Below are 144,179 nucleotides of genomic sequence, written 5' to 3'. Positions count from 1 at the left end.
GATCATTTTTAAGTCTCTTAACGATCTCAGCTAGAATTAAAGAATTGACTGGCTATATCAACATACTGTAGACTCTAGTATCAGATATAATTTCAAGCATTATGGATACCGACATCGATCTTCTGCTTCTATCTATCTCTCAGCTCCAGCTTTGTCTCACTTTCTTTCCATTTTCTTTTCTTAATTTTTTTTCTAGGGAACACTCCTAAAGATATGTTTAAAAACTAGAAACTAAACAAGAGTGCAAGGACCTCCAAGCCCCTTGTGAAGCAATCTCCATTCATTTGTGAATGACCCTTTATTCACTTCAACTAGAAATTGAAAGAGAATGAATGCCACAAAATCATTATAAAAAGAAGAATCATATTTTCTTCAGCAATATAATTCTCAAAACTAATTACTGGCCTGCCGCTCAATGACTTAAAAAAATACATGCATGCACTTTTCTAGACCAATTTCTGATTATTATCCATTTTATTTGTAGCTTCGCCCATCTTCTTGCATAATGAAATGAGAAGAGCCCCAGGCATTTCTTCAGCCAGTCATCTTTTAGCATCATGATTAATCTACGTTTCGCCTTGTCTTCTGATTGCGGGTTGCGACCTAGTCTTTCATAACATGGACGCAAATCTTGATCAGAGAGGAAAGAGGTCTCTAGGGCCTTAGGGATACATATATATAATCTCATCACACAAACATGGATTATGTCAAGAGAAGTATATTTGTCTGCAGCTATGTACATGTATATATTTTACATGTATAGCAGCTGTAGCCACACAGATGTTGCTACCATGCAGTGCAAGTTCTATTTTGGAGGGGGGTTCACCAATAAAAACTCTAGTTCCCATCAACAAACACAAGACAAAAACAGGGGATATAAACATAAAACTGTGAACATATTGCTATTTTTGTATATTGTTGAAAGGGTGTTTGCATGAACATTGGAAATTCCTTGTCTGTACAACCATGGTCACAATTAGAATTCATGAATAAAATAATACTTTGCAGTTTGAAATGTATAATATAATCACACAACTATATAAACACTTCTCAGCTTAACTAATTGTATCAAAATAAATCTTTTCATATGCATTATCCAACCTCCTGCACCCCCCCAAAAAAAAAAATCAATATGCTAATGCATGACACAATCTGCTAGTTCAATACTATACACTGTATGTCTGTATGATGAGTTTATGCATGTAGATCATTGAACTTATCTATGAACTCTCAGAGGCCTTCTACACAATGCACAATTAATTGACCAATCTTTCTCCATTGAAATAATGATTGCAACACTATGCCACTTTAATGATTGATGGATAACCCAATTATTACCAAGTGAATATCATATAAAATGAAAAACGAATATAATATACATGCCTACCATGTACATGGACATGTATCACAAAGGCTATGTGCAGCCCCCCCCCCCCCCCCCCCCAGCTCTCACCCTCTCTCTCTAGATCTGAGTTTCCCCATATTAATTTTGTATCAAATGTTACCTTGAAAGTAACTAAATGCAAAACTTGCACATAACATTACCGTAAAATGTACATATTCAAAGGTAAGGAAATCTTAATCCCCCCCAAAAAAAAAACCATACACACACAACAGAAGCCAATACCAGTATCATAACATGTTAATCAACCAGATAGTAAATAATTTGCTCATGAATTTTCATTTTCACTGAGGCATAAATGACAAATCTATGAATTTTATCATGTGCTTTCTAATGAAGATAGCAACATACTGCACATAAATCACAGATGTATATCCTGGCATATTGTATTTCTCATTAAAATCATGTTATGATTAATATGAATGCATGAATGCATAAACAAATTCTCAACACTCCTGCATACTATCAAGTGGTATGATGATTGTGATACATTATTTCTTGTCAGCCTATCATGCATGATACAGAACTAATACATGTACAGAATTATGCTAGCATGGGAATTACAGTATACAGGATTTAAAAGAATGTGTTACAGTAGGTACTTGATTTGACTGATAATCACAAACCTATTTTTATTTTCATTTTTTCAATATAAGTTTTCTAAAGAAGATTGTAATTGCTGCTGCATGCAATTAATGCTTGAATGCATAATTTACCGGTTAAAATAAATATGTGAAATTTCAGCGAACATCTAAGTTGTAACCCTGGTAACACCCTGATATGGTTATGCTGTGTGTCAAGTATTGTGAATTACAAAATAATGAAATTTAGAAACTGCATGTTGTATTCAAAGTAAACATTAGATCTATGGTACATTGTAAATGCAACAGGTGGACATTTGCACAAGTGACATATGGGAAGATGTAGGCCTACATACTGTTCTAGGTATGCCAGTCTATTTTTAGCACACTCATGTTTGCACTGCCACTAACACGGTCATAATACTATTTCCTTCTGTTTCAACCACTACCACAAAATAAACAGATTAATATAAAGTTATCACCCCCTCTCTCTCTCTCTTTTCTCATCTTTTTACCCTTCACATAATCTTGCATGCCCCATCCTGATTCATCATCTCATTTTTTCTCTTTTACAGACCTCATACATGTATCTTGTTTTTTAAATAAATGTTACAAGGCTTAGATTAATTGTAAGCAGGTCACATAGATTTATAGATGCAATTATTTGCACATTTTCCAAGAATAACGTCTTTTAGGTCTATGGTATTCTCAATGAGAATTACACCATTTAGAACTCCACTAATTAGCAAAAAAATATGTAAACACTTCTAATTGCGGGACACCGCCAATCTCCTTCCCCATCAATGCGAGGATGACTTGCTGCCTGTCTAAAACCATAACCCATTCATTCACTAATCCCATCCCAATTGCCCATCACTTAGCAACAGCATGAACACACTATAACAGAGGATTACTTGCATAAATGCATAATGAACATGTTCAATGTTCCATCTTGATCTAGATGTAAATTATATAATTGAACAGTTTGAATAGTATAAAAAGAGATAAAATTTGATTTACTGCATACCTGCAAAAATGGCAAAAATAAATTCCCACTGAAATGTTCATAGGTCAATGTCCTTTGTTTGCACATACATGTACATGTATGGTATGCCCCTTATTCCATGATCACTAGTAAGTTTTAAGTCCATTGCACCATATTCAAAACTCTCCAAAATATAACAGGGTTAGGGAGTAGGGACCACGCTGCATGCATTTGTACAAGACATTTGCATTCAGAATTGATATGCTGTTTTTTTTTTGTAAACAATTTTCTTTGCAGGTATATTACATGTACATTTTAACGTGTAGTATTATGCATATGCAACTCAACAATGACTTCATTTCAATATCAACAAGAAAAAGAAATGCATGAAAGAGCACCAATAATAAAGAGAAAGTATTACATATTCCCAATTTGACTAAATAGCAAGTGACAATGGATAATACCCCAAAGAGAGCAGATCACATAGCAATAATGACATCAATACATGGTAATAATGGGGCTAAGCTGCTGCAAACATTCAAGGTTATAATAGAGCTTTTATCTACCTATCTTCATGAATGTGAATAATGGGTATTCAGTCATAGCTTCAAAGTCAATTACCCATGGGATTTAATCCAATCAAGTGAATTCAAGCTTTATGAGACACTATTAAACCCTATTATACAAATTAATGTGTCTACATCATCATTAGATAGCACATTACTGATCATTCTTCGATGCAGTATTTATTGGTTACAATGGCGAAAGCCTTCCTTTATATTGTAAATTTCATGAAAAACTTTTTTCAATTTATTTTCATCTTTCTCTCTATCTCCCTCTCTCTCTCTCTCTCTCTTTTTTTTTGGGGGGGGGGTATTAATTATCAAATTACTGTATACACATTGTTAATTTTGCATTATGACTTATTTTTTTAATGACTGGAGTCCTGACATTTCAGCGATTTGTTGATATCACTATTGCAAGGGCATACAATGTTTTCCACAGCACAACCACGTGTACACTCTTTTTACTAAATGCTCATCTGCGAAGCTGGTAGACAACTTGTATAATAAACAATTATTTCCACGTAAAAACTTGGGAATTAGAAAAAGGCTTTTGTTTATGTTGTTTTTATGCAGTTTTATTGAAGTAAAGTTGGAATGTTATTTACGAGCTCCTTTTTAAAAAGTTGGTTTCAGTGTCAAAATGTGTAATTTAGGAACATATCTTTCATGTTAAAAACCCCTGGTCATGTGATCATTTCATAATACAGGTGTATACATTTTTAATACCTTTACAGACCCCCCCCCCCACACACACACACAATAAAAATAGCAAAGCAAAGGAATAATTAGGGGGGTAAAATAGAATTTAAAAAAATGAAACAAAAAATAATTGAAAAATTATTCAAAAAATCTTCATGTCCATTATAACCAATTTTATTTGGTGCCATGGTTAATTGTTTACACCTCATATCAAACACATAAAGGTAAGTTAACTTGTCCCTTTAGATCTCCACAGCCATTCATTGAACAGCAGATGGAATTTGATTTCTGGTAGTAGGAGCATGCACTTCTCACTCTGGAATCAATACTTCCCACTTACAGGCTCCTCATTTATTGATTTCCATTGCTTTGTGGTCAAGATGTAATGATCACACCCATATAATACTGACAATTATAGGGAATTAGTGATAGTACTATCACCATGGACGATCTTTAACCTGTCGCCTACTTGAGCTGGGATAGTCCCTGTACAAAGAAATGACAGAATTTCTGAAGTCAACAGGTTAACCCAACACATGTTGGAACTGGATAGTCCCTGTACAAAGCCTATAGGAATGACAGAATTCAGTATTCAACATGTTTGTGTAACCATTCTCATTTGACTATTGAAGTCTCTATCAGAGGTCATTAAGAAAATAGTGAGCAAGTTTCAATACATCTGAAAAATTCATGAATGATGATAAGAAATTTTCTAAGAATCAATTGGTCCATAGAAAAACTAAGAAACTCACTGAATGACTCAGTTCAGGTCAGCAAATCAGTGTACAGTGTCCATACCAATTGACAATATAAATCTATATTTTTCAACTAATAGAAGTCAACAAGTTCAGGAGTCCCTTGGTTTATGAGGCAAGGGACCAGTTTTAAAATTTAGGAATGTATCCTCTCACAGCAAATAAAGCTCTTAATGGGTAACATGGTATTGGACACAACATGTTTGCAAAGACATATAAAACCAGGTGATTATTGAAGGAGTTTGTCATGAAGGGGGATACTAATGAGCTATCAACATCATAGACACTTGTCAAATGTAAATTGAACAGACCTCTAATTAGACACATGCATCACAAGGAGGGTACTAATCAATTCCCCGTCCCTGGGCTTACACTCAATAAATAGTTACTAAGTTACTGTATTATTGGGCTGTTTGCCCTCAAGAGATGAAGAAATTCTAAACTGGTTATCAATGCCAATTAAAAAGCATGCAATGAATACATGTGAATGTTTTTTCTATAAAAATAATTTATAATAGGCCTACATAATCAGGCAAATAGCTACATGAAGCCAAAGGGTGATTTGTTCCCAAAATGTTGATAATAACCCTCATTTAGTTGCAAAGATTCACTGGTTCATAAAATATTGTCAATTACAGTTAAAATGTAAGTGAAGTTCACATTCTTAAATTATCATTATGATGCTCTCTGTCCATTCAAAATTATTGATCATTCCTGCAGCATGGTTTAACTTTACTACTCTGGACACAAGCACATGAGTTTAATACAGACAACAATATTGGTTGATGGTGATTTTTTTTTTACTTGAAATAAACAGAGAGAATAAATTATACAAAGAAGAACAACAAAATACATCCTCAGATTGCACCTTGGCTGAAGTATTTTTTTATTCTTGAAATTAAATCTGTCCTTTTTTCAATGTCCAGGAAGAAGACACTCATTCTCACCTACATCTAGGAAAGCTACAAAAACACTTGAGCTGTCAACCAGGTAAAGCTCATCACACACCTGGTTCATTGCCCTCATCATAGATTATTTACCACCAGCTTAAAGGAAAAAAAGAAAACTAACAGTGAACAGTTATCTTCTTTTGTCATAAATATTACCCCCATTAACAGTGGGATGAAGGTGCAGGACAACACCTTTAAGCCCAGACCGAACTTGTTTGTGCAAGTCCCCTTCTCGAGCTTTATAATGAAAGAGCCCTCAAAGAACCTGTAATCACACTAATGTCCAAAGGGAGGGGACATTTTTTATACTAATCTTTTTTTTTTTTGGGGGGGGGTGGGGGTGACTGTTCACACCTGTCTCTCTGGCCCAGACAGACTCTGATACATGCTTTTTGCACTGCATTTCCTTAAGCCCATACTATCATTTTTGTTTGTTTCACCCTGAAAATCGAAGTGGTCTAAGCTTCATTTCTGTAGTGTGAAAAGCATGAAAGAATATGGAAAGAATGTGCATGGGGTCTCGTGATACTGTAGATCCATGTGAGCAGCTGATACCATTTTCAAAACCACATTTTGGGCATGCACATATTCAATGAAAATAGCTGAGCCCCATCAATAGTAGTCAAAGTTGCTCTATCATCCAAAGTTCATCTCAAAACCCTTTAATGATGGAAAGGGGGGGGGGATCGAAGGAGAATTCTCTGATGAAGGAGTTTCTCCTTTCCTCAGATAATGGTGCGAACATGTATTGGAAAAATGAAGTCTGGTACAAGTGAAGCCCCCCAAATGAGAAAAGCTTTCAGGGTTGGCACCAATCACAATACAGTAATTCCACAAAGTTGAATAGATGGTTTCCTGTAGCAATCAGCTGACATTGACAGCTTCTCAGTAGATCATTTTACTTTCTCTTAATACCTCTTCTATTTTATCTTGCAAGCAAAACTTGTGCTAGATGTATTTCACACTACACCGGGAAATGATATATTCAATATCATGAAAACAAAAGATTCATGATTTCAGGGGAACCTTATAATTGCTCTCATACAAAAAAGCTGTTTCACTTGTTGTTTACTGAAAGTGTTGTCAGTACATAAATGAATGATTATGGAACATCCTTGAGCACATACTATCCAGCATTCATTCTACTATATGTTTCACCATTTACCGTTTCCTAATGACCTAAATCACCTATCCATGCACAGAACGGGTCCTAGAAATACAATCATTAATGTCTTTCCACTGAATCCAAGATCCATGATACCCAAGAACCGATGATTTTCCAGAATTTTTTTCTTTGCTCTCCTCTTGACCACACATTCACCTCTTACACAAACGGTCAGCTGAGTGTGTTCCTATTGGAATGGTCAATTGTTGTCTTCTCTTGTTTTGACCAAGGAGTTGTTCTTGTTTTGAATGAGAAGTAGAGTGTAAACAACCCTTGAGGAATTCCTCACATGATTAAGCATGGGATCTTCCACCATCACACCTGAGGAAAGAGAACTGGGTTCTCATAATAAAAGGTGTGCGAAATGACCAAGGGTTGACCATAGATGATGAATGGCTATTTAAACTCCTCGACCATTAAGAAGACAAACTCTAAGAAAGTGCTCTCCCTGGCCAACTGTGGTAGATGCCCCTCCCCCCATCCGATCTGTCCGGCCCAATTCCTAATAATTTTCGAGAAATTATTATTTCAAGTTTGGAAACCCATTTTTATCACTAAGTTGCTAGAAGAATATTCATTAATGGAGAATCTGAACACAATGTTAAATGGGTTATCAGAAAACATCATAATAAAGACCACTGGTCTAATGTAAAGTTATTTATTTACTCTGATCAGTGATCTCTGTCAATATCATACTGGTTAAGTTCTACCTGGTGAATGCTTATTATAGCTACTTTGACAATGCTTGGGAGTCTCATTTTTACAGACTCTTATTTCAAATTAACAAGAAAAAGAAAGTGAGATGGAGAGAGAGAGATAGAGAGATAGAGGATGTGGGGATACATTAGAAACCATGGTGCCAACTAAGAGAAACACAAAATTTAAAAACTGCAGGTAATACCTGTTTTTTCTCAAAGCTATTAAACGCAACTCACATTAGGTCCGGTCCGACAAGGCCCAAAGCATAGCATTTTTTTCCACCAGTTATTTCTTGTATTGACACAGAATTTGTAGGCACACATCCTCCACTCTGTGTCAATAACATGTAAGCTAATCTCCCGCAAAAGAGTTTACTCCGCAAACTTTCCCACCTTGTTTTTGATGTCCAGAGGACGGAAAAAATGTTACACTCTGCACATGTACAGTCGCAAACAATACAAGAAAGGAATTCACGGGCAAACAAAACCCTCAAGAAAAGTTTTTGAGGTCTGAACTTTAAATGACACTGTCAAGGCATTCTTTGCATGTTAATAATACCCTTCAAAATAGGAGAGAAGTGAAAGAAACAAGCCACACTTTGAGAGAGTTTCACTGGTAAATACTTTCATTATAAAAGGCGCAGCACCATTGAAATTCTTGTCACCAGTGATGTTGGCAAATTGAGAACAGAGCATATTATTTTTGACACGTAAAATGTTATTATGCAGCACTCAATTTTATCAAAAAAATAGAAATAATGAAAGCTTTAGGACTTTCTGTTTTCTGATGAAAATTCTACAGGAATAATGCATTCCTGACATCATGTTGATTGGTACTAGCTAACAATGGTTGAAAGAATTTCATTTGCAATTAAACCACAAAAATGGTATACTCAAACCACAAATGTGGTATGTTATTCAATATCATGTCTATATTCTTGCCTTTTTTTATTATCCCTCCATGGCAGTTCTATGGAATGAAACATTATCTGGCATCAATCGAAACATTAAAACTGTAATCAATCAGCATACCATTCATGACACCACACAGAGCAAGATATAAAACATCCATTAAAAGCAAGATGCTTGAGTCAAAAGTTCAGATCTGGCATGCTTCATCTGAAAATAAAAACCCTTGATATTCGCCTATAAAGACTCCACACTCCCAGGGGCTTGCTCTAAATTTACACTTGCTTTAACACCCCGGATTCCAGCCGGGCAATTAAGGGCAGGGGATGAAATCTGCGGAACAATCTCTGCTGGGCGGCCAAGGTTTCTGCAGACGAATTCCAGGTTGTATTGAAGCCGACAGGCAGCAAGGTTCATCACTCTGCTTGCATTATTCTTAAGCAGCTTTACATCTACTGTAGATAGCAGAGATGTGGAGTAGAGATTGTTGGGCTTTAAAAAGATTGAATGATAAAGAGTGGCCAGAATAGGGGGAGTAGCAACACAACATGATCAATTAGCAGAAGTATGATTTGGTGTAACAGGTATCAATTTATCACTTGTATTCATGAACTACATGTATTTTTTTTCATAAATAGGGCTTATGTCTATCTGGTTAAGATTGCAATTTTTAATTAGTCAGATCATAATAGAAACTAAGTAAGATAAGACTGAACAGCAAAGGAAGAATTAAATAATAGTTTTACAATGCATACTGTATTCTGCATCTTATGGATTTGTCTATTATTGTTTTTATCCTATATCTTCTAGAATATGTCTCATGAAGATAGCATGATATACCACTCAATGTAGAAACACTACATGTATTACTTCAAATGGAAAGGAAAGAAAGGAGGATAGACTCTTCATTCTTCTTTGTAATTGTTCAATGATCAATATACTGCATCTTTTAAATTATTCATAATTTATATGCATTTTTAGATCTACTAAATATAGCAAAACCCTGATGAAAATTCAACCCAATAGAGCAATATTCTGGAAATCAACTGCACATCAATTGGTAAGCAGTTTAATGAAGTCAATTTGCTGACGTTGCTTTGAGTTAAGCTTTATATTCACTGTGGTACAGAAAATAATGCAATGCATGTCTAAATTGTAAAAATAACATTTATGGTGAATCAATAGTGTACATACATGTATATAGTAATGGCTGCACTGGTTTCAAATTCCAGGTATCACGCAGAAACAACTCCGAGTCCTACTGAAAACACCTTGATTCCATAAAAGGGAATGGGAAACTATAGTAGCATGAATGATGTGTTACCATGGTGATAGAAAATGCATTGATGCAGGTAGACGCAAACTTGGTTACGACCAGTTTGCATGACATACAACAACACATCCCCATCTAATGACTACATCAATGACTGTGAATAAAAGCCAGGACATCAAACATAGAGGATGGGCCAAATACATCTTAAAAAGGAAATTTAACATGTGCTGTATGCGGGTGGATTGGCTTGCATTAATATTCGGGGAGTGAAATTCACTCTGCGAACTGAAAAAGAGTGAGTTTTTAATTGACTTGGAGTGATAATGTGAAGAAGAAAACAAAATCTTTAGAGTGACCTATTTAGAATGAGAATGTGTTGCAAACACAACACACATTTTTTTTATCTATGATATTTCATCATAATATGAATACTTTTCAAACTTCCTCCTTAGTTCATGTTTATTTATTTTCTACAAGGTATAATTTTATGTACCTCCATTTTTTTCTGAAATGTTTAATACAATGGCATCTGTTTTCATTTGAATGTTTATTAATACCCCTGGGGCCTGTTGCAGAAAGAGTTGCAATCAATCGCAACTCTAAATATCTGCGCAACTTGATTTTCAACCAATCAACAGCACACATTTGGGACTTGCGATTGATTTTCGGCTTGCGTTTAAACGCAACTCTTTCTGCAACGGACCCCTAGTGGTGCAGAACACATGGATCCTAATAGGATCCATGATAATTAACACTCAGGATGTATCTGCATGGATGAACTGAATTAGAATTTATGAAACGGAAGTTGCCCCAGCCCAGACCTTGGTTTAAAAGAAATTGTACACAATCACCATCATATGTCTTCATTTACACAAACACAGGAGGAATGAGGTGTTACAAGAAATGAATTTTGAGAAAAGAGATATGATTACATCCAATGAAGGCCACAAGCTTTCATGTAAAGAGGTAGAATATGTCCAAGGATTTGAGAGCGAGGGGAAATGGAGACTCCAAAAAAAATATAGATGAGAAGAGATAATGAGATGGGAACGAAAGAGAGAAAAGAGATGGGGGGCTGACGAAGGAATAAAAAGAAACCATGGAGGCAGAAAGAGATGAAGAACAGGGTGTGGTGCATGATAGAGACTGAGAGACAGATACTGCAAAAAGGCAGAATGAAATAGAGATCAGAGATAGACAGAATGAGAGATACAGATACAAATAAAGAGATAACAAGGGAAAGAAGGGGGAAAGAGAGGGGAGAAAGAGAATGGGAAAGAGAGACATTATACAGAGAGAAATTTGAATGATCATTATCAGATTACTAGTATTCATACAATGTACGAAACCCCAGGTCCTTGACCGTAACCCTGATCAATCCATTTCAGGAAGCTGCCGGCCATCTCAATAAATTGATTATGAAATGACAAGTGAAGAGCTTTATATTGATCCCCAATCCACACTGTCCATCATGATGAGGCCATGTTCACATTTAAGCTTCATCACACGATTATGCTGATTAACGCGGTCAAATTCAAATTTCAGTAGAAAAAATAATAATAAGCTACATGTACAAACTCTTTCCCCTGCTAGTGCACATCTATTATCTTTTAATGCCTGCCTTTTGAAATCAAATTTAAATTTTCATCAAAACAACATTTTAAATGTGAAACATGGAAAATATAGCAGAATTCCCTTTTGCTAGAGTATGAGAGATTGAAACTCAAAACAGTCAATCTAGTTGAGTGTTATGAACTACTTGCAATCTCCAGATGTACGTACATGTACATGTAGGCCTACATTCAATATCCATGTACTCATTTCTAACACAATTTTGTATACAGAGTGTGAACAAGACCAATATTGACAGTTTTCTCGTGCTGAGATACATGCAAGACGAAGACAGAAAACAGCCAATCTGGTGTGGTGTTACCACGCACAGCTCGAAATGGAAGTCATTTTCTTTTCCTCATCTACTGGAGTGAAAATGATCACATTCCAGGGACAGAGGAAAGACTGAACACTGTTCACTTTCAAATGAAATATACAGTTCGTTTCTATAATTCTGCAGATAATTCCAGTTCAAATTTTGTAGGGCCTATAGTGTGATTCTTGAAATAAATACATCAAGCTAATGGCACTTGTCAATGTTAATAGAATCATATCATCTGCATAAACCATAATCAAAGTACTGTACTTAGCATTAAAAGTAAATGGCTCCACTTTTTCAATTTTTGATTCTGCACCTTGAATGGCTCCAAACGAATATATGGTACAATTTCCGTTCAGATTAATCATCTTTGTCATCATCATCATCATCATGCTCCACCTGAAACTCATGTACACATGCAGGTTTGTGTCTTTCAAAGAAAGCCTCGACAATATCATTAATTTTCATACAATATTACAAGCTCTGATTTCAACTGTCTGAGAAATATATATAATTCATTGGAATTTTGGCTTTAAAAATTGTTTTGTTTTGTGTTTAATAATGGTAAATTAATTGATACATGTACCTTTCGTAATTAAGGCCTACATGTAATTATGTTAACAAACTCTTAATCTGCAAGTATGAATTCCATAGAATATGATTTTTAATACAAAACAATGCCTCTGAATTGAGAGTATGTCAGTTGCATCAGGTTTTGTTCTCATGCCTACACCATCCACCATTTTTAAATGTCCCCTCGCCTTCAACCCTTTGAAGCAATAATACCTGTCTGTACAGCGCTAGAGATTAAATGGGCCATGATATTTGTCATTCAATTCTTGCGAAATTCAGCAGCTTCATTCGTAACAAAGGATTCTACTATTATTATAATCAGCTGTCTCCATTTCAAAACCTTGAGTACAACAGCCTATCAAACAAAAATCAACTGAGAATGATATGTGATCAATTCCCATCAAATGCATCCAGGGCATCAATAATGGGAGGGGGGGTGCTCAGAATACTGTAGATCCTGATGTTCATAATTCATCAATAAAAACATATTCAGATCGACATGCAAATCATAAAATCATTTTATTTTCCTTCATGTATGTACACATTTGTATCCTTTTATTATTAATTTCTTTAAAGACAAATCATTTTTCCAGTTCAAAACATTTCATTTGTAGACATATTCAAGAAATAGTAAAACGTTATGTTCATTTTTTTTCTTCTGTAGGATGGGATTTAATTAAATCCCTAATGGTTGGGTAGATAAAATTATCTGTAGTGACTGGTGTACAGGTAGCGTGTCAAACACTAGAATAGCATATTTCTTTCATCTCTCTCTCTCTTTCTCTAGAGCTATTCCTTTCTTTTCCAGTTAAATTTATTAAGAAGAGAATGTGTTTTTTGTAATACTGGTCACATGTTTTAATATGATGAAGGAAGAAGAGAAACCTGTCAAAATGTTGACATTTATTGTGTATGAGTGAATATATACACTTGACTGATTTAAAAGTGATTTTCTTTTGATTTATGCCAAGGAAAATACAAATTAAATTTCCCCTACCCCCCCCCCCACTCATACACACACACACACAATTTAAGTCTTCATCAAACTTCCTTCACATACATCAATCATCATTCAATGGATTTAGTATCAATTTCATTTTCAGTTAACTCCTAGAACACCATCAAAGCAATTTCTTTCTTCTGTTCTTTAATTTTTTTTGGGGGGGGTGTAGTCTACAAAGTGCTGTGCATGCAATCCAGTGAACACATACACATCTCTTCATTCTCTCTCTTATTCAGTCTACATTGATCTTTCTGTCGTCGTCTCCAATTATTATTCAACTTTAATATTCAACTCAGTTCACTTCTCAAATAGCAACAAAAGAATATTTTCATTCATTCAAAACTCTGTTGGGTATGAAGTATCATATTTGGCTGATACTTTTGATGTAGAATATAATTTTTGGCCTGACTATTTTCGGTGTAGGATTACAAATCCTCTTTCCATCAATGAGAAAAATCTGGCAGCTGGAAGTCCAATCAACAACTCTCTGAACCCTGTCATTATTCACCACTGCTTTAGGATAATCTCAACTTTTGTTACAGGAATTACATGGGGTCATGCGGCTGACTGTGCCAGGAGAGTGACCCACCGCTGTGAGTGGCAACAAAAGCTATAGGAAAAACCCTGCTCCAAAAGAAATCATCAATTCTAAAAGAAAAAAATGGAAATCAAGATTCCTACACATGTATGTAGGCCTACAAACAGTATATGTTTCTCAGCTTTCTGTTCAAGCTAATTGTTTCTGGGATGGTATTCTGCATGTTCAAAGTATGTTGCCCCTGGTTGATTTTCATAAATTTACAACATTAAAATAAAATCTTTGATCTTTATTATCAATGTATAGAACATTATACACATGATTTAATGTGGAAGCTTTAATAGTTTTGCAGCCAGAATGAACTTTGACTTTTTTATGGTTGCTATATTTTTTGTCTTGCAATTGACACATAGCTGGCATAAAATTTGGACAACATTTTACATCCACTACGGTAGGTATTCACTGATTAATTATGCATGAAGGTATACATCATCCGATCCCAAGGGGGACCAAAGGGGTCCAAATAAATCAACATTAAACCCCCTCATTAATAGCAAGACCCCATACTGTGATAACTAACATGAATACTTTCTTTTGTTCATCTCCCTTTAGTATAGGTTTGCCTCCAATGTATAGGACATGAAAGCCTATATCCAGAGACTGACTATGCTCACTCAATTATCTGCATTCATTCCTTCATTCCATTATTCGCTCATTCAATTGTGCACATATCCATTCATTAATTCATTCATTTGGACTCAATAAATTTTCAGTCATTTTATGGCTCAATACAGTTAAGTGAAATCCTCTTAGTGATTGTAAAGTCCATGCAATGGCCAATAAACTAAATGTAGGTATAACAAATTAGAATAAAATCTATTCAACTCAAACACAGTGCAAAATCAATGTTCTGATGAAAATGTTAACAATATATAAATAATTAATAAATAAAACCCAATGAAAATAGTTTTACAAGAAGGTTAGAAAAGGAATCCATGATTTTAAATGAAAAAATGGCCAGCTCATGAAAATATCTGACAAAGTATTTAACAGTACAAGGAAATATGTGAAAATGAAAACAAAAATAAAATGCTACGGTACAACACAATTTTTCTATAAATGATTCTGGACTAAGTTAAGACTTGTTGATATTCAAATGTAACTATTTTTAAATGTCATCCTTTTATCATAGAGACCAGTTTTTTTCCATCTTTCTGTTAAAAGTTGCCAACATGCCATAGTTAGAATACATTTTTTTAGGGACCTGGTATGCTTACATACCCAAAACCCCCCAAAAAATCAATTGATTTGGTCATATCAGAATATTGCTGCAGGTCATTTATTGGTGTTCATATCTAGGCGTGGTTTGTTTTTAAGGCTACACATTTATCATATCACAAGATTTGGTTTCATTTCTGTCACATCCCCTATCATTTTAAGATCCTATTAAAATAACTTGCTCCATTCAAGCAACTTCACTCATTTATGGGAATGCTCTTAAACCCTCTAAACATGGAACTTCAAACAAATCCAGATTGTTTTAAATTTGAATCCGATTGAGATTGAAAAAAGAAATCTTAAGGATTCAATATTGAGATCAGGTGGTTTTCTCCATACCCTGGAAATCCATTTGTACCACAAATTTAGAATTACAACCACCAATTTGTGATACAATCAATGTACAATGTAATCCACACAAAATTCCCACTGACTGAGAATCTAGCAAAAGAGTAGCAGGAGTATTGTACCATTGATTATTGATGAATATATTACATTCTAAGCAGCTGCAAGATTATCTTAAGTCTATTGTGTCTTAAGATGTAATTCCTAAACAGGAGTCATCTTAAACTTCTTAAACTCTAGATGACTGTACAGTGACCTAGGGAGTTGAAGATTTAAGGTGAGTCACCAAGGCAGACCAATGAAAGAACATCTATAAAGGTAAATTATGATAGATCTATGCAACTCTTTGTGCACAAGAAATGCAATGGTAGACATGAACATTAAATACAAAAATTCAAAGGGCCCCCATCGTACACCATTCATCTCCAAACAAACAAAAATTTTCCCAGTTCCCTATTTAAAAAAAATAAGAATGACAAGGTCCAATATTCATAACAATAAAAAAGAACCAATCATGAAATTCAAATTACATGTATATTGACATGTATATTGTTTTTTATTTTAGCCAGAATAAACAAGAGGTTAAATGCAATCATAAAAATTAATAGTTTGATTTTCTTTCTGTCTTTCTCTCTTTCACAATAATTCTGAAGTTTATTCTGGTTTATAGCATGTTTTGTTACCAAATGATGGGTAAATTTATCCTGGGGTAAAATCAAAATAAAAGCTAAGTATCAGTCAATGACAGAACAAAATCATTAGATGCTTGCTTTAAAAAAATTGCACATCCTTGTAAATAAAATATGTGATTCATCACTGAGCCATGAGTGTCTGTGCAAACATAAACAAACCTTTTGCTTCCTGACAAATTCAACATGACAAAGAATAATGAAAATGAAAGGAATGTTTTACAGGTACCTATTTCAGGCTACTACTTGACTTTAAACACGCAATGCAAACACAAAGTTGAAGATTCCAGGGGAGACGTGACATGTACATGCATGATGATGTATGGATGAATATCCATACAATTGTCTGTTTCACAATGAAACACAAATGGGATGTTGTCAACACAATTCTTTGCCTGAATAAGATGAGTTAAACTTCCCAATTTTTCTTTGTCATGTATATAAGTCTATATGCTTAATTGCTTATTAATAGTGGAAAACAAATGAGTTTTCATATGGTCTACAAAATCGAATGTACAATCAATGAATCAGAATGTTCTCCACACAACATTTCATGAAACAGAATATAAATGGACTCTAAAAAAGCTCAGTTTGTCCTTATTTCCCCATGGCCATAGAACTAGATTTCCTTAAATTGCACCGGCCATCCTAACCCTATAAATTTATACTCCTAAACCTTAATACTAAGTTATTTTTTCACTTTGGATGGCTGTTGCAAAAGGAACTCTTTCCCAAATGGAAAACACATAAGTATCAAATGTTACTATTAACTTACTTAAGTTAGCAAAAACTGGATTAAAAATAAATAAATTTGCAAATTGAAGAGATGCAGTCACAACTCAGTTCAAAATAAAACTAAGTCTGCAATTCAAAAAGACAATAATAATATAAATTATCATCTTTCTTTCTCTCTTCTTATCTAAAAGAATCAATAACTTACCTCAAATATTCCTGAAGACAAGTATCACAATAATGATGTCCACAACTGGTAATCTGCACTGGATCCCGCATGGGATAACGACAAATAGGGCAAACGAATTGCCTTAAAACTTTATCACGGAACTTGCACTTGAAACCAGGCATGATGACCGCCGAGTCGTCTGCTACGCTTCGCTTCCGTAGGGATTGCACGCAGTCTCTCTCTAGCTCTCCGAAAGCAGAAAAACGGCCAAGCAAGATGCAAACTCAAATAAACCGAAATAAATATTGAAGTTTGTGTGCTGATGTTGATTGCAGTTATCTACAGCATTAATCAAGTAGATGAGACCTGCATTGACGAATAAAGAAATGATGCGATATATTGAGAAACACGAAAATAATTTTTAGAAAATTGAAGACCGGAGATATGTAAACACAGGTGCACGTGCGTGCGAGCTTGAAGCGGTCGATCCGAGTGGTCATTGTTTTTACATGCCATGCGCCATCCGCGCCGCGCTTCAGCTCAGCCAGACGATTGATATCAGATACGTTACGCGATCGGATCAGTGGGCTCGACGAAACCAAATTTCAAGAGGGGTGTCATTTATAATCAAATTATGTGAAACAAGGTGAAAGTAACTGCCCAGTAGTAAATCTGAGAGAAAGGAAGCGATTTGTATAATAAGATGGTCGAACAAATTTATAGTGTTAAATATACAAGCTCTGTTTCAATCCATATAAATATAAATTATATATATAATATTTGTCATACATGAAGTCGCGGCACCTCACTTGACTTAAAAGCCTTATCCTCCGATAAGAAGTCGTTAATAATGGCATCATAATGGTATCAATTTTTATTCTTTTTTTTCTTACAATCCCTCTTTATCTTGAATTCATTGACCATTAAAGGCGAAGTTAATCATCGAGATATGCCAGTCAACTATTATGTAAAGGTTTATTTGGGTAGACTATGCAAACACAGTTTACCTCGAGATGGCAGCAAATACGACTTTTGACAAACTGCCATTGACCAATCATTACAACCGATCGCATTTCATTTTCATTTCGTTTATTTCCATTTCCAACGTTTACAATTGGTTTCGTATAGGGCTTGATATACAGATGATTATAAACAACAAAAAAAACTTATCATAGCAGATTTCTAAGTTCTAATTATAGTCAAGATTATTATACAAACAGGTTGGAAATTGAGGAGGCTGCTTAGCTTTGGCTGCTTTGTAGTGTGCAGCAATCCAGTCGTATTTAATTATGGAAAAAAAAAAAAGGGGGAGATAGAAGATGGAAGAAAAAATATATAAAGATACATCTACAATTGAGACATACATGCCCCTACAATTCAATTGGGAAAAATATGACGTTACATTTTAATCTTGCCCACCTCTACCATGTCTGCCAGCATGACCAGGTTGGCGCCAATATATAGTCTAGACTGATTCTATGAACACTAAAGGAACATTTTGCTTAGGTTCATGTCAAGGGAACAAGTTGACAGCTGGCACCCGTCTGTATGGAGGAGTTTTCAAACATTTTTTAACACCTTTTTTCCCACCTTCTTCTTCTTCCTCTTCTTTTTCTTTTTCTTCTTCTTCTTCTTCTATAAATAAAATCTACCACAAGATGGCAGCAGACCTACAAAGTGAACTTGAAGGTGTCACGCGCGTAAAACATTCCCCATAGACGTGTGTGTTAAAATGGCACTTTTGAAAAATTCATAAAAAATGATTGTGAAATTAGAGGGTGGAATGTTTACTACCATTGGATAGAATATATATCTGGCATTCCATATCTGAACAGGAAAGGGTAGCGTAGCCAGCTCATTTTAAAAATAAATTGCCATTTATGAAGATAACTATGATGAATGGAGCAAATTCATCGACTCAAACAGTAAAATAGCCCTAATTAGTCCGCCAGTCAAAAAAATAGTTCCAAGTCACTTTTTTATCTTCCCAATTTGGGCGAAGGAAGTTCAGTAGTTACCATTTCTAGAATCAGTGTTAGATTTTGAATCATATTCATACAGTTTTGTCAAAAAATCGAATGGGTTGGGTCGAACGAATATCTTGAGCCCTCCTGGTGTAATTAGGCTCATGGCACCTATATTATATGACCTATGAATTTAATTTTTTTTTAATAGCTACTTTGCTATTCTTTCATATCTGTACACTCACACACTCACACTAGCACAAAGAAATGCATTGAAAATGTCTATTTTTTATGCAATGACCCATTTTAATGTATTACTCATACATGTTATATTCACTATATGGATGCATACATATCCTACCTGCATACAGCCCAGCAGTGAATGTAATGACAATATATAGGTCCCTATTAATTGTAATATAAAGGTGTATGTAAATTTTGTGTAGATATCAGGATACCAGAACTGCCTCAAATAAAATTACCAGATATACATGAGATTGAATGAGGAAACAATAAAAGTATAAGAACATACTACTTCAGTACATTTGCATTTGACCTATTATATCAAAATCTTCCTAGGGCTATATTGCCTCTCAGATGTAAGAAGGAAGAGATACATAAAAATAGATAGAAGAGAGAGAAAAAAAAAGAGAGATAGAAAGATAGAGAGAAAGAATAATAATTTCATAGATGGCATGGCTTATAAAGAGGGGGGGGGGGAGACTAAGATTGGAGCACACAGCCACCCCCCCCCCCCTTCCCTCCTTAGTTGAGCACTATTAGTCCTTAGATACCTTACCTTACTCTGTGCCTTTTTCTAAATACCTTCTTGAAGGTACCACTCTAGTCCTCTTCATTAAAGTTCTCAAGGCTCCTCTCTACCCCCTTCCTTTTACATGAGCAATTTGTAAAGGTCTTTCTAATATTAATTAAGTATGTGATGTACACTAACACAAACCAATGATGAATCAGAACAAAAAGAGGCATAGACGCTCATTACATTGACCAGTCTACATACAGGCTTACATATACACAGACCTACCAACTTTAGCTGATATGGCCTTGCTAGCCATTAAATCAATTCTTTGCACCTCTTGATGACTAAACATATTGATATCAGTGTGAAATTGTTTGCTACTGAAGAGTTTGGCCAGGAATTCCATCCACTACTAGGGATTTCCCATATTGTCACGCGCGTAAAACATTCCCCATAGACTTGTGTGTTAAAATGGCACTTTTGAAAAATTCATAAAAAATGAATGTGAAATTAGAGGGTGGAATGTTTACTACCATTGGATAGGATATATATCTGGCATTCCATATCTGACCAGGAAAGGGTAGCGTAGCCAGCTCATTTTAAAAATAAATTGCCATTTATGAAGATAACTATGAATGGAGCAAATTCATCGACTCAAACAGTAAAATAGCCCTAATTAGTCCGCCAGTCAAAAAAATAGTTCCAAGTCACTTTTTTATCTTCCCAATTTGGGCGAAGGAAGTTCAGTAGTTACCATTTCTAGAATCAGTGTTAGATTTTGAATCATATTCATACAGTTTTGTCAATCAGCAACATCAAATTGAAAAAAAAATCGAATGGGTTGGGTCGAACGAATATCTTGAGCCCTCCTGATGTAATTAGGCTCATGGCACCTGAAACCCCAGGTATAACAATAACAAGAAAGCATATACTTATATTTCCATTAAGGGGCACCTACTTTTATTTATAATTTTGTGTGTGTGTGTCTGTGTATAACTTATATGACAAATGTTAATTTCATGATTATTATTTTTCGGGTGAAATAAATTATTTTGAAAATTCCCTAAGATCAATCTGTGAATTTAAAAAAAATCAAAGGGTTGGGGACATTGGCGGCGGAAGCCAAAAAATTTAGGGGGGGGGGGTGGTTCACCCGAAATTTTGGGATGGACACAGGTACAAAATTTGACAAGCGAAATAAAGAAAGGTTATCAACCTAGATTTTAGGAGGGGATCACAAAATTTTTGGACAAGCAAAAAAAAAAGGGTCATCAACCTAATTTTTTTGGGGGGTCCACGTGAATTCAGGAGGGCAAGCAGGAAACAAAATTGACGAGCAAAAAAAAAGGATTATCTACTAACAATTTAGGGGGACCGTCCCCCCCCCCTCCCCCCGCTTCCGCCGCCTATGATTGGGGATGCTTATAACCTCTTATTTTCAGTGACCATTTGCAAAAATGTGAAAAATAAACATTATTAAACATTATTCATGTTCAGACTCCCCCCCCAAAAAAAAAAAAAAGATTGAAAAAATCCTTGCGAAATTCCGCTCTTTCCGCTGAGAGCACATCAGTTTCTAACACCGACATGAGGTTCTTTCATTTAAATGCTTTCTAGCAGAAAACAGTCACACAAATAATATTGTAAAATATGGCATAAAATTGCCACTCCAGATAAATGTGCATATTTTGTCCAACATGCATCATACAATAGGCGGTATTCTGATAGCCATGGTTTTGTCAAACCTTGGTTAACTTAGACCATACTTTAATGTATTGCCAGCTGTCAACTCATTCACCATTATTAACAATAATTTTCATCTGCTACAAAATGTTGTCAAAAATTAATTGAGTCCTGACATGGAAAATATAAAAAATATATGAATTTCATGGAATGAATTGATACATTATATTGCCACGAATATGGAAGAAATATTATGAATCCCAGCATTCCATAGAAGTGTAGTTTAAAATTCTAGTCTAGACTCGGTATAAATCATCAGAATACCACCCAATATTTGAAAATGGCAATATCTTACATTACAATATCCTTTTTTCGGTTAATGGATCGTCCTGTCGGCAGCGCTGGGGTACAATTTTCTTGTAAATTAAGATTATGTTGTATGTACTTATACAATGTTCTTTTTTATTGAAGTGCAACGATATGTTTTGTATATTTTGATTATTTTTTATGACGAATAAAAACTGCAAAGATAAAAAAAAAAAAATATCTGACATTGAGGTGCCAAATCATGGTGTTCAGTAGTTCGCAACCAACACACGGCTCGAGAGAAGATTTCAGCTGCACTCGATAGGCCTATTACCCCTAATCAAACTTCCGGGTATAGTTTGGAGATGGTCGGAGATACGCCCATCATTAACCTCAATAATGAAAGGGCAGGGATGGTACCACGAAAATAAGGGCCGTCCATGATAGGGGACTCAAATTATTAAAAAAAACATCAAATCAACAAACAAAAACAACACAAACCAAGACTAAACTAAACATGCAAGGAGCAACTGAATGGTAACAGGAGAAAGTAGATATGAAATTAGTGTACTTGTAGAACTATGACCCTTTTTTCTACTCACCTTCAGGCCAACTACCCCTCATCAAAACTTCTTGTTGCTCCCTATCGAATGAGATGCTGTATATTCTCCTGAGATTCGTAAGATCCCAACCTTATTTGCATTGATTTAATCTTAAGGAAATACTAACGACTTTAAGCGATGACGCTGAGTTACGGTTAGGCCTGTTACAACCGATAATGTCGCAACAACGCATAATGTCGCAGATTGCGACATTATGCCAAGAGCGTCCTGTTACGACCGATAATGTCACCCTAACGCATAATGTCGCAGCAACGCAGAATGTGGCAGATCGCGACATTATGCCAAGAGCGTCCGACGCATAATGTCGCACTCAACGCATAATGTCGTAGTTTTGTCGGTGAGTAGCCTTTAAAAGCCTACACGTTATTTGGAAAATCCATACAAACTGTATTATTTTGCATTATTACTTGTTATTTTTTCTTAAATTATTAAAAAGTGAGAGCATAGAAATAGTCTCGGATGATTTAAAACATGATATCTCCCCTAAATCTTTGTCATATACAGAAAAGTGGACCAATTTCTTCAGATATTTCTGATAAACTATTTTTGTAGTATAAAAAATTCTATGTATAGGGTCTTTTCCACCTTCTAAATAAAAACGTCTTGCCGACACCCATCAATGTAAGAATACTTGCACCTCTGCCAGCCACGGACACGCAGGAATGTGCACCACGTAACTTTGCTATTTTGATATTTACTGCTGATTGAATTTATTAACAACAACATGTTAATTAATGAATCAAAGAGTATGACAAATAGTACAACCAGGAACCACAATAGCTTATGCCAGCAGTGGCGTACCGTGGGTCACGGTATTGGGGGGCACCAGCAAAAATTTCGAGTCAGTTAAGGAGCGCGCAAAGCGCACTCAGTTGCCAGATATACTGACCTAATAGAGACATTTTAAAGACATGCAGTTCCATTAAACGGATATGTATCTCACTGATTAAATAATGCGGGCGCGAAGCGCGAGCTGAAATTTTTGATATTCAGACCTAAAACGGGACATTATAAGCACATTTTTGTAATCATGATACGTACCTGGTTCGCTAAAAAAAAATGCGAGCGCGAAGAGCGAGCAGAAATTTTTGTATATATTGACCCCAAACAGGGAATATATCTTAGGAATCCATTAAGAGTATACATATCTCAGCATAGTCATCTTACGATAGTACCATCCTTTGCTGAGTTTGTTAGAATTACATCTAAACACATTTAGCACTCTTTGTAGACATGGTAATCATGATTATCATACACATCTCACTAATCAAATACTGCAAGCGCGAAGCGCGAGCTGAAAATTTTGGAAATTCGTACCTGAAGAGGGGCATTCTAAGGCTTGTTTGCAGGAATTTGCCAAGACAGTACGTATTTCACTAACAAAATTATGCGAGCGCGAAGCGCGAGCTGAAATTTTTTTATATTGAGATCAGAAAAATTGACATTTTAAGGACTGATTTTAGGAATTCATGAAGAGCATACATTTCACCAAATCAACTAATGCGAACGTTAGCAAGGACAGGAAGTGTTTTATATTAAGACCTTGAAATAGGGCAATCACTTTAAGTAGTCGTGAAAAAGAAGCAAATGTCACTACATGAAATAATAACTCGAATTGCGAGGAAATATATTTGGTGTACAGTATATTGATTTGAAAACGGGAGGTTTTAGTACAACAGGATTATATATCTCGTTAAACAGTCTATGCGAGCACCAGGAGCAATGAAGACTTAGGCCCTGAGCAAAATAATGTTTCATAAAGTTATGAAAAATGTTTCTTATGTAATATAACATCATTATAATATAACATAACATCTATAATGAACATAATTTCTTCTTTCCCCACTATGTTTCTTTTCCTTTCTCCCTCTTTTTCTCCTTTTCCCCGTTTTTTTTTGGCCAGCAGAAGGGGGGGGGCACGTGCCCCCTCATGCCCCCTGTAGTTACGCCACTGGCTTAATCAAATAGTTTAAAATGTATTCAAAATTACCTTTGCTGAATATGTGTCCGACCATTATAATGATAACAACAGATCAAAGGTAGTTGTTAATATCAAATTATTGATTAAAAGTACCAGAACTGTGGTTCATTTCGATCATTTTCTTGGTCTAAAACAAGTTTTTTTTTGGTTATTTTGACCAACATTATTGTTCTGATCTACTACATTTCACTTAAAGCGTTTGGCTGTTTTATGCAGAAGTTTTGTATTTTGTTATTTTTAGTGTTTTTTTACAGATGTAAAATAAACGAACGAAGACTTGATTTGTGACAAAAGGGTGAAGCAGTAATTTGCATAAACGTTTTGGGAGAAGTACCGTTGTGTTTCTATTTTCAAGCCACAGCTCCCTAAATAAGTTTGTAATAATTTTGTCACTATGCCACTGATTTCATGAGCCGTATTTTATAGTTGACAAAATATGAGCGGAAAGAAACTGGTGGTCTAACGTAACTTCCTTTTGACAGTTGCCATAGCAACGAACCGGAAACGAAGATGCAATAATGAGTGATTATAACAGGAATTTGAAAATGAAGTGCCATCATTTTAAAGGAGAGTTACAATTACCTGAGAAATTTTCATTAAACTTTCATCAAATAATATATCTCAATTAATTTTAAAATCGTTAATACAGTGTAATCAATTTATTTGTATTACATGTCAAATATTTTTTTTTATTTAATTATTATTTGAGAATGCTACTGACACGGTATCCTGTGGTAGGTGCCTAGGCCTACACACTGTGATCTCTATAACCACATTTTGATGAAACACAGCCTAAGTTCGATTCATGAAAAAATCATCTTTATTCAATTTTGTCTTGGATTGATCATCATTCTACTTTTTATTTTTCTCTTTTCTATAGGCGTATACTATCACGACTAGTACTTCACGACTCCTTTTAAATAGATACAAAGATATAGAAATAGATTTTATTGAAAACAACATGTCTAGCAGTACAAACTGAAATGAACATGAATTACAAATCAAAAGATTACAAGACATTAAACAATAAAGAGTACAACATGTTGGGCATTAAGGGGTCATGCCGCAGCGCACTTGAGAAAGAACTTGAAAAAGGAGAGGGGAAGAAAAAATAGAGTATCAAGGCACCCCATAAGGGGTACCTTGGGAAATTGGTTATAAAAAATTAATTGACAATTATTAATTGAAATTGTGGTAATTTTCATCTTTCTCTACCTCTCTCTCTCTCCTTATCATTTTCTGTCTTCAATCCTTATTTCTATCCATTCCATTTTTCATCTCCAACCTCTCCTCCAAATTTCCTTCATTTTCCCATACCATTCCCATCGTGGTCGACTGATCGTCGTTAGCAGGGGAGACGTACACGGTCAGGAGGTTGATCCTATTGGTCATCAAAGGTCAGAATAAGGTACAATCAAGAGCACTTTGTATATATGCATTCAGCTAACCTGAAATATATGCAGACTTCCCTTAAAAAACAAACCTTCCCATCCAAACAAAAATATAACCATGATGATTTTACTCCAGCTTGGTCACGTCATGTTTTTATTCATGCCGAATCCCATCTTAATATTGCCTCATGTACTCAATATCACAATTACAGGCCTTGCAAACCTTTTAATTCGCCTTGAAGTGAGAAACTTGTTATTTAGTAGAATATAATTTGCCAGTTTCTTGTTTGGCAATAATTAGTAAGCCCATCAAATGCTCCTTTCATTTGACATCTTAATCAAACAAACTGAAGGGAATGAAATTCGTCGAAGGAATGACGAGGAAATGAGGTGGATTATGAGAAGAAAAGAAGCAATTAAGGTTGGATTAACAATGGTAGAATTAACTTAAAAAAGGGATAGGTAAAGACCTCGAGAACAAAACAAATTATCTGAAAAGTTGGAGGGAGAGAGAGCGGGGGGGGGGGTTGAGGGGGAGGTAGAGAGAGAGGGGGGAGGGGAGTGAAATAAAGAGAGAAAGGGGTGAGAGGCGTGGAGGGGCTGCACTCTCCCTATTGCCCCCCCTCCCCCCAAAACTTGAATAAACACCTGCAGCTGTAACAAGAGAGTAAAAGTGATCACGTATTTTCTATCGTTATGAGCACGCACCTCTGACAAAATAAAGAAACCCAAAGGTGGATGGATAATTAAGGTTAAGAAAAACAATTAAAGAGGACGAGGGTCACACAAATTGGTGGAGGTCAGATGATGATAATTACTCTAAACTAAAATTGACAAGGTTGTTCCAATTATTTAGACATAACTATCAAATCTCTGAACACAGTTTGGAGGAAGCACGCAAATTTGACTCGACAAGCTCACTCAGTTGGTGCTTTCCGATGAGCCTGCATTTCAGTGGTGTCAAGTTATGACAGGGGAACCATAACGTTTTATCAGAGGGTCTACTGCTGTTATCCGATATGAGAGCCACTTGTTAAAGTTAGGGCTGTACATATGGATCGATTGAAAATCCGTTCGATGAAATAGCGGTGAAGGAGTTAGGAAAAAAATGTCTGATTTTGAAAGGGGTGATCCTTGGAAGGTTTTGCAGACATTCTGCATATTGTTTGTTTTATTATCACTTACATCACCGATATATTCAGCTAGCGTCCAGGTGCAGTCTAGCACCCATGTTGTGCATACCCATTCGACTCACGTCATTTCGGGAACGGGAACCACGGGGAATAATGAAGTCGGGAATACGGAACAAAATGGTCAGGATAGTAATGTTGTTTCGAGACAAACCCATGAAGTATCTATTTCGAGAACGTCGGTCGGGACAAGTGGAAACGTGGAGATACATACTTCGGGAACAAGCGGGAATACCGAGGATTCGGTTAGCACATTGTTTCGATATGAACTGATTGATTTAGCGGGAATAGTACGAGGCGTACACAATCCCGGTCGGAAGTTTCACAGAGCCGTCGGGAGGAAAATATCACACATGGTAAGAATTGCATCTCTTTCACTTACAAATTTATACAAGACCTTCCTACGGTGAGATACATGTATAGTCAATATAAAGAATTGCAAATCTCTGGCACTGAGTGTTTAAAAATTGTTATGTTAGATCTAGGCCTGGATATACCCAGGCGCGGATCCAGGGGGCGGTTGGGGGCACAGGGGGCACGCCCCCCCCCTCTTTGAGAAGCAAAATAAAACATTGTTATGTAAAAATGTCATTAAAACAGAGGTGAAGACTTTTTGGCTTGTCAAAATTTTCCTCCGAAATATTCCCCCCCCCCTAGAAAATCCTGGATCCGCCCCTGGATATACCTGATAACGACTCAAATTCAAGTACAGCTTGTGTAATGTTTCAAATTACAAGACAATATCGTTTAAGAGAATAATGACGATTTCATAACAAAGTTACAAAATCAAACTATTTACCACCCCAATAAAGAAATGAGAACAAGAAAGAACTTAAATAAAAACAAACTAGGAAATCATAATTATTATCAAAATAATGAATAATATAATTGTATTTTTTTTCCTGGTTCCGATATATCTATCTTTCTATCTATATGTCACTCAAGAAATCAGTCAATCTTTAAGTCTCTATCTCTCAATATCAACCTACGTATACCTACCCAACCCATATAACTATATGCTATTTTAGTTAATATTTGTTTTGTGCCACTATATATACTCCCACACTTCCTCTTGTTTCCATATCAGAAAAAAAAGAGAGAAAGGAAAAAAATCACTCTCTACGATATAGTTCACGAACCTCATTAAAGTATGTTTTAGGGTAATACAAGGGAGATCTGATGACGAATACTATTCAAGTCCAATGAAATCACGTTTATCAATAATCGTGGTAATGCTGTGAATTGATGGAATTTCAAATGTGGATTTACGTCAGTCATTTAAAGTTTCAAATTTCCAATCTTATTTCCACAGATTGATACGAAGTACAATTCCCCCAAATCTAACATAGGGGTGCGAAAAAAAAGAAGAATATATTTATACAGAAGGTAGGATTATGTTTCATGTTTGTAAAAAAAAAGGAAATAGTGTTCTTACACTATTTCATTTGTTTCTCATTTGCAGGCTTTTCTTGAAAAGTACGGATACCTTATACCAAGGGGTTTGGCACATACCTGGAGGGCTGAAAGGAATGCACTCACGTGAGTATTTATGGCTGTTATGAGATGGATGGCCTGTTAATGACGATGATGATGATAGTAGTAGTAGTAGTAGTAGTAGTAGTAGTAGTAGTAGTAGAGGTATAATAGCAGTATTAGAAATAGCAATATCAACAACAAGAATAACATCGAGAACAAGAACAACAACAAGAATACTACTACTACTACTACTACTACTACTACTACTACTACTACTATACTACTACTACTACTACTAGTAATGATAATGATAACGATAATGATGATGATAATAATAATAAAATAATAATAATAACAATAATAACAATAGTAATAATGATGATAATAATCATAACAACAACAATACGGTTGTATCAAACCAAACTGAAAATCTTAATTTGAATGTTTACAATCTAAGGTTAATGCACTATATTTGGTTCGCTATTATACACGGATTCCAGTCATGCCCATGGCATGCGACAATTAATATCTTAGAGGAAAGGAACCCTGTTATTATCTGTCACTATTCATAGGTCATTGCGATGTGAATCATAGTTGATCATGATCTGTTATTATCAGGCGGTTCCTGCATACATTCAACTCTTCAAGGGATACTCTAGGTTGAAAATAAAATGACTTGAACAGATAAAGAATTATAAGATTTAACAAAACACTGAAAATTTCATCAAAATCGGACATGGAACTACAAAGTTATGACATTTTGAAGATTTGCATTATTTCGATGAAACAGCTCTATGATTGTCTTTATGAATACCTAATGATAATTGATGCTGTGTCTCATCCCCCCTTTTTTTATATTTTATTACATGATATCCTGTTTATTCAAATTTTGTCCTCCAAGAATGAAAAAAAAAATAGATTGACAAATAATTTAATACATTAGATGTTGAATTCCGCAACTTATTTTATTATATGGTAGACATACATACAATCATGAAAATATTGAATTTATATGATTTCATATAATATGATCACAAATAGATAAATGGAGACATCCTATTCATGACGACGTGCAGAAAATAACAGCGTTCTCAAAATATTGCTAAACGTATTCAACCAATAAGATTTTGATGAAATTTTCAGCAGTTTGTTCAATTTACTCTTTTTATTTAGATATAATTATTTTCAGCCCAGACTACCCATTTAAACTGGTCATTTGCATGGAGCGCGGGGTTGCGGGGGGGGGGGGCAGGGACAACATCTTCAATGATTTCTCAAGTAGAAAAATAAAAGGGGACATAAAGGGGAGGGGAAAGCGGGGGAGGAGAATAGAGAAAAGCATAAAAAATCTGAGTCGTGAAAATCTGCATTAATATTATTAAAATAGAGAATAATATTTGTCACGTTTATTATCACAATGCTCTGGCACTGCCATGCACTATCAACGTGCATGCACACTGAATTAAAGGTGAACCAATTCCAAAAGGCTCAATTGTAGACCATTTTGGGACAATCTCTAAAGAGCACTTTGATCACATAGAAATATGGATAGCCTCATGATCATGATGATTGGTTCAGTATGAAAGAAACTATTATATTTTCAATGAAACTATACAAATCAAAAGTAACAACATAAATTGTTTGATTAGTAAAAGATAATGATGTAAAGACTGCGGTCCATCTTTGAATGATTTATAGGAATAAAAGACAATAATGAAAAAGTGATATTAATGAGGATGAATAATGAGGTTATATCATGATGATAAGGACGATAATGATAATTACAATTGAAAATGGATGTTCCAAATATCTATAATCATAATTTCGATTTGCATTTCAATTTGAATTCCAATGATTATTAACCATCATTTTAGCAGCAATGAGCCCTGAAATCTTTGACGAATCCACACAGCCCTACCCCGGCCAACAACCTTCCTTTACAAACCGAATGTCGTCACGTACTCCCATGCACTTTGTATGATACTGCTCTTAAAATCAACAAATCATGAATACTCTGGTCATAAACTGTTTGACCTGATGTCGCATTTAGTTGTGAATAATGCTAAGGTCACAAATACCTTTACGAACACCGTACGAACGATATCGTACCAATGCATTGCCTGCTTCATTTCACCCACATCTATGTACCAGTTTGGTCATACTCTGATATTATGGATATAAATCGTTAGTACGGCGATCGTAGAGGTGTTTGTGACCAACTGTGACGTACAGATCTTCAAATCTATCCAATCATGAAACATTTCAGTTCAGCGAATTTCTTGTGCATGCTTTAGAAAGCACCAATGACCTACTTTTGACTGAAATGATGATTTTTAATTTCCCCAGTTATCATGGTTAGTGTGATTACATACCGGTTATTAGATCTAATATCAACTTCATCTAATCTATAGTAGGTCCATGATCTGATTCAAGTTTTGCTCTTTGTATTTTTATAAATCATTGACAAGTTTCCAATTTGGCAACACCTTTCGTCCTTCCTCTTTGCAAATATATTAAGGAATCCGGGTCATGATAAATGATTTTATTTAGGATTCCTTTCGAATTGATTTGATAGCATAGTCCTATGCTGCAGGAGGGGTGGGGGTACTCCCTAAAAATCTTGAAAAGCTACTCTTTTTATTAAAAATTTCAGCAGAATTTGCACCATTCCCCCTTTTTTCGTTAAAATAATATTTCTTTTTTTGATAGCCTTTCATAAGCGAGAGAACGATGTACCGAATGCAACTTAGAATTACCATTTTCTTGATTTCTTTGCAAAGGTAAACAATGATAATTCAAGGGAAACAATAATATAAAGAGTTGGAATGATATTGCCAGTGTAGCTTTAGAAATGACAGATCTGTGTATCTTTATGCGTGTACTTCTTTTTAAAATAATCAATATCTTTTTTTATTCCATTTTGTTTTCAGTACTTTTCAGAAATTTGTAGGAATAAATCAAACTGGTGAGATGGATGACACCACACAGATGATAATGGACTCCAGTAGATGCGGGGTCGAGGACATGCTGGGGTCATCGCGCATGGGCAGTATGAATAAACTTCAGACCAATACCACAAGCAAGTTTATCCACGTGCTCGAGAATGAAGCGGTTGACGATGTCGATCAGGGTATTACGTATCAACATGTGATTGTAAAGGGATGGCGTTCATTCAGACATCGATTTAGGAGATACAATATTCAAGGTATATATCAACATAAACTTGGTACTAGTATGTATAGGCCTACTGTATAGCCCTACCAGACGCCATGGCAACGTAAAATTATACCTCATCCGGATGTTTTCTAATGCAATGCAGTGACACACATCCCCTAACCCCCAACAGAAAAAGATACAATAAAAGAAAGACAATTAAAACGTACTAAACCAAAAGAGATAAATGAATGAATATTAGATTTTAATTGAAAATGAAATTGAAAATTAAAAATTCTAAGGCAAACTTTGAAATATGCCCTTTCTTAAATCGAATGTATCTGTAAGCACCCCTATCATCACCATTATGATCCCCACCACCACCACATAACACAACCACTAGGCCTACCATCGCTACCACCACAACCGCTACCACCACATTTGCAATCATCACTGCCTTCATTTCCTTATCAATACCATCCATCATCACTTCCATCGTCCTCGTCATCAGTTGCAACAGCAGCAGTACAGACCTATAACAAATCAACCTTTCTCCCACTATCAAGGTTCTGAATGGAAGAAGACCAACATCACATACCACTTCAAAAATTTCAGTCCCGATCTCACCGAGGCCCAGATCCGTGATGCCGTGGGACGAGCCTTCCAGATCTGGGCTGGTGTTACCCCACTGACCTTCAGTGAAACAATGGATCCCAGTGCCGCCGACATCATCATCAGGTTCGCAACGGGTGTCCATGGTGATGGCGCTCTTTCTGCTTTCGATGGGCCAGGTAAATTGGTTATTTTGAAGTAAAAGAAGCATCAATAATTATAGTGGTGGACGTAAATCAGCGTATGTCAAAAACTTATTTCAGTCACCATATTCTCCACTTTTCACACTAAAGTTCTAATAATATTTATTGAAACATTTTGAATTGATAATAAATAGTACGGCTGTCCATTAACTATCAAGACCAGTCAAATATAAAAGGCTTGGTCTATACTCCAATTCATACCTGTAGTAAATTTAGTTGTGACATGGTTCGAAATTTATTTCTTCTAAATATGAACAATTACCTCCATACCATTAACCCCATCAAAATTGGCAAAACTTTGTTCACTATAGCTCTCTTAGTCGACTTAGGTCTATCTGCGAATTCATCTAATCATTGTCATTATCGGATCTGTCGAAAGGGACAGTGGTCCATGGTCATCACTTCTTTTCTTCGGGGGGGGGGTCACTGCTATTTTAGTTGGATATCATGTTCGCTAACAAAATTGCATTTGTTTTTCACGGCCGGGCGGTGAATGCGCCTACAGTGAAGAAGAATATCACAATTACAAAATCAGTAAAATAGATATACTTTTAATATTTCAGACATGGTACCTGTGATCGAAGGATGATTACAATCTTCAGGTGAAAGGTCAAATTTGAAGGTCCAAGTACGAGTATGGTGTCCAACATGTATTCCTCTATTCAACTTCTCAAAACGTAGTTGGATCGGCTGTTTTTGCAACGCAACGAAGAACGAATTCAAGAACACATCAAATGTATTGAAAATGCCCTTTAAATGACAACGAACAGCTGGGAGGTCTTTGTCGAAATTGGTGAACCAGAAGATCAGTTTCGTTTTAAGTTTCGGAGCTGACAAAAAAATGCAAATATGTCGATTGTTTAGAGTCGAGTCCAGTTCATAACTGCTGCATTTATTGTACCAATTTTTGACAAAGAATTCCTGGTTGCTCATTGTCATGAAATGCATTTTACAATACTTTTTCTATGTTCTTGAAAGCGTTCTGCTTCGCGGTACAAGAACTCCTTAGTGTTGATCAGCGACCTCCTAAATCTTTATATCTTTTTCAAACCAAACAGGGGGTACCCTCGCTCACGCCTTCTTTCCCGAGAACGGCGACCTCCACTTCGACGACGACGAGACATTCAGCGTGGGCACCGAGCAGGATACAAACCTCTTTATTGTAGCGGCCCATGAGATCGGTCACAGTCTCGGATTGGAACATTCCAGTGACATGGGGGCATTGATGTACCCCTGGTATTTAGGATACCAATCTGATTATACCCTCTCTCAGGATGATATCGACGGTATTCAACAGATTTATGGTATGTATTAAAATGGTAAGGATATATATACCAGAGGGGTAATAGTAAGGGGGCATATCTTCACCCCTCGTAGCTGCATGGTCTACCAGTCTGATCATGCCATCACTCATGGTGATGAAGATGATATTCAACAAATTTGTGATAATGTATTACCATGATTACAGAATGGTATGGATGTGGTGGTGGTGTTGGTATCAAGAAGGGACGTTGATGTACCCCGATGTCTGGGCTACCCTTCCAATATTACCGCCAGTGATCTTAACAATATCGAACATGGATATATTGTCGGCACGCGGGATGGAATCGTTCCTCTTCTACATTTTGCGTTGGTACCTTCTTTGGTAACTTTCCCTTAACATTATTTGAATTTCGAAGGGAATTTTTATTTTCTTTTTTTTCTCTTTTTCTTATAACTTTGCCCTTTTTGTGCCAACTGAAAATGACGTGGGGCAAATTATATCAAAGAACATACTAATATTTTTGATAAATTCATTTATTTGTTTCTTTACCTTTCATAATGTTTATAGGTCTGACTAACTTTCAATGAACCGATCTTACAATCCCTCCATATCGTAATGAACTATTTAAACTTAGAAACCGCTTGGTAACAATCTGTCACAAACCGGTAAACAACAGATTTGTATCGCTCCAAATTATTTCCTACTGTTCCATATGGATGATAACGGGATTAACTTCTATCATTGTCCAACATAGCTAATTGCAAAACAATTACATCGAACTAACACACAAGCAATCCGAATATGATAGTACAATCAATCTAATTATAGGACTTGCATCTTCTCGGTGCCACTGTGCATTCAGGGAGTCATTTTGGTGTAATATATTTAGCTGACATTGTCTCGAATAGATTTGTTTAATAAAGTTTTTCCTATCACCTTTGCCATTATGTCTTCTCATTTAATATCAAAGGTTTTTTTTATTACCAGAATTTTAATTTCATTTTTTTTTCATTAGATTCTTTATGAGGGTAACTTTTCTATCTTTTCATATTCTTCTTCATTTAAGGTAAGCCCTCTTTAAAGCGAGAGGAGATGGAATTGGATGCTGCCCCCACTAACCCGCCGAACCCCAATCTTCCCGATGCATGCAACTCCACGTGGGATGCTGCAACTTATTACCGTAAGTAAGCGAAAACTAACTCCCGCTTGCAATAACTTTAAATGGGGGAGGGGGGCGGTTTGTTGGTTTAGTTTGTTTTTTCACGATTTAAAAAATGTAAGCAAGTTGTACATCACGTGATCAAATAATTATATACAATAATTAAATTTCATAATTAATGTAGTACAAAAACAAACTTGATATCCTACAGTTTAATCTGTCATATCACCCAAACGAATTTTTCAGTATTTACAAAACGCACACTTGCTCAAATGTTTCCCGACGTAGTAACAGGTAATCGAACTGATTGTATGGCTCTTCCTCTTTGATACCGTAAATGATTATTTGGGCTAGTATTATTTTGTTTGATTCGTGCAATCATTGGTGTGATGATAACAATAGAGGGGTACAAAACGGCGCAATAAATTGTGTGGGGGAAATTTCTTAAAAGGAGCGAGAGATTGAAAAATGTTGATTATTTAAAATTAAAAGATTTAAGATTAAAATCTCATTTAAAAAAATAGATTTTTGCATAATGTTAAACAGATAAAATTTAACCCATTTTCTTTTTTTTTAATCTTTTCTCCCTTTCTTTGGCCTTGAAGGCGGAACTTTTATGTGGGCCAGCCCATCCCTCGCTCCCATCTATGCACTAGTGCGTGTAATGTTCTACTCCGAACAATCCAATATATATGCAAGCCATGTTTGGAAAGTAACAAAAAAAGATCATATTATCTTTCAGCTTCAGACGATGTCGTGTATGCTTTCAAGGGACGATATCTCTGGGCAATCGCTGACAACGGCATACTCCCTGGCTACCCAAAGAAAACCAATCTGGTATTTAAAGAAGCGCCATCTCTTGTTCATGCCGTGCTCTCTATTGGAAATCGATTGTACATGTTTAGAGGTAGGAAATTAAGAAAACATATTATGACCAGGATACTAGATCCATGAAACCTATGTCATTCCTGGCTTTTGGCAATTAAAGTGAAGAATGATTTAATGACCTATCAAGAAGATCATCCTGAAGATAGTTGAAACCCGGTAAACAAAATACGTCTCGCATGGGATGAATTTGAGGGAAAAGGGTATATATACCGTAATTATACATTATAATATTATGAGAAGGGATGCTAGAGAGAAAATGCTTAATAATATACATAGATATGATAAAATAGGTCTGATTTTTTCGATGCCTTAAATCATTTTTAAATTCAGTGATTTGAGCGAATATCATGCAAGATGTTCAAAAAGAGAAATAATTGTGATGTTAAAGAGACATCTTAATGGTTTAGAGAAAAGATATGGAAACTAATTATTGGGTGTCACTATCCCTGCAAATATACACCGATGGGATAAGTGGAAGGAATGAAACGATTTAAGGTTTTTGGATATTTTTAAAAATTGTGAAGTGACCTTGTAATTATTTATGTGTTCTTAATTCATAATAAATTTAAACAAATAAGTGATTAGCAAATAAAACTGGTGAAACACCTTCATCGAATCAAAACCCACTTTCATCTAAAATGTTTTGAAAGATTGTTCGGGCCTTCAGATCATGGTGGATGATCAGAATGAAAATATAAAAAAAAAACATTTCTTTTTGGCGTAAAACTATCGGGGTTAGATGTGAAATTCCTGTTTCATTAGCAGAACCAACGACATTTAAAACTGAAACTTGTATTTTTTTTCATTGAAATGAACAGGTCGCAAAATGTGGCGGTTCGTGGACAAGGAACTCGACGTGGGATTTCCGAAACGCACTCCCGCGGGACTACCATCGGGTCCCAATGCGGGATTCCGATGGGGCGGGAACGGGAAACTATACCTCTTCAAAGGGTATCGATTCTACGAGTTTGACGAGTCGACACTCACTGTGGGCCCTCCCCAAACTATCCGGCGACAGTGGCCCGATGTTCCCGTTAAAATAGACGCGGCATTTCAATGGAAGAACGGACGCACGTACTTTTTCAAGGGAGATGATTTTTGGCGGTACAATGATTCCAAGATGAAAGTATCGAACGGGTATCCGGCTTCCAAAGCAAAGTATTGGCTGGGATGTGAGAGCCAACCGATGTGAATGCATCCATTAATACCTTACTCAGACTCTTTACATTGATTCATACTCCCATTGATTTATTTTTTTAAATGTATGAATACGATTCGCCGCCTTTTGGATCTCACAACGGCTTACCCGATTACCAACTCAGTGTCAGTGATGCAGGATTCGGAGAAGAGACAGCCTGAGCGGGAACCACGCTAATTATGTTGCAGGCTTTCAAGAAAAGCCTGACTCAAAATCGAGCGATGGTATGGTATTGATAATAAAATAACAGTTTTGATCTGGAGTCGGTTTCGTTGTCGTGACAGCGGGTTTTGGCTTCCACGACACGACGGACTCAAGCACGTCCCCCATGACAAAGAGAAACCAAGAGGTCTCTGTCGACAATATTGGTGAAACAAAACAACAGTTTCAACCTAGACTTGACCTGGCATATTCGCAATTTTTCGTCAGCTCCGAAATTTAGGACGAAACTGGTTTTCCGTTTCACTAATTTTAGTCAAAGTCCTCCCTGCTGTCCTTTGTCATTTTGATTGGCGTTTTCAAAACATTTCCTGTGTTCTTGAATCCATCCCTGTTGCAGTCACGAAAACTCTCTATTGTAATGGGTGTCATCAGCTACAAAAATGCAATGATAGTTTTATAGAACGCATTATGATTGGTTTAAAAGAGTATTATAATTATAATCACCATTTTTGTTAATAAAATATTTATAAAGTTTCACTAATAAAGATATTACCGTTTGCTATTCATTATTCTTTTGTCTGTCCACAAATGCGTGTATGATAATGGAAATACTGATGACTCTTAGAAATAAAAAAAATCAAGTGTATAAAAGGGACCATCCCAACAATGAAATATTAAATTTTCGGATTTTAATATTTGATACTTTTTGTCTCGCCTGCATAGCAGAGCGAAACTATATTGGCGCTGCTTTTCCGACGGCGGCGGCGTCGTCAACATTGAAATCTTAATCAAGGTTAAGTTTTTGAAATGTCATCATGACTTAGAAAGTATATGGACCTAGCTCATGAAACTTAGACATAAGAGTAATCTATATTACTAAACATCCTGCCTGAGTTTACGGTCACATGACCAAGGTCAAAGGTCATTTAGGGTCAATGAACTTAGACCATGTTGGGGGAATAAATATCGAAATCTTAACCAAAGTTAAGCTTATGAAATGTCGTCATAACTTAGTATATAGACCTAGTTCGTGAAACTTAACATTATGATTATAGTGTATGACTTAAAGTCCTACCTGAGTTTCAGGTCACATGACAAGGTAAAAGGTCACGTAGGGTCAACGAACTTTGGCCATCAGGGGTATTTGTGGAGTTGCCATCATAACTTTGAAATTTTATGGATCTAGTTCATGAAACTTAGACATAAAGAGCAATTACGTATCCCTGAACATCCTGTGCGAGTTTCAGGTCACATGACCAATGCCAAATGTCATTTAGGGTCAACGAACTTTGATAGCGTTGAGATTTTGTGAAATTGTCATCATAACTTAGAAAGTCTATGGATCTACACATGTAGTTCATGAAATATCGACATAAGGGTAATCAAGTATGAATGATTGTTTTGCACACGTCTTAGGTCACATGATCATGGCCAGAAGTCATTTTGGGTCAATGGACATAGTATTTTATTATCATATAAGTGTTTTCTTTTGTGAATGATAGCTGTTTTCAAACTCAGCAATGCTGCTATATCAAATCGCGTAATGCAAGCGAGACTGCCAGAGGCGTTCCACTTGTTAATACGACTACATCCTTGATATTATTGCAAAAATAACTTAGTTCAATGAAGTTGAACTATTAGGTTCGTTATTTTTGTTTTGTTTAAATATATCATGATAATTGTTTGAACGTATTCAATGGTGCACTTATCGCAATTATTTTCGTTATAATAATGTGTTGATGTAAAGGAGCGCACACCCAATTTCACCTGCTAGACTGAACATCATAAGGCTTGAGTTTTTGTATTGTTTTGTAAAAAAAGGGGGGGGGGGGGTTGTCTCCTCATGGAGGTGCCGTACATGGTCGTGTGGTCGAAGGGGCTCTCCTTGACACATGGAAGCCAGTGTTTGATCCAAGACCACAGCCAATATAAGTCATTAGTGCTCTTATACATGATCCGTATATCATTATATTGAGTCTTCAAATAAATCAAAATACTATGGGTATTACTGGTATCAATGTGTGCACCTGCCTAAAAATAAATAAATAGAATAATAAATGAATGAATAAATCAATAAATGAATGCATAATTAGTCGAAATTTATTAGATTAATCTTAATTTGGGTATTTCATAAATTTCAAGCTTTTTTTTTCGCCGTAAAATTGGGCAGAAAAATACGTTTTCCCCGTAAAAATTACGCTATTATTTGTCTACAGTGTAATAGAGAACTTCGAACCTACAGACAAAACATTAAGAAAAGAAGAGAGAGGGAGAGAGAATGAGAGATAGAGAGGGAGAGAAAGAGGGGAGAAGAGAAAGAGAAACAGAAAGAGGGAGAGAGAGATGGGGAGGGGGAGTTCCAATTACCTCCGGGTACTTTCAATTACCTCCGCCCTATGCAGTCATACCAACGAAACCGACTCCAAAACGATCGACGGTGAGTATGATCGGTAGCTCCGATGTTATAGGCTTGCAGTCAAATTAACGATAGCGACTAAAGACCATGCTTAAGACCAATCAATGCCAAATCTGTGTCGATGTTATTAGTCAGTTTGGAGCCAGTCTCGTTGATGCCCCTTCCCCCGAAATTTGAATATCTCACATTTTTTTACTGTAAATTTTCATAAAATTCACCAAAAGTATGGACGATATCCTTCAATTTCACAAAATGCAAAAGATTCTTAATGACATGCTCGGTTGCTTCGCTCCCTCCGACTTTCAGGGGGGGGGGTGTCTAAAAAGTTTACGCGTCCTGCCCCCCAGCCAAAAAAAATCTGAGTACTGCCATATTGTGACTGCATAAGGCGGAAGTAATTGATAGTCACCGGAAGTCGATTTGAACTTTTAGATCCGTCTCATTCACTCTATATCCAACTATGATTATTTGCATGGTCTTATAAAACTTTCTTACCAACGGAGTGTAACAAACTAAAAGACAGTAAATATTACCATCTTGGAAATAAAACGAAAAAATGAGGAGAAGAAGGCCGAAAGTCACGGTCATGGTGATGTCATGTTTCTCATGTTTAGTTGAATGGGAAGCGTAAAAAAAAGGTTGGTTTAATAATTTCCGAGGTTACAGATAAACAGTGATCCTTCTGAGAAAACGAAGAACGATCCACCCAGCACTTTGAAAGTAATGAGAAGTTTTAAAAATGTTCTTATAAACATGATAAATGGCAGCGATTGATGAGTCGTACGCATAGGCGGCGGAAGCGGGGGGGGGGGCAGGTCCCCCCTAAAATTGAGGTGGGAGGGACGGTCCCCCTAATTTTTTTTATGATAACCCCCTTTTTTTTGCTTGTCAATTTTGTTTCGTACGTCCCCCCTAATAACTTTTTTTTTCTTTTTTACTTGTCAAATTTTTACCTGTGTCGATCACAAAATTTCAGATGGACCCCCCTAATTTTTTTGGCTTCCGCCGCCAGTGGTCGTATGTATCTAGAAAGTTTCAAATCTTCTTATAGACTAATCAAAATGTGAAACCGTATGATACGAAACAAATGTAACGTGATGCTTACTGAAATCTCTTCCTTTCTATTATGTTTGAAATACGAAAAAAATCCTACAAATCTATTTAACTTGAAATGATGAATGAAATGATGATGAATTACCATTTATCACTTTATTCAAGTCCACAAAAATACATCAAATGCATTTAACACAGACCTATACACGTATAATAAATCTACCTATAAGATAAAAAGGAGTAAGATTAAGGGGAATAAAAAGAGGACATGATTGACAAAGAGGTAATGTATTCACAGAGGCTACATTGTATATCCAGGATTTTCCGAAGGGGTGGGGCATTTTTGAAAAAAATGTTGACAAGCAAAAATCACTCCAGAATTAGGGTGATTTTTGTAAAGGGAAAAAATGACAAAGGCTTTATACATGGTTGGAAAGAGAATTCAAAACTTGTCAGTTTTTTATATTTGAAAGAATGAGTGGACGCTGTATTTTTTTTATAATCTTCATTATCATATTCAGATTTTTGGTACTATAATGCAGGTCTATTTGTGAATTGTATTCAATCGTAGAGACAACATTACATGAGGGTTTGCTTTGTTTATGTTTATAACCATGAATACAATCCATTGATATAGATAACGAGGAATAAGTCTTTTTTCAGAAGTGGTTTAGAGGGGGTGTCACCTCAACTTTATACATACATACGAGGAAACTGGTGTGATATGTGTTTTGTTGGCCTATAGTATCATAAACAAAACTAATCATTACATTGTGCAATAAAATTTTGCTTGGGAATTCCACATTTCCCTCGCACTTACAACGATTTTTCTTTTCTGGAAACTATTTGTTAAAATTGATTATTTAGAAAACTTTTTGCGAGTCATATTTTTTTTCAGTAGAAACGTCAATGCCATAGAACACGGATATATGGCATAGACTCTTTGCTAATGGCTAAAAAAATCTTTTTATTTCCTGTTTTTATGTTGAATATTGATTTGATAATAATAATGATAATATAGGTTATTGTATTGCGCACATATCCATCTTGTTAGGTGCTCAAGGCGTCTATATTAACCGGCTGAGCTAGGCGTTCATATAGCGCACACATCTTCTTAAGGAATTACTTCCTACCGGTACCCATTTACCACACCTGGGTTGAGTGCAGCACATTGTGGATCAGTTTCTTGCTGAAGGAAATTACGCCATGGCTGGGATTCGAACCCACGACCCTCTGTTTCAAAGTCTAATCCAATGGGCCGCAACGCTCCACAAAGATGAGTGATTATTCCTGTATATATGCATGTGTTTTGTTTGATTTGATCCATGAATGAAAGTCCATATAGGTGCCACTGCATGAGTTTGGTTTTTTTCCATACGTGTATGACTGAACAGGAACCTTTGAACTTCATAAGAAACTGAAAAAAAAACAGAAGAAACTAACAATAACAAGAAAATAGGGAATTAAGCTAACTAAAGGGGCGAAGGTATAGTGATATAGCACAATTTCAGTAAAATCGACATTAGAGAGAAATACACAGCAAAAACTGTGGTGTTAACCGGTGTACATAGAGGACCACACCAGTTATTTTACACCGGTGTTAAAGTGGTGGTGTTAGTTATACACCTATAGGTGTTATTACAACACCTTTGTTTGCTACATTTACACTCTTTGGTGTTATGTTCAATCTTTAGGGTGTCATTTTAACACCTCAGGGTGTGGTCCTCTATTAACACCAATTGGAGTGAGTTTTAACACCACAATTTTTACAGTGTACCAGTAGTTGCAGTAAACACTGATTTCATGAGAAAGTCTGTAAAACAAGGCTTAATTGTCAGTATATCATCGAGGATCTATAGATCTGGTACAGTTACATAAACTGAACTTTCTTAAATCTTGAAATCTACGCTGAAATAATTTCACACTGAAGATCACCAACACAGATAAGCGAACGTGGACCGTGTATTATTATTTCTCTGAATGTCGGCCCGACGCTTGACCCGAGTCCTTTGCCTATTTGTTAATTTCTCAGCAATTACACAATTTCTTCCAGAATCCTTTTTCATATATTTTTATTTATACAAACAGACACTTTGGTGGTCCTTTCATTGGATTCTGTACGAACTCGTTTTGATATGTTTACCACAACTGGAAATTACCTATAAAAATCATAAAATAGGTGATAAATCATGTCATTTTTAGATATTGTTCATCCATTGTGAAAGTAGAGTAGGCTTTCTCGCAAAATAAACCAAGAAATTGAGATGATAAGGGCCAGATATTGAAATAAAAGTAAAACAAATTACGTTGAAAAGTAAAATAAAACATTTTTTTATTAAAAAATTTCTGTATCTTAAGGGAATATACCCCATACCTCCATTAGAATATAATAATGTGAAATACGAAAGCGATTAAAAATTAATCATTAACGCTAAACATTAGTAAATGTTTACAAGATAAGAATGAAATCCGTGACAACTGAAAACAATCTAAAAATAGGCTTATAGCCCATTAATCATTTTTTCACTTCTGAAAGTTTCAATAACGTGTCGCAATACCATCTTGTATTTTCATATCTAGGATTTACTTTTCGTATCTCATACCAGCATGACCAGGGGATTTTCCATGATTCCATAGAAGGGGGGGGGTAATAAAAACAAGGGGGCATAAGAAAACAGAAAACATACTCTTGTGGGAAGGTAAACGCAACTTTCTAAAGAATCCACCAAACAATAAAACAAAAAAGAAAGCACAAAAGATGAGTGATTATAACTTCGAGAAGGAGGGAGGAGGGGGGGGGGGCAAATTGTTGAAGTTGGGAATATTTTATATATATATTTTATAAGGGCACGTGACGCATATGCTTCAGAGATCAATGCACGTAACTACTCGCCTCTTGACATTATGAAACAAATCTTACTTCCACTTTCCCCTTACATCTACATTTATAACATGACGTCAAGTTTTAACGTGAAAAGGAAACTCGGTCAAATTCATTTATCTGTTTTCGATAAGGAAGTTTCTTCAATATGTAAACCGTGCAGCAGTATATAAATCGCGTGTACTAGTATTTCACATGTCATTATACTAGTACTTGAAAACTTATGAGAGATAAATTACATCTCTAAAAATTCAATTTACAATGAATTTATAGCTGAAGCAAGAATGAAATGTCAACATAATGTTTGTATTGATCTTCTTATTTGAATATTGATTGATTTTAATACTCAAAAACCTTTAGTCTCCTAAGACTTTCCCGTTTCATTAAAAAAAAATAAATTCGGATTCGTTACATTGACTTTGGTATCAAACTTTAACGATTAAAAAATGCTAAAGCAAATTATTCTCAAGGTGATCGTAGTTTATTGCATTCCTGGTGTTTTCTCAGCCCCAACTCGGAGGAGGACGGCAGAGATTACTTCTGATCCAATTGTAAGTTTACCACACTTTTATTATACAAGATAGGTACTACTAATACTATACTACTACTACTACTACTACTACTACTACTACTACTACTACTACTATTACTACTACTACTACTACTACTACTACTTCTACTACTACTACTACTTCTACTACCACTACTTCTACTATTACTAGTACTAGTAGTCCGTCTACTACAACATCATAATTTCTGATATAACAAGCTAAAACAACTATCTACTGTATTTTCATTTGCTCACACTTTTATCAAATCGAGCGCGAAATTGAGACGACGTCTTGAAGATAACGCCCCTGCCATCAACCAACATAAACTCAGCTACCTTCAATCATGCATCCATCTCTTTCTGGTATAAATGCCCCCACCCTCTCCATTCCCTACTCTCTCTGGTCTCGTGCTCCCTCGCGTTTTTCATACCTTTTATTTACTAACAATTATATATTTACTGTTTTACTTTCTATTCAGAAATACCTTGAGACATATGGTAATCTCAAGACCAGTATTCAGCACTCGCCAACCTCAGTCGACGATCTTCCTGGGTGAGTATCCATTTCATTTACTTCTGAATGGTTATTCCTTGATTTTAACCCCTGGGTGTCCCACATACCACACTCCAGCCCCAGTCCTTATCCTACCTCTGATCCAAGTCTTGCATAAGCTACCGAGGTGCTGCTTCTACCCCAGCTGCCGCGTCAATCGCTACGCTAGTCACTTCATCAGCCTGAAACCTCTACGTCAATCGATGGCATTGCGTTGACATCTAGCTATGAATCAACTGAGGCAATCAATGGATCAGTAACTGACCTGCCCCATCATCTGGGTTAATTAGGCCTCGCTGCATAATTATGTGTGCTCCATGACAATGGCTTCGTCAACATCAGACAGAGATACACTAATGAGGGCGTGGGGGGCTCCCCCCCCAAAAAAAAAAAGAGAGAAAAATCATGACCAAGAAAAAAGGGAAAAGGAAAGAGAGAAGGGTGAAATATATTATTTTCTGAACATTATGCCAAAATCTAAATCACAAAATTGAATTTTTGTATTAAAAAGGTCGAAATTTTGCTCGCTGGATTCGCTCGCTAGCAACTTCTTTATAAATTTTACGCGATACGCCATATCTATAGCACCTTCAAAATGGTAGGTTCATTACGCCACTGACATCACTGTCAGAAGTTTTTTTGCGTCGCCCACAATGTCAACCTTGATAGTTTCGTCAACTGTTGCATAATCTGTGACTTTATTCAATAGTTCAAATACTGAATTATTTTTTTTCGACAAAAACTGATATATAGGCCTACAAAATGAAAAGAGCAATCTTACACAAAAAATGTTACTTTTGTTGGAAATGTGAAACAAATAAATTACTTGGAATGAATGTGAAGAAATTCAGCAATATGTGAATTTGTTTGTTTGAAATATAAAAAGTTTATTTTATCTATTTTAAGTGAAAGCTTACACTCTATTAAAATGCAAAAGAGATAAGCTGGCCCAATGCATCAGTCATTTTGGAGTGAGATTTCATCTATTGAGAGTGGATTATAGCTCCTGGAGTGAAAATGTCTCAAAATATGCACTGTTCAATCTAGAAGGAGCAATAATGCACTCTCAAAAGTTGTTAATCCTACAAATGCTTTTTAGTAGGCCCCTCCACTTTTTAGTTGTTAATCCTACAAATGCTTTTTAGTAGGCCCCTCCACTTTTTTCATTTCATTGCTACGTTTCAATCCTGCATATGTTATGCATTTTTTTTTTTTTTTTTTTTTTTGTTGTTAACTTTTTAGTTGTTAATCCTACAAATGCTTTTTAGTAGGCCCCTCCACTTTTTTCATTTCATTGCTACGTTTCAATCCTGCATATGTTATGCATTTTTTTTCATTGTAAATATGATTACGAAATGTACTTTGATGATTGTGGAATATGAATATATCAATAAATAAATAAATAAATAAAATGATTGGTCCCTTGTTTCACTCGGAGAGGAATGTGATCAAGGACCAGGGGAGCGTTTTATCAACATATTTGTCCGACATGTTGTCAGATCTGACAACTTTCCGTGATTTTGATTTGCTGATAAGCAATGTTACTACGGTAACTGTCGGATAAAATGGGACTTGTCGGATAAAACGTCTGACAAGTCCTTTTATTAAACGCTCCCCAGATTAGCTCTTTTGCGTTTAGAAAGTATTACGCTTAAAACCGCAAACATAGTTTGGGCAATTCATGATTAATTGCATCTACTAAAGTTTCTAAGCTATTGTGTGAACAGAAATGTTTGTGTCATCTGCAAATCATTAATGTATATAAAAAAAAACAAGGGGCACAAGATCGATCCTTAACTCCGCATCTTATTGATTGGAAGTTAGAAGAAATGTTATTGTAGATTGAATGAAATTGAATGAATATTGGCTCTATGATGACCGCCCGATATAATGTTTTGCCTTTAGTTTTTCTCTATGTTGTATGAAGAGAAGTTAATTTTAGTCATTGATCATAATTGACAATTTTGCTTGCATTTCAGACCGTTTCCGCAGTTTGCTGGCTTGCAGCAGACCGGGCTCCTCAATGAAGCGACACGGGACAAACGCCAAGCGAAGAGATGCGACGAAAGAGACATCATTGATAACGGCTATAACCAGCAGGGAGAGAGCAAGAACTGGGGAAGATTTACACCAAAAGGTAATGTATTCCGAGTTCTTTATTGATGAGATAATTAGGGCCTATACACTCCTGTCATGGTTACGATATACATTGTCGATAAAATAGAGACTGGAGACAAACAAATCGAAAGACGAAAGTGTCTGTATGTAGATTTTCAGATTTGACTAATGATTATATTAATTTATTAGAATAAAATTAAATACTTTCTCTGCTAATTCAGGGGGTAGATGGACAAAGAACGACTTGACGTATTACTTTAAGAAATACACTACTGATCTTACTCGACTTCAAACTAAGGATGCGATTAGAAGAGCTTTCCAAGTTTGGGCAGATGTTTCGCCGCTGACGTTCACAGAATCATCCGAATCTACAGCCGACATCATTATCGATTTCGTGTCGAGAGACGAGCATTCCGAAGAATACCCTTGCGAGCATAATAAGTTCGACGGGCCTGGTGAGTGGTGAGGAATGTGCTACGCGTGATTTGAGTTATAATGATGAGTATTGTCATTGTTAACATCATCGTCATCATTATCATCGTCATCATCATCATCATCATCATCATTATCATCATCATTGTCATTATCATCGTCATCATCATCATCATCATCGTCATCATCGTCATCATCATCATCCTTATCATCATCATCATCATCATCATCATCATATTCATCATTATCGTCATCATCATCATTATCATTATCATCGTCATCATCATCATCATCATCATCGTCATCATCGTTATCATCATAACCCCCCCCCCTCACCTTCATGGGTCATCATCAGCCATCTTCATCATCATTATTTTCATAATTGCTATCATTAAAAACAGTACCATCACAATCATTAATACCACCTCGACCACCATCATCATTTTTTTTACTTTGTAAATATGATGAGTCTTCGGAATTTTGTCATGTACCATTTTCACAATAATACCAGAATTGAGTTGAGTTGAATTGAATCATCATCATCATAATCATCACCATCAGCGTCTTCCTCCTCCTCTCCCCCTAAACTAAACATCATGGTTTTCGGTTATTATTATAAAAAAACATCATCTTGTCAACATCCTCATAAATTCCTGTGATTTTTTTTCATTATCCCTAACAAACCACTATATCATTTTTTCAATGTCATGTGATATGAAATGTCAGGAATTTCAGAAATTATTTCATGTTCTATTTCTACTTCTGAGCCCTATCTTACAAAGAATTATGATTAATCCAATCACCCTCAAATGCATGGAAATCCATCAATTATTGTTTGCTTCAAATGTACACAAGGTCTTCTGTAAACAAATGGAAGCACACTAAATTTTCAAGAAAACATTGAATGTATGAAAATACATCATATCTAGAACATATTTTGAACAGACTTGTATTTTAAATGTTGACGTTGCTGGCCGTCCATAGTTATGATTGATCGGACCAATCGCAACTCTTTTATTAGAAGGTATCCAGCTGTGTTTTTAAAGTGATTAATGCAGAGTTGAACAGTCTGAGGACTATGAATATGACATGTGTGGTAATCATCTTTTTATTTTGAGGTGCAGGTAATAAAAAATCACAAGAAATTATGATAATAGAAGTATAACAAATTCTTTTGATTTTTTTACCACTGTTTACCGAAGTCTTTTCTCTCCTTTAACCACGATAGGTGGCTTTATTGCGCATGCGTTCTACGACCCACCGCTCGGCATCGTCCACTTCGACGAAGACGAAACGTTCACGACTATGACAATGGGTCGTAAGGGTACCTTCGACCTCGCTTTCACTGCCGCTCACGAGATCGGCCACGTACTTGGATTGGGACATTCTAACAACTCCTGTGCAGTTATGGCCCCATTTTACAGAGGTATTGAAGGAGGTTTAAACCTACATCGAGATGATATAGACGGAATCCAGTATTTATATGGTAAGGCCTTCCTATCTCGACCATAATCCACAAAAGTTTATATCGAGGGTAAACCCAATACAATATCACATTTTACTAACTTTCCTGATTTGATTCGTTATTAACTAATTAATAATTTGATGAACGTGGACATGGGTGTCGATCACGGGGGGGGGGGGGGGATGGGGGATATATCCCCCCAATATTTCAAGTGGGGGATTGCCTGTATTATCATCCCCCAATAATTTAGGGTAGAAAAATTATAATAATGAGGATGATGAAAAATGAAAAGTTTGATCACGATTACTATAGTGATGATTTTAGTATGCCATCAATCAGTTTGTTTCCTTCGCAATTTGCGTAAATTTATATTAAATAAAAACATTATTTTCCAGGACTTTTAAACAGATGAGTGAAGGTTCAAAATGAAAAAGAATTAAATGTTGATGTATATGATATTTTGAACGAATGATATAAAAGGACCCCGACGAAAAACAACTTTTTGTTGATGGAGTGTTCCATCCCACCAGTGGTGAATAAGTTAATTTCAATAAATTAATTAATTCAAAATGGTGGAAAAATAAACGGGAGTAAAAGGGTGGCAAGATAAACGGGGAAAACCCCATGGACGTAAATCTCAGAGGGGGTAGATCTTGAAAAAGTAAAAATAACTTTTCTCAGATTTACCCCTCCCCACATCCAACTGCATGATGTTTGTCCCATTTAATCTACAACCCTTTTGAATATCATTTCATATTTGTTATGTAAAATAAGTAAATCGCCAGGCAACGCTGTCATAAAAAGTTATTGTAACCAAATTCCAATGCGCGAAATTAACAAGCTACCAAGAATTTATTTGCGCATATCTAACAAAACGCTCGTCATAAAACATGCATGTAAAAGCTCTTATTGAGCAAATTATCCTGATTATATCGCGGACATATCTGAGGCTAAAAATGGATGCAAAGCGCAAAAAGTATTCCAAAATAACAAACTTATTTCAAGCAACCCCAAGCAAGAAAGCATAGAAAGTAATCTGAAAGTCCGCCGCAAGAAAAAAAAAACAGCTAGTATAAGTAAATTAGAATCGGCATCAACTACTATACAGTGCGTATCAAAAAAAGTTTACACTTTGAAAAAGACCTGGGAATTAAAAAATGTACAACATGTGGGAAATTTTTTCACATATAATCTTGGGTTTGGGTCTCACCTATTCTATGAAAGTAAAAGTTTTGACAGAATGTTACACTTGAGTGAGTACTGTCCATTTTTGGAAAGCTCGCAGAAATGTTTGCTCAGAAATGCTCGTTTTCACGCTGTGTCAAGGGGAAAGGGCGAAATCAAACTTACCCCGCGAAACATTTCTCATACATTTCCCTGGTACTTTTAGTCAATTGAAATAAAACGGATACATTCAAGCATTTTGTAACAATTTTGCCAAACAAATCAAAATTGTAACACTAAGTAAGCACAATTTCTACCCTTTTTGTGCCAGCTGGATCTAAGGACATACCTGAATCTGAACAAAAGTTTATATCAGACATCTCCAGCACTTTTTAATTATTTTTTTTTCATTTAAAGTGGGTTCACATTTCATTTTTTATTTAATACTTGTTTCCCCACACTTTTCCTAAGCTTGACAATGATTAACAAAATGAAAATCAAGCCTAAACCATTTCATGTAATTCACAGCTCAGTGTAAAGCAAATAACGTATCGATGGCCTCGGTGTGTGGGATTGGACTGGGGCGCTATACACTCTTATTAGTGTTTTGGGCAAGGAAACAAGTTTTAAAATGTAAAAATATCTTTAAATCAATTTAACTCGCTAAATTCCACTTGTTATTCATGATTAAGGTCTACTTTTATTTGCTAAACTATTTCAAAGTTCTGCGCAAATCACTTTTCACTAACTTTTCAAAAGTAAGTGGTGCTCACTCAAGCGGAAATATTTTTCGACAGTTATATCGTCATTTGCTTAAATGGATCTGTACCAATGTTAAAATGTGGAAAAATCTTCAGGATATTACAAAAGGGTAATTTTACGGGAGTTTTTCAAAGTGTAAACTTTTATAGCATCACAGTGGAAAGGAAAGGTGAAGAAATCTTCCATGATGATGAACCTAATCACCCTCAAGATTGTTCGATCATTCCCCCAATTGTGCTAGTCTTAATTTGTCCGAATCTGCATTTTATCATCATGCATTAAGAAGAAAAAATATTGCCAGTCGGGTTAGATTTAAAAGAGAAGTTGTATGCATCATGCTCAATAAACAGATCACTTTGTACATGGTCCAGACAATTTTTGTCATTTTTTTCTTTCGTATGAGTTTAGAATAGGCTTACTTGTAACGCAAATGAATTTTCAAAAAAAATAAATAAGTGCAGTACATGCACTGCAACAATGAAGGAATTTCCAAGAACACCATGCATCAACCACTCCCAAATATCCTAACTTGTGATTTTAGTGGGGGTTATGTTGAAAGTTCCCCATCCACAAGAACATTTGTGTCAATCGCCCCCCCCCCCCAACCAAGAATACCGATCGACACCCATGAACCTGAACCCAAAGTATTAAATTTACGATTAGACCCAAACTGACGTAAACTACATGTATGTATCGATCTAGACCTTGCGGAAATATATTGGATGCAGAGGTCAAACATGTCGAAAGTTCTTATGATTTTTAAAGTGTAAAAAAGGGAGGAAGTACAGAAAAGTAGAAAAGAAGGAGAGTTGTAAGAAGAGAGGTCTGGGCCATAGAATAGAAGATGCATTTTGTTTTCTTTTTGAGGAAACATGATATTTTTCGATCTTGTACTCTTTTAGATTGCCATGGCAGACCCCTTATTACCATGGTTACCCAGGGAAAGGGAATTAAGGGGAAATGATTTTTTAGCACCAATGGGAGAAGCATCTATTTTGAGGACTATTAGCCAAAGAATTATTCACGTTGTTGCAAATATTTAATTCAATTCAATTTCACTTTATCGTCCACAGTGTGGTAATTTGTTTTGTTTTACATCGACTTGACCTATGTATTTGGCACAATAACGAAGACGGCAAACAAAAAGAATTTATACAGGATAATGAGGAATTATGGAGACCAATAGATATTGAATAAATTGAAAGGTATGCATACTTAATGCTCTTCTATCCAAACAATCGCAATTTTCGCTGCTTCCTAATTAGGTACTCCTGATGTTGATGTAACGGTGGCTGATTATGGAAGGGATATCAGCGAAGTCGCCAAACTTCCGTCATGCGACACACCATGGGATGCCGTCACATACTACGGTAACATGATTTTTAGATTTAATGTGAACTCGTTTGAATCTGATCCCATGCAGATTTTCAATCAAAACATTTTTAGAAAATCGAAGAACATTTGTCAATAGAAGATGCAAAGTTGACGCAATTATAGTTATTAAAGTATTGATCTTACGAATAAAAACATAGGCCTATACAAAAGAATTGCCCCCAAAGAGTGCGATTTGACAGCAGGAATTGACGGTTTCATCAAGGAGCTCTTCAAACTCCTTGAGTTTTATTTACGGTTTGATGTCTAAACTCTAAAAAGGTTAAGTATAAAAGTTGAAAGGTCCAATGAGCTGAGGTTCATCAATGGCAAGTTGCGAGCTGCTGTGATACGCTACTGAAATGGTGCGATTTGACTGGCTGAGAGAACTATTGTCATTAATTTCTTGCATTTGTTAATAATAATAAATGTCATAAAGAAAGTGTTCTATTGACTATTCCTAGAATTATTTACGAAATTAATCACTTTTATGTTTCGGTAATCATGGTTAATGACTTAAGTTACTGATGAACGAGAACAATTTGGCTGAGATTGATAAGAAAAAATTATTTTTAAAGATCATTTTATCAAAACTTAATGATAACATGTAGTGCTCAGGGGACCATATCGTGAAAGTTGGCAACACAAAGCTATCCGGCAATCACCAATAGAATTGTCGTTATATCTTTCAGCCCCTGACGATGTCGTCTACGCATTCAAAGGCAAGTTCGTCTGGGCGATCGACGAGGAGGGGGCCTTAGAAGGCTACCCGAGGAAGATCAACAAGGTATTTCACGGGGCACCAAATAACGTCCACTCTGTCGTATCTGCCGGGAGCCGGACATACATGTTCAAAGGTAGGAGAGAAAAGAGCCAGTGCAGCCTCGCACGGTGGTGTGGTTTTATTACTCGACGTTGTTTTTATTTTTTTATATAAATTATTTGAACAGTTTATTTCCAAAAGGAGCTAAACTGCTATATTCACTTAAAAAAAAGTTACTCACTAGTATTGAGGTAACTCTAAAGAGCATTGCTTAGAATTCTGTATATATTTGGGAATAATTAAGGACAACGAATAAGACCATTTTTTATGTTGACTTATTGGTATCCAAAAACAAGTTGCGTAATAGCATGTTTTCTAAGAAGGTCAGTTGAATAGTGGTGGTCATAGATAAGAGTGTATCAGCCTTATGACTTACACTTAGTTTTGGTCTCTATATATACAGTGAAAAAATGTAGCACGTTGTTCAGCCCGTCATTTTAACAATTTTTTAAAGGTCTTTTGGACTTTTTAACAATTATTGTGTTTTTTTTAATTTGTAATTTAAGCCTTATTAAACAACTTGCTTAACCTTTAAACAACAGTTGTTAGAGTGACGGGCTTAAAATGTAATTAAAATCTTAAAAAGTGTTTTCACAGCATATGTACCATAATTATGACTGACATGGATACAAGAAACGACAACAGAGAATTACGATTGCCACTTGAACATTTTGGGAGAAAAGGCAGTGTTTGGTGGCATTAATTTAATCCTGCTGTTCATTGGCAGCAAGTGATATAATGTTGACAAGTGTACAATTGGTTAATTTGATTTTATTCTACTGGTTTGAATTGTGGGTCAACGTGCATGGTCAAGAACCAGGTTTCCTCGGTTAGTTTATAGGACTGTAAGATGCTGTTTTCAATTTGGCCATACAGGATCACCTCACTTGGCACTTGGAGCCCTATGCCCGAGATAACTCTTTGGGGTTAAGTTCATAATTGACCAGTTGACAATAACAGTGTATATACAGGCTCTCAAAAATAATTATGGTGCATTTCTGTGTCCAAACTGTATTTAGGTAGGAAAATCTGGCGATTCTTCGGGAAGCAGTTGGAACCCGGTTTCCCCCGTCTGAAACGAAACAGTTTCCCGTCCAAAACCGATGCTGCCCTGGTCCATGATGGTAGGATATACATCCTCAAGGGAACCCGGTACTACGAGTTCTTCGAGAATGATCTTAGCATCGGATGGTCCAAGGAGATTCTTCATCAATGGAGAGTATTGCCGACCCGCGTTGATTCTGCTTTCCAGTGGCGGAATGGCACCACCTTTTTCTTCAAGAATGATACTTATTGGAGGTTTGATGGTCAAAAATTAACGGGTGCGCATCCCGGCTCTGTCTCGAAGGATTGGTTAGGTTGCGGATTATCGTGAGAAATATCGTCTGACAAAAAAAAACCTTCTTCAAGAAAGGCAGTTATTGAGATTTCGGTGTGTTCGCGGAAGGGTGGATGTTCATCGAGAATTTGTTTCGAATGAGACGTATAGGCGGGCGTATAGGCTTCCAGACTAGACGGACTTCTTCAGAAAAGACAGACATCGGAAATCATATGGTCACAAAATGGCCGTTGCTCATCAGAATTCCGTCTTGAACCATTGGCTTGACTGCAGATCATCTTTGGCGATTACAGAATCAGTGTAATGTAGTTACACTATACATATCTTGTAGAACGTATCATCTATAGATCCTACATGGCGTGGAGTCATGATAATAAATGATATAAAATGAAACTTGTTTTAAACCAAATGTCGTCAACGAAACTGGACTCATTCACTGTATAAACAAGCCATGGTGTCGAGTTAACTGTCTGACAAGTTATCCGATATTTTCGTTGATTCTGATTGACTGGGCATGCATGAACTGCTGGGAAGCATGTCGTGACTGATCGATACATGGAATTGTCAGATAAGACAGACGCTTCTATGTCCCACATTCTGATAGCAGGTTTTAAGTTGTGGTTTAAGTATGGATAGCCAATTGTTACATAAATCACTAACAATAGAGATATCATATTTCAGCTCATTTGGCTCTTAAATCAATCATAATTGTCTAGGAAGTATCGATAGATGATTGTCTTCACCATCGATGAATCAGGAAAGAGCACAGTTAACATAAGAAACATACAACTTAATGAAACTTTTGACAATTTTGGCTCCCCATAATTATTCTAGCACAGAGTTTAACCATATGGTCTAAGACTCTAAGTTAAACCTGACTACAGAGTACGGGCCTATGGGTTTAAAGCCCTTTTAAAATTGAAAAGAACTAAAACCTGATAGTATGCCTTCTTCAAATAAAAAAAGAATTATCAAGTCAACAGCTAGTGTTTTCTTTAAAAAATATATAAACTACGTGTGCGTTTACACGCATACTAATTCTGGGAATCGCTATAGGGAAATCCGATTCCCAGGATATGAATCATGATATAAGAAGTGATGAAAGGAAGTATAAGTATTCAAGCAGTTTCCATCTTGAGGTTTGATATCAATTGAGAGATGGCGCTCACCGGCACCATGATGGTGTATGTATGGAGAGTCGTACTTACTAATTTTGAGAATTATTTATTTGTATATATCGTGTATAAACGTTTGTCAATCAAAATAGCTCTCCTTGAATAGGAAAGTGTGTTATTGCCTTTTGAATTATTTATTTATATTTTTATCGAATGTTTGCACGTCTTCGTTAACAACTTCAAGCAGCTGATATATTTATTACATTTATAATGCGTAAACTCTCTAAACTCACATTTTGCATGCGTATATTTGTAACTAAAAGGGAATGGTAGAAGTATAACAGCAGAAGCAGCAGCAGCTGCAGTAGTGGTGGTGGTGATGGTAGTCGTAGTAGTAGTAGTAGTAGTAGTACTACTACTACTACTACTAGTAGTAGTAGTAGTAGTAGTAGTAGTAGTAGTAGTAGTAGTAGAAATTGTAGTAAAAGTATATGTAGTAGTGATAGTAGAAGTACTATTTCTAATAGTAATAGTGGTAGTAATAGGAGTAGAAGTAGTAGTAGTAGTAGTAGTAGTAGTAGTAGTAGTTGTTGTAGTAGTAGTAGTAGGGGTAGTAGTAGGAGTAGTAGTAGTAGTAGTAGGCTAGTAGGCTAGTAGTAGTAGGAGTAGTAGTGAAAGTAGTGATGGCGGTGGTGGTGGTACATTAAAATTGTTATATGACATTCATGATTATAATAATCATACTTGCTTTTATAGCTCTTAACACTTAACTTTATCAGAAGTCTCCAAGCGCTCTACAGTAATGCAGCATAATAAGCCTGGCTTTAGTATAGAGCAGCCGTTACGCGCTTTGCGTTTCAAGGAATAAATTCCTACCAGGTACCCATTCACTTCACCTGGGTTGAGTGCAGCACAGTGCGGATAAATTTCTTGCTGAAGGAAAACACGTCATGGCTTGGAATCGAACCCATGCCCCACTAGACCACGACGCCTCCATGATGACTCATTCTTGTATACTTTTTTTTTTATTGCGGGGCGAATATTATTCGATTAAGATAAAATGGAGAAAGTAGAAATCAAAATAATTATGGGGATGATCAAATAAAAAGACAATGATTTAAGTCACATTTTCTCCTATTTTCTCCTATTTTCTCCATATCTCCTATTATTTGATGAATGTTATATTTTCTGTAGGCATCCCCTTTTTGTTTGCCGTATCTCTAAAGGTTTGTTTTTTGCTTATGTGGTTCTCTTTAAATAAATTTCATGATAAACCTGCATGTATCTAGAAAGGCGGGCGATACTTCAAGCTCTTTTCGATTTTTTTTTCACAAAACCCATTATCATTTGCAAGCTGTGTCCATCATATTGCTTTGAAATATAAATCTTGATTGTCATCAGGGGGGCGTTTCATCAATATTTTCGTCCTACAAGTTGTCAGATCTGACAACTTTCTTGGATTCTGATTGAGATTCTGAGATTCTGGTTGAGAAGCACTGTTACTATAGTAACTGTCGGATAAATCAGAACTTGTCGGATAAAACGTCTGACAAGTCCTTTCATGAAACGCTCCCCTGATCGCAGTTATCTGATGTTCACACCTTGTGTTATTAAAGGACAAATCCATCCCAACAAAAAGTTGATTTGAATAAAAAGGGAAAAATCCAACAAACATAACACTGAAAATTTCATCAAAATCGGATGCAAAGTAAGAAAGTTATGACATTTTAAAGTTTCGCTTAGTTTCACAAAACAGTTATATGCACATCCTGGCTGGTATGCGAATTAAGAGACTATGACGCCATCCACTCACTATTTGTTTTCATTTTATTGTATGAAATGTGACATATTACAATTTTATCCTCATTGTCAAGTGATTACACAATTAATTCCTCCCTGAACATATGTGGAATTAGCATTGTTTAATACCATATGGTTCAGTCACGTCGGTCCTTATTGTCAAATCTATAAAAAAATGAAATATTGTATAATTAAAAAAAAATCGTGAGTGATGGACATCATCGATTGACTCACCTATAGTTGTGCATGTTTTGTTAAAAATAAGCGATACTTTAAAACTGTCATAACTTTTTTATTTTACATCCGATTTTGATGAAATTTTCAGCACAATCATGCTAGTTTGATTTTCCTCTATTTATTTAAGTCAGCATTTTCCTGGGGTGGACTTGACCTTTAAACGGTTGAATCATAAATGATTGAAAGGAAAATAAATGAATGAAAAGAAAAAATATATAACAATGATTAAGGATATAGTGCCTAGTTTTGATGATTATGGTGATTGAATGCATTATATTGTTTTATATGTCAGTGTAATCGGATTTTTTTTCCATGATGATTTTGACTGTCAAATTCACCAGTAACGGCCTACCTGTTCTGGAGGCATTATATGTCCTACCCAGAGGCGTCGATCCTGGGGGGGCAGGGGGGCGATCGCCCCACCAATGAAAATATTGGGGGGCAAACATATCATTTTGCCCCCCCCCCCCATAATTCCGGATATGCATTAAAAAAAAACAAGATTGTAATATTCAGCAAGCGAGATGGAGATACACAACTCGTTCATTATTTAAAATCGTGCTCAAAATGTCCGCTTTTCAGATTGGAATATAACAATTTTCAGCTCGCGCTTCGCGCTCGCATCAGTTCTGTTCCAAAGACCCATACTTTTCATCATTAAATAGGTGAATGTAAATGTCCCGTTTTCAGTTCTAAGCCTCAAAAGAACTCCTACTTCGATTTGCAATCATCATTTCTTGGATATATATCTATCAAACTGTCATTTTTTCAGATCGAAATATCAAAATTTTCAGCTCGCGCTTCGCACTCTCATCTTTTCTTCTTTTAGATACAAATCTTAATCATTGGTACAAAAAATGCTTAGAATATCAAGTTTTCAGGTCAGAATAAAAAAAAAATCAGCTCACTCTCGGAACTCGTAATATCTGTGTAGTGAGATATGTATCCTCCTCATGAGTTACTACAAACAGTCTTAAACAGGCACGCTTTTCCTGTCAGTATACTAAAAAAAATTTAGCTCGCGCTTCGCGCTCGCATTAATTTGTTGGTGAGATACGTACCTGTGTCTCATGAGTCATATATATATATATATATATATATATATATGTATATATGTATATGTGTGTGTGTGGGGGGGGGGTGGATATGTGAGGGTGTGTGTGTGTTGTATGATCGAGCGCCTCTGGAACGTTAATGATTTTGCCCCCCCCATCTGAAAAATGGATCGACGCCCCTGGTCCTACCCGGCAACCTGTATAGGCTTATTAGTAGACTTGTTAAGAGGTTGAACGCTGCATTTTTTTAGTACAAATGTCCCACTTGGCACAAATGTTCCTTGAGTAAAAAGAAATAGATTCATCCAAAGAGACACGCTGTATCTATGCAAATAAGCATGTAATTTGCATAAATTTGCATATTATGTCAATATAGCGAAAACAAGTATTTAAGAATATATATTTAACCAGAACTTCCCTAAAATTGGAAATAAAGACTTAGGGTAAGAAAGGGAAGAAAATTATCATAAGATGATTGGGATATCCTTGTTTATTATTACCTAATTTACATAAATTATGCAAATCATAATTTAAAACAGAGTATTTTTCATGAATCCTAAACTGTTTTATGAATAACATCAATTAATACACAATGTCAACATTCTACATGAAATAGATTAAATTAGCGAAAACATCGATATGCTTCATGACAGTATTATTGTCTTAATTTGCTTAGAAAGAGGGCAAATATGTCAAAATGTAAGACGTAATATTGCGCTAAAACGAGACCAAAACAACCTCCATGTTACAGTCACACTCACGAATCGGGCAATAAAGCGATCAATGGTATGTCATTCGAGATAACACAATCCCAACACAATAGCTTCCATCGGCTTCTCGTATCGCTTTTGTTGGTGTGTCTGCACACCGTAATGTATGATATAATATGGGCAAAATGCATTTCGGTATCGGTAAAACACTATTTTGTTTTATTTGTTTCTAATTTGTTTCTCTTGGCAAATTTACCGGAGATATTGCTTTGCCGGTTACTGCTTTAATGAAGCTCTGGTACATGAATCATGACGGATGTACCCTACCTCAATCCATGTTTTAACTTTATTAAATCATATATCTTTTGGAGACCCCGAAGTGGCAAAACTGCATTTCCCCCGGCATTACCGCTACTTTACACAACCAGTTTGACTAGTATTATCGACTTGGAAAAGACAGATGTATGAGACATCAGTTAACATGATTCTCGAAGATTTTTTTTTTTTATTTAAGCCCACGGGAGCCCTCCGAATTTACCCCATCCCCTCTCCGTATTTTGACACTAAATAAAAAAATATCGTGTTTTAAAGCCACCAGCAAGGCAAATTGCGTTTTTTTTTGGTATAATAAAGCAACTTTTATATCTATATTTCATATTTATCAATATTAATATTATTATTGTTCTGCAATTTGTAATAATGCTTTGGCACAGTAAAGGCTATAACCCAACAGGAGCATGCCTAGGATACCCTTTCCCCTTTTGGTTTTATGTATTCAAAAATAGTTTATTGTCTTTAGAACTCTTAAAAGATTACTTTTGTTTGTATTGATATCTTGGAATAGATTGAGAAGAAAATACTCTATAATTGACATGCAAAGAGCTGTGGTACATTGAAGAACAGCCACACGTAAGCTCCAAAACCCCTTTATTGATTCCACTCTATGTTAAATTTAAATATTTTTAGTGCCCAATCGGAAGAAAGATGCATTGCTACTACACACAGTAAAGCCTCTTTAGGTTTTCCTCTTGAAAAAATAAACAAACATAGAAGGCATTGGTTTATATCGCATAAAATAAGTTCGTGTACATGACGGTGGCCTGTCGAAGTTGCCCAGCAACCCTTTATTTTGTTTTGACAATATGTACATGTATAAATGAAGCCCTCATCTGGAAAAGGGCACTTATTAAAGGTAGCATCTACATTATATAGAGGAGGCCCTGGCACTGGGAAGCGGGGGCTGAAGCACCCGCATGATTTTCCGGGAAGGGGGGGGGGGTGCTGCGTGTATTATTCTCCATAGACAGCACCCCCTGGAATGACAATTTTCTTCCCTTTCTTACCCTAAGTCTTTATTTCCAATTTTAGGACAGTTCTGGTTAAATATATATTCTTAAATACTTGTTTTCGCTGTATCGACCGGTCTGTCGGATCCCATTGGATTGTTGGATTTGACCTTGTAACAAAATGATATCAACTTTGAACAGGATGAGTCACTGTATCATAATGACTATACCATGGCCCATTGATATGATCAACATGCCTTCCTGAATAAAACAGAATATTGGATTGAGAAAAATGAAAGTGAATGAGAGAGGGTGAGAGGAATGGAGAGAAAAAAAAGATAACAAAGAAGAAGAAGAAGAAAAAGAAAAAGAAGAAGAAAAAGAAGAAGAGATAGATACTCGACATAGAGGGGGTCATTATATAGGCAACGAGATAATATTCAGCACAAATCCAATTAGTTACAAATATATTTAAACATAATTTATTAACCTCAGTACAGCTGTAGTGAATCCACCCTCATTTTCTTCAATTCTGGAGTCTCTAATAAGCCCCCCCCCCACAGTATTAGTGACTAATAAAATAATGTTTCTCCATCAAAAGTTATATTGTTCTTTATCCTTCCTCTCGACAGTTTCCCATTTTCAGTATCCTTCAAAATCGCTCAATTTCTTTCCATATAAGTCTATGTTTCTTGGTAATGATTCATATTGTCATCCTTCCATGCATGACTCAAATAATGTACCCCGGTGTAAACAAGATAAAAGTTCTTCTTTTTAATTTTTTCCCTTCTATTTGTGGTCAGAGGTTAACTGTAAAAATAATAAGAAGCAGAACTGCTTCATCGGTTCGACGAAAATTTGTCTGAACTCTGACCGGTGATGTCATTGTTGTCGCCCTGGGCACGTAATTAGAAAGTAAATGAGATTAAAAAAAAAAACCTCTCTGATTCTAGATACTTTTTGCATCAAGAGAAAAGATATAAATAACGAAATCTTGGCGGAATAAATCATTAAAAATGAGAGCCGCTACATACTTCTCGAGTCTCAAATATATTGTTCACCATTTCTGAATAGGGCCTAGTATACTATCTGCAGGCATCTGACTTTCAAAATACAGACAACCTTCCACAACGGATCGAGGAGGATCATCAAATTATTTTCATGGGTAGTTTATTCAACAACTACATAGATCGTTCTTAATCAATTTAAATTCGTTTTGGAATCATGAACCGTTTCATTGTGCTTTTCGTATTCGGATTCTGTTTTGGATCCCTAACTCGGGTACATTCGATTCCGACTGGGATAACCGGAAATAGATCCGGAGGAGGCTCGTCGTCAGTTTCGCACCGTCATTTCTCTCCAATCGTAAGTTTATGACCATTCTTTCATATGATTTTACATGTAAAAATGTAAGTATTTATTTTCTATTCCCTTGCTAAAAGAACATAAACTCAGGGTTGGCGCAAATGGATTTTGACATAGTGAGGGAATGATCTGCATGAAGAGGATGAGACCTATGATGTCACTTTTGTATTCCTCATTGAAGTTGGCCAATGAGACTGGTTGTATAATGAACTTATCTCTCTCTTTCTTGTTAATGTCTTCATTCCCTAATTTATTAGCCATTCCCCTTTCACAGATACCTGTTTTTCTAGTGCATAGTAATTTGTCTGCAAAATGTACAATATTTTGTGCATTTGACGTTATTGAATATTACTATGATGACAATGCTTTGTATCATAAATATTTGTTATAAATGTATGAAAACGATTTGCATCATTATTTATGCCATGTCTGTTGGAAATCAAATCTGAATCTAACAAACCCATCCTTTTTTTATAGATGGACTTTTATCACTTTATACATTTGCTGTTAATTGAACAAAATATATATGCCTACCCTGCGGTGGCGCCGCCCGTATTAAGCAGCTTTTCCATATACCATGAGCAACTTCTCTCTACAGGCTTATTAATTATTTAATTATTCATATCAATAAGATCATAAAAATATAAATAGAGCTATTGATAAAAAAACCCACAAAGAATGATTCATACAAGATAATTTAAATGATAAGAATAATCTATTCAAAAAGTATATAATCAATAAATAATTATTTAAAATGAAGTTTGGTAATGTTGCAACAAAACACAAATTCCTTTCTCTAAATCGAGGATAATGTATGAATTGGGGTTTCGTTGAAATTGTTCATCTTTAGATAACTTTCAAAGAGAGAGAGAGAGAGAGAGCAAAAAATAAATCTTAAACATTATCTTAACAGAGGGTCGTGGGTTCGAATCCCAGCCATGGCTTAATTTCCTTCAGCACGAAATTTCTCCATATTGTGCTGCACTCAACCCAGTTGAGGTGAATTGGGTACCCGGCATGATTAATTCCTTGAATGCATGAGCGCTGAAAGGTAGCTCGAGCTACACTCTAAAAACAAATCAGTCAAAAATGACTAGTTAATAGGGTCAGCTGTGTGCAACTGTTATTCTAGTCATATTTTACTATTTTCTAGTCATATTTTACTAGAACAGAGTTATTTCTGACTAGAATATATGTCAGAAATGTGACTATCCGTGATTGCCATATCAGTTGCTCACAGCTGACTACTGGTCTAGTCAATTTGACTGATCTGTTTTAAGAGTGTAAAGCCGGGGTAATAATAATAATAACAACGGGCCTCGGAATAGAGATGATGCTATATAAATGCCTATTGTTATTAACAAAGCGCTAAAAGAAAATTTTCCAAAACCATGAATAATGTGTTATTCATTTATATTTACAATTATGAAAATAAAAATTAGGAACGCTTCACGATTGTGCGTGTCATCTTTGTGCAAGGGGCCATGCTAATCTTCTCTGTATCGTTCCAATTTTAGTATGTGTCAACAATTTCTTGTCGACGTAAATTGACAGTGATAGCAAGGTATATAAAGAGACGTCTCTATGATATCGGTTATTTTACAGTTAATATATTTTAACCACGGTTAACGAAACGTTTGCTCAACGCACTAACGCGGCTTGTCAAACGTTGGGCGCAAGGTGGCAGCATACACCATTTTCCTCGAAGGAGCTACTGTTATCATGCTGTCCGAAATGTAGAGAGTGTGTTTACATTATTACCGACCATTAAGATATCTTCATGTTTGTATGTCTGTAACTTTAATTTGGAATCATTTAGACAATATTTTATTTCACTAATTGGTTTACTCATATAAGGTCTGTCTTGTGTAGGTTTCTCCCTCGTAAGTTCGATGATATCTGCACAGGTTTTCATTCTACCTTTTCGTTCCGTCTAAAAGTATTTGTTTTAAAATTCAAACCATTCCGTTGTCTGGTCTCTTGACCACAAAGTCCATAAGACAGAAGACATGCTTGTCCGAAAGCCCCGTTCGGCCGATTCTTCCCTATCATCAGGATGACGCTGTAAAGTATGGAAAATTATGACACCCACAATATCATGAGCTATTGGTCTTTGTGATTGAATTATGCATGGCCCTTGAAACTTTTTATATACACTGTGGTCAAAATCATTCTCTCCAGTCAACGTTCTAACACAAACCACACTCCTCGTCCATCACATTTTATATTTTCTTCTTTCTCATTTTTTTTTATTTGTCATTCAGGTATATCTAGAGAGATATGGCTACCTCGTGCCAGGCGCCCAACACTCGTCAGCCTTACTTAAAGATGCGATCATGTAAGTTGCAAAGTCCATTCCAACAACAAGCTAGGTTGAAAATCATGATAAATATATATATATATATATATATATATATACATACATATATATATATATATATGTGTGTGTGTAAAGTTATACATGTGCAACAGCTTTTGGCAACTCTTGTTATTCAAATATTGTAAAGAAATGGTTAAATCAAGGTTCCCCAGAGCTATCTACCCTTTGGAAAAATTTGTGATGCCGAAAAAATGTCTCTGCCGGGAATCGAACCCGGGCCCCCAGCTTTGAACGCCGGTGCCTTAACCACTGGCGGCTTGTCATTGTTCTAAACCCATCTTCACCCGACAAAGGAAATTATAATTGGTATAGTGTCGAAAATCTGTCTATCTGACGGTCAATCGGATTGGGTTCGCCCTAACCACTATAACCCGTCTCTGTGGTCTAGTGGTTAAGGCACCGGCGTTCAAAGCTGGGGGCCCGGGTTCGATTCCCGGCAGAGACATTTTTTCGGCATCACCAATTTTTCCAAAGTGTAGATAGCTCTGGGGAACCTTGATTTAAGCCACGCCTACCATTGTTCTCTTCATCCATTTCTTTACAATATATATATATATATTATAACAAAATGAAAGGTTTATTCGATGTTCAGCATGGTTTCGAAACAGTGAAGAGCGTAGAATAATTTTTAATCTATATACATGAAGGGAAATTCAGTAATTGTTTGTATTCGATTATGTAGGTTTTTTCTTTAAATGTATTTAATTACTATTTGCTAAGAAATAACGATGTCATGTCACATTCTAGTATATCATGCACATTCTTCTTGGTTTATATTTCTATAGATATGGCGACGAAATTTTTTTTTTAAATAATAATAATGCTGCTGATGATGAAAATAATAATGATAATAATGATGATGATGATAACAATAATATAAATAGTAATAATGATAATAATGATAATAATAATTGTAAAGATATTCATGATATTTCATAAAAATGATAATAATCTATATTTCACAGATCCTTTCAAGAATATGCGAACCTGAAGATGACGGGTATTTTAGACGAGGCGACACGAGATAAACTCCAAGCCGACAGGTGCGGGGTAGCCGACATCGGGGTTGCCGGTCAGGTGGGCTATCACCAGCAGGGAACTAATCAAAGGAGTCGAATGAAGAGAGATGCAAATTGTAAGGCGTTTCGTGCCCTGGGTATGACATGCTATTCCACACCAGGTAAAGTAACCAGTTAAATTCGTTAATTTTTAATTGGTAAAAAAAGTGGAATCAACTGGCCCAAGACGGAGACCATCGTACCTCAACATGCTAAATGTGACGTCACTATGGCTTCTTGAAAGGTTACACGACCACACCCTGAGGTGTTAAAATTACATCCTAGAGATTGAACATAACACCAAATAGTGTAAATGTGACAACCAAAGGTGTTGTAATAACACCTATGGGATTTAAACTATACCGTTGTAAAATAACTGGTGTGGTCCTCTACGTACAACGGTTAACACCACAGTTTTGCTGTGTTGATTGATTTTATCAACTGATTATCATTCGCATTTTTTCGTTAATTTCATTTGCAGTTCCAAAATGGTCGAAAAATGATTTGACGTACTACATCAAAAGCTTCACACACGATCTTCCCAAATCAAAGACCAGGGAGGCTTTTCAAAGAGCTTTTAAACTCTGGGCCGATGTCACACCCTTGACGTTTACCGAGTCAACATCAGTATCTGCCGACATCATCATCGAATTCGCAAGAGGGTTACACGGTTTCCTTCATTTTTTCGACGGTCCCGGTAAGATCACCTACTACAGATCAAGAAGTAAGATGAGAAATATTAGATCAAGTAGGGTACTGGGCAGTGGCATAGCTAGGAAATTTTTTCCTGGGGGGCACTGGGGGTCCTTGTTTTTTCAGGAGGACACCGGCCATTTTTTCCGATGTGGGTGTATGTGTCATCCGACTTTCGCCAATAGGGGACTGAGCCCGAAATTATCTTCACCTATATTTTCCCCGATCAGTCACTTCTTAGTTATATTCTTATAAAACAACATAAACATGAAATAATCTCGTAAGCCTTATAAAAAGTGCGAGCGCGAAGCGCAAGCGTTTTTTATTTTTTTAATACTTTATACTTTGTCCCGAAAATTTAATATTCTGGGCAATGTTATGTGTGATCCTGAACAAGATTCGTATGTAACTAGATGGTTAGTGCGAACGCCAAGCAAGAGCAGAAATTTGTATTAACTGTTCTAGCATTATCTAAAAGGGACCTGTTAAGGACTGCTTACAGTTACCCACAAAGACGGTATATATTTCCCCATATGACTTTGTCACATACTGTGACAATGTCATATGGGGAAAAATCATTTTCACATGCAGCTGCTATTTTATGGCATAATCTGCCAGAATATCGTAGAAATATACAACCATACGAAAAGTTTAGAAATAGCTTGAAAAATCATTTATTCACCATTTTGTAAACAATTAATGTAAGAACCCGGTGCTCTCCCCTTCATCTCCACTCCTTTTAGCTACATGATTAAAAAGTGCTTAGAGACATGCAACTTTGATTATGTATTTTGCGCTATACAAAAACGTTTCATTATTATTATTATCATGTTTCAATAATGCGAGCGCGAAGCGTGAGCAAATTTGTTTGACATTCCGACTTATAAAATGGTCATTCTAAGCACTTTTTGTATTAATAAATCGGATAAAGGTATGTAACTAAACAATTGATGCTAGCGCAAAGCGCGAGAGGAAGAAAATTGAGATTTTAGACCTAAAAGCAGGACACTCTATTCATATTTTGTAAATCATTAATAGGATATAGTTAATTGGGTATCATTAATAATGCGATCGTGAAGAGTGAGCAGACAATTATTGATATTCTGATGTGAAACTTGATAATTTAAGTACATTTTGAATAAACAACATGCAGGCTATCGCGCATGTTTTAGAATTAGACCTAGAATCTGGGCATTCTGAATACATTTGTTTAATGGAACATTATGGAATACACGTAGACAATATGAAGTTGGCAAATCAAACAATATCACAACGCAGCGTGAGCTTGAAATGCTGATATGTAGACCATAAAACGGACATTTTACAGAGTACTTAAATTTGTAAATGAAAAAAATAATGAAAGCTCGATATCCGAGCTAAAATATGTTTTGTATATTGACTTCAAAACTTGCTCCATATCAGCCTATTGAGCAAGATATGAATCTCATCGAACAGGCAATTCTGGCGCGAAGCGCAAGCAAAAATTTTATATAGTAACATGAAAGTTTTTTTTGCAAGTCTTCCCCTCACATTTTTTCATTCACTCGTCTTCCTCCTCTTGTTTTCCTCTTCTTTTTTTTCTTCTGTCTTTCTTCTTCTTTTCCTTTTTATTTTCTTCTTTCTCCATTTTTTTTGCTCTGCCAATCTTTTTTCTGGGGGTGGGGGGGGGGGCACACCAAATCTCAGGGGGAAAGTGCTCCCCGGCCCCCCGTAGCTACGCCACTGGTACTGGGAGAGCTATAGAGGGGTTGGATTGAATTAAAGGGATGGTCCGGCTGAAAATTTTCATATCTTAATACACAGAGTAGAATTCACTGAGCAAACTGCCGAAAATTTCATCAAAATCGGATAACAAATAATAAAGTTATTGAAGTTTAAAGTTTAGCAATATTTTGTGAAAACAGTCATCATGAATATTCATTAGGTGGACTGATGATGTCACATCTCCACTTTCCATTTTCTTATGTTATTACATAAAAACATATTTTTTTCATTATTTCATACATGTGTGAATATTATGTCACTCTTATAAATGAAATTAGTTGCAGCAATAAATATCTAATGCACTTAATCAGTTGTCAATCCATTTTTTCTAGTTCTTGGAGGAAAAAAAATGAATAAGCCCAATTTCATATACTAAAATACAAAAGAACAAGTGGAGATTTGACATCATCTGTCCACCTCATGAATATATGAGCATGACGACTGTTTTCACAAAATATTGCTAAACTTTTAAATTCAATAACTTTGTATTTTGTTATCCGATTTTGATGAATTTTCGGCATTTTCCATCCCTTCATGTAGGCAATAGGTAGGCCCCTTAATAATAATTTATTTTTAAATCATCACTTTATTTAATATTCAAAATCAAACAAAGGAACATAGGTGAATATACAATAAAAAGGAAATAAGCCCAGGTCATGAACTAATAAATTACATGCAGGGCAACATATGTAAATTACAAAGAAAACGAATCACAATAATATAATGTAATATAATATAGGGTATTTATTCTGCGCACATATCCACCTTGTTAGATGCTCAAGGCGCTCCTATATTACTAGCTAGGCGTTCATAGCGCACACAGCTTTTTAAGGAATTACTACCCATTTACCGCACCTGGGTTGAGTGCAGCACATTATGGATCAGTTTCTTGCTGAAGAAAATTACACCATGGCTGGGATTCGAACCCACGACCCTCTGTTTCAAAGTCCGAAGACTAATCCACTGGGCCACAACGCTCCACGTTACCTATACAGTGCGTACGGGAGTGCGTATAAAAAAAAACCGGGACAGTTTTGAAAAGTCTAATTTGTTTCAAATTATTATATCTATATTTTGATGTTAATAGATGCTCTGATATCTTATCTTTGAAATGCAATTTAAAAAATATATTTTGTTCATGCTTGAGCGAGCATGGGACGTTTTTGTCGGGGGTTCAAAAAGAGGCTTAATGCGCCAAATTGGCAGAAATTAGAAATTTGATTATTAGACTTTTGGCCGATCAGCATATTTTCATTATCTTTGCCATAATTTTCAAATTATGCTGTCAAATTTCATTTACAAATTTATTTATTCACCTGAATTATTTTGTTTTTCATTTAAACTTCTTTTACATTTGAATTTTCCTTCATAAGTAAGAAAAGAAGACTTTTTGTCAACCCAAGTAAGAAGATTTGCAATATTAATTGGGAGAATTTGTAATTATTCAAATACTTTTATTATGTGAAACAAATTATGTTATGGTACCTATAAAAGACATGAATCATATTTTCAAGGGGTTATTGAATCCTTCAAGTTTATGTGCTTGGCAGGACAAACAGGAAAGGATTCATGTCTTTCAATGGCAATGGTGTAGCCTATTGAGTCGATTTCGACGGAGCAAGATAAGGCAGATCCTAAAATGTAGGCCTATCAAAAAGTTGTGAAGCGAGCAAGCAAAACATTTCCACTTTTTTTCATTAAGATACATTTATACAATTTTGTGATTGTAAAATAATATTCAGAAAATGATATCATATTTCAGTTTGTATGTTTTCTGTGATTTTCCTTTTCACTTTTTTCATTGGTCATGATTTTTTGTTTGTGGGGGGGGGGGTTCTAGCTATAATAACATTCTTTTTCGTTCATATTTTATTCAAAACACGACAGGAGGAACTCTTGCTGATGCAGCACCCCCAGAAATCGGATACGTCCACTTCGACGAAGACGAAACATTTGTCGTCGATGATGACGGCGACGAAAGAACGGGCCACATCGTCAATCTCTTCTACGTAGCCGCCCACGAATTCGGTCACAGTCTGGGCCTTGAACATTCTAACGTCACTTCAGCTCTCATGTACGCATACTATAGCAAAGATGACCGCTTACCAACAAACATGAATGAATTTCAGCTCCATCAGGATGATATAGATGCCATCCAACGCCTCTATGGTAAGATTATCACTATCATCACTCTCGCTGCCAATTTCATCTGGTGATTATTTTTCATCTACAAAACATCTTCTTTTTTGGGGGGGGCGGGGGGCAAATAACCCAACGCTTTTCGAGCTCATTCTATGGCAATATTCTTTTCAGTTACAATATTATGTTTATTGCTTTATTTTCTTTGTAATCATGATCAGGTGGACCAACAAATGTCACTGGCACTGACCGAGGGACCAGCGGGGGCGTGATACCTGCTGATTGCGACATCCCTTGGGATGCTGCTACAACTTATCGTAAGACGATTTACTTTTTCTTTATTTTCTATATACCTCCTCATTTTTTCATTCCCACTTCTCCTCTTCTTCCTTTTCTTTTCTCCTTCTTCTCCTTGTTCTTCTTCCACTTCTTTTTTCCTCGGTGTATCATTATCTTTATAATATTTTTCCAACATACGTCACTGTTAATAGCAGGGCCGTGGGCATACAGGACTTTCTTTGAGGGGGTTTCGAATCATACACACTTAAATAAAATGTTGGGCAACATACTGTCCACTGTGTAGGGTAATGTATGTTCGTCAAATTTATATATATTCTGGGAAATTATTATCAAATTGAGCAAATTTATTACCCATTTATTAGTTTTTATAACCGATTTGGGCAGATTTTAACCAAGTTGTGTGGACAGTATTATGTTGCCCAGGTTTGGTTAAAAGTTGGGCATGTCTTGCCTAACCATTCTAGGAGTATAAAGAGTGAACCCTTTCTAGTTCATGATCAGTTCCGTTACTCTCCGGGGCTGATCCAACTCTCGCTAATATGGGGGGGGGGGGTGAAACAAAAAATCAGCTACATTTTCCCCGATCGGCCGCCTAAATAAATAATGCGAGGGCAAGATCAAAGTGTTTGATATTTTATGCATTTAGACCTGAAAGAATAACACTCACAGTAATCTTTGTAATGGTGAGTATATAAGATATTGCGTATCTAACATGTTTAAGTAAACAATTACTGCAAGCGCGAAGCAAGGGCTGAAATTTATATTTTAGCCTGAAAATGGGAAAAGGAACCTGTTTAGGACTGTTTGCAATGACACAATATTTGTTTATGAGAAAGATAATTATATATCTCACCAACAAAATATTGCTCATGAGAAAGATATATAATTGCGAGCACGAAGTGCAAGCTGAACATTTTTGATATTCTGACCTGAAAAAAAAATTGTAAACAAGGTGTTTCTGTAGTTACTTTCATGTTTGAAACATGTGATATTCGTTGCCAGTTTTCACAATGAATTTCAAAATGCCCTTCTTGAATACAAACACAGCTCGCATGGATGCCTTCTATGCCTTCAAGGGCCGTTTGGTATGGGCCATGGATCGTTCCGGAATCCGTGAAGGATATCCAAAAAATATCAGCCAAGTTTTCAGAGGGGCGCCCTCCCGTGTCCAAGCTGTTGTTCATATAACTGAACAGACTGATGAAAAGACATACATGTTCAAAGGTAAGAAAATGAATAGAAGAAAACAAAATTCCGTGATTTTCAAACATAATGGACCTGTATGTCCAGCATTTCCAACGAAAATCATTTGTCATATTTAAAATTTTGTTAATTTCGAACTATTGGGCGTTTACAGAGGTGTTGCAAGAAACTTGCGATCAATAAAACTTGCAAGACTATTTTTGGTTCCTAAATCAATTATGTCTTGTAGTTAATTGCAAATTAGTGATTGATTGCTAATCTGCTCCTTGAAGTTTAATCTGTTTTGCTACAGCTAGCATTGATCTATCGTTGTGAAATTACAACAGAATTGATCGTAAATATTTTCTTGCAACAATCAGACCTTTGTGAAATAGCCCCGGTCGGACTTGACCTTTCTGCATGTAAATCAATGGGTTTATTTACACGATCACGTGATCACCCGTTAGTTTGAGGTAAGCCGGTTATTCTAAACCATTCTTGATGAATTCTATGTCTCATATTGCAGAGTAATATTCGGTAATTCCTCCTTACAATCTAAAAAATGAATCAGATTTGTCTACAGATTGGGCATCAAAATTACTAATCATGCTTATTTGTTGGTATCGTATATCGTAAAAGTAAAAGAAATAATGTTAATTTATGGCGATTATCTTTCATATTCGCAGGAAAGCATAAAAATTAGAATAATCTCAACCGCTGACAAAAATTATAACAGCACAAGTTCGATAAATTTGCAGATCGAAAATCATTTTTCAAATAAAATTGGGATTAAGCTAAGAAAAAAAGTATATTCCAAGGACCTCTAATGCATTTTAATTGACCCAACCATTTAATAATTATTTTCATTTCAGGTAAGAAAATATGGAGATTCAATGGCAACAGGAGGCTGGAGAAAGGATTCCCCCGTCCATCTCCCGCCGGGTTTCCTATTGCACCCGATGCAGCTCTCCAAGCAAACCGCGGGAAGGTGTACATCTTCAAAGGAGCTTCATTCCAAGAGTTTTTCCCACATAACCTCACTGTGGGCGCACCAAGAGATATCAGCCTGCATTGGGGTGGAATCCCAAGCAACATTGATGCCGCTCTGCAGTGGTTCAACGGAAAGACATACTTCTTCAAAGACAATGAATATTGGAGGTTTAACTATAATAAAATGAAAGCAGCTAATGGTTATCCAAAGTCGTGGTCTGAGTACTGGATGGGGTGCGGCCAGCCCGATATCCGTCCACGCTCTCCTCTGTAAACCATCGATCCAAGATAAAAGCTTGAATTAATAGGGCATACATTAGCTTGATTTTATGTAATCGTGATGATGATATTAATAATAATAATAGAATAATAATAATGATAATAATAGTAATAATAAAAAATAGTAATGATCATAATTGTGCTGATGATGAGTCATGATAACAAATTTATGTTTTCTCCCAAATCACTTAATGGTTACGTAATTGATTAGAGACGGTCTCTGAACCCATCTTTAAAGCCGAGCTAAGATTGAAAATTTATAATTCTTGGCCTTGATTTGTTTGTTCTTTTTCCATATGTTGCACAGTCAAAGATTTGCCTTTGGTGACAAATTTTACTTTTCCTGCCGTTAGAAATATATAATTCCATAGACAAAAATATCTCTAAAAAGGTGTTAAAATCATATCCTTTGGATTAATGCAAGTGTTTATGTAGTAGTCAATCACCATATATTTATTTATTATTTTGTTAATCATGATGGACCTAATTATATTTTTTAAAAATCTTTCCCCGTTATACACTTTCATTTAAGCCTTGATTTTTTTCTTCGTTGTAAATGATTGAATAATAAATATTGAAAATTAAACTTTGCTGTTTAAGATTTCATCACTTGTTTAAACTATCTAAACAACTGCGGTAAGGTTCATAATAGTAAACAGCAGTGTATAAACCAAAATAATTAAACAGCATTTTTACTATGTATATCTTCATTAATTTTGTACTCGAGTCATCATAATTGAAAGAAAATATTATGACTTAAAGAGTAAAGGTCTCGTATACACAGGGATCGGACGTCAATAATTAATGGGAACGTCATTTTAGAAATGAAAATCATTTCAAATCAAATGTTATGATTATCAGGAAGCAAAAATCATAAGATATCTCGATTTTGAGACTTTTAAGTTCAAGTATATTTATGTTTGGCACATGTTTGGCTTTCACGTACTAATCAGTGTATGGTTAAAGGCTTTAAAAATACCCTAATTACTGCTTAACTACAAATGTATATTAAAATTAATCATCACTTGTTGAACCTTCATTATTAGAATCGAAATTTGTATTCGTTACAATATTTTAAACATGAAATAAGGCACAATCAAGATATACAGTTAAATCATTAACAATTATGCTAATTAGACATGTCTCATATCTGATCGAATCTTTTCAATTCCTTATTCGTTTTTTACCAAGTATTAAAGTGTCAGCACCAAGGATTTATGACCGTACAGTTGTTTGCATTATTTTATATGGTGATTATGATTTTAGAGTGGTCCGATTCGCCTTGATTGGCATGCATTATGCCTGTATGGAAATTAAAGGTGTATATACTCCATAGGCTGAAAGTAATGTGGTTTGAACGGAATAAGACCAACAAACACTGAAAAAATAATCGAAATCGGGCTAATAAGGTTAAGACATTTTTATAGGATTTCATTATTTCGGTGAAACAGTAAAGTCTATCACGAATATTCAAAGAGCAAACTAATGATATCATCCTCCACTTGTTCTTTTGTAGAACAAGTGGGGATGACATTTATTACATGAAATTACGTTTTTTAAAATTTGGTCCTCCAAGAGTTAAAAAAAGGGGCTTGAAAATCGATTTAATACATTATAATTCATTGCTGCAAATTATTTTTGTCATAAGAGAGACATGTCAATATAAAAAAATACGATTTCATGTGATAACATAAGAAAAGGGAAAGTGGGGATGTGACATCATCAGCCAACCTTAATTAATATGAATATTCATGACGACATTCATAAAACGGTTTCACCGAAGTAATGCAGAATAAAATAAAATGACATAATTCCTTGTCCGATTTTGATCAAATTCTGAACATTTTGCTGCGTTAAGTTTCCTTAATTCATTTATACATAATTATTTTCTGCCTGGAGTACCCTTTTATTAGGAATATCATTCGAAATAAAATTGAATTAAAATCAATTAGATTTACATGGCGTTGAAGAATTTTCTGAAAAGAAACGAAGAGAACTTGGACAATTTTAAGCCTGGAAGGAAAGTTTTTTAACGGATCTTTTCGTAATGGCGAATCATAATTTTATCAACCTCATTGTAAATGTATCAGATAAAAAAATGTGTTGCATCGTTAGTGTATGCTGTTTTGCTTTGGTTCCCATTTGGTAATGATAATGGTATCTTTATTAGGCATCATAACATTCCTGGCAGCCAATGGCTGAATTGTAAATGTTTGTAGATGGTAAAAAGATTTACATACAAATTTCACAGAACAGTATACAAAATATACAAAAGAAAGAATATATATCTGAAATATGATTAATCAATATAATAATAATAATAATAGGTCCATTTATATAGCGCAGTTACTATGTGCATATACTCTACTGCGCTTTGATAATTGGTATCATATTATTACCCCGGCTGCGCGTTTCCGTTTTACACCCTGGCGAAGGCATTTTCCGGAAAAGTAGCCAAAAAGCGACTAGTGAAGAGTCTACGTCTACGTTTGTTTACATTATCAGCTGGGCGCGCGATCCAAAGTCCGCACCGAAGTTATCCGCAGAACATACCGTACTTGCAAATGTAGCTGAGCTTATACTTTCCAGGTTCAATACGAATGTTTGCCTTGATCATTTGCCTTGCCGATTTGCTGATGTCTGTCTTTCTCTCTATCTGCCTATATATCTATCTCTCAAATTCTATCTCTATCTATCTATGTAACTGCAGTATCTATCTAATAATCTTCTCTGTCTCTCTCATTCTTTATCTAACATCTATCTCAAATTCTCTATCTATCCATCCATCTGTCTGTCTTTCTCTATTTCTCTCTCTCTACCTACCTATGTAACTTCAGTATCTATCTGTTAATTTGTTAATAATCTTCTCTTTCTCTCTCACTTTTAAATCTATTTAACATCTATCTCTCAAATTCTCTATCTATCTCTCTATCCATCTGTCTGTCTTTCTCTATTTCTCTCTATCTATTTATCTATCTATTTTTTAACTATCTATCTGTTAATAATCTTCGCTGTCTCTCTCATTCTTTATCTATTTAATATCTATCTCTCTATCTATCCATCTGTCTGTCTTTCTCTCATTCTGTCTATCTATCTATCTATTTTTTAACTAGAGTATCTATCGATCTGTTAATTTGTTAATATTCTTTGTCTCTCTCCCTCTTTATCTATCTAACATCTATCTATCTCTCAAATCCTCTATCTATCTATCTGTCTGTCTTTCTCTATTTCTCTCTATCTCATCTATCTATGTATCTATCTATCTGTTAATTTGTCTATCTTCTCTGTCTCTCTCATTCTTTATCTTTCTATCTATCTAACATCTATCTATCTGTCTCTCAAATTCTCTATCTCTCTCCTTCTCTAGCATCTGTCTGTCTTTTTTCTCTCTTTCTCTTTGTTCGTCCATATTTCTATCTATAACATCTCTCTCTCTTTCTCTCTCTCCCCCTCTCCCTCTATATATCGACCTCTCTGTCTCTCCCCCTCTCTCTATTTATCTATCTATCCATCCATCTCTCCCTCTTTCTCTCTCTTTCTATCTATCTATCCACCTCTCTCTCTCTCTCTCTCCCTCTCTATTTCTATCTATCTATCTGTCTTTCTTGTCTCTATCTATTTATCAGTCTTCTATATCTATCTTTCGGCAGCTTCTAAGTGTATCAATCCATCAAACTTCAATTTGTCTTTCCATTAATATAAGTATCTGTTTATTTTGATTTTGTCTGTCATTCTATTCATTTAGTTAATAATTTATTTTTAGAAAAAAAAATATCATAAACAACGCGACTGCAAAAGCATGTTCGGATTTCACTCCTGACTGCCGCTCTCTCTGTACATGAAGTGCCGAGGAACTCTGTGCTCTGATCAGTAACTGTGCAAATTGCATGCGGTGGTGGACTCGCCTGTGTCGCACGCTGCATGCAACCAGCGACGTGTGTAGACTCTTCACTAGTCGCTTTTTGGCTACTTTTCCGGAAAATGCCTTCGCCAGGGTGTAAAACGGAAACGCGCACCCCGGCTGTAGCTGAGCCGCCATATTAATAGGCGCTAAAGCGTTCAAGGAAAAATCCTACCGGGTACCCATTCACCTCACCTGCATGGGTCGAGTGCAGCACAATGTGGATAAATTTCTTGCTGAAGGAAATTACGCCATGGCTGGGATTCGAACCCACGACCCTCTGTTTCAAAGTCCGAAGACTAATCCACTGGGCCACAACGCTCCAACACAATATACACAAGAAAGGGCGGACTCCATCCAACCTTGCAAAGATAACTAGAGAAAAAGGGAAACGTTTGATTGGTTGGACGGTATGAAGTTGATTAAGCAATTTGAAAAACCATATTATACTGATGGAAAGAAAGAGAGACAAAGGAGAACAAAGCGTATCCATGGCATGGGCACAGTTGAGTGGGATTGTTGGTAATTGAATTAAATGGAGTATAAAAAAGTATAAAGAAAGAAAAGGCACTTTGCAAAGCTGAATGGAGCATTAAACGATGATGTAAGTATGATAATTGGTTCGAAACTTTAAACTAAACATGAAACGTAAATAAAAAACCAAAAAGTCCCCACGGGGTGATCCAAATGGATGGAGAAAGGGGAGACAAGCATAACGTTGGATATCCCAACGGTCCCCACTCCATCCATTCAAATCAACCTGCAGTGGCAGACCTGGACTAAAAGAAAAGGAAAGAAAGACATGAAGAATGGAAAACAGAGTAGATGCAATGAAGAAAAAAATAAATTTTACATATAAAAAACTAGTACAACATATTGAAAACATTGAAAAATTCGAAAGACAGGATTGCGTCCCTATATTTACTTCAATCATGTCAATGTTATTGCACTTAATACCAAAGGTGTATGTACAGGCGGTAGAGGGGAGATAGAAAATAGAGATGAGAGAGAGAATAAGGGGATAATGAGAAGAGAGATAGGGAAGAGAGAGAGAGAGAGAGAGGGAGTGAGAGAGAGAGAGAGAGGGAGGGGAGAGAGGGGAGGAGGTGAAGGACAGGGAGGGTAAAACTTGCAGCCTACAGTATGCATGTATGTACTTGAAATCACAAAGTTCAATTCAATTGAATTGTAACAGTTATCAACATGGGAATTCCAACAAGATAAAAGGAAGGAATTTGGGGAAGAGAGAAAAAGGAAGGGGAAAGCAAAGTAAAGCTAGAAGTGCGTATCCCGCCACAAGCCTAAGCTTTTAGGGTATACGCCTTCTTCCTTAAACCTAATATGTACATATTTATATATATTTTTTTATAACAAATTGATTTATGTATGAATTTATGTTATGAAAAATGTACTGAAGTGGAAGAAAATAAATGTTTTATTTTATTTGAATTGAGAGAAAGTAAAAGAGAATAATCAGTAGAGAGGGGCTAGAGGAGAAAGGTAACAGAGAAGGAAAGAGAGGGGGAGAGAAAGAGCTAGAGATTGTGAGATCTTCCCAGGCATTTAAAGTCTCGATTAGGTAAGGAATTGGACTTCTCCTGTACCTTTCTGTTCTACACCTAACAGGATACTGTACTGTACTCCTTAAGGCTGAAGAGTACCTTGTCTGACGGGGTGCTGGGCGCCAGTCCCTGAACTGAGTTGACTTGAGCAAGGACCCTGCAAATTTACGGCATAAGTCATGCCTACGAGCTTCAAGAGACTTGGTAATGTTTGCCACAGGCAATTATGAGAAGTTTTCAATATTTTGGATAGCCTTAATTGGTCAAGAAAAATGTCATTCAATAATACAAAGAAATATAATAAAGATGTCATAACACGGGCGGAAATCTCTCCCCAAAGGGAGGAGACCAGGCGCTGGAAAATTTGACAAGCAAAAAAAAAAGGTAGCCTAATCACCAAAAAGTAAGGTCATCCTGTCCAAAATACATGTTTTATTCGATTTAAAATGATGTCTATCTTTTCATCACAAAAGACCAAAAATAGTAGGGGGACATTTGACATTGTGTCCCCCTACTATTTTGGGAAGGGGGGACGCGTCCCCCCTGCCCCCTGGGATTTCCGCCCATGCATGTTATCATAATAAACTAATTAAGCCAAAATTATGAAATTTTGTTTGCTCGTTCACTGCGCTCGCTCATTTTCTTTGCTACTTCTCAGTTTGCATATTTTTCCACTCTTTTTTTACTTCCATATTACCTTTCAGTAAGGAAAACTTCCAGAGAAACGTGTTTTCGAATCATATAAAAGGGGCGATTTCAAGGAAATATTGCGATTTTTAAAATTTTGTGATTTGTTTTTCTCTTGGAATTGGATCGATATACGGTACGGTACACCGTAGTCGCCATACGACGTCTGACCAGGCAGAGTACCAAACACCGCTTTAGTCATGTTTTCTGTCATCAGGAGGTGTCTTCTCACACATACGACTGTGAAATGTATTCCACGAAGCGCAGGTATGGTTTTATTGAAGTTATTCGATATTTTCAGTAGAAAATTAAGGTCATCAAGACCGAATGGCGTAGCTTCGGTCCCACATATACGACTTTGTGTCTTGTCCCACACCACTCATGGTTTCAAATCGTCTCGTGTGTGAAGGATTCATATGCACCTGGTGCACGCGAATCTTTCACACCCTTTTTACTAAAATAACTATGACTTTACATCGTAGCTAAGCATTATATTTATTCTATGACACTTACCGAACCATATGGATCGTTTGTTGAATTCTGTTTGGTGTTGTTTTTAATAAAATAAGAGCATTTTTCGTGATCTTCACGTAGATGCCTCTTGATCAGCGTTGATATCAACTTTTGCCTAAAGTCTTGTAAAGAGGGCGCGCGATATTATTTCAAAGTCGGTAGGCACTTAAGAACCAAGTTTGAAAGGATACTCGTAAAATTATGTCACTCTCGCCGATGAATATTCATTAGATCGTGGTCGTGCGTGTTTAATGCACACTGAGTGCATGCATGCAGAGAGTTTTTATTGAACACGCACGACCACGATCTAATGATTATTCATCGCGAGAGTGACGTAATTTTACGAGTGTCCTTTCAAACTTGGTTCTTAAGTGCCTACCGTACCTTTGTTTACGGTGTTGCAAGCTAGCTGCATTCTAGGCGATCAGCATTATTTTCTTGCTCGTTCAATCCACTTTCATCATCATCTTGTCAAAAGATGGCGTACTTTACCAATAAGTATATACATGAGATGCAACCTGTTGATTTTTGGTACAATTTCCTATTATGCGCTGACGACTTGAATTGAGAATGTTCGATACGAAAAATTGCTTTTCGATTGTTTGCGTACTTTCCACCGCAGTATTAAGGACGGATCGAACGGAGTATCCTGGTTGAGACTTGGAGGTAAGCGATAAAAACACTTTTATAAATAATTTCCAATTCATTAAAAAAAAAAGTTAAATCATAAAAACAAATTTCCATTAGTGGAGAAATACTCAAATGTTTGGCGTTTTTCATTCCCTCACATTCGTGTGATGAATGAAAACGTCAAAGTCCACTATGAAACCACATGCGTTGTGCGAGGTTAGTATTACTAACCTCGCATGTTGTGTGAGTGGTCCCACACATGACATAGATATATTTTTCGAAATATTTCGTCTAATTAGCTAAAGAGGGCGCGCAATTTATCTCCATATCAAAGACACTACATAGAAAAGACTAGGCACAAAAACTAGTGTACACGTAAGTCGATGTTATATATGTTATGTTATAATTAGGCCTATATATATTATTAGACAGCTGGCAGCAGTCTGTTTCAAGGAGTTTTTATTAGGCCCACTCACACATTGTACGAGGTTAGTATGTACTAACCTCGTACAATAGACCGTGTTTGACCCTGGATTTCGAAGTAGTCGGCGAACATCGCTTCATTGCTGAAGTAATATTTGCCGAAGCTCCTTCTCGCTACGCACCGGGGCTCTTGCCGGTAAGTAGCAAGAGTTTGTTGAATATAAAAATAATAATAAAATAATAATCCGATAAAAAAAGCACATTTTGCTTACCTCGGCCTCGAAAGTGACTTCGCTTGTCTCTTCCACGGAAATACAAGGAAGCCCGTTGGTGGCGCTAATAATTTCACAACCTTGATTCAGCTCCTCGGTAATTTTATAACTGTATCTAAATTCTTTGAATGCGCAATCCTCATGATTAATTTACTAATTATGGGCACCAATTAATGAAATGCCTTCAAAAAACATAATTAATGATTATTATTGGTGATGATAACACTCATTTGCATTAATTTAAAAAGATGACTGATAAAAAAAAATGAAAATAATATACGTGCCTGGAAAGAAACCAGCAGTACAAGCTTTGACGAACGTCAATAATACGTATACGGTATACCAAAGTCTATACAATGAAAAGATTGGACACTTTACGGACTTTGCGTAATGCCTTGCGTCGATATGCGTGTAAAATAGTGTAGGTGCCTATTCTTTCCCTTGTCGTGTCTTTGATATGAATATAAATCGCGCGCCCTCTTCAGGAGAAAATTGATATCAACGCTGACTGATTTCTATCTCCGTAAAATCTTCACTAAAGATCAAGAAAATATACATATTTTTAGAAAGAAACTTCAAGGAGAAGTCACGGAAGGATCTAAATGATTCGGTAAGTGTCATAGCAGGATGTGGAATATTTATTTATACATAATATTTTATGTGGGCAAAAGCCCACTGTATTTTCGAAGTGTAGTGGTGTGTCGCGTGCGTATGACTGATAATCCTTCGCTCGCGAGACGATATGAACCCATGGGTGTATTAGGCCTAAACATTTTTAAAAATAAATTTCTCCTCGTACACAGATGGCTTGCTATCGTGCAGCCACCTTTAAGGGACTTGCAATGCAAAAAACCCCCGTATTTTATTAATTTTTGAAATTATTAAAAGGAACAAAAACAGTGACTTACCTCGGCTGTCTTGCAAATTCACTTCCCCGTTTTATCCGATCTTAAGTACATAAACATATGGCCATTGAATTACAGATTGCGCTAGAACTTCGGTCTCTGTATTTGGTTAGTGAAGCTAACGGAGTTCAGCTGAACAACCAACATAACAGAGACCGAAGCTTTTGGTCTATATATGAATGGTAGCACTGCTGCGTTCATTCAAGGCACATAGCATTTTCTATTTTTTTGTTTAATTTGTCATCGCGCTTAATGTTTTCCCAAAAATATTATCGTCAGCAAAAATAATCTAAAAAGTATGTTTTTTAAGTTATTGCATTTATTAGCGTCTATATTTTGTCGAATAATGGGAATTGCGCATACATTTGTACAATCATGACGATGAATGTTGTCTGGTTATAAAATACCAACGAGCTGAATTAAGGTTGTGGATTGTATTAGCGCCACCAACAACCTTCCTAGTTTTATTTCCGTGGAAGAGACATGCGACACCACTTTCCAGAAATATTCTCATTTTCTCCTCATGACAATGTCAAGTGAAATATCAATTAATTCTTTCCTGTATACATGTATGTGGAATTAGCATTGTTTAAACTTTTATACCGTTTATACCGCATCTACTGGAAAAATACAGTTTTTCCTGCAATCAAGTTTCCAGGTCTGTCTTGTTGTCTTCCTAGCTTGGATAAATTTGATACCAGATCTATATGGTTTAGTCAATTTGGTCCTTATTGTCAAATCTGTAAAAAATGAAATATTTTGTTCAATAAAAAACAAAAGAAAAAGTAAGTGAGCCTCAGTGAGGGACATCATCGACTCTCATAATTTGTATGTCATTGAGTTGTGCATATCACTGTTTTGTGAAAAATAAGGGAAACTTTAATGTGTCATAACTTTCTTATTTTACATCCAATTTTGATGAAATTTTCAGTGTTATGCTCATTTAATTTTTCTCTACTTATGCAAATCAACATTTTTCTGGTTTGGATATGACCTTTAATATAACTAATGAATTAAAATTATAAATCATGATCCAATAAGATAAATTGCAATTTGCAAATTTAGTGTTTACTGTGAATTTATATTGAACTCTATCTGATGGTAGTGAATCTTGTTTTGCTTTGGAAGAATGAATTCGAGAGATTAATGGTTTTAGACTTTTGGAATCTTTTCAATAATGAAACACGAATCTTGTTTCGTTCACAAAAGAAGTATAAATGCATTTAAAATTTGGGCATATATGAAAGAAATTAGACAATCTGAAAAAAATACATGTATTGTCTCATTCTCACTCAGGTAGACCTCTTTATTACTTATTGATAAAAGCCTAAACTATTGTACATGTAGTTATGATTAAGATAAGTGGATGGGTGGGACACTCACAATTCTTTTCACTTTGAATTTCATACTTTATTAATTAGCATGCAGTAAAGTGTGCATTTTACATTCAACTTTGTAAGCCAAATGACCTGAAAGAGTAACAATAGATGTAATGTCTTCACTGGGAATGTGCCTTCTGACTAGTCGTTACATGTAGCTCATCCGGCCCGAAGGGCAAGATGAGCTTATGCCGTGGTGTGGCGTCCGTCGTCTGTCATCCGTCCACAATTTCAAAATGCTAACTACTTCGCCATTTCAAGTCCGATTTCAATTCTGTTTGCTTTATATGATAGCACTAGGTGGGGGATTCAAAACTTGTACACAGAATTTTGAAATTCATTACATATGCTTATTTATGCACATTTTTAAAAATTTACAAAAAATGCTTCTTATTTGTTGACCAATTTTGAATTTTTTGCTTCCATCTGGTAGAGCTTTATGAGGTTCACCAAACTTCTACACAGAATTTTGAAATTTTGACCAGAACAATTTTATGCTAACTTATGCAGAAATAATTTATCGATATTCTTAAAAATTCACACAAAATGCTTTTTCTTCTTTAATGGTTGACCAATTTTTATTTTTTTTTCTTCCATCTTGTAGAACTTTATGAGGTTCACCAAACTTCTACACAGAATTTAGAAATTCATTAAATATGCTAATTTATGTGCATTTTTAAAAATTCACATAAAATGTTTCTTTTCTTTATTTGTACCGATTTTGATTTTTTTTTCTTTCATCTGGTAGAGCTTCATGAGGTTCACCAATCTTCTACACAGAATTTTGAAATTTTGACTAGAACAATTTTTATGCTAATTTATGCGGAATTAATGTATTCATGTTTTTTAAAAATTCACACAAAATGCTTTTTCTTCTTTAATTGTTGACCGATTTTTACTTTTTTTCTTCCATCTTGTAGAACTTTATTAGGTTCACCAAACTTCTACACAGAATTTTGAAATTTTCAGTAGAAAATTACTTATGCTAATTTATGCAAAATTTATTCATAAATCACACACACAAAAAAAATCTTAATTTGTTGATCAATTTCAATTTTGTTTGCTTTATATGATAGCTCGAGGTCATGATACAAAATTTCAACATTGAATTTTGAAACTCATTAAATATGCTAATTTAATCGCTAGAGCGTATTTGCATATACCCCCGGCTTATTTGCATAACTCCTGACCAATCACACAACGGATCAGTGCCCACCTATTGTTCTCGCGTTTGTGCGTACGGTCCTGGAGGTTAGTATAAATAGAGTACGATATCGGACAATCCGTGTCACTTGATAAAGAGTTGCAGCAGCACTCGAAAGCTCGTGAACTTGTAAGCTAGTGAACACTTTTTGCGAGAGTGATCACGAATTTCCTAGAAAGCCAGTGAACACTTTTTGCGAGAGTGATCACGAATTTCCTTGTTGACCATAGTAGATTGCGAGACAAATGAATACCCTCTAGCGATTATTTCAATCCGCAATAATGAACCTATTTAGTATGCTAATTTATTCATATATTTCAAAACTAAAAAAAACTACATTAGGTTCACCAAGGTTCTACACAGTTAAGAAACTTTGACTTGATGATTATTAATAATTAATTCATATGAAATTTATTCATAGATCACAAAAAAATGCTTCTATGTCATTCCTTCATCAATTTCAATTCTATATCCTCAATTTATGTCACCAATATAATTCACTACAGTGTCAACTGGGCTGAAATTAAAATTGTGTTAAATTTTGTTGCGAGATGCCAGATGAGCTCCACATCATTGATGCTAGTTTTTATCTACACCACTTGTCATGGCACCTACATTATGTGTATGTACATGACTACATGTACTACAGTACATGTACCATATAGCTTGAGAACTGTACTCCTAATCTCCTTCATAGAATGACCTTTTATTCTTATTCTCATCCATTTCATTCAGGTGGACCTTCTCCAGTGTATATGCAGGTAGCCACGATGAAAAACATCGAGCCTTTCAACACTTTTGATGGTTAGTGCAAATACAATTGCAAAGCACCTATATAATATGTCTCTGGTTGGAGCATCTCAGGAAGCATCTTGTCAGGAATATTCAATGACAAGTATTTTTGCGAATCCTTGCATTGTTTTGTTGTGATTAGGTCACTGAAAGAAAATGTGTCATTGATATCACTGATGAGGCACTTCATGAAATGCTTATTATGTGTATGAATTTTCTGCTGCGGCAGTGTGATTAAATTGCAGTGTCACAGTCCTAATACTAATATACTTTTCCAATGATATTTCCTCTTATGCATCATTCTGTCAAATGGTATTAAATACAATTTAATAATGCCAGAATTGCAATAAGTAGATCGTGTAGCAGCAGTACCCCATTCACTATTTGTTCAGTTATTGTAGTTCACTGAAGATAGGAATCATCCATAACACTGTGTGCTGAAAATGTTACAAAAGTGTTCTTGAAAATGTGTTTTGAATAAATCTACTTACGGTTGATCTTGGCCCCGTTTCGTAAAAAAAAGTTGCTATGATGGCAGCAACTTTTGATGGAATGACAACTTTCATTGCAAGAACCAACCAGGAAAGAGGATTTTCACCTGTTGCCATGGTAATTGACATTCCAGCAAAAGTTGCTTTCATAGCTACTGTTTATGAGATGGGGCCCATGTGTCTTCATTTTTGGGGTCAGGACTTCTACAGATATTCCTGATACATGTACAAAGAAATTAGCATCAATATTGAATTTTTTGGTAAGAACTTGGAATATTAGTTATTACATTATTTTTTTTCCTTATATAGGGAAATGATGTGAGAATCAATTATTTATCTTTGCAGTTTTTATTTGTCACAAAACAATCAAAGTATACAAAACATATTGTTGCACTTCTATCAAACAGAACATTGTATAAGTACATGCAACATATCCTAATTTACAAGAATCAATTATGCTATTTTATTATATTATGTAAAAATTGTTTATTAAGATGCTAAGGGGTCCATTAGATAAACCTGTTACTTGTTTGGTAATTGTTCCATTTCTGTAACTTCCATGGAATCTTTGGTCTTAGATTAGCTTCTGAAACCTATTATCAGGATTGAGAGAAATGTCATTAAATTGTTGCGTGGGGGGGGGCATGGTTTACATTATTTACCTGATTTTTTTAATCATTTTTTGTTTCTTCAGATGTCCGAATTCCGCCAAAGCCCAAGCTAAAGTTCCTGAATAAAGTCCCAAAGAAGACTCGGTACAGGAAAGTTTTCAAAGGCTTGCATGACATCAGAGGCCCCTCAGAAGTTGCAAACAAGCTCATGTACAACCAGTATGGGCTGCTGGTTAGTTTACACTCTTCTGTTGCCTGTTGGCTTAAAGTTGTTTTAGATCAACATGTATAATTTATAATTTTATAGTAGATACTGAGTTCTAATGTTGATAAGGAAGATGTATACATACAGGCTGGTAATTAAGTTAGGTTTAGGCTAACAAATCGGAAGTAGGTTTCTAGGTGCTACACAATTAGAAGTTAACAGTGTAATTGTGTGTAAATGCTGTAGATCGGAACAGACCTAACCTAACTACTCTTCCTACCTAAATTCTGTAGTTGTTACTTTATGTAGTATGTTTATGAAACAGTAAACACTAGTGATACTTTAATTCAGCAAAGATCAGTTCATTTTTGTCTCACCTGCATAGCAAAGCGAGTCTATAGGCATCGCAGCTTCACCAAGGATAATTTTCAGAAATATCATCATAAGTATAAAGACCTATTTTATTAAACTTGGACATTATGAAGAAGACAATTCATCACCTATCATTGAGCATGAGTTTCATGATTAAGGTCAAAGGTCGTTAAGGGTCAACAAATTTTGACCATGTTGTATCAACATGAAAAACTTGACCAAGGTTATGAATTTTAATTTCCAAGGTGATATTAAACGTATAAGTCCCTATTGCATGGCATATACATGTAATGGTTAACATGTATTAGAAAATAGATAATTTAAATTTCAGTTCACAGACAGAGAAAGTCTTTTGGCAGTCAATAAACTGATATTGACTTTAAAAACTTAATCAAAACTTCGGATGTTGAATTTTGAAGATAATGCTGAAATTATAAGACTTTTTTTTGGTGAGATAATGAAATATACTTGTAAACAGGTATCAAGAATTAGATGAGTATAAGTTCAGGTAACTGGGTCAAGGTTAAAGGCAATTTCAGAACAATTAACTTGGGTAAGATTTTATATTTTGTTCTTGATTTTAATGTATCAAATTAAATGAAAGTCATACCACATTTTTATTTGATATCACAAATAACATGAAATGGTTAGCAAATTTCTCAGCCAGGGTCAAAGGTCAACAAATTTTGTATTTCATTACACCTGTGCCAAACGAATTTTGAAGATAGGAATCAGCATATGGTTCATTGCAAATCTTGCGGTTCGAAGTACTTCCTCAGTTTTTAACCAATTCTCATGAAATTTAGCACATATATTGGCCTTGAGATAAAGATGGGCAAGGCATATTTTTTGCATGTGCCAGGAAACTCTGTCGCTATGGTAATGGTATATTAAAGCAAAAATTAGGTAAAAATCTTGTAGTTCGAACTGCTTCCTCAGTTTTAACACATTCTCATGAAATTTGGCAAACACATTGGCCTTGAGGTAAAGGTGGGAAGATAATGTTTGTTTCCATGTGTAATCGAAACTGCATTGCCATGGTAATGGTATATTACACTAATTAATGTGTTAACATCTTGCTGATTGAAATAGTTAATTTCATGACCTACTGTATGCTCAGGAATGCATGTAGGTCTTGAGCTAAAGGTATGCAAGACACATTTTTGGGCATTTGTCAGAAAAAAATTGCCATGGTAACTGCATGTTATGGCCAAAACCTTGGGAAAACTCATTGTGGATCAAACTACTTCTCAGATTTTTGTCTTCAGGTAAAAATTCCTTTTTCCAAGTGTGTTGGAATTGTGTTGCCATGGTTACAGTATGTTATTGCCAAAAACTTAGGAAAATTCATTGCTGATTGAACTACTTCCTTGTTTTTTTTCCCATTGCTCATGAAATTTGGCACAAAACATTCATCTTGGGTAAAGACATGCAAGATTAATTTTCCATATGTGTTGGAAACAGCATTGCCATGGTAACAGCATAGGGCAGCAGGGGTATTAAAGGGAAAGTTCACGCTGAAGAAAACTTTGTTGTAAAATTAGCAGAAAAAATGATAAAAAATATTGGTGAAGGTTTGAGGAAAATCCGTTAAAGAGTAAGAAAGTTATTAGAGTTCAAAATTTTGGATTTGTGACGTCATAAACGAGCAGCTGCCCCATGTGTTATGTAATATAAAATGTATGAATTTCAAATTTTGTATGGTTCCTGATGACTTAATTTTTTTTTTTCATGATTTGGTGTGAAATGATTTGTCTATTGATATACAAAAGTTACAGTGAAAACCATTTTCAATTTTCTGAGAAAATGACATTTCATTGATTTTTTACCATTCGCTATGTACATGTAGGAATGCTGCTCGCATATGACGTCACAAATCAAATAATTGAAATTCTAATAACTTTTTAATTATTTGATGAATTTTTCTCAAACCTTCAGCAATATTTTTTATTATTTTTTCTGCTATTTTTACAATAAACTTTTTGTCAGGGTGAACTTCCCCTTTAATGACATTCAGTGGTACTTCTAGTTATCAAGTAAATGGGTTTCTCTCCCTTTATGAATATAGTTGTACAGTTGTATTCAAAATGGGCATTGCTGCTATATTGACTTACATTCAGTCCGGTGAGACTGCCAGCGGCATTCCACTTGTTTAATTTGATTACTCTTTATTGCAGTCTTTCTTTTGGGGACACTTTCCAATTACATGATGAAAATATGAAAACTGCTATCAAATATTGCACATACATGTACTTGCACAATTCATGTCATTTTTATGTAATGATTGATATTGCTTTGTAATCTTGAATATGTTTGAAGTGCCGAATAAATAAATAAATAAATTTATTGAGGCACCTTGACAATGTTTAGAGCCACATTGAGGGCAACTTACAAGGACAATCCCACTTAATGTTCTCTTATAATTCTCTTAATTTCTGCATGGATAAATAAAATGGTACCTGGCTATCAGGAGGCACTACAAGATCCCCCATGTAGTATAAAGCTGATGAAAACGGTCTATGTAATGGTACAGTTAGGAAGTATTATCAATTTAGAAAAGTGAAATAACATCTTCTCTTTCTTTTGAATTTTTATCAGGCTACTACACCTGGTTACATGAGGCATGGCCATTTTGAGATGATTCGTCTGACCATCAATCGATTCATTGGAGATAGTGACCACATGTTTGCTCGCTGGAGGGTCAACGCACCTTTCAAACCGGTCACTAAGAAAGGTCAAGGGCAGAGGATGGGTGGAGGCAAAGGTAAATGACCGAAACGTGGCCTTATAAGTTGGCTTGAGCTTTATTCACAATGGCCCATATTCTGAAATCCAATTTAGTTCTATTCTAGAATTATGACAAGCCCCATAGAGTGTGGGTTGGTAAAGAGTGTCATTTCTTATGTTTACTTCCCCTCCCTCCCATGGTATTACATAGAAAGATAATTATTAATCCCTAACATCCTATTTATGAATGAAGAACACTATATGTGCTGAAAAATATATTGAACATCTACTGTGAGAGAGGTGTGTCACAATTGGCTATCCATAGTTATACACAACAGAGTTTAAAATTGAAAATACTGGTCATTGAGCTTCATGAGTCTGATGAAAAAAAAAGTAAAAATCTTAAATTTCTAATATCTAAAAAAAGTATTTTTCATCATTGTTCCAGAATTACTGTATATTATGAGGAATAATAATGTTTACAGAACATTACTGAAGATTTAGAAAAAAAGAATGTTAAGCGTATGTACAGTAGCATATAACAATTTTGGATTTTAAATAATATTCTATAATGTGGCAACGTCTACAGCTACATCATAGCTCATAGTATCATCAGCATAATTGCCAATTTGAAATCTCCATATGATGAGTGAATTTAGAATTTCAACTTCCCAGTTAGACTACTGTGGGTTTTTTTTTATCCCCTCAAACTTGTACAATTATGTTTGTGTGGATTTAGATGATCCTGGAAAGATACCAGTTTTTACTCCTTAAAAATGCTGGTATTCTGATTTCTGCTTCTTGAGCAAATTTGGTTCCAAAGAAATACATTTTCTTGTCAATTCATTTTTATTTCACTTGATAGAAATAACATGTAAATAAGAAATACATAATGGCAAGAAAGAACAAAACAAAGTAACGACAATTATAATTCAGTAAATAATGTACAACACAGGCTTTGAGTGTGGACTGGAATTCAAGATCTGTTGGATCTTGTCTCCAAAGTTATTCAAAATTGTTTTTCCCCCATACTTGTGCTCCTTTGTTTTGTTTTTTTTCGAAAAAGGGGATATATATCCCCACTTTCTCTGCAATATACTTTATGTTGTAAACCGATAACATTATTCAATTATTTTCTGCATAAGTTGAATTGTGATACTTAATTGGGTGTCCAGTGAATATTACTTTTTTTTACAGCTCAATTCCTCATCATCTAGTAACCATAAATTACCAAATAAGCCTTTGGGGTGTGTATCATGATTTGATTAAGGAGGGTTTCTTTTTACCTTTCTAATGCTTTAGGAACATTCATCATTTTCTTTTGAATATTCAGCCATTGATACCTTACAATGTATCATGAGTGACTGTTAGAATTCATAACCTGGGGCGGTATTCTGAACATTGTCTTTTCTCCATATTTTATCTTATCTCAGAGATATGACAAAATAGGTATTCTGGTGGATGTCATAACTTTTGTCACAAAAATTGTCATAAATTTTGTCTCTTCTCTTTAGCGCACCAAAAAAATACGCGGCTTTAAGCGCGTAATCCTTTTATACAAGCAAAAGGTATGACAAAAGTTATGACAGGGGTTAGCAGTCATAAATTTTGTCATATCTTTTAGTACCAAATATTCCGATACCCTGCTGACTGAATGTCAAACATATAATGATATCCTTTAGATTAAATTGCGGTATTAGTTTCACTCATCATCCATGACAATTTTTAAAATGATTTTTTCATGCTACAATTAGTTAGGCCCTACATATTAATTCCTCTTTTTTCTCTGTTTTCCTTGTTTTTCTACTTCTCCTCTTAAATCCTTCACAGCTCCCTGTCTCTCTTTGTAATTAAGCACATCAATATTCGCGTAGTTGCGCGATGCCAGCAACAGAATTGGGGATACCCCCTACCTGTCACGGGGCCTTCCTATTGGCTAGAAGGGCTCCCACTGGGAACTAACGATGATTTTGATTGGTTCGCTTCCGAAAAGATGGGTGGGAACTTTGAGAGATATGACAGGGAAAAGACAATGTTCAGAATACCGATTTGTGACAATCATAGCGGTGTCACATCTCGGAGAGAAATGACAAAATTTATGACAAAAGTTATGACAGAGTTCCAGAATACCACCCCTGTAGTGTGATTGAGGAAAAGGAAACTTATTTACAATCATCATGAACATGAATTACAATTTATAAAGTTCTTTTAAAAAAAGTGGGTCATAGATAATAAGTTATTACCATTATTCTCTTACAGGAAGTGTCCACCACTACGTGACGCCAGTGAAGGCCGGTCGTCTGGTGATGGAGATGGGGGGTAAGATGGAGTTTGAGGAGGTCCACAGCATCCTCTACCAAATCTCTAAGAAGCTGCCATTCCGCTGCAAGGTGGTTTCCAAGGAGATCATGGAGAGAGATGCCAATCTCTACCAGTTTCGGAAAGCGGAGAACATCAATCCGTGGACATTTGAACGCATTGCCAAGGAGAACTATCTTGGCATCTCCAAGTACCTAGGACCTTGCGATTATAAATGGTTTGGAGAACACCGGTAACATACAAGCATGGATTTCCTTTCCTGAACTCTTTGAATGCCCGTAGATGCTATGGAAAACTATCTTGGTGTCTAGTAGTTCCTGGTTCCAAGGACCTTGTGGTGTTATAAGTGATGCGGAGAACAGATTTATTTGAAAGGGAGCAAGCATGGGTTTGCTTGCTTTAGGAGACTATCGGGGTATCTTCAAATACCCAGTACCCTAGAACAATAACATGAAAACGACAAAGTATGGATTTCATGGAGCTCTTAATAATGCTTGGCTATGGACAGGATCAGAAGGCATTGAGCAAACGCTTCACAGGAATACATGAGTGATCGAATGCATCAGGGGTTTTCTTGGGGGGGTGCAACTAGACCTTAGAGGGTATTTTTTTATAATTATTTGATTAAACAGGTAATACAGAGTTATACAACCCATGCCTCTCTTTTAAAATTGTTTTCTTCTTCCTTTTTCACCTTTTTGTCCTGCCAAAAAATCAGGGAGACACTTAGGGTTCTCAGCTCCCTGCCCCCTCCTGTAGCGCCGCCTCATTTGAATGCAAGTTGGAAATCAAAAGTCTTTGCCGGTCTGTTAGATTACCAATATTGGAGAAGGCCCTTGATTCATTTCGCATCTATCAATACCATTTTTAATATAAAATGTAACTGAATAATATAGGATGGAGGTAGTTTATTTACATCCTGGATAGCAACCTTTATGCCACTATCAAACAAATGAAATTGACTCCAGACAAACCAAATCTGTATTGTTATTTTCGCCATCAGTCTGTTTGGAGTTGGAGTGAGAAGCAGTAAAGGTCTTTACAGATGTGGTGTGCCAAATCTTAGCATCATGCGTGTATTCAAATTCATCAAGTTATAAAGAAAAAAAAACATTAACAGCTGTATGAGAGATTCTTTTTTCACAAGACAAGAAATGCATGTAGTAAATATTAATCATATTTGCAAAAAAAAATTTTGGGTCAGTTTGAGAAACTTTAGACAATATCTTTAGCCTTGATGCATATAATGTGCAATTATTAGCATGAGTGGGGGTATTTGTTTCGCCAAGTCTGAATACTATTTGAGATGTTGCTGAGGTTTGTGGCAATGAGTCTAGAATGGTTGTATTGGATGTTCATGATGCCTGAAAAGTTCAATTATGGATTTAATGTTCAATATTTTTCATAAAGTGATCAAGATTGTATTGTTATTTCTTTGCCAAATTAAAGGTAAATGAAAAATAAACTTCATTTCATCCATGTACTTCTGTATTGTTTGTGGCAGTGACCAAAATCTTAGAGATAAAGTTCAGACTCCCATTACTTAGAAACATAACTACATGTGTTTAAGCAGAATTCAGCTCATTTATCCATTGAACAAATGATAAATGTAAACAAGTCTTACAGTGAAGTTCATCAAAATTGAAAGTTGATTTCAATTGAATAATAAAATATAAACAAACTTTGTTTCATGATGGGTATCCAAATGGATAAAAATGATATGCAGTCATTATCTCTTAATAATTTTATTATATTCTGTGTAAAAATCATTGAAATCAAATTAAAAATGTTTGAGATGTGATGATAAAGACCTTGTCCCTTTATCGCTGTAAGTTACAATGATGTTGGATTAAACGAGTTGAAACAAAATACCAAGCCATGTTTAGCATATACATTTCTATTGGAGAGAAATTATGATCTTGAATTTCATATAATGAAATATTGAAATAATATTATTACACATAAATCCTTGAATTTCTGTTTTTTTTTCACTTTCTGCTGTCTTTTTTCTTTGTCTTGTCATCTATTATTCCAGTTCTGTCTTGACAATTTTAAAATTTCATTGTTAATCACAAGCCAACTTTAAATTCTCTTCATACTTTAGTAACATTTCTCAAATGAGCATCCTCATTCAACCTGCCCAGGGGCGATGTCTGTTTCATTAGTCAGTTGTTGACACACAGGGCAAATATCAGCAAACGTGATGTTATGATGAATCACAAATATTTTTAGTGATTTGAGCTGCTTGCTCAAGTTGCGATGAAATATAATGGACTTCTTTCTGCATACTGGTAGTCCTCTCTGATTCGAATGTAAAATCTTTGCAATTTGACTATTAAAGGGATAGTCAGGGCTGAAAATATTTATATCTAAATAAATAGAGTAAAATTCACAGAGCAAAATGCTGAAAATTTCATCAAATTGGATAACAAATAACGAAGTTATTGAATTTAACAGATTTCCATTATTCCGGTGAAACAGTTCTAGGCATGTCTTCATGAATGTACATTAGTTGGGCCGATGATGTCACATCCCCACTTTCCTTTTTCTTATGTTATTACATGAAATCATAAATGTTTCATTTTTTTTCATGCATGTGTAAATGATGTGTCTCCATTACGATGAAATAAGTTGCGGCAATAAATAACTAATGCACTTCATCAGTTTTCAATCTGATTGTTTAAGTTCTTGGTAGAAAAAAAAGGAATAAACTTATAATAAAATACAAAAGAACAAGTGGGGATAGGAAATCATCAGCCCACCTAATGAATATTCATAAAGACTTGCCTAGAACTGTTTCACAGGAATAATGCAAATATTAAAAAATCAATATCTTTGTTATTTTGTTATCCGATTTTGATTTTCAACATTTAGCTCTGAATTTTACTCTATTTATTGAGATATAAATGTTTCCAGCCTGGACAATCCCTTTAAAGTGTATGACCCCCCCCCACACACACACACTTTGCATCCCCTATCTCTCTCCTGCATTTGCTGAATATCAGTACATTTACTTCCACTTTCTGCCTCTCTCTCTTTCTTTGTTTCCTATTTTATTTTATTTTTTTGGCAACCATTCAAATATTGTATTCCTAAATTCCAATTTGATAAGGTGGTACTCTATATATTGTTTAAGACAATAAAAAAAAATCATTGGCCTATAAACTCTTTCACTGACTGAATTTAGTATGTCATAAAACAATTTGGGACAAATAAATTATCTGCATTCAAAGTATGAAGCTTAATTCTATAAAATCAGTTACCGATTGATATTATATCTGAAAAAAAAATGTGGGAAATCTGGCCAAGAGGGTTTTTTTTATTTCGCCAAGAGCGTCAAAAGTGCACAAGGGGGTATGATATAACGGGCATAGGGGATGGAAGTAGCTTCCCTTTAAGCATATATCATTATTGTATGTAGTGTTAAAATTCGAAATAACGAAAGGAGAAAAGGTTTGGATATCTTATTTTTTATTATTTTCCTTTTGCTCGGTTCTCTCACATCGTTCCTTTTATTTTTACTTTACGGAGGGGGAGGGGCAGCGCCCCTGATGCCCCTATGAACTCGACCACACAGCCAAGGCAAACAGAATTACAAATTGGAGGATTATTGTGAGATTATTGCTTTCTCTTGATCAGTATTTGACGTTAGTCCCCCAAAACACAAAAACATGTCCCAATTTATTAAGACTAATCAATGACGTAGGACAAATTCTATAATTTCATTTTAAACAGAGTAAGCTTGACACAGAGGCGAGGGTGCTGACTGCAGTAATTGCATGGATATTTTTAAAAATATGAATATGGAATTTGCTTCCTGTAAGAATTAACATTTATCCTGTATCGCCTGATTTTATTCGACATTTGTACAGATTATCTGTAATTATCTGTTTACGAATGATACAAATTGACTCCATATTAATAGTACAATAAAATTATGTTTCCATGCTTCTCTACATTATGTTTTGAACTAGAATGTTGTGCAACATGCAAAATAATAACAAAAATAATAAAATAATAATGATTAAATAACAATAAAACAACAAAATGGCCTATGGAGGATATCAGTGAAATGACCCCTCGTATTCTTTTTGCAATAAAAAGTAATATATTGACACAAATCCTGACAATACCTGATATAGTACCCTACATCCAATTAATATCTAAAATTGGACTAGGTAGGTTTCTACTTTAGCCAAGTTCATTTACTTTTACTTTTTCAAATGTGTAATGACCCCCTTTTTGTAGCATAATTTTGATCGGCTTAGATGAAAGATGAACTTGAAATAACCATGATTAATTCTATTGATTAGGATTATTTGGAAATATTCATTTTGGTTAACATGGAGACAATAGGAAAGGGAAAATGCGATAGAAAGAGCAAAGAAAGATGAGAGGAAGCGATTGAAAGGAAGGAAGGAGGACAGGTAAGATGGGGGTGGGTGTGTGAAAGCGGGCAAGGTTGACAAGATGGAGAGGATGGATGATGAAAGAGGGTAGGCCCCTACACTTGAAGAAAATCCAAGCGGTAAGTGAATCAAGAAAGGACCCAATTGAGACAGTCTGCAAATACTTACGATGATTGTCCCGACAAAATTTATTGCGAATGTCAAAATAGGAATAGGGCGAGGAGAAAACTTCTAAAAACATTTTTAAAGATTTTCTACACGTTACTTGACGAAAAGCCCGGATGAAATAGTGATATTGGTGAAACTGGGATTGGCATTATTTTTTTAATAAAGTATTCACACACTGGCATTATTCTCTTGGAAGCATGTATTTCGCGAATTTTATTAAACAGTTAAAATAGTTTTGGTGACGCGCTTTCTACTTTTTATTGACAAGGAATTTGATGAGTGTGAAACATAATTGAATGAGACTTATTCAGGACAATTACTCTCGATACGTGCTTCAAACTCTCTTGAAAATGTTGCATGACGGATAAGGCCTATTGGCGGATCTACGGGGGGGGGGGGGTTAGGGGTCAACCCCTCCCCTTGGGCTGCCAAGTTGAAAAAAGTAAAGACCTACATTTTTTTACACTTTGAAGCCAACCCCCTTTTTGTTCTTGTCAAATTTCTCGGTCAAACCTGCCTCTTGGAAATAGCTCGATCCGCGCCCAAGGCCCACAATGATTTTGAACAAGTTTAGTGTAAGGAATGTAAGAACTGACCTCCCCAAAAGATGCCCTTGTAATGGTTGCATCTACTTTTTTTTTGCAATTAATTAATAATTAAAAAAAACAATAATTTATATATTCGTTTAATAGTATGTTCATGTCAATAGTAAAATGGTTAGTGTTATCAATTCATTCAACCATCTTGTTTTAAGTTGTCATCACCATCTTTTGGTTTGTTCAGTTCTATTATAACATTTGTTTTCATCTTATTTATCAGCTATTTATTAATTTCATTATCCATTTTCTAATTATTCATGAATTAATGTTTTCATTATTGTTTCAGTCGTTTGTAAGAAGGGACGGAATAATTTATTTGCAAAACCTTTCTCTTTTCTCCGACCCAGGCATACCCCCCCCCCTCTCTTGCTTTTTCCCCCACCCTCTCCGTATGTCTCTCCCTCATTCTCTCTCACTGTCTTCTTTCAGTAGCGGATAAAGTCAATTAGAACAGTCACAAAGATAGTCAAATTGCAACTATCGTCTTTTATGGTACACAGAAAGTACATTTTAATGACAATAATCATGAATACGTTAAATAGAAAACAATTCCAGTGGGTACGATGGGTCTGCGACCCGATTTTGGAATAAAAGGTGATGGTAAAGTTTGATGCTAATATTGAGACATGGAATATCTTACTGTGTAATGTTCTAAATCACCGTACGAATACCTATGTTCAAATCTATGCTATCATCCTTCTCAGAATAAAAGCGAATTTAATATCTAGTCGTAATGACGTCATAGCAGTCGTACGATTGCCTACGATTTGAAACTAATTAGGCCTTTACTCCAAAATAAAGGCTTACAACCTTTCAAACTGGTTATATCAGTATTCACTGTTAAAAAAACCGTGATTTTACAGAAAATAAACAGAGGATTTTGTAGAAAGCAATAACAGAATCATTCTGTAAATTCATAAAACAAGAATTTTTCTGCAATTTAACAGAACAGGTCTGTTTAAAAAAGGGGAAAAGGGTGTTTTATTCAAGGAAATTTGTAAGATTCCATACATCAAATACCAATTTCCTGTAGGATTACGCAATTCGGTAAGATTACAGGTGTTCTCGAGACTCTGCTGCAGGAACTTCTATTATTATAAGGATAAATTTTCTAACAGTGTTCTTTCATTTACTTTAACCTCAAATAAAATGATATCTTCTATTCACATTTATAAAAAAATGAGCAAATTGCGATCTGTTCCAAAATCGGATCGCGAACAGTCGTAATGTGTACGGTGGTCTTAATGTGTGATTATCTATACTTCAGGGGCTACGGAGCCGGAACGAGGCTTCATAAATCTCTCTTGTTTCCCCCAAACAACTTTGTACCAAAACGTGAATTCCCCCCCCCCCCCGAGGGGTGGGGGGCAGTCAAAATTATGTTGCTGTACGCACGCGTGAACAAGTAATTTCCAAACACCCCCTAAACGAGTTTTTCTCTGTGTGCAAAATAACCCCTTAAACAAGTTTTTCGCGGGCTTTTGTTTGCACATTTTGGCCCCTGAACAAGTTGTCGCCAAAATATGACCTCGGGGAAAAACATACCCTAAACACGTTTGGCTAGTTTAAAAAAAAACTTTTTTGGGTAAACATGCCCTAAATACGTTTGACCCTGCGATTGACAATTTACCAGTCTTTCAAAACTACCCCTTTTCTTGAAAATTGGCGTTTTTGATACCCTTAACGGGTCGACGCGCGGACCGCGTCCAAAACTGGAAAAAAAAACATCCCTTTTGGTCACGCGTGTGTACAGCAATATATTTCACTCCCCCCCCCGGGGGAGGGATTTCCATCAAATCGTGATTTTATTCTTGTTCAGTCAGTCCCCCACTTTCGGTTCAGCCCCCCCCCCTTTCAAAACCGTTCTGCGGCCCCTGGCTTATCAATTGATTTATTTCCTATGAGAGGTTCTCAGTCACGAGCCGCCTCGACTGTGCTAGAGTCATACTAATGTAACCGATAACGTAATTATTGTCGAAGTTTACCGATAGAACTTCGGTTATTCTATAATCTACAGTAGTCGAGTTGGTGTAAAGGCGTTACCATTTTGGAGCAGGTGGGGAGGTGGGGGGGGGGGGTAAGATGAACCGGAAGTGAGGTTCTCAATCAAATAACAATATCGATTTGGACCTCTCTTTCAGATTCAAAGGGGTACTCCAGGCTGAAAATACTATAATTTGAACAGATAAAGAAAAATCAGACAAACCAAACACTGGATGGATGTGGCAATTTTTTACCTGATATTGCTAAAAAAAAAAGCAATGAATGCTTGTAAGCAAGCAACCAGAGGACCGACGGCTTAAAGTCCCCTCCGAAGGACCTGGTACTGAGGATTAATGCCTTACCAAAGGGCACTAGCGCACCTAGTGGGAATCGAACCCGGGTCACCAGAATACGAACCCCCCCGCTCTACCGACTGAGCTATCGCGCCTCCTAACACCGAAAATTTATTCAAAATCGGACAAGGAATAACGAAGCTATGGCATTTTAAAAATTTGCATCATATGGGGAAACAGTTCTTGTCATGTCTTCATGAATATTCCATGAGCAAGCTGATGATGTCATATCCCCACTTGTTCTTTTGTATTTTATTATTTTCACAACATATTGCTACGTTTTAATGAAATTCAATAACTTCGTTATTTCTTATCAGATTTTGATGAAATTTTCAGCATCTTGCTAGGTGAATTTTACTCTATTTATTTAGATACAAATATTTTCAGCCTAGAGAATCCCTCTAGATCTACTAGTCTACTTGAAAAATCGAAGAGGCACTTGCTCCCATGCCCCCACCCCTTTAAGTGTTGGCAGCCATTGTGATCTCATCAATTCATACATGTATTTAACAGTTTAATTAGAATCTTCTAATCTGATACGAATCAATAGGCCTATTGTGTTCCGGACCAAACGAATAAATAAAGGGTTATTGGGAAACTTGCAAATCAATGATGACATCACTGTTCCTCAGACAAGTTACATAATCTTTGATAAAAGAGAATAATAAGATGAATGCCGTTTTTTATTTGAATAAATAAGTCGAAATTAGGGCACTTACACACTCTTAAGACACTTCAAAATGGTACATAATGATTACAATATCATTAAAAATACATTTTGTATGCTGAATTGTTTTGTCATAAGTGATAATCTCTTTGCATTTTTATATACTGTATATGATTGTTTTACATTCAGTCTTATATAAATTAACATTTTCAACAAGTGTGTAGTATATTACAGAACAGAGACAAATATAAAAACAATACTATTTACAAAAATAAGATTTAGTATAGGCAAATGTAAGTAAATATATATATATTCTGTACGATTCATGCATATATTTTTTATACACCTCCATTTTATTTTCCCTCTGCCGTTATGTACATTATCAAATTATAAGTTACATTCTAATGAAAGAGTAACATGAGCAGCAATGTTTCATAAAATCGCAGGAAATGCCTAATACATGCAATATACCAAAATAGACAAATAATTCACCATTTATCATTTACACTTCATAATCATATTCATATCATCCATCAAAAAAGTCGATAATAGTCAATGCTTGTCATTTTTGCGGACTTGTGTAAAAAAAATTCCTAAACTTTTAGGGAAAAGTTAACCATTTTACACGTTATGAAGTTTTAATCAGCCTAAATGGCTATTATGTTTATCATTACTTCAATAATTATTGGAACTTTGTTCCGTACATTATTAGTTTTGTATAAACTGCGGTTGTCCAAGTAAAATTATTACATCCAAACAAACAATTCCATGCATATTTTTGTTTACTCAAGGTAACAACTTCAGCTATTGGCTAATTTCACGGCCGGTTTTTGTATTTGGCCCTCTATCGGCGACGCCATTGCTGCGGTGGGCAAGTGCGCTGACCGCGATTGGCTCTGTGTACAAATTCAATGAAAGATTACAGATAAGCTCTGATTTTGTGTCATTAACTTCATCATAAATCAATAAAATAAAGCATGGACACCTGGGTAGACGATGTAAGACAATGGCCATATCTGACCGATGAAGGTATGATGATTTTTTGCACTTTGGCTACTTTTCCCCCTTAAGTTTTGTCAGTAAAAGTGAGTTGATGATGACCAAGAATCGCTGTTGGTTTTCATCAGGGAGCTCACTTCTTGTTGCTAGTAAATTGTGTTAGAGTAGCGGGAGAGTGAACGAGAGAGAGAGAGAGGATGAGAGAGGGGAGAGGGGGAGAGAGTATGTGTGAGAGGAGGGGGATAGTGAGAGGGGAGAGGGGAATAGTGAGAAAGGGGGGGGGGGGGTAGTGAGAGAGAGAGAGAGGGGGGGGGGGGGGGGCTAGCGAGTGTATGAGAGAGGGATAGTGTAATACAGAGAAGGGGATAGTGAGAAGGAGAGAGAGGGGGATAGTGTGAGATAGAGAGGGAGAGAGAGAGAGAGGGACTGATATTTCCATCTAAGCATGATCAAATAAATCCCCCCTCCCCCCACACAAAAAAAACCACAACCACCACATTTTATGAAGGCCTATAAGTATCCAAAAGGAGGGGGCAAGGCAAGAGAATAAAACAGAGAGGAAGGAGAAAGGAGGAAGGGGAAGAGATGATAGCAACTCCTGCTGGAATGTTAACTACCATGGTAACAGTGAGAATGCCCATTTCATAAAACCTATGCAGGGAGTACGGCTTCACACACAAACGGGCTTCATGAGTCCAAGGCGAGTGAATTTCACATTCACTTTGCTTCCAATCCTGAAGCTTTCTCCAATTGTTGAGGCAATTGAACACAGCACAGCTGCGACCTGAACTTCTCCGATTAATGCTCATTGTGAATCTTACAAGAAATCTGCTCAATTGGTCCAAAATAAAAAAAAAATCGAACGAATGTACCAAATACCCTATTGACTTGTGTACTATAAAAGTTTATTCGCCCACCGCAGCATGGCGACCAGTCTGCTGCCCTCTCACGTTGTGAAATTGGTCTATTGGCTGATCTTCCAGCGGGCCCTGAATAACATTTATTATTATCATTATGACCCTGGTCCATTGTCATATGTCAAGCGCTTGACAGGAAGACACATTAAAGGTCTGATCATTTCAAGACTTGGGTATGACTCAGGCGAGGATGGAACCCATGACCTTAATTCCGTCGACGAGGCAGAGCTCTGATCCACTCTATATCTAGTCTAATCAAGAAAGTTGCATAAAAGATACTATTACGGTAACTCGGCAACTTTCATGAAATCCTTGATTCTGATTGGCTGATGAGCTTATAGTTGCCATGTTACAGAAACTTAAGAGGGATCGCGTTTAAAAATATAAAACGTAAGTCTGGAATGAACGTTTAATAAATAAATCGTTTAACTGTTAACGTTTAACTGTAAACTTCATGTTTTAATTGTTTAACTTGGTCACTTGAATCTCAAATTGTTTTTGATTGCCGCTTTTTTTTTTGCAACAGGACACTGGTCAGTATAGCTTGGAGTGGTGAATCTAATTCAATGTGTACTTTAATCAGAATGATCGACAACTCTCAGTCTCGTCCCTTCGATGTCGAACAAGGGAGCGAGACCTCGATCTTCTTTGCCGAGCTAGACCAACGTAACTGACCAGGCCGAAAAGGCGTATGTATTCATCAGACTTGACCAAGGTTGGCAGTGGCAAGATGACCGAAGTCACCTCGGTAAGGTGCAAATAGGCCCGATTATGTAAATGTGTTCCCGGTCATGTTAATGTGTAGAGAGCTATATAGAAAGTTGCCAATTACCCCAACCAAGCTATAGTAATCCTCGTTTATTAACCCCAATTGTCATGCCGAGCTAGATCAAATTGGCCTGAGTCTGCATGGTCGCGTTGACAGATCGGTAATGGGAACGGTATATAAGTATTTTGTTCTGGGTGTTCGACAGCCATATGACTTTCTCTACTCTGGGGCCCGTAACATAAAGCTTAGCAATGAACAATCGTAGAACATTTTTCTACGATTGATTCCATTGACTACAATGTACAATCAATTGTGAAATCAAGCGTACGATTAATCGCTAACCTTTGTTACGGAACCCTGGACATGTTAAAACTACTCATGCAGAACAAAGGTAAACTCCGGGGTAAACTCCAGAGTGACAATTAGCGTGATCCCAATACCTTGCCGAGCCAGAGCGACAGCGAACTGACATGACTGAGAATACGAATACGATCGGGTTCAGATCAATTTGGCAGTGACCGCAACATCTTCGGGACGTATTTTCTATGCCAATGTACCTACTGCCAAAGTGATAAACTGTTCAAAGTAGTCTCTGGCCTGGCGAGCTATTACGCTGAGAATATAACTTCATCAATTTATTGCAGTACACAGTTAAAACGCTGTTTAAGATTTTATACAACGCTGTTTACTATATGAACCTTACAGTAATTGTTTAAAGGACAAATCCACCCCAACAAAAACTTGATTTGAATAAAAGGAGAAAAATTCCACAAGCATAACACAGAAAATTTCATCTAAATCGGATGTAAAATAAGAACGTTAAAGTTTCGCTTTGAATGAACATTTCACAAAAACAGTTATATGAACGAGCCAGTTACATCCAAATGAGAGAGTTGATGTCACTCACTCACTATTTCTTTTGTTTTTTATTGTTTGAAATATGAAATATTTTGATTTTCTCGTCATTGGCATGTGAAATGAAGTTTCATTCCTCCCTGAACACGTGGAATTCCATTATTTTAACATTTTGTGATTCAGGCAAGGAGGTCCTAATCATCAAATTCGTAAAAATTGAAATATTGTATACTTCAAACAATAAAAAACAAAAGAAATAGTGAGTGAGTGACATCATCGACTCTCTCATTTGGATGTAACTGGCTCGTTCATATAACTATTTTGTTAAAAATAAGCGAAACTTTGAAATGTCATAACTTTCTTATTTTACATCCGATTTTGATGAAATCTTCAGCATTGTGCTTGTCTGATTTTTCTCTATTGATTCGAATCAACATTTTTCTGAGGTGGACTTGAACTTTAAACAATTTTAACAACTGTTTAAATCTTAAGTAACAAAGTTTAATTTTCAATATCTAATTTTCAATAAATCAAACAGGATTGTTTAAACGGTTTAACAAATATTGTAAGGTTCATATAGTTAACATATAAAATCTTAAACAGCGTTTTAACTGTGTACTGCAATAAACTGATGAAGTTATATTCTCAGCGTAATTTCTGATCAAGAGTTACATCAACATGACCAATAAGCATAATCACCTGGCTATACCACTAAAATATTTTATATATATTTAATATATATATATATATATATAAAAACACCATACATTGATAACAAAAATCAAACAAGTACTTCGCGGAAAACGTTGAAATCGTGTTTTGAAGACACCGCTTCCTCAGGCCTGTCATGGCACTCATTCAAAGTCTCTGGCCCTGTTTGATCGGTCTCCACCACTCTCGAGTCACCGTCGACTTCAATTTCATCTCGGTTCATACTATCAGAATGAATTCCTGTCGTCCTGGTGGAGAACACCTCCATCGTTCCACTTTGACACGGGTAATGTTCTGCACCACAGTAGTCTCTGACTTCTCTTGCAATCTCGACTTCAACAACCTGAGACCTTCTCTGGCTACCACTGCCATGGTTACGCATGGATTCAATATTGTCCGATGATCGGCTCCTCGAGCCTGCACAACAGAGCTTCGATCCACTAACGTCATTTGCTGAGCCACTGCTGCTATGGTCTGAATCGCCCTTTCTGAACTGTGGCGGAATTGAAGAGCTCGTTGTGGCGAAGTTGCCAACTTTGCCTTTACCCTTGTTTTGAGCATACAGGCAATTGTTATTCGAGTTGGCATTATAAAGCTGGTGGTCATATGACCCATTTCTTTTGTTCAGTCTCTCGTTTTCTCTAGTTGGAAGATTTCGGTAAGTGACTATTCCATCACTATTCCTCTCTGGCGGCAGTGTAGGTGTGCGAGAAAGAGACTGATCCTTCTCATCGTAAAGTTCGCCCCTAGGACAATCGGCAAACATAACTCGGCCGGGCCGCTTTCGTCGTCCTCCACTCGGTCCATCCGATGAAGAGTTGGGCCGATTTTGATGGGATGAGTTGACAAGGATGCCTCTCTGTACTGGTTTGCCAAGTTTCCAGTCTCCCTTTCTCCTGCGGGTTATGTCAAAGGAAAATGTAATAAAAATCGGTATTATCCACAAATCCACAATAAACGATGAGATTTCAAGCTCTGATTAGCAGGACTGACAACTTTGATAAATCCATAGGCCTCAATAGTTTTCATTATCCATCCCATCCTAAAACATCCTATATGCCTTAAACCATTTTATCATCTTGAGAGGTCATGTAGTGTTCAAAGCAACACCAAAATTATTTCAGAAATAGCCCCCTTTATTCCGCTTCTTCAATGACCATCCTATTAGAAAAGAAGTAATTTTTTTGCGCGTCTCATATCATTAATCAATATCCATCATCTGACACCATCCACCTCTGCATACTTTTTTGATTAACTTGCCAACATACACATTGATGATGAATTTGCATACTACTTTGCGTATCATTCCGTTTCTTTACTTCACATTTTTTGTTAACTTCAATTTTTCTTTCAGAATTTATTTCTATATTGTTTTCCTTTTGTGTCACGTTTTCGTTGTTACTATTTTGTATTTGTTTTTAAATTGTTCACGGCCTTGTCGAATAGCAGGTTTAACTGGCCTTTTAACCGTTATAAAAATATACAATACCCAGTACTATACAAATACAGTGACGTCACACTCAGATCATCAGTATATTTTGCTAATTCTCCCTATTATTTGATTCCCGAGTTTATGATATCTGGTGGGTGTTTCATAAAGCTGCTCGTAAGTTAAGAGCGACTTTAAGAACGACTGGTGATCCTTTCTTGTGGAAAATGATACATTCGTTGGCGATGGTTAAGCGCGTAAGAAAGGTTCACTAGTCTTACGAACAGCTTTATGAAACGGCCCCCAGATGTATAACAAATCGCAAGCATTATAGAGTAAATCAATATGTTTAGGAAGGTAAAATTGCATAAAGGCAAAAACACAATATAGGGCGAAATAGAGAAAAAAACTTTAAATGTTCCATTTGAAACATGTTTATGATAATAATGAAGATACAACTCAGAAACAAGAAAATCTAAGTGATTTCAGAACAAAAAAATAGGATTGATTATCATCCGAGTATTAACGCTGTTGTGGCATTTGGAAAGAGTTCTCCTTCTATAATCACGAGATTAGTTGCTCGCAAATATCATTTAATATGAAATCCTGAAATGAAATACTCTGGAGAGTATAATTTCCCTTTACAAAAAAAGAAAAATATATAATAATAATGATACTACTACTACTACTACTTCTACTACTACTACTAATAATAATGATAATAATAATATTGATAACAATAATAATGATGATGATGATAATAATGATAATAATGTATAATGATAACAATCCACTTAACATATCTTTTAAACCATGTCAACGCGCTTTACATAACAAGAGATTGCCGAATCCATTTCAGCAGGCAGCTGAATACCAAATTCCAGACGGCATTTGTGATCTTTGTTGGGGGTCTTTGAAAATAATTAGGGAAAAAGAAAAGTTTAAATTCGAGTGACTGGTTCGGTACTACAAATCGATTCAACGGCCGTAGCGAATTGATTTGGTTAAAATTAATTCCAACAGAGTCGTCTTTAACTCTCCTTGGTGAACTTGATATTGAGTTCTTTCTCAAGTGCCCCCTCCTGAGTTGATTTAATGGACCGGCTCTACTGAATTTGTGAAGTAACATTAGTTACACTTAAAATATTGTAAGGAAGATGGTGGTTCTAAATACCCCCCCCCCCCTACTAATTATTTTCATTGTTGTTTGGTGGCAATTAATTTATAATTATTACCCTGTTCTTAACCAGGACTGGTCATGTGTCGGTGAATATAATTATTATGCCCGAACGAAACAAGATTTGTAAAGATACTAGTACATCTCTGGTATAAAGAATCGTGTTCAAGGAGCTGAAACTCCAATTTTTTACCGCCTCGATCACAAGAATCCCGTTAAATTACGAGAACTTTTTTTAGGCATTCACACCGCCCTGAAACCATACCCCTTCGGGATAAGTTCCTGAAGTTACGAGCATGCGCAGTATGGTCTGATAAGCAGGCAAGGCGCGAGATTCAAAATCACTAGCCCAGCAGCCACCCACGGCGCCGCACCCAACGACACGCTGGGCTAAAAGTTCCCGTAATTTGCTTTCACATCGCCTAAATACATGCGACCTTGGTAAAATCCCCGCGAAAATTCTCGTAATTTCGCCAAGTACCTACTGTTTAGCGGCTATTTTCTTTCGGGGATATTACGCGTAGTTTGCTTTCACATTACCAAAAAACTTGGTATTTTCTGATCGGGGTAAATTTCCCGATCAGAGAATACCTGGAACTGACGAAATTCGAGGCGGTCTGAAACCACCTAGCGTTTTTGGTCGGACACAACTTCATCTCAAATTGGATTGTTTTGACCAACCTTCTTTTTTTCAGAGTCGCTCCAGATGTCAGTTTGTTTTGCAGTCACACCAACGAAACCGATCACAGAACGATCAAATACTTTTAACTAATTTTATGTGTGACATTCTATCGCTCAGTTTGAAGTTTGTTTCGATCTGATGTGACTGCGACATTGCATTGATTCATGTGAATTTTTGTTGGAGGACTTGTCGGCAGGTAGATACCATGGTCAGACACCTTCACTGCAAAAATATTGGGGCAAAATTTTAACCAGCAAGAGGGTAATTATATGTCCAACACATTTTTGGCAATATTTTACCCAATGCGGGAAACATTTCGTCCAGTAAGATTAAAAAATAAGCAGCAATTACTTTAGAATGGGCAAAATTTTATTCACACTGGATAAATAAAAATGCCAAAAAGAATTGCCCAAGGTTGGTTGGACACATAATTACCCTCATGGAGCATTTTTATCCGAAAGGCCCTATTTTTTTTAGAGTGTTCGCTTCTCAAGCAGTGAAAGTAAAGGGAAGTATGATTGACTGAGGGGTACATGTATATCTGTGGCAACTAGAACAGATTTTGTGGCTTGTGCCATCATATCGGGTTGTCGCGTCGGGTCGGGGAGTATACCCAATCATTCGAGAAACCACCCCCCCCCTTAATTCCGATGTCGGATCCAGTTTACCTGACCATTCTAGAATTTGCTATAATTTTAACAGAACATAGGGTAAATTGGACCCGACCTTTCGGGAATTTAATTAGGGGGCCTTTTTCTCAAATATTCATGCAAACTGGACCCGACTTTTCGGGAATTTACTGGGACCTTTTTTAAATTGGGTTTCGCGATTGCCAGACCTGATAACCCGATGTGATAACACCAGCCAATTTGTCGGATGTTTCATAAAATGCTCCCCTAAATTATAATCTATTGAGTGTTTAGTGTTTCTCTGATTAACATTTACTGCACCACTTAATGTAGACTGCCGCACTCCTTTTAGAAAGGTTACTTCTTACTATCCGTTTTTTTATCATTTGGATAAGATGATTAAGTGCCTGAAAAGCTTGTCTGCACAATGGATTTTTAATTTTTGAGTTATTTAATATCTTAAGCCGGACATAATGTAAAATATGTTGGACTATCATTACATCTTGACGGTTCAAAATGCAATGGTTTGCCCAAGTCAGCACCCTATTTGTATCTTCATAGATAAAATACCTTCAAACACTTGACTTAATGATTTAAACGATGCACATTAAAAAATAACGTCTGTGTTTACAAAAAAATCATATACTTTTAATCTCATTTAATGAATGAGGTTTTTTAAATGAAAAAAAATGGGAATTTATAATATTTCGATCGAGAATTTAGCTTTTTAATATTACATTAGTATATCAGTATTCTCTTTCATTTTCAAAGACAATGAAGTTTAACTCTAAAAATAAATATAAAAAAGACCTGTATACAGCAGCTAATTGTGTACCCCTGCCCGCGATCATGCAGAGCAACTGACTGATATTTGAAAAGGTCGTCCTATGTAGCTTGTGTGTAAGATAAACTGTGTAAAATAATGGGTAATCAATTCACCCTGTGATGTAAATCACTTGATTTTCATGGTTTCTTAATGGACATTTAGTGGCACTCCATACACATGATAGAAAAACACTTGATAAGCTCTCCAAATAAGCAATTAATTACTTTATCTGACGTCACCTAAAATGGTTAGACACTTTTTTTAAGAGAGTACGTCTGGTGATACGAGGGCAATGAGGGTGTTTTCCCGTTGCGGGAACGTGCATAAACCCAAACTGTTTCGACAACCCATTTGCCATGTTTGCCAAAAGCATAGAACCTCTTAGAAAACGAAACAAATTAGTCGTTATTTTGTGAATTTCATCCCAAATCGAACAAAATCTATCGTAGTCATGAATAATTTGACTTCTTGTCCTTCTACTTATCTTCTCCTTTCACTTCCTTTTTGTTCTGTTTTCCCTTCTCTTTTCTTCCTCCCCTTGTTCTACTTACTTTTTATACCTTTAAACTCTTAATGAAGTATTCATAAGCTTTCCTTACCTCTGCTATCACCCCTTAGAGAACCCATGTAATGTCAGAATTTCAATTTGTGCTTAAAGGGGAATCCAGCATTGGCCATAAAATGTTGTGTTGGGAAAGAGAAAAATAGATTAAACAGAATGGTGAAAATTTGAAAGAAATCGGACAAGCAATAAGAAAGTTATAGCTGCTTTAAAATTGAGATCACTAATACTATGTAGATTTCAAATTGGCAACTGGGTAAGTAAATTATGACAAGGGGCAAGGACAACTTTCCCATAGGCCATGTACTTTATTATCAGGGATTTGTGGTTTTCTCCTAAGTACCAATTCCCCTGGGGAAGTAATCTAAATATATCCCAGGTAGTATGTTGTTTTATGTCCTCATGAAAGAAAAATTTCAATTTGAAATAAAACTTTGGGACAAAATGACATTTTAGCCATAATATGTATTGGAGTACATGGAAGAGTAGTCCTTGCCTTACATCACTATGACATCACATGTGCGGCCAATTTGAAGTCTCCATGGGTATAGTGATTACCAATATTCACAACTTTTAAAAATTCATAACTTTCTTGTTGTTTGTCCGATATTGTTCAAACTTTCACCTATCAACTTGTCTGACATTTCTTTTCCTTATAAAAACAAGTTTTTATTTGGGTTGGATTCCCCTTTAATAGGGACTTAACGAGTTCCACAGATTTATTACAAGACTCTTGTAACTCAAGTACAGGCCTGAGAACAGAGGAAGCCCGATTGAGAATATACTTCGAATATAAAGGGGGATCTCTGCCTGTGCCCCCAAAGAATATAAATATATATCTATATTTCTTTAATGGAAATCAAGAATTGGAAACATGGTTTATTGGCCTGCAATATGATTGTCATTCATTTTGCCTTTTCTTTTCGCACTTTTACCCATCTGTTTATGAAATATCCTTTCATTCAGGTAACTAGGATTCACTTAAGCTAATCTTAGGAGTTAGGAATGCCGAACACTATACAGATTTTGAAATGTATATCCAGATTTTAGTATAGCAGGGCACGTTCAGATAAACTTGCAACCAAGTCGCTTACCTGCAGTATGTAAAGAGCAGTATACGTTTGAATGTCACTCTGAACAATGGCTTGCAGCAGATATAAATGATGGGATTGAGGAGGCTGTTTAGGTAGCCTAACCAGAGAACGAAGCGATCAAGAGCCTTGGGTATTTGGCAGTTGAGGCAGAATGGTTTTATGACGTAAAGCAGAAAGAAAGGAAGCCAACACACAACAAACGCACCCATGATGATACCTGAAAAAGATAAACAATCAAGGTGAATAACAATTAAAAAAAATAAAAAAGTAGATACACTGCTCTATACATGTGATTTTCACTAAGTGAAAAAAAATGTTTTTGTGTATTCTTAAATGTTTGGACAAATATGCAAATTTGGTGAAATGAAAAAAAATTAAGCAATTGTGATTTTTGTAAAGGAAGCATCCCGGTTATGCGGTTCTGAGGGTCGTGGGTTCAAAACCTACTCCGGTGATAATTAACTTCAGAAATCAATTTAACCATATTGTACCGTACTCAACCCAGGTGAGATACCCGGCAGTAAGTGATTCCTTGATCTTGACACGAAGAAAGTACTCTGCTGAAATCAGGGTGATTATGCTACATCATTGTAGAGACTCCAGATAAAGTTAAGCGCTTATACTTTATAAATTAGTACTTGATTATTAAAAAAAAGTATATAATGTAAGACGATTTAGAAAGGAAATTGTTGTGTATAAAACAGTCACTGGTTTACTTTTTTTATACTATTTTTAGTGGAGAGTGTAAGGTTCAAGTCGAAACCTGATTTATATACCATTGCCCCTTTCATTTGCAAATGTACCAAAGAACTTTACAGAACAGACATTTTCTACTCCAATGGGAATAATTCTCCAATGAGAATCTGCATGTGTTTACAAGATAATAGGTTCCTCATATTTCATATTATTGAATTTCTACGTAAAACAGTGAATGACATTTCTTCATAATGTACTCATTTGCTCAAGATGTCTTTTGTGCATATGAAACAATAAATCAACTCAAATCAAATATTCAATGGACAACTACACGTGACACACAAGCATACACATAAAATAAGTAGATATAATTATTCGCATCTGCTCACACGACAACGATAAATTGCTAAACTAATTTCTACATTTATGTCCACAACAGTTATGCATTTACATAATTCTAAACTACCCCCAAATCGTGTAAGTGATAAAATAATCCAAGGAAAATGCCACGCTCTTTTTTGATGTATTTGTTTGGAATTTGATCAAGATCTTAGATTAAGTGATAAAAAATCTAATGCAACTTGACTACCTTGTACATGTAGGAGGAAAATAGAAGTAAAGCTGATACAATAACGGATGAGAAGTGGGTGTATCACAGGATGTTTTTGATAGGGTGGACAAGACGACTGAAAGGTGACGTCATCTATTTTTTTAATGGAATATTAAACAAGTTTATCATAGAGTAACAGGATCTTTCTGTCATATTTCTTAATTTTTCTTCTTATTTTCTCTATTTGGCTAGTTTGAAATATCATACGGGATGTTCGCTTCCCTGTCACCCCTGCTGTTAAGCCTAAAATAAATTTTAAAAGCAATTCTGATTTAATCAATTCATATGTTGTTGGAGCATGCTTTTTGGATATATCAAAATGTTTTGATTCAATTGACCATAATCTACTTCTTTTTAAAATGGAGAAATATGGAATTTATGATATCCCTTTGGAATGGTTCAAATGTTATCTTCGCAACAGAAAACAAACTGTATATTGCCACGGTCTATTATCATCCTATCAAAATGTAACCGTTGGGATCCCACAGGGAAGTGTTCTGGGCCCTATTTTATTTCTCATAATGATTAATGATATATCTGAAAGTGTAAGTGGCACATGTAATATATTTGCGGATGATGTTGTCATATATAATATTGGTCCAAACATAACAACAATAAATATTGATATGCAAAATAACTTAGATAAAATAAAAAAAATGGTATGACGCCAATCATCTTACAATTAATGTTGATAAGACAAAAGTCATGTTGCTTAAAAATGGATCCACTGATAAACTTCACCTATTCATTGACGATAAGCCAGTAGAACAAGTTAAAACTATTAGATATCTTGGGGTAGAAATAGACGAAAATCTAAAATGGAATTCACATATTGCTATGTTGTCTAAAAGTTTAGCTTATAAGATATTTTCACTAGGTAAATTACGTCATATCCTTAATGAAAACCTATTAAATATATTATATAAATCCAATATACAACCCTGTTTTGACTATGCCATATCGGTCTGGGGAAATAAAATAGGTTATAATGCCCTCTCAAAACTTCATAGACTTCAGAAACGAGCTGCCCGATACGTTACTAGTAATTTCGATTTTATAAATTATAGTGGGGATCAGATTGTTAAGGATATGAAATGGAGATCTATTGAACGAAGAAGAGATTATTTTTTAGCAAACTTAATGTATAAATGTATTCATGGAATGGCCCCATCTCGTTTATGTAATAATATTGAAATGGTTTGTGAAAGGCATAATGTTAGAACACGTAATTATAATACACTAAATGTTGTTCCCCCTAAACCAAATATTGAATGCTTCAAAAAATCTTTTATGTTCTCCGCCGCACGGGTCTGGAACAATTTACCATACTCACTTCAGAATGCAGTTACAGTAAATTCTTTTAAATCATCCTTTAAAAAAAATGTATTTCCTATGATATCATGTCAATTTTCGACTCACAATGGCTGCCACAATCACTATGAACATTTGACTGCATCTCTATTCTTCACCTCTCCTTACTTTTATGTTACCATGGTTAATACAGATATTCCTATACTTTTAAATCTTTTCAGATAGTATTAGTAATCCAATGATTTTGTCCATAATAATCCTTACTTATATTTCATTTGTTGTAAAATACAATTCCCCTATTCCTATTTAATATTGATGTTACATTGCTTTTATGTGTAATGATCCTAACCCTTTGATATCTTATAGTTAGACATACATTTATAACTGATTGCCATTTTTTTTTTTTTTTTTTTCACTCGATTTTCTATTGTGCCAGGATTATTTCATTGTTCATTGTTTTTATCAGCGAATAAATTATACAATTAGTAGTATTAAAATTAGTTACTGTTCCTTTTAATAATTTAAAATATTTTAGTTTGATTAATATTACCATTTAAGTAACAATATTTGTTTATTTATGTTACTAAGTATTGTTATCTTTGATTTAGATTTTGACTATATTTTCATGTATGATGTGATGATTTATGTTATTCTTTATGTTTTCATCAGGTCATTGATGAAAAACAGTTTTATACTGATCTTTTGTACCTGAATAAATATGTTCTAATAAATAAATAAATATGTATAAAGAAAAAAAAGCATGGGGGCGCAAGATGTTCCTGTGATTTAGACAGACATGGGCGGGGATTTCGTGGGAGGAGGTGGGGGGAATTTGAGGAGAAGGGTTGTCTTATTCGCCGCCCCCTTGAAAGACCGAAACCTCATTATCTTTACAATCCACTATACGTTATTTTCTTCAAGAGAGTTTACTTTTGCGACATTTTCTTCAGCTCCCCCAACTCCCCCTTTTTATAGGGGGTTTGTTAGGAAGTTCAAGTCCATTCAAAATCATGACTTATACGCCTGTGCATATTTCACTCGCCAGTTTATAGCTTTATAGAATATACATTCTCCACTTTCTATGGAGTATTTCATCTGTAGAATCAGTTCATGGCGAAAATGTTCTCGAGATGATACGAAAGTAATAATAATAATGATAATAACGATAACAACAATACGTGCATTTATAGCGCATTTAATGTATATTATAATGTCTCTATATGCACTTCCAAAAAAAGAAATGTAAAGTAAAAGACGTACTGTTTGCTGAATTGGGGTACAATTTTGAATGAGTATTAAAGCCATTTTTGAAGTAACAATATCGAGGGTATCAATATTGATTCAGTGGAATACCATCTGCCATGACTTGTCTACTCACCTGCTAATAACAAAATAGACACCCATTAAAAAGAAGTACATAAATGCTTAAATAACATCCAAATAAACCTTATGCATTAAACCTTATTTTTAAAGACAACTGTTATAATATTTGAAACATAAATTTTGCATGATATGATTGTCTGAGACTCACCGAGAGCAAGTTTGTCACTGACAATACTCCTGATACTCATTCAAGACATCTCTCATGATAAACTTAATATTAAATCACAATCAAGGGAGACGTCATAATGATATTTTTTCGCTATCCAAATTTTGAAAACATAAAAAAATAAAAGGAAAAAGCAAAAGAAAGCTGACAGAAGTCCATTGAAAAGAAAGAAATGGGCCGTTGTACCAATATCCTCTATAATGTAGCTGGTACAAAAAAATATTCAAACGAATGTTTTCGACTTGCCCATACGGTCACCGTAGGGAAAATTTGACTGCTTCATTTTAAATTACTTTACGCCTCTGTGATCACAAGCACTAGAGTTTAAAATTATTTAATTAACAAGAGATATACAAATTGCTTTTAACTCAACCTGCCTTTCCCATTTTTTAAATTAAAATCTCATAAGCTTTGAAGCATAATCCAAGCTAAAGGCTTTTCAATTATAAAAAGGATATGTCTCACCTCCCACAGTTTGAACTTTTCAACTACTACACCAATCATCCTTTTTAATTGCTATACTTTCAGATTCTACAAGTTCGCAATTAGAAACTTTGCTGTAAAAAAAGACAAATGTTTTGATGGATTTTTCCCCTCTCACTTTGAGGAAAATCTCCTGAACCTAAAAATTACTTCTTTCACTTTCTTTTCCAAATGATAATAGCCTATACATAAACCAAATTGAATTTGTTGATAATAAAAATACATAATTTAGATTTAGTGTATATTTTGTGTGATGATAAAATCAGACTAGCACAAAAAGGGAGCACAATTAACATGGACGGTCCGTCATCTCGGAATCAAGTGTGCACAGTGCAAGACAGGGGCGGATCCAGCCTTCGGCAATAGGGGGGGCCCGGAATTTTTTCAGCCATATTTTCCCCGATCGGCCGCTCGAATATGATTTTTGCCGGGATTTTTTGTTTCTTTGAAGGGGTAGTCCTAATGGTCACTTTTTAGCTTTATTCTTATGAAACATAAATGTATAATACCATAACCCTTATTTATATAATGCGAGCGCGAAGCGCGAGCTAAATTTTTTGGAAATCTTATGTACTTTTTCCTAAAATTGTGAACATTCTGGGAAATGTTTGTTTTCCTGAAAAAAAAGATGTGTATGCAAGTTAATAATTACTACGAACGTAAAGAGTGAGCAGAAATGAAGTGATGGAAAAGGTACTGTTAAATACTTGCTTACAATTAGCCATGAAGACGTTGCACATTTTTAAAAATCAAATAATGCGAGCGCGAAGCGCGAGCCGAAATTTTTTGACATTTTTACCTAAGGAATGGAAATTCTTAGCACGTTTTGTAACTTAACAGAATATGTATATAATTGAACATGCGAGCACGAAGCGTGAGCAAAAAAAATTCGAGATTTAGACCTACTGAACAAGACACTCTATTCAATTAGTTTTGTAAATCATGAAAAGGATGAGTAAGCAGGGATCTTCCATACATTAATAATGCGAGCGCAGAGCGCGAGCAGAAAATTTTTGTATACGTTTTGAACTGTCGAAATTGTACCTGTTATGGACTGCTTGCATTTAGCCATGAAGACGTTACATATTTCAACATTCAAATATTGCGAGCGCGAAGCGCGAGCTGAAAAATTTTGACCTTTTTTACCTGAATAATGGAAATGCTAAGCACTTTTTGTAATCTTGAAAGGACTCTAAGTATATAAACTAAACTTTATTGATGCGAGCACGAAGTGCGAGCGGAAAAAATTCTGGACACTCTATTCATGTTTTGTAAATCATGAAAAGGATAAGTTATTTATCCGCGAGCAGACACTTTTTGATATTGTGATCTGAAACTGCACAATGATTTAATAGAGAACAATCTGCGTATCTGAACGTGTGTTTTAGATTTCGACCTAGAATTTGGGTATTCTAAGTACCTTTCTTATCATGAAAATCAATAAAGTGAGCGCAAAACTAAAAATATATGATATTCCGATATAAAGGGTAAATTTAAGCTCTGTATTGCAAACACTTTGTGGGAAAATTGTGAATTGTGATGGATCACAGTTAAAAAAGAGCTGATGTATTTTATTATTATTACTTTGAGTTTTTACATAGGACCGGGACATTCTATAAGGGCATTATGTCATCATAAGAAAATGATGACTATCTTCCTATTTCTCTTTCTAAGCATGAGAGCGCGAAATCTGTTAGTATTATGGCCTGAAAACTAGAAATTTAAAGCACTTTTGGAATTATGCATAAGATGCATGATATCTATCAATGCGAGCGGAAATTGCAAGCCGAAATTTTTGATAAACTGTCATCAAAGTAGTTTGATTTAGAATTAATATTGGGATATACATAACTCACTAATCAAAATGCTAGCGTGCATTGCAGCGCTAGCTGATACGTTTTGACAATCTGACCTGAATAGGGAACTTTTTGAGAACTTTATGGAATACAGGAAAATAATAGGTACCTGACAAATCAAATTTTGCGAGCGCGCAGCGCAAGCAGAAAATGATAATATTCAGACCATAACACAGACATTTTACAGAGCACTTTTTTAAAATCAATTTGTAAATCAAACAAATAATGAAAGTTCAATTTCCCAGCTGAAATATGTTTTGTAAATTGACATGATTGACTTCAAAGTTTGATATTTCAAGCTCCATATTAAGCAAGATGTGCAAATCCCCTAAAAGACAATAAGAGCGCGAAGCGCGAGCGAAAATTTTATATCCTAACAAATAGATTTTTCAAAAAATTATTTTCAAAGTCTTCCCCTCATGTTATTTTATTCAATCATGTTCCTCCTCTTATGTTTGCCTTTCTTCTTTTCTCTCTTTTCCCTTCCTTTTCTTTTTTCCTTTCTTTTCCCCTTTTTTTTCTTTTTTTGCTCCGCCAATAGGGGGGGCCCGGGCCCCTCGGGCCCCCCCCCCCCTGGATCCGCCTATGCAAGTGATGTGTGCGTGTGTGTGTATTTGAGTTTTGTCAGACGTCAGATATTAGATATTATTATTTACGTCTGGGACCGACATTTAACGTCAGCATTTGAAAGACGTGACCAGGGCTCGAACCTCTGCATCAATTTGTAACTTCCCCACAGCTTGGATTACAGGCGCACGCCACAACGCCCAGTGAGAAGTGAGTAAGAGAGAGAAAATAGAGGGCGGGCGAGCCGGGCGGGGATATTGTTCGCGGGGAATCCCCAGGTCAACGTTCAGCTTCAAACGGTATCGTTCTGATTATGCATGCATATCATACACGTATTATCTGTGCAATATCGATATTTGCACGTAAAGTAACATACCGCCATTATAACAGCAGGTGGAGCATCACGCGTTGTGTTTTATTGCCTTTAATAGGTCAATGTCGGGCTCTTTATTACAGATTCAGGCTCTATAGCTGGAACTTCCAGTGGAATCTTGCTGTTTGAATATGCCAAGGAATATTGTTACACGATCAGCATTGACTCGATTGTAACAGAGCATGCTCAACGCAGCATTCTGAATTCACGATGTAAGTAGGCCCTACAATTAATGTGGAGTTCCTGATCTATCACAGTTTCATCATACTTCCTGCGATCTGTGTATGTTTATCATATAGTTTTTGTTGTACTAGCATAGGCAGGCTAGCAGTACTTCCAAAGTGTGAGACTGTGTGATCAATAACATACTCGAGTGTCTAAATTTGGATTATATCGAGGTACAATATTACGTATGCGATACATTATTCTGAATGAGATTAAGAGATGGTGTAAATTCATTGTAATAATGTATGTACGTCTTCATTATTATCATTGAAGCTTATGGAGCTTATTTTCATTTACTGCAGAAGCAAAATGTCTGTATTCTTAATGATCATAATGGTTTTCAGAAAAAAATATTTGTTGCACATACTTGACTGTTATGATTTATAAATATAATATTCATTGGCAACCGTGATATTAAGGAACAAAGCATCATTTGTGAATCTGCTTAGTTCAAGCAAATTTTCCCTTTTCTTTCTTTACCATTAGACATTGGACTTGTATTAAGAAAAATGGCCTCTGCAACGCAACATTTGCTGAGTGATGTGACAGAGAGTTTACAATGTCCAATCTGCAAGGATATCCTCACAAGACCTAAGCTTCTGCCTTGCTCCCACACATTCTGCGAAGACTGTTTAATCCAACTGCACTCCATTCAATCACTTGGAGATCGGTTAACATGTGCGGTGTGTCGCTCTGTTGCTCATCTGTCTGACAACAATGTTTCCAACTTTCCAACCAATCAAATAGTTCATAGCCTTGCAGAAGATTTCAAGGAAAGATCGGACCGGAAGGGTACAACTGATTCAACAGATGGTAATCCCTCTGACGAGTGGTGCACTCTATGTGACCCTGATGAGCGCAACTTTGCGACACTCTACTGTCAGCATTGCTCAGAATTCCTGTGCAGTTCTTGTCTTGACCAGCACAAGAGGTTTAGACAGAATGCATTCCATGAGCTTGTTGGTGCAAGTGAGATTTCATCTGGGGAAATCAGAAAACAGCTTGCATGTCTGACGCATCCTCGAGAATTGCAGCAGTTTGTGTGTATCACATGTCTTGTTCACATCTGCTGTAGGTGCCTAGAAATGGGACATCAACCTGATAAACACGAGGTGATTGGAATTGCAGAGTATGAAGAAAGCCACAAGGCAGCAGTTGATCTCTTGCAGGAAAAAATAGATCAGAAGACTGCAGTGATTCAGAGCCACTCTTCCTTTGTGAAGGAGCAGATTAGCATGGTGCAGAATACAATCGGACAGCAAAAGCAAGAAATCGAAAAAGCATGCGAGGATGCGTTTGAGCGAATCCGACGAAGGAAGCAACAGCTCCTTGAAGAGTGTAACGTATATGAGAGATCACTCATCCAAGACCTGGAAAACATTATCGAGTGTCATTATGGATTCCTTGAGAACTTGGCAGCAAAGGCTTCTGTAGTTACAGAAGAGTCCACTGTGCAATGTGAGGACCAGTCGTTAACCGAGCGGGCAGCAAGGGTTGATGAACTCGAAGCTCTTGTGAATGGTGACCCTGATGCATCTCTTCCTGCAGCTATCGCACGCCGGGCTGAATTCTTGATCTTCCAACAAGCTGCTGAGTCCGATGGTCTGAATCTTGGAAGCGTTCATGTCAAGGAGTGGGAACTTCAAGAAACAGTCAGTTTTGATGGAGGTGTGGCCTGTTCCACTGCAACGCCTGATGGCCAGTTGGCTATTGCAACTCGGGATGGACACATCAAGTTCTTCTCAACTGAGGGACAAATGCTTCAGACTCAAGCCATGGATGGTGTTCGCGGATTGGGCTACTTGATGGATGGCAGTTGCATTGTCCGCCAGATGAATAACAAAGTCACACAGTACTCACCACAGTGGGAGGAACTCGGTAAGCAATTTGAAACGCTGAGCAGAGATGAAAATGGAATTGGTCGGATCTCGGTAGACAGTCTTGATCGTATTTATGTTGACTACAGGAAGAGCAGGATTATACAGGTGTTCTCTCCAGAAGGTGTAAAGGCGAAGGAAATACCGTGTGATGGGTATGAACCATGGAACATATCAGTGATTAGGTCAGGCACAGAACTCTTGGCTCTGACTCACAGCAACTCAGTTAGCATCATTGATGAAGAGGGTGAAAAGAAACATACTCTCACCAAGGAAGTAGGTACCTATATCCACCCTTCTGTGTGCAAAGATGGAACCATTCTCCTGGCCTTGATGAACCACAGCAAGGCATCCCTGACTATCGGACAGTATACAAATGAGCTGGAGTACATCCAGACACTTGTTGCTGATCAGAAAATGGAGATAACCGAAGACAAATGGTGTTTCTTGCAAGAAGTTACCGGCGGGAAAGTTGTTCTTTGCACATCAGATAAACTCTATTTTTATAGCAAACTTACCTAACTGCACATTCATTCTCATGAGGATGTTCAATATTTAGGCCACTTTTCATAGCAAGCTTCATTATTTAGTTGAATTGGTATTTTTGTTTGTATTTTGTCAGGATATGCTAAGGGGAAATTTGGGTCTCAAGTGATTTTCTTTTTGAAATGGACTTTTTTTCTTTTAAATGCAGGTCGGAATTTTTCTAAATTCGATATACAGTGCGTATCGAAAAAAAGTTTACACTTTGGAAAAGCCCTGGGAATTAAAAAATATACAACATGTGGGTAATTTTTTCACATATATTCTTGGGTTTGGGTCTCATCTATCCAATAAAAGTAAAAGTTTTGAAAAAATGTTGCACTTGAGTGAGCACTGTCCATTTTTGTAAAGATCGCAGAAATCTGTTTGCGCAGAAATGCTCGTTTTCACGCTTTTTCGAGGTGAAAGGGCAAAATCAAACTTATCCTGCGAAACATTTCTTTTACATTTCCCTTGCACTTTTAGTCAATTGAAATGAAATGGATACATTCAAGCATTTTGGAACAATTTTGCCACCAAAATTGAAAATTTCAATACTTATTAAGCACAACCTTTACCCTTTTGTGCCAGCTGGATCTGAGGAGATAACTGAATCTGACCAAAAGTTTATATCAGACATCTCCAGCACTTTTCACTAAGTTTTTATCCTGTAATGTGGGTTTACATTTCATTTTTCATTAAATACTTGCTTCTACAGACTTTTCCCAAGCTTGAAAGTGATTAAAAAAATGAAAATCAAGCCTAGGCCGTTTCATGTGGATCACAGCTCAATGTAATGCAAATACCATCACGATGGCCTTGGTGTGTGGGGGAGTGGGGCGGGGCGCAATGCACTCTTCATGGTGTTTTGGGAAATGAAACAAGTTTAAAAAAGTAAAAGATTTCTTCAAATCAATTTTAATTAGCTAAGTTTAACATTTTTTTCATGATTATGGTTTACTTTTATTCGCATAACTATTACAAAGTTCTGCACAAATAATTTTTCACTAACTTTTCAAAAGTAAGTGGTGCTCACTCAAGCGGAAATATTTTTCGACAGTTATATCGTCATTTGCTTAAATGGATCTGTACCAATGTTAAAATGTGGAAAAATCTTCAAGATATTACAAATGAATAATTTTACAGGATTTCTTCTAAGTGTAAACTTTTTTTTGATACGCACTGTATATCTCATTGATGGGTCTATCCATGGTGGATTACAAGCTAAGAGAAATGTTAATGCTCCTTTTCTTTGTTGCAGATGATATACACATCTGTGAAATTTAGATACTTCTTTTGCTTGTCATTTAGCTGATGACGCTGTTTTTGTTAAGCAGGAAAACAACCCTTTACTTGTGACGACGTAACCCACTATTTCTTTTTATTCTATTATGCCAAATGTAAAGCATCTTATTTTCCCCTCTTAACTCACTCAGTGCCGTTGGCAGCTATACGTGCCCATAACCATGAGGTTAAACAAAGTTTGACTTTTCATGACAATGTTTGGTTGATTTCGATACCTGTTGCAATCTATAAAGATGATTCCTCGTTAAATCTGCAGAAAATTGAATGTTCTATATTCGATGTAATAACATAAAAAAACCTGATTCTGTCTTTCGTCTGTCTTTTCTGCTTAAAACATTCCCTTTAAAAGTACTGTTATAGTTGCCAAGTTTCCTATAATAGGGGACACATCGCACGGTGGTAACGAGAACTTGGCCAATTTATTCAAATTCAAATCAAATTTGTTCAAATATTTTTCATGCTTGCACTGTGGATATAAAGGTCCATAGTATATACCATTTATTGGTTTCATGTAAACATGCCTATTTGAGCGCCAGATGCCAGAAATTTTATCTGAAGTTGAAATTCTTTGAAATTTTTCAAGATTCATGCTTTTTTTTTTTTTTTTTTTGGGGGGGGGCTTAGCTTATTTGCTAGTATAAAATGAGATAACAAACCGTTCCATGTTAATATGTACTTCCATAATATATATAGTGGGGCTAGCTGTTGTATGATATGTGGGTTGTCGTGGTCTAGTGGTTATGACTCTCTTCTTTCAATCTGAGGAACTTGGGTTCCATTCCCAGCCATGGCGTGTTTTCCTTCAGCAAGAAAGTTACCCACTTTGTGGTGCACTTAGCTTTAATGAAGTGAATTGTACCCCTATATGGGCAGCGCAGCTAAAGCCGGGGGAGATCTTTGTATCCTCAGGTAAAAAGCGCTTTTATATACCCAGCCATAATTATTATATTATTGTATCATTGTTTCATATATTGTTGTGGTAATATTGATAGCATGCACTATAGAATATTTACATTCAAATTCGTTTATTTTCATTTCCAACAGAACAAAACAAAATGGTATTACGATATTTTCATATGATATAATTATACGAAAAATATAAATTGAGATATGTATATGATATTTTTTCACGAGTAAACAAAAGAACATGTAAGCGCAAGTTATTATGTACATATTACAATGATTAACTTAGAAACTTAGAATTGCATGTCAGATAAAATATACCATCTGTAATGAGCGGTATGAACAAGATGTTATTGAGACCATGTCGGCCATTAGACATCAAATAATAAATTCGCTAATGACCTGAAATATCTTAATATTTGTATGCTTAGGTTTTTTTTGCAGGAGTTTCTGCATTTTATTCATAAATCAATGATAAATTAACATGTTCACATAATTGAATGAATACAATTTAAATGTGACAATTAAAGAGATACATTGTAAATAATACAGAAAAGACTGATAATTAAATCATACATAAGCATCTGATATAGTTCGGTAAAATACAGGGACCAGCTCTTAAAGGAAAAAAGTGCTTGAAGCAATAGCAGCCAGGAGAGGGTGCTACATGAAAACCATCATAAATCATATTTGATAAACTGATCGTCACGAAATATAAGATTAAAAATATATATATATATTGGTAGAAAAGATTTTTTGGGGGTAAAAAGAAGTGCAAGAGTGTGCATGTGGGTGAGTGCAGGTGAATCAAAGTAGGTTTACTTAGAAATAAGAAATTTGTTCATCAAAGCTTTAAACGAATAGAGAGATGTACATTGTTTAATATAATATGGCAAGGCATTCCAAATATTTTGGCCATGGTGGCGTATCGTCTTATGAGCGAGTAATATTCTTGGGTTGGTTAAGTGAAGATCTGTTGAATGTCGTGTTGGATATTTGTGAATTTCTTTGTTGTAAACAAAAAAATTGGGAAATGGAATGGGGATAATATTGGATGAAAATTTAAACATAGATATGGCCGTTTGATAAATGTTAGTATCTTCAATTTTCAATGTTTTTAAGTTGTGAAATATTGGATCAGTATGTGCAATGAAATGAGAATGAGTACATTTGTTTTGTGTAAATGTCATTCTATGTACAAAACACACAGAGAGGCGTTTGATAAGAGAGATATTAAAAGAACGTTGGGAGAGAGTTAATGAGAGAGAGAGAGGGGGGGGGGGAGAAAAGGGGGGTTCGAGCCAATAAGAGTATGCGAAGATTATAGACAATTGGTTTTGAATCGAAATGTAATGAATTGTTTTTTTATTTATGTAAAAACAAGAATGAAAGAAGAAAGAAATAGAACGTAGGCAGAAAGATGACTAACAATCAGGCCCGAACCCTTGCCCAAATTCTAACAAGGATAGATTTTAAAGAACAAGACCACCCCAACAAAGAGTTGATTGAATAAAGAAAAAACTCAAACAAACATAACACTGAAAATTTCATCACCATCGGATGTAAATAAGAAAGTTACGACATTTCAAAGTTTTGCTTAATTTATCAAAATAGTCAAGTGAGGTCATCTCGTCCAAAATACATATTTTATTTCGATTTTGAATGATAAATTTCTTTAAGACCGAAAAAAGTAGGGGGACATTTGATATTGTGTCCCCTACTACTTTGGGTAGGGGGGACTGTTGCACCCACAAATGTAATAACGCCCACAAATGTAATAACACTTTACCCACAAATGTAATAATTTTTGATCGCCCACAAATGTAATAATGACTTTACCCACAAATGTAATAAATTTGAAGGGATTTTTGGCGAATCCGTTCTAAACTAAAATCCTATAGTAATGCGTTCATATAGCACAAAAGTGCAAAGTCTTATTTTCAGACCGGGTTAATAAAACATCAAAGTACAAGTCCAAAGTCTTTCTTCCAGACCGGGTTGTTTCAAAAATTATAATATAAATCCAAAGTCTTTTTTCCAGACCCGGTTGTTTAAAAAAATATAATAAAAGTCCAGTCTTTTTTTCCAGACCCGGTCGTTTAAAAAATTGTGATATAAGTCCAAAGTCTTTTTTCCAGACCCGGTTGTTTCAAAAATTATAATATAAATCCAAAGTCTTTTTTCCAGACCCGGTTGTTTCAAGAATTTTAATAAGTCCAAAGTCTTTTTCCTGACCCAGTTATTTCAAAATTTATAATATAAGTCCAAACTAAGATACGATAATGATATTCCTGTGGAAAAAATGGGAATCGAGCTTAGTCTTTTCTCCAGACCCAGTTAATTAAAACTTGTGGAATTAATGTCTTTGTTGTTGTTTCAACTTATACGGTGTATATTGTGAATATATGCAATAAGAGTAAATTGAGAATCAAGCGTAGTCTTTTCTCCAGACCCGGTTACCTGTTATTTAAACATTATGAATAACAGTTTTAAAACAGTATAAAGACCCCATAATCTTATTAATGCTGGATATAGCGTAGTCTTTCAGCCCGACCATTTTTTCTAAAAAAAACCCCGCTAATAGTAAGAATTATAAAAAATCAAAGTCTAAGACCAAACAAACCTTCAACCTAAGAACCGGTTTTAAAAGAGGTTTAGAGTGTTGTCTTTATTCCAGACCTAAAACAGTTACGAAAAAAAATCTTCTAACATAAGACCTTATATTCTTATTCTTGTGGAATAACACGAGTTTTAAAACGTACTCTTTCCTCCAGACCCGGCTATCAAAAAAAGTAACTGAAAAACTTCGAATCTAAGACCAAATTTCCAAAGTTTCACCCAGTAAAAATATGTATTTTTAAGAATAATACTACTAACCCTACAAAACATTGTAATAATGCGTGGGTAAAGCAGACATCTTTTCTCCAGACTTGGTTACTATTTGAAAAATAAAATAGTTTTTACAAATATTCTAAAACGAATACCCAATATCTAATTACTGTGGAACAACATGAAGACCGATTGTCGAAGATCGACTTTCCTCCAGACACAATTATTTCAGGAATAAAAAATCAATAAAACTCAACCCCCAACAACGAATCTAAGAACCAACAAATGAACAATCCTCCAAATTAAGACCATGCATGTTTTCAGACCCGGTGATTTAAAAATGATTTAAACAATCCTAAAAACAAAAGACTCATATTCTTATTCTTGTGGAATAACACGAGTATTATGCTTAGTCTTTCGTCTGGACCCGGTTATTTAAAAGATAAAGAAATATTGAAAAAAAATGACAGCTGAGACCAATCTTCAAAATTAAACCCACTTAAAATGCTTGGGCTTAGAGTGTTGTCTTTACCCCTCACCGACGTATATTATAACTTTTGAATTAACCGGGTCTGGAAAAAAGACTTTGGACGTATATTATAATTTTGAAACAACCGGTTCTGGTAAAAAGACTTTGGACGTATATTATAATTTTGAAAAACCGGGTCTGGAAAAAGACTTGGACTTGTACTGTAATATTTAATTAACCGGGTCTGGAAAAAGACTTTGAACTTTTGTGCTATATGAACGCATTACTATAGGATATTAGTTTAGAACGAATTCGCCAAAAATCACTTCAAATTTATTACATTTGTAGGTAAAGCCATTATTACATTTGTGGGTAAAGTGCATTATTACATTTGTGGGTAAAGTGTTATTACATTTGTGGGCGTTATTACATTTGTGGGTAAAGTGTTATTACATTTGTGGGCGATCAAAAATTATTACATTTGTGGGTAAAGTGTTATTACATTTGTGGGCGTTATTACATTTGTGGGCGTTATTACATTTGTGGGTAAAGTGTTATTACATTTGTGGGCGTTATTACATTTGTGGGCGGTTATTACATTTGTGGGTGTAACAGGGACGCGTCCCCTGGGATTTCTGCCCATGACTATAATAAAAGAAAGTTTATATAAGGTCTGAAAGAGCTCAAAGTCACATATTTATTCAATGTAAATACTGAGTGATTGCCTGTGATTGTATGAAACCGGTACGAAATACATAATTTTTGTTTGGAGTATACCGTCTGCGGATTTAGGAACACTGAGGTAAGTGGTGAGAAACGGTAAGGTTTATCGTTAGGGAACTGACTGTGAGGGTAGTGAAGTGCTTGACAGTTGTCGTCCTTTCTGGGATGCCTCCGGAGTGCCTACAAATTCGTCCAAATATTTTTTCTACAATATTCCGTGACACTTGGTGAGTAAATTATTTCATTGCTTTAGACCAAGTTTTTCTAAGATAGTTTTTATCCAGATTCACGGATGTATCCCATTTCTTCAGTGCACAACTAGATAACACCTGCTAGATCATGATGTAGTTTACGCTTGGGAAAAATAACTCTGTGGGCATGTACACACTAAGAAATAAAGGTTTAAAATTGAACCCCGAAAGGTTGATGCAAAATCAGCACCCTATGGGTTAAAAACAAACCTGATTTGGGGTTCAAAAATTGAACCCTGCGGTGTGGGTTCAAAACTGCACCCTAAATTTTAAATTGAACCCCTAGGGGTGCAGTTTTGAACCCGCAGGGTGCAAAAATGAACCCCAACAGCAGGGTTCAATTTTCGAACCCCAAATAGGTGCTGATTTTGAATCAACCTCTGGGGTTCTTTATTTCTTAGTGTGTAATATATAACCACAAAATATGTTAATGTTTTATTTCATCCTCTCTAGGTTGTGTATTTTCGATGAAAAAGATTCTTAGGGATATTGGGTATTAAAGAATGATTTAGTCGCCAAATTGATTATGCTGTTAAGAGTTCAATGGATTAGTTGATAGAGTGCTGGTCTCGCAATGCGGGTTTGAAACGCAGTCCGTATGCAGATGCCCTTTGGTAAGGCATTTGTCCGCATTACTAACAGCATAATTGACCCTGCCAAAGGTTTCATATTAATATCCAATATTTGCTCATTTGATTTCACAATGTTGACAGAAATAACTACGTACACAAAACACGAGATGAGATCACAATTTTCTTTTGATTTTTTAAAAGTATTCCACTTGAAAAGAATTCAAAAATGAGACGCTGAATTCAATTATCTCTTGAATTCTAGATTCTGATGCAAAAGATGGCTTCATCGAAACAACTATTAGACCATCTCGAATGTCCCATCTGCCATGATCTACTCTGCAATCCTAAACTTCTACCATGTGCACATTCTTTTTGCGAAAGATGTTTGAAGGAACTTCACTCTTTTCTGCAAGCTGATTCCGGGTTAACTTGTCCAGTGTGTCACCAAGATGCAAATGTTCCTGGAAATGATGTGAGTAACTTTCCAACAAATCTTATTGTCAAGTCCCTTGTAGAAGATTTCAAAAGGAGATCAGATGCTAAGGCTGAACGTATCAAAGGGAGTGGAGCAACCGCCATTCAAACTTGCACGGTTTGCGATGGTGATGATCAAGACATTGCAACATACTACTGCCAGAACTGTTCTGAGTTCCTTTGCGAAGATTGCTTGCAACACCACAATAGATACAAACGGAATGCTTGCCACGAGACGGTGAAAGTAAGAGACATTGAGGCGGGAGTTGTCAAAAAGAAATTCACATGCCCTGAACATCCACAGGAACTGCAGCAGTTCGTGTGCACTACATGTCTGGTTCGGATCTGTTGCAGATGTCGGGAGGTCGAACACAAGGAAGACGGACATGAAGTCAACGAGATGACTGGGTATGAAGAAATTCAGCAAAAGACAATAGATTGTCTTTTACTGAAAATAGAACAAATCTCTGTTGATATTCAAAATAACTTATCGTTTGTGCATGAGAAGCTCCGAAAAGTGAAAAATATTGTGTCTCAACGACGACAAAAAATTGTAAGTACTTACGACACTGCAGAAGAGCAATTACGAAGAAGGAGAGATGAATTACTCGAAGAATGCAATACATGTGACAAAACACTCTGTCAGGAGTTGGAAGATATAATTGGCAGCCATTATGGCATCCAAGAGACGTTAACTAACAAGGCTACACTTGTAAACGAGGGTCTAACAAGCCTACACCAGCCAGATCTGTCACTATCTAAATATGCAACGCAAGTTGAAGGACTTGAAATTATTCTGGAAGAAGCCATCCCCTTACTTCTCTCCAAGTCATCACACATAGCACATCGTGCAGACTCTCTCACTTTTCGTCCGGTTTCTCCTATCGGGTCACTTGTAGATATGTTCCAACGAGAGAAATTGTTCTTTGAAGATGAACAACACGACAGCGGTGGGGGATGGAGGTTGGATGTTATCCCCAAGGGTGGAGGAACGAACTGCTCGAATCAGACAGATAAACTTAAAGCATCTTGTGTGACTATGGCTATGAATGAACAAAGCAAAGATGCTTCTGATGAGTCTTTGCCAGGAAGTAAAAAGGCTCCGTTGCGTTCTTTCATCGCACATCTTCCCACAAAAGGAAAACGCAAGACTAGGATTCGAGACCAGCAGCTGCATTGAGTCTGTTAGTTCTCAGAAGGAACTTGAATACAATAGGGACTTCCCAATTCGCACGTTAGCAGAGCATGTGCAATACACTTCTCTGAAAGGTGCAAAGTTGCACATATAAGGTGCATAATTGGTAAATTGGACCCCAAATGGTTCTTATTTGCACCTTCAAAAGAAGTACAAAGTTGTAACTTTTTCGAAAAGATACAAAGTTGCAACGTAAAGGTGCGCCCAGTGTGACATCTAGTCTGCACGTTTAAACGTTGATCCAACTTGCCTCAGTTTTACTAAGAGGATGTCACCGTGCATGGCCGTCCACTTTTAACTGTTTGGCACATTTTTCAGGTGTTTACGAAGTTCTTCTGCAATGCACATTTATTGAAAAGTCAAGTCTACCCCAGCCAAAGTTTTCATTTGAAAAAAAAATTAAACTAGCATAACGCTGAAAGTTTCATCATATTGTATGTGTAGTAAGAAATTTATGACGCTTTAAAGTTTTGCTTAATGTCAAAAGCAGTTATGTGCCTATCCTGCAAATGAGGAAACCGATGACGTCACCCATTTTTTGGAACAAGGTTTGATTTCCCCTAACAATGTGAGATTGCCTCTGTTTTTACCTTTGTGCCATCCATAAAGATGCTTCCTTATTGTCAAATCTGCAAAAAAATTAAATAGTCTATATTTGACGTCATAACATACAAAAAAAACATATTTTCTATTTGTTTGTTGTTTTATTTTGTTATAATTGTTTAAACATTTTCTTTCAATATGGTTTTTATTCCCCTTGAAAGTAAATCATGTATTATAATTTTCCAGTTTCCCTTAACAGTGGGCTCACTAGGTGGTAACGAGGACGCAGCTTGCTTGTATGGATAATTCTGCATGTCAAATACTCGTACTTTGGATATAGAGGTCCAGAGTTTATACCGTTTATTGGTTTCATGTAAACATGATTATTTGAGCGCCAGAAGCCATTAAGTATACCTAGAGTTACAGTTCTTTGAAGTTTCGATTTATCATGTCTTGTTCAAAGCTTATTTGCTATTACATGAGATAACAAACCTTCTCATGTCAATACATGTACTGCCATATCTGTGATATTAATAGTTGGGCTTTTGTTTCATAGATCTTGATAATTGTTAGCAGTATAGATTACGTTTAATGTAAAAACTCACATTCGTTTATCTTAATTTCCAATAGAACACCATTAAATTTTAGCAATTACTCTAACATTTGCATAAAACAATTATACAAAAAATATGTATATAACATTTTTTCCATGAGTAAGCCCCCCAAAATATAAAAACAAATTATCTATATACATATAATCGATAACAATACAAACTAAGAAATGACGGTTCAAAATTGAACCCCGAAAGGTTGATGCAAAATCAGCACCCTATGGGTTCAAAAATTGAACCCCTGATTCGGGGTTCAAAAATTGATCCCTATGGTTGGGGTCCATTTTTGCACCCTGCGGGTTTAAAACTGCACCCCTAAATTTAGATTGTACCCGCAGGGTGCAAAAATGAACCCCAACCGCAGGGTTCAATTTTTGTACTCATAGGGTGCTGATTTTGCATCAACCTTTCGGGGTTCAATTTTGAACCTTTATTTCTTAGTGTGTATGTACATTTCCTATCTCAATTCTGGGACCCCTACTTTTTATTGTCTATACTAATGATATCATAAATTCATCCCCAGTTCTAGATTTCATAATTTTTGCCGACGATACCAGTATTTTCTATTCCCATGCTGATTTAGATACACACTAAGAAATAAATGTTCAAAAAAAGAACCCAGAAAGGTTGATGCAAAATCAGCACCCTATGGGTTCAAAAATTGAACCCTGCGGGTTCAAATCTGCACCATAAATTTTAAATTGAACTCCTAGGGGTGCAGTTTTGAACCCGCAGGGTGCAAAAATGAACCCCAACCTCAGGGTTCAATTTTTGAACCCATAGGGTGCTGATTTTGCATCAACCTTTCGGGTTTCAATTTTGAACCTTTATTTCTTAGTGTGTACCCTAACTCATATTCTTAATTCAGAGTTCTCTAAAATATCCCAATGGTTTAAAACAAACAAACTTTCACTTTATACAAGCAAAACCAATTTTATACACTGTCGAGAAGCTAATCTACATTTACCAGCTCCTAATTAATCAATTGACGGTTTACCTCTTACTGAAAAGCACTCTACAAAATTCTTGGGAGTAACAATTGACTCCAATCTAATGTGGAATGAACACATACACAATGTACATACATCTATATCAAGAAACATGAACAAATTAAAAGTCTTTCTTTCTGAAAATAATCATTATTAGTTCTATATAACTCCCTAGTATTATGATGTATTGCAATATTGTATGGGGTAACTGTAGTATGACGAAAATAAACTCTCTTCTACTTCTTCAAATACGAGCAATTCGTAACGTTACTCATTCACATTATTTTTCTCACACAGAACATCTATTTCAGCGTTTAAATGCACTTAAAATACAGGATATTCACACTCTACAAACAGGTATATTTATGTTTAGAAACACTTACAATAATCTTCCATCATTATTCCAAAATATTCAAAATCTATGCATATCCAACCCGCCAACCCCAAACTTGTTCTTACTAAAAAATCAGTTCGCCATCATGGACCAGATACCTGGAATTCCTTACCACAATACTTAAAACAATGTCCCTCTCTTAACTCATTCAAATCATCCTTTAAAAATTTTATGACACTCAAATACAATTCTGATTAATCTATAAATATATATAAAAAGAGTTCTTCGGGTCTTGGTCAATTTTTAATTTCTATCTGATCTCATAAACTGTTACATCAGAAAAAAGCATGTATTGAAAAAAGTAGTCATATTATCAAACTTTTCTATCATTTCAAGCTGTAATCCTGGAACCATTCAATAATTCCTAATTAATACTACCCCACGCCCTCATATATCGACACACACACACACACCCTCTCTCAACACACACACACTTGTACATACAGACTTAATTTTAGATATACATTTAAACACACGCACACGTTTGCACACCCACATATACATGCAAACACAACTGTGCACATAATATCAGGCATACAAAGTCCTTGCATGTAAATATCGTTTGAATAATATCTGATTATAATTTATTTAAGTCAATGCCCGATTTGTATTTGACTTCGTTTTCTTTTTTTGTTTTCACTATTCCGTTTGAGGCCGCTACCCTAGTCAGGCACTGCTTATGGTAGCGGTCTCCAGCATTTTTTTTGTCTACTCAACAAAGTACAACTTATAATATTGCAACTATCTATATATATATTTTTGCCAATGAATTATTATTTGTATCTATTTTTGTAAAAAGAAATGTATGACTATTTTTTATGTTGTAAATTATGTTTGTTAAATTTCTGTTGGAAAAATGCTGCAATAAAATCAAAAGTTTAAATGATTTGCATATAAAATGAAATACAAAATCCGTAATAAAATGTATTATGAAAAAGATGTGATTTTGAAACACATTGACGATGAATACATTGTAGTAAGCTGAAATCTTTTCATATTTGTTTGCTTGAATTCATTTGTTTTGTGTAAATATCATCCAAATGAATTCACACAACACGCAGAGAAGCATTTGATAAGATATAATTTGTATTTAGAGAATTTTTAGAATGAGTGAATGATAGAGGTAGAGAGGGGGAGGGGGTTACACAGCAAAAACTGTGGTGTTAACCGGTGTACATAGAGGACCACACCAGTTATTTTACACCGGTGTTAAATTGGTGGTGTTAGTTTTACACCTATAGGTGTTATTACAACACATTTTGTTGTTACATTTACACTCTTTGGTGTAATGTTTAATCTCTAGGGTGTAATTTTAACACCTAAATGTGGTCCTCTATTAACACCTGTCCAATTGGTGTCAGTTTTAACACCGCAGTTTTTACAGTGTAGAGCCAATAAGAAATGGTTAGAGCCAACAAGAGAGGAAGATACAGTAACGAGTATGAATTTTAATAATTTATAAATGATAATAATTGTAAATTCATATTGCACAATTTCTATACGGATATACTCATGTACGCATTAAAATGGGGAATGGGCCCCTAGAATGATAAATTCGACAAAGTACCCCTGAATCTGGGAAGGTACAATTATAGGGCATAATTATTGTTTTCATAGACAATCATGATTTGCCCTGAAATTATGTATGAAATGTATGAGAAATCTGAGCGACGCTAGAGGGGGAGGGGTATGATATTTCTAGTTGTAAAAAAGGGAGAAAAGGAAATAAAGAAAGAGAATTTAAAAAGATAATCAAGGAAGATATGGGTCGTTAAGACTCTCTACGCTCTCGTATAATTGAGAAATAGGATTTAAAATATCTGGCGATGTCACTGCGGATACGTGCCCTTTCACATAATTTTGATCAGTACCTGAATGTTGGAGAGGAATACAGAGAGAGAGAGAGAGGGGGGGGGCGAGGGAGGCTGAAAGGGAAGGGTGTCCTTAGGGGGGGACCCAGAACACAATTCCAAGTCAGAGAAAGATACCAAACGTACAAATTAGTCTGCTATGTGCAAACCCTTCACTCGAGTTAAGGGTCTGAATTGCAGCCTACTCATGCCTTGTGTACTGAAGGCCCTCTCGCTCAATTGAAACAGCAAGCTTTGTATGTGCTAGTCTTTGCGTGGAGACACACTTGTTGATCAAATTATCAATCAGGGTTTGTGCCTGCAGACTACGTACAAATGGCTATTTGATTTAGTTTGTGTGTTTGTTCCGCTTTTGGATTTTCTTTGCATTGTCAACCCCCGTTCATTTAAGCGGCCCTTGTTTTTTTTATATTAACTCACTTTGCACCCATTCTAGTATATCTGGAATAAGAAGATACCATTTCTATACCCGTCTTGCAAAAACTTACGATTGATCCAATCAATCATAACTCTATGGAAATCCATCAGTGTCATATTTTTTTCTAATGGAAATTTGCAGAATGTCCTTCGTAAACATAGAGAGGTACAGTGACTTTTCAAGAAAACAATGAATGCATGAATGTACATCATAGTTTGAACAAATACTTTGAACAAACATGCACAATAGATGTTGACGTTGCTTGCCGTCCATAGTTGTGACTGATCGGATCAATCATAACTCTTTGTAAGACGGGGATCCTAACCCTCATGTACAACCCCCACAGAAGGCACATGCATGCCTCTACAATCTGTACGCCAGAAATACTTGATGAACACAGAAGTCGTCGCCATCTATGCTGATTTTCAGAGCATAGCCTTACACTTTCGACGACTCACTCTTCGCCTTTTTACCCACGCGTCTTAACCCTCATTTGACCAAATTTTCAATCGATTGAAATGGCGCCCTTCGTCTTAAAATCGGATTAATTTGTTAGTCAAATTAGTATTTCTGCATCTAAGAGAGTGTGCTTGATCACGTGAAGAGTTCAATACCGGACAAATCTTGGTTTCTCTACCTAGGGCCCGTTTCATGAACACTTCCGGCAATTTTGAAATTATCCTATCCTCCTAATAAATGGATATCAGGGTCCCGTCTTACAAGAGTTATGATTGATCCAATCAATCATAACTCTATATGGAAATCCATGAGCGTCATAATTTTTTCAACAGGAAATTTGCAAAATATCCTCTGTAAACACACCACCTTGTCAAGAAATCAATGAATTTATGGATAAACATTTATATCTAGATTTTTTTTATCAAATATGCATTTTATATGCTAACTTTGCTGGCTTTCCAGCACTGATCGGATCAATCGCAACTCTTTGTTAGACGGGCCCCTGGATCGTGATTGGCTGCTGTGCCCTGTTACCATGATAGTTGTCATAATAACAAAGTTGCTATAATTGTTACTATTTTTTCATGAAATGGACCCCTGAACTCATTTTTATTTTTATGAAATTAATATGTTTTCGTCATTGTTCCTCTAGGGAAATATTGATAGGCATGCACGTTGCGTAACCATTCTACAGTGCGTATCAAAAAAAAAGGTTACACTTTGAAAAAGTCCTGGGAATTAAAAAATATACAAGATGTGGGCAATTTTTCACATATAATCTTGGGTTTGGGTCTCATCTATCCAATAAAAGTAAAAGTTTTGACAGAATGTTACACTTGAGTGAGCACTTTCCATTTATGTAAAGCTCGCAAAAATCTGTTTGCGCAGAAATGCTCTTTTGTGCGCTGTGTCAAGGGGAAAGGGCGAAATCAAACTTACATGCGAAACATTTTTCATACATTTCCCTGCACTTTTAGTCAATTAAAATAAAACGGATACATTCAAGCATTTTCTAACAATTTTGCCACCAAAATTGAAATTTCAACACTTAGTAAACTTTTACCTTTTTTGTGTCAGCTGGGTCTAAGGACGTAACTGAATCTGAACAAAAGTTTATTTCAGACATCTCTAGCATTTTTTTCACTAAGATTTTATCACTTAAAGTGGGTTGACATTTCATTTAATACTTGTTTCTCCACACCTTTCTCAAGCTTGACAATGATTAACAAATGAAAATCACGCCATTTTATGTAAATCACAGCTCAGTGTAAAGCAAATATCGTCATGATGGCCTTGGTGTGGGGGGAATGGGGTGGGGCGCAAAGAACTTCTCGAAGTGGTTTGAGCAAGTAAACAAGTTAAAAAAGGTAAAGGATATCTTCAAGTCAATTTTAATAGCTAAATTCCACGTGTTATTCATGATTAAGGTCTACTTTTATTCGCATAACTATTTCAAAGTTCTGCGCAAATCATTTTTCACTAACTTTTCAAAAGTAAGTGGTGCTCACTCAAGCGGAAATACTTTTCGACAGTTATATCGTCATTTGCTGGAATAGATCAGTACCAATGTTAAATTGATTTTTTCTAAGTGTAAACTTTTTTTGATACAGACTGTATAGTTGATCGATAAAACTACAATCCAACTAATGAAACAGAGCCCATATGCAGACCTATCATATTTCTCATGGCATGATATCATCGGTCGGTTTCAAGTCGGTTTCGTGTCAGTTAAATATATACCGAAGAAATGCTTCAATAATATTTTATTAATATAGCATCATTATCACACAATATTCATTAGAATATGTATCCTTGATGACGTATAACATCACTGTATGTAGTAAACAGCAATACATATTCATTTATATAAGGTTTAATTTTGATATTTTACAAAATATTTCATTGATTTTATGTTCATATTGTGTTTGTTCACAAGTTTCATATTGGATATAACAAAGCTTCGACCAAAGAACAAAAACATTGTTAAATTTGGCATGTTGGATCGATACTTTCAAAAATCAGTGGAAATTGTCCCCCCCCTTCCCCAACCCTTTCTCTCCATTCGCCCTGTCTCTCATACCCCTCCCTTTTTCCACACCCTGACTCTCTTTCCCCCTCTCTCTCTCTCTCTCTCTCTCTCTCTCTCTCAATGTTCTTCAAATGAGATTTTGGGGAATTTAGAGTTCAAATTCCCTCTTTTTTATTTATCTTGAGTAATGGCCTTGTTCAAATACTCTAAATCGATTACATTCATTGTTTGATAACTTTTTGTTCTCTTTAAGGGCTAAGGTAATGCTTGTTTATTTAAAAAAAATATATTGCCAAAAGGGGCTTAATGAATTTTTATGATAATGATATTAAAACAAAAATTAGGAGAGAAAGATTTTACCGTCTTTTATAGTGTTTTAGGAAACCGTCCATGAGAGAGGGATGACCAAATAATACTTTATGCTTATACTGTATAACAACTTACAAGTTTTCCATCAAATATGAAAGGAAAAGGTAAAACTTTTTTTTAGATTATTTAATACAAACTATGTATGCCATAACCTGTTTTCACATACACATTCCCAAGTTTTTCACAATAAGCACGCACAAGAAATGAAAACGCTCACTAAAGAGTTAAAAAGTATTATATCCTACATGAATTAAATCCTGTATGCTGATTGGTTTAAATGGCATCATGTGACCAAACATATTCTCACTATTTTGCGATGATGTCGAAAAATGAAACGCCCACCGAAGAAAATGTGCTATTCCGTGACGTCAATGATGGAATAGTCGACTATTCCATCATTGACGTCACAGATCATTGACACAGATCATGCAATCTCGGGTGCACCGGTCAACGAGTTGAATCTACCGGGCAAGTCCCGTGAAGGGACGGCGCAGGCACAAATCTGCGTTCCGCTGAGCGCGTGGTTTCGGGAAAAGTAGATCAGTCTGCGCAGCGCGTTAAGAAAAGATGATCTACATGTACAAGAGTAGATAGACTACTCTTCTATATGCCTTATTAAATGTAGGATATAAAACAAATATACCAGGCCTTTATTTCGAAAGTATAATATAGAGGGAATTATTTATCCTCGGTTGTACTGGCCAAATTACTATTTTAGAGGTAATAGTAATGCCAGTCCAGCCTCGGATGAATAATTCCCGCTATATTTACTCAAAGCCTGGTATATTTGTATACTACTGATCATTAATTACATTTTCTCAAAATTAATGTAAATGAATGGATAGTAATAATCTACAGTATCTATCGATGGGACCACATGTTATGTTTTTCCTATAGGAAAAATATACGTGTGGTTATGACATTTTACTATATGGACGATTTAGACGAGAATGTCATGATCCAGCCGTGTAGAGGAATGACGTTCCGCGACGTATTCTTATTTGCTTGTTTTATATCTGCGAACATCCTGTTGCATTCACCTGAAGTACCAACTGTGGATTTATCGCCTTTTGGAATAAACTATTGATAATGTTACTGATGTGAAATAATGGTATTTCATAGGTTACGATATAAAACGATGGGGAAGTTTGGAACCAGGAACTAATTAACATCCTTCTCTCGACGGAAACCCAGTCGTATCAAGTGACACTATGTAAGTATTGAGTATGTCTTTATTTGGTAAAAAAATACAACTTTTCTTTAAGCTTAACAATCATATTTTGTATATCGTGTTGAATTGTTTATGCACTAAAATGCGTTTCCACTAATTTAGCGAATTCTCAGCTAAACCCAATTATATTGGACCCTTATTCAGACTGGGACCACTGAACCGTCTTTCAATGCATGGACCCTTTGTTATTTGTTGTATGCCAAGATTTCAATAATCATTAAGATGAACATGAAAGGAAAAGTGTGGATTTGTTTGTCTATAATGTACCTTTACAAGAGGAGGAGGGTTGGATGTCAACCCTCAACAACGGGTCGATTCGATTTGAATAGACAGAGAAGAATCGTTTAAATTGGTTTCAAAGTCCCAGTCACTTACAATCGACTTACGATATCGTCTGTCTCCGTATTACAATTTTTCAATAGCGAGTTTTCGCAATGCAAAGGGGGCGGATTCTAGAACATAGTATATGTATTGGAAATGCCCGTCAAACCCTAATGAACAGATGAGAAGTCTTTGTAAAAAAAAAAATTGGTGCACCGGGAGAGCAGATTCGGAACTGACAAAAAAAATTGATAAATATCTTTTTGCAGGGTCCTGGACGACATCGCTGATTTGATTTACCGATTTCGACATAGCTGATTTGTCATGAAGTGCTTTTGACAATAGGTTCTTTACGTTCAACAATTCGTCTGCGCCGTGTTGCGAAAACTCCCAATTGGATACGATGTTACACGACTGCATAATTTATTCAAGCATCGCCTTGACTATAAACCGGCCAAAGAAAGAATAAAAAAAATCAAATAAATGTAAACTTTTATTCTCATGCTACAATCAGACCGACTAAACCGACACCAAATCGACCGACGGTTTGTCATTTGATATTTACTCGGTCTGGAATCTGTCTCACCAATGTTTCTGCGGAATGCCGCGTACCTTCTTCAGAAACGCGAGATAGATAACATTGCAGATTTATCTGGGAGATGAAAAGGGATTTCAGAATTCATTTCAAAGATAAAAGTCTGTTTTTAAAGGTAAAATAGATCGGAGACTATCACCCACTGCCAATAATAAAAATATATTATATGAAGATTGAAGTACTCATAATCAAGCAAATTTGGTAACTGAGAAGCTCTATAAAACAAAACTAAACTCATTATAAGTTTTTATAATAAAACTGTAGACCGTTGTGGCGAATGGATTAGTCATCTGACTTTGAAAAAGATGGTCGTGGGTTCGAATCCCCGCCATGGCGTGATTTCTTTCAGCAAGAAATTCATCCACATTGTGCTGCACTCAATCCAAGTGAGATGAATGGGTACCTGGCAGGAATTTATTCCTTGAAATGCCACCGCGCTGTAAGACTGCGGGGCTGAAGCCAGGGTAAGAACATCCTAGTCCTTTGGACGCGCATAGGGACGTTATGACATAATGTGATATGCGCTATACATGAACTGCATTATTATTCTAATTGTATGGATGTTCCATGAAGAATCAGTACAAAATAATTCGGGTGTGAGATATCATCGGGTTCGTCATTAGCATACTAATTTAAACATTGCACTCTTTGTGCAACCAAATATAATTGAAAACGTCATGATGTTCCTATGTTGAATATATAAATATCAGTGTGATGATTACGCGACCATTTCTGTTTATTCAATTGAACTTAACATAAGGTTGGAAATGGCATTAATGAAAGTGTTTTGCAGAAATATAAAATTAGTTTTAGAATAAATAAGCGTACAAAGCATGTATACAAGTTAGGGGTTATTTTTTTTGCCGAAAGGAGGAAAATAGGGGGTTCCACTAAAAAACATAGCTTGTTGATTTTTAATCCCTGAATCAAATTAGACTACGATTTCATTTACTTTATTTAGATTCCGGTTTAGATGCACAAGATGGCTTCCTCGAAACAACTATCAGATAGTCTAGAATGCCCCATCTGCCATGATCTACTCTGCAATCCTAAACTTCTACCATGTTCACATTCTTTTTGCACAAGTTGTTTGAACGAACTTCACTCTTTTCAGCAAGCTGATTCCGGGTTAACTTGTCCAGTGTGTCGTCGAGATGTCACTGTGCCTGGAAACGACGTATCCAACTTTCCGACGAATCAGATTGTCAAGTCCCTCGTCGAAGATTTCAAAAGGAGATGCGATGTTAAGGCTGAACGTATCAAAGGGAGTGGAGCAACCGCCATTCAAACTTGCACGGTTTGTAATGGTGATGATCAAGACATTGCAACCTACTACTGCCAGAACTGTTCTGAGTTCCTTTGCGAAGATTGCTTGCAACACCACAATAGATACAAGAGGAATGCATACCACGAGACGGTGAAAGTAAGAGAAATTGAGGCGGGAGTTGTCAAAAAGAAATTCACATGCCCTGAACATCCACAGGAACTGAACATCCACAGGAACTGCAGCAGTTCGTGTGTACTACGTGTCTGGTTCGGATCTGTTGCAGATGTCGGGAGGTCGAACACAAGGAAGATGGACATGAAGTCATCGACATGACTGGGTATGAAGAAATTCAACAAAAGACAATAGATTGTCTTTTACTAAAAATACAACAAACCTCTGTTGATATTCAAAATAACATATCGTTTGTGTATGAGAAGCTCCGAAAAGTGAAAAATATTGTGTGTCAACGACGACAAAAACTTATAAGTACTTACGACACTGCAGAAGAACAATTACGAAGAAGGAGAGATGAATTATTTGAAGAGTGCAATATGTATGGCAACACACTCTGTCAAGAGTTAGAAGAAATAATTGGTAGGCATTACAACTTCCTAGAGACTCTTACTGCACAGGCTACACTTGTAACCGACGGTCTAACAAACCTACACCAGGCAAATCAATCACTATCTAAACAGGCATTGCAAGTTGAAGGTCTTGACATTATTCTGGAAGAAGCCGTTCCCTCGCTTTTGTCCAAGTCATCACGCGTAGCACATCGTGCAGAGTCTCTCACTTTTTGTCCTGCTGCTACCACAAGTTTTGACCTAGGTACGTTCCATATAGAGGAATGGTCCCCAGAAGAAGACCAAGAAGACATCGGTGGTGAAGGGGGGTGGGTGTATATCCCCGTGGGTGAAGGAACGACCTGCTTAAATCAGACAGATAAAATGAATGCACCTTGTGTACCTATGGAAGAACAAAGCAAAGGGGCTTCTGTCGAGACCTTGCCAGGAAGTAAGAAGGCTCCTTTGCGTTCTTTCTTTGCAGGTCTTTCCACAAGAATAAAACGCAGAACTAGATTTCGAGACCAGCTGCTACAGTGAGTCCGTAGTTCTCAGATGGCACTTGAATAGACCGACAGTCATGACAATATTGACTTCACAAATTGCACGTTAACAGAGCATGCGCAATACTTCCCGTCATAGAAAATTGACGAAATACGTTATAGGAGGGGGTGGAACTAAACGTTATTTTTACGAACAGTTGATATGTCAGGCAAAGTTAGCAGAGTTGGTCATGCTCTGTGAGGTGTAAGTGTGTCATCATCGACTCTTAATTTTGTATACTGAACAGGAGGTGCATAACTTATTAGAGAAAATACGTAAAATTTCAAAATACCATAACTTTCTTATTAAACATCCAACTGTTGTTCTTGTAGTTTGCTTGATTTTTTCTGAATATGCAAATCCACTTGCGTTAGAGTGGGCTTGACTTTTAAAACCTCGTTTAACTGTTCAGGGCCATACACAGTTCTGTTTTTTTCAAGCCAGTATTTCTAAGTGCTAGATTTCACGTTACCCTTGTAAAGTCGTCTATCATTAATAGGTGTAGGAAAGAAGAAGCTTAGGCTTACTTATATATTAAAGTGTTAGTTACGTTGCGACACATATTCTGTCATACCAATTCAACCACACTCCAGTGAGCTCACACACAATCCAACACGCATACACATGTACCCACAACTCCCTCCGACACATACATAGATAGCACATGCTGCCAAGCGGAATTAATATACTTTTTATGGAAAAAAATCTGTGTAACCGCGTTCAAGCGTGGACACACTCTCCCTTATAACACATGCATCCTGGAACGTCCATGTATGTTTATGACAATTCACTGGTAACCGGGGACATAATGTGTACATACAAATTTGGGGCCATTTTCTTAAGTAAAGCGCCATCTGCATTCAATTTGAGAGATTATAAAAACGGGAATTGTTCGGAAAAGTCTCCGGTGTGACGGACACACACTACCCCTTCACCCTCACACACACATGATAATAATAATAATAAAAACTATAGTGCAGCGACTATTATTGTGTTGCTCATCATGCTTAGTTTGCACGTCCCCACGTATCCTTCTAACGATTATCATTCTAACCAATTATTACGTGGTATAGTGTGAAAAATGTTCATCATTAATGGAAGTAATTTACTTAAATGGATTATCATGAAAATATCGCTCCCTGGGTAATAACGATGGAAATAATTGGACTTTTGTGAGGTGTACAAGCAAATTCAACAATCGGGCTACAAATTTTCAAGTAGTTTGCATTCGAGGTGTTTGATAACTGTCTGTGCTGGGCTATTGTACTTTGTTCCCTCTTATCGCGTCTGATTATAAATCTTGGAGTGAACCCGACACAAAAAGGAAATTGGATTTATTTAAAAAGCAGACGACGATAGCAGTACTCAAACGCATTTTAGATAATCGATCACGGTCACGTATGCGTTGAACATGTTGAACGCTTGGTTAAACATGTTGAGCGTAACGACTGTGCATTTGCTGTGACGTAATTATGAAATTGTCACGTGCGCTTGTGATTTGGAGCGCTTCTTATTTTGTAAATACATAATTTAATTGCCCATACTTTCGATCAGTATTGAATATCTTTTGTGATCATATCGTTTTTATTCTTCGGTTGAATACACGGTTACGCATATAGGCCTATACGTATACTTTTTGCATCACCAATCCTTTTATCAAAATTATCCTTAAGTTGTTCATGCAAAATTACATATGCCTTAATTGCTATGTTGTGTTTGTCTATGTTTGATGATTATAAAGACATGAATGTGGTTGAGACTTTTGGCTGCGACATGCAGTATTGAATAAACCTTTCAATAAATCGCAGAACGGTGAAGATTGATCAATACAAATAATTTGACGACATTATTTGTTTGTGCTCATTTATTTTGACCATGTAACATACGCTTCCACCAACATATTGGTTATTGTGACAAAACTTTTGAAAGTGCATTAGGCTTGTGATTTTGTTAAGTGTTGTAATTTTAGAGCTATTTCGATGAAATAATCTAACTGAATCTTGTCTTCTTCAATTCACTGGTACTTTTCTGATGAGGGTGGAAAAATGGCGACATTTTCCAAACGGTAGATCCTACACTTTTTTTACAAATGGGAGATACAGTTGTTAGTGCTCTGAATTCGAACTTATCTAACATAAGATATTTTGTCACCCCTTTATGTGTGAATGAACTTGTAAGGGCTATGAGAATGCTTTAATGATTGGACTGTTGTCATGTGTCCATTTTGTAAATATGGTTAATATAAAAATGTTCATTCATAATGAACAGAATAGGTGAAATTTCAGATACATATCATTAAAAAAATATATAAAAAAAGCAAGTTCTGGTTCGTTTTAATCAAAGCTCAATTTTGTTTACTGTTGTTTTCTGGATTGGGTTGTTACGAGTCATTGACTTTGTGACGAAGTGTTATACTGAAATAGAGCTTTTGACGCCACTTCAAAATGATGATTGATGAAGGTTTGTTTGGCCCTAGTCACACAAACCAATTCAACTACGACAGGAATCAATGGCTTCGTTCGTAATCCAAAGAAGTATCACGGTCACACCTACAATAAAAATACCGTCACTCGTTTTGCATTGGTTTCATTTGCTTGACTTCGGTATGATACAATCGTTTCGTTCGTTTTTGGAGTCGGTTGCGTTCGTGCATGTGAAACCGGTACACGAGAATGGTCAAGAGTCCGGCGCCGTGCCCCTTGAAACTCAATATCACATTTAATTGGAATCAATTGAATAGGCCTTAACACCTCACACATGGAGAAGCTAATTTACCGGTGAATATTTCAAATGAACTAAGAAGCTTTTCAGTTGTTTTAATTCTTTTATATAAT

The 144,179-nt window shown here is 35.8% G+C and overlaps 7 protein-coding genes, 1 non-coding gene and 1 pseudogene across 8 annotated transcripts; 7 read left to right on the top strand and 2 right to left on the bottom strand.

Annotated features, from left to right (window-relative positions):
• Window positions 1-26,834: 26,834 nt before the first annotated feature.
• Window positions 26,835-37,923, top strand: LOC121408162 (matrix metalloproteinase-19-like). Its single transcript, XM_041599509.1, has 8 exons — window positions 26,835-27,491; window positions 28,598-28,674; window positions 31,542-31,816; window positions 32,331-32,555; window positions 33,638-33,883; window positions 34,910-35,023; window positions 35,745-35,909; window positions 36,709-37,923. The coding sequence occupies exons 1-8, from the start codon at window positions 27,054-27,056 to the stop codon at window positions 37,080-37,082; spliced, it is 1,914 nt and encodes a 637-aa protein (XP_041455443.1). The 5' UTR covers window positions 26,835-27,053; the 3' UTR covers window positions 37,083-37,923.
• A 5,871-nt stretch (window positions 37,924-43,794) lies between these two features.
• LOC121408161 (matrilysin-like) lies at window positions 43,795-54,839 on the top strand. Its single transcript, XM_041599508.1, has 8 exons — window positions 43,795-44,151; window positions 44,630-44,703; window positions 46,683-46,840; window positions 47,043-47,276; window positions 48,482-48,739; window positions 51,910-52,014; window positions 52,708-52,872; window positions 53,858-54,839. Exons 1-8 carry the CDS (start codon window positions 44,047-44,049, stop codon window positions 54,211-54,213), a joined length of 1,455 nt encoding a protein of 484 aa, XP_041455442.1. The 5' UTR covers window positions 43,795-44,046; the 3' UTR covers window positions 54,214-54,839.
• Window positions 54,840-61,395: 6,556 nt separating this feature from the next.
• On the top strand, window positions 61,396-73,228 carry LOC121408160 (matrix metalloproteinase-18-like). The gene is made up of 8 exons (XM_041599507.1): window positions 61,396-61,745; window positions 64,010-64,083; window positions 65,091-65,305; window positions 65,665-65,880; window positions 69,528-69,809; window positions 70,001-70,096; window positions 71,127-71,303; window positions 72,134-73,228. The coding sequence occupies exons 1-8, from the start codon at window positions 61,605-61,607 to the stop codon at window positions 72,523-72,525; spliced, it is 1,593 nt and encodes a 530-aa protein (XP_041455441.1). The 5' UTR covers window positions 61,396-61,604; the 3' UTR covers window positions 72,526-73,228.
• Window positions 63,179-63,287, bottom strand: LOC121409803. The gene has a single exon (XR_005969237.1). It is a non-coding gene; the product is annotated as a U6 spliceosomal RNA (small nuclear RNA).
• A 5,565-nt stretch (window positions 73,229-78,793) lies between the features above and the next one.
• On the top strand, window positions 78,794-92,069 carry LOC121408159 (39S ribosomal protein L16, mitochondrial-like). The gene is made up of 5 exons (XM_041599506.1): window positions 78,794-78,947; window positions 84,742-84,810; window positions 85,984-86,132; window positions 89,076-89,241; window positions 91,464-92,069. Exons 1-5 carry the CDS (start codon window positions 78,881-78,883, stop codon window positions 91,757-91,759), a joined length of 747 nt encoding a protein of 248 aa, XP_041455440.1. The 5' UTR covers window positions 78,794-78,880; the 3' UTR covers window positions 91,760-92,069.
• An 11,925-nt stretch (window positions 92,070-103,994) lies between these two features.
• LOC121409477 lies at window positions 103,995-110,562 on the bottom strand. Its single transcript, XM_041601398.1, has 2 exons — window positions 110,353-110,562; window positions 103,995-104,849 (listed from the first exon to the last, which is right to left on the bottom strand). The coding sequence occupies exons 1-2, from the start codon at window positions 110,559-110,561 to the stop codon at window positions 104,024-104,026; spliced, it is 1,035 nt and encodes a 344-aa protein (XP_041457332.1). The 5' UTR covers window position 110,562; the 3' UTR covers window positions 103,995-104,023.
• Window positions 110,563-117,680: 7,118 nt separating this feature from the next.
• Window positions 117,681-120,615, top strand: LOC121408158 (E3 ubiquitin-protein ligase Midline-1-like). The gene is made up of 2 exons (XM_041599505.1): window positions 117,681-118,009; window positions 118,509-120,615. The coding sequence occupies exon 2, from the start codon at window positions 118,532-118,534 to the stop codon at window positions 120,419-120,421; it is 1,890 nt and encodes a 629-aa protein (XP_041455439.1). The 5' UTR covers window positions 117,681-118,009; window positions 118,509-118,531; the 3' UTR covers window positions 120,422-120,615.
• Window positions 120,616-127,741: 7,126 nt separating this feature from the next.
• LOC121406835 (E3 ubiquitin-protein ligase TRIM33-like) lies at window positions 127,742-129,127 on the top strand. The gene has a single exon (XM_041597706.1). It carries the CDS (start codon window positions 127,742-127,744, stop codon window positions 129,125-129,127), a length of 1,386 nt encoding a protein of 461 aa, XP_041453640.1.
• Window positions 129,128-139,945: 10,818 nt separating this feature from the next.
• On the top strand, window positions 139,946-142,302 carry LOC121409476 (annotated as a pseudogene).
• The last annotated feature ends 1,877 nt before the right edge of the window (window positions 142,303-144,179 follow it).

Source organism: Lytechinus variegatus, chromosome 2 (assembly GCF_018143015.1).
Source record: "Lytechinus variegatus isolate NC3 chromosome 2, Lvar_3.0, whole genome shotgun sequence".
Taxonomy (NCBI): domain Eukaryota; kingdom Metazoa; phylum Echinodermata; class Echinoidea; order Temnopleuroida; family Toxopneustidae; genus Lytechinus; species Lytechinus variegatus.
Note: the sequence above shows the minus strand (reverse complement) of the source record. Positions and strands in the feature narration are given on the sequence as shown.

What these genes read in the sequence shown, in the direction of transcription:
- LOC121408162 (XM_041599509.1), top strand. Translation starts at nt 27,054, where the DNA reads ATGTCTGATTTTGAAAGGGGTGATCCTTGGAAGGTTTTGCAGACATTC. An exon ending in GCTGAAAGGAATGCACTCAC is followed by an intron (nt 28,675 to 31,541) that starts GTGAGTATTTAT and finishes TTTTGTTTTCAG; the next exon opens with TACTTTTCAGAAATTTGTAG. An exon ending in TCGATTGTACATGTTTAGAG is followed by an intron (nt 35,910 to 36,708) that starts GTAGGAAATTAA and finishes TGAAATGAACAG; the next exon opens with GTCGCAAAATGTGGCGGTTC.
- LOC121408161 (XM_041599508.1), top strand. Translation starts at nt 44,047, where the DNA reads ATGCTAAAGCAAATTATTCTCAAGGTGATCGTAGTTTATTGCATTCCT. An exon ending in AGATTACTTCTGATCCAATT is followed by an intron (nt 44,152 to 44,629) that starts GTAAGTTTACCA and finishes CTTTCTATTCAG; the next exon opens with AAATACCTTGAGACATATGG. An exon ending in TCAGTCGACGATCTTCCTGG is followed by an intron (nt 44,704 to 46,682) that starts GTGAGTATCCAT and finishes CTTGCATTTCAG; the next exon opens with ACCGTTTCCGCAGTTTGCTG.
- LOC121408160 (XM_041599507.1), top strand. Translation starts at nt 61,605, where the DNA reads ATGAACCGTTTCATTGTGCTTTTCGTATTCGGATTCTGTTTTGGATCC. An exon ending in ACCGTCATTTCTCTCCAATC is followed by an intron (nt 61,746 to 64,009) that starts GTAAGTTTATGA and finishes TTTGTCATTCAG; the next exon opens with GTATATCTAGAGAGATATGG. An exon ending in TTACTTAAAGATGCGATCAT is followed by an intron (nt 64,084 to 65,090) that starts GTAAGTTGCAAA and finishes TATATTTCACAG; the next exon opens with ATCCTTTCAAGAATATGCGA.
- LOC121408159 (XM_041599506.1), top strand. Translation starts at nt 78,881, where the DNA reads ATGTTTTCTGTCATCAGGAGGTGTCTTCTCACACATACGACTGTGAAA. An exon ending in GCCTTTCAACACTTTTGATG is followed by an intron (nt 84,811 to 85,983) that starts GTTAGTGCAAAT and finishes TTGTTTCTTCAG; the next exon opens with ATGTCCGAATTCCGCCAAAG. An exon ending in ACAACCAGTATGGGCTGCTG is followed by an intron (nt 86,133 to 89,075) that starts GTTAGTTTACAC and finishes AATTTTTATCAG; the next exon opens with GCTACTACACCTGGTTACAT.
- LOC121409477 (XM_041601398.1), bottom strand. Translation starts at nt 110,561, where the DNA reads ATGGGTGCGTTTGTTGTGTGTTGGCTTCCTTTCTTTCTGCTTTACGTC. An exon ending in CTGCTCTTTACATACTGCAG is followed by an intron (nt 104,850 to 110,352) that starts GTAAGCGACTTG and finishes CATAACCCGCAG; the next exon opens with GAGAAAGGGAGACTGGAAAC.
- LOC121408158 (XM_041599505.1), top strand. Translation starts at nt 118,532, where the DNA reads ATGGCCTCTGCAACGCAACATTTGCTGAGTGATGTGACAGAGAGTTTA.
- LOC121406835 (XM_041597706.1), top strand. Translation starts at nt 127,742, where the DNA reads ATGCAAAAGATGGCTTCATCGAAACAACTATTAGACCATCTCGAATGT.